The sequence below is a fragment of the Haliotis asinina genome, chromosome 5, assembly GCF_037392515.1.
Source record: "Haliotis asinina isolate JCU_RB_2024 chromosome 5, JCU_Hal_asi_v2, whole genome shotgun sequence".
Taxonomy (NCBI): Eukaryota; Metazoa; Mollusca; class Gastropoda; order Lepetellida; family Haliotidae; genus Haliotis; species Haliotis asinina.
Genome location: NC_090284.1, coordinates 38,719,253 through 38,863,431, shown reverse-complemented (window position 1 = coordinate 38,863,431; position 144,179 = coordinate 38,719,253). Strand labels below are relative to the sequence as shown.

The 144,179-nt window shown below is 40.0% G+C and overlaps 2 protein-coding genes across 2 annotated transcripts; both read left to right on the top strand.

Annotated features, from left to right (window-relative positions):
* The first annotated feature begins 16,202 nt into the window (after positions 1 to 16,202).
* LOC137284285 (U-scoloptoxin(05)-Er3a-like) lies at positions 16,203 to 31,309 on the top strand. The gene is made up of 3 exons (XM_067816039.1): positions 16,203 to 16,426; positions 25,329 to 25,472; positions 30,763 to 31,309. Exons 1-3 carry the CDS (start codon positions 16,354 to 16,356, stop codon positions 30,888 to 30,890), a joined length of 345 nt encoding a protein of 114 aa, XP_067672140.1. The 5' UTR covers positions 16,203 to 16,353; the 3' UTR covers positions 30,891 to 31,309.
* Positions 31,310 to 79,725: 48,416 nt separating this feature from the next.
* On the top strand, positions 79,726 to 128,002 carry LOC137284176 (U-scoloptoxin(05)-Sm1a-like). The gene is made up of 3 exons (XM_067815895.1): positions 79,726 to 80,187; positions 115,221 to 115,358; positions 127,213 to 128,002. The coding sequence occupies exons 1-3, from the start codon at positions 80,109 to 80,111 to the stop codon at positions 127,422 to 127,424; spliced, it is 429 nt and encodes a 142-aa protein (XP_067671996.1). The 5' UTR covers positions 79,726 to 80,108; the 3' UTR covers positions 127,425 to 128,002.
* Positions 128,003 to 144,179: the final 16,177 nt, after the last annotated feature.

Sequence of the window (144,179 nt, the reverse complement as noted above, 5' to 3'; positions counted from 1 at the left end):
GGCAGTCTGTAAATAGTCGAGTATGAAACAAACAATCCTGTGATTAACACCATGAGCATTATTTTTGCAGTTGGGATACTAAGATATGTGCCAACAGCCTCAGTGAGTCTGACCACCCGATCCCGTTATTCGCCTCCTAAGTCAATCACAGGTTGCTATCCCCAGCCCTGATCTTCACAGGTACATGAGTGAATGGAGGCAGGCTTTCTTTCTAGGTAAAGAGTATGAAGTTTAACTTAACTGGCATGACATGCAGACCTGCAGAACTGCGGTTATGTAATATAATGTGACGCGGATGAAATCAGTCACATAGGCGAAATCTGAATAGAATACAAAATGGTAATGAATAGACAAGAGATGGCAATTAAACGTTATGTGAGCAGACACACTGATCTGAGAGGGAATAATAGAAACCAAGATTACATGCTATTTTCGAATGAAAAATCAATTACCCAGAAGAAATATGTTTTGAACCAGTAGGCTACTGAAAAGTATGGTCATGACGTCATAGTGCAATTACTGTGAATGTTTTGGAGCAAACTTGATCACTGGTGCATCGTGGTGCAAGAACACGTTTCTATCACGCTTGCTGTCATTAGACCTGCATTGTATTTGACCTTCGTGAATTCATGTAAGCTATCGAAAAATAATAGCAACATCAACTAATATTGTTTGTCTTTTGTAAGGTCAATGTTTTTTGTATGTATTGCCAGTTGTCCAAGTAGCTTCCTCGTACGTATGCTAGAGTGCAAGCAAATCAATAGCGCTCTGATTACATCTAAAATTAAGCTAACACATTTTATACAACTGAAATACTGATAAAACCGGCGTTCAGCAAAACATATGAGTATGTAACATGACATTGTTTCATTATTTCAAGATGCTTGTATTTGTCTTTAAGTGAAACGTAACCATTAGACTCCAGAATTCAGTCTCTCTGGTCTCAACTGGTCTCCAATTGTCTAACACCACGTTTCATCTTATGGATGTCGTGGCTAGCGTGTTCGAGGCTATAATATCAAAGTCAAGAGAAAATCTCCTCCTTAAGAAGATGTCCGACATCAAGTTGTAAATGTAAGTACATGTCTATTGTTGTGGGGGGGGGGGGGGGGGGGGGGGTTGTCCTGTAGAAGTAAACGTAACTGTTCCAGGGAAATTCAGCTGTTAGCTAGCTCACGGGCTCATCGATTGGATTTTAGAAAACAATTGCACAACACATAGACTCTCCCACAGTCCCGAATGATTAGGCGGGTAAGCGTAAATTAAATCCAGGTTAAGCCGGGATCACACCTTGCCTTCATTTATCGCCCCTGTATCAGTGACGAACATCCGTGTATGTGTTCACACTTACCCCAATTTCCACATTGATCCATTCGAAACCCATGTTAGCGTATATAAACACGTTTGTAAAAAAATAATAATTATCAGAATTCATGTTCAAACAAGCGTCTATGGTAGTACATGAAGCATAGGTAAAAAGGACTCAGCATGGAGATTGTCATTGTGTCTCCAATTTCCACATTCATCCATTCGAATGGTAGGTCTATGGTAGGTACTAAAATGTTGTGAAAAGGACAGAACACGGAGACAATGTCCTCTGTCTACCCTCTCCAATGTCCTCTCTCCAATGTCCTCTATCTACCCTCTCCAATGTCCTCTATCTACTCTCTCCAGTGTCATATATCTACCTTCTCCAATGTCCTCAATCTTTTCAATAATACTGTGTTTCCTTCATATTTCGTATATATGTGATTAGTATTTTATGTGATTAGTATTTACAGAGAAGTCTGCGTTAACGATCATCAGCACTGATTTATACGAGGAAGGATTCAAAAATAGTTTCAGTTCAATCCAAATGTAAACGTTGGAAGTTTGTATAGTCCGTTTGGGTTAAGTAAGACGATAATTAAATATCTCGAAATAGGTATAAGGGAACAAAACAAAAGTGAGACTCATGGCTCTGAAACCTCTGTACCCAACATGATCTGAAATCTGACGTTTTTTGATCGATTGCGGAAAACATTGTGTTCGAAACCAATATGTTAGAAACCAACATGCGCTATGTTCACGCTTCACAATGACGGGTGAGAAGCTACTGGTGGAGCAACACCGGCACACATTCAGGTGCAACTCAGCACAGCCAGGTGAGATGACCTAAACTGGTCATGCACTGTTCAGTCAGTCGTTTGTCATTCACGGCGTGAAGCGTGAAAATAGCACAGTATCACATGATGATTTCTTAAACAACTTTTTCCACGATCAATCAAAAAACGTTAGAATTCAGATCCTGTTGGGCACAGAGGTTTCGGGACCATGTGCCTTATTTATCTTTTACGTGCACGTGTCCCAATTTTTAGTGACCCCAAAATGACCGCGAGCTTTGGACGGGGAGCTGAGTAGGACCTTCGCTATTATGCAGCTGGTTTCATGTTTCTGCCCTGGTAATAAGTAGTCAGGGCCTAGATGTTCGAAGCTCCCTTTGTGCTAAGACAGTCGTAAAGTAATGTTAATGCATGGCACTTTCGACTATCTTAGCACTAAGAGAGCTCAGAAAATCTAGGCCCTGGTGTAGACCTTCTCCACCATGATGAGGCTGGAGCTAATGTTTGTGGTGCAGGCGGTTCATGATTTGGGCGCGAGCGCGCGCGCGCGTGTGTGTGTGTGATGGTGGTGGGGTGGGTGGCGGGGATCGGAGGAGGAATGCAGTGAATTTCAAGTGTTGTACTTTTCTCCCAATGGGACTCTAAATTGTATAAATTACTTCGAGGAAAAAACTGTATGGAATATTCTCTGTACGACATATAGTTCCGCCATACCCTGCTGTGTGTACAATTCAGTGATGTTATTAGCTGGATGACCAATCAGGAACATAAACTATTCCACATACATGAGAAGCTGTATGCTGGATTGTAATATGGTCCAGCTACACTGGATAGTTCTGATCAGGACAGTCGTCTCCCATCTTCAGTGGCCTACCCGGATTGTGCCAAACCCATTTCCTTTGTTGGAGCAAGTCAAACAATATGTTTTGTTTTGAAACATTGAAATTCATGCATTTTGATTAAGGCATGGGTGCCAACGGCGTCGATGGATGAAATTCACAGTGATTTAGATGAGCCTATCTCAATCTCTCGACGCAATACAAAATATTGGTCTCAGACGTTCGTCATCAGTATGCCCCATGGCAGACTGAATATTGTGGAATGTGATCAGGTAGTCTGTACATTCCCAGTTTTCAAGGTCATACCCTCATGAAATAGTTTAAACCTTTGTGCGTTTCTCCCATGTTAATGCTTTTTAGCCAGCAGTCATCAACTTGAAATACGCCATGGGTTTTCGCCAACGCATGGAATCGTCATAACCTAATTTAAAATGTCACCAGCAAATCTATTTGCCATCTGCCATAACCTTTGATCAATGACTAAGCCTTAGCCCATCATGTCTGAGTCTCATTCACGCAGATGTAACGGAAATACTACACAAACAGGATATTGGTAGTTCTCATCAGCCCTTGTCATATGACCACAGTCATAAGACATTCCTTTAATAGGCATTGGATCACAGCTTTCTAAAACCTGGGAAACATGATCAGTCGCAGCGAGAGAGACACCGATCGTGACGAATTTGTCGCTGGGGATTCACGAACCCGTGAACATGTTTGTCTTCGTTCGTGTACCTTTCCCTCATCTCGAACTCCCGTTGACACGAACTGCACAACCCTCTCAGTTAGATAACAGGTTTATCTGCAGTGTAAATGGATTCAGTATGAAAAACTCTGGAGAATTTCTGAATCGGGCATGGATTCAATGCGTGGAAGATAATATCCTGGCTAGCATAGTCAGTGAAGTGTCTTACTGATAAGGACCATGTCACCGTGTCTACCACTCTAGCACTCCAGTACTCCTGTACTCCAGTACTCCTGTACTCCAGTACTCCAGTACTCCAGTACTCCGTACAAGAACGTGCGGAACAGTGGAATAAGACTCAGTGCAATAACACAAGGCACTCCTGTAAATTACAATATAACGCACCACCAGGCAGTATGCTTAGTAGAGTGAAATACCAAGCAATTCAATGTTTTAATGTGAACCTAATTCGACCACCGTGTAAAATCACTTATTAAAATGCAAATCATCGCACCACAATGACAATTTCCATGTTGTGTCCTTTTTACCTAAGCTTCATGTACTACCATAGACGCTTGTTTGAACATGAATTCTGATAATTATTTTATTAACAAATGTGTTTATATACGCTAACATGGGTTTCGAATGGATCAATGTGGAAATTGGGGTAAGTGTGAACACATACACGGATGTTCGTCACTGATACAGGGTCTATTAAAGAAGGCAAAGTGTGATCCCGACTTAACCTGGATTTAATTTACCCGCCTGATCATTCAGGACTGCAGGTACTGAGTCTGTGTCTTCTACATTTGTTTGCTAAAATACAATTGCTGGGAGCTAGCTGAATTTCCCTGGAACAGTCTTTATACAGGTCATGCCACTACGGCGATGGGCATGTGCTATGCATGTGCTACTTACTTGTACAACTTGATATTGGCCGAAATGGCTTTACTTTGATATTATAGCTCCGAACACGCCAACTATAACTGCTGCAAGTTTTTGTTTCACATCCACGAGATGAAACATGGTGTTAGACAACTGGAGACCAGTTGAGACCAGAGAGACTGATGCTGGAGTCTAATGGTTACGTTTCACTTAAAGACACAAACAAACATGTTGAAATAATGAAACAATGACATGTTATATACTGACGTGTATTTGCTGAACGCCGGTTGGTTGAGTATTTAGTTGTATGCAATGTGTTAACTAAATTTGAGATGTAAGTCAACAGAAAAACAATGAGAGTGGGCGGCCTGATTTACTTGGATTCTAGACTGTTTTCGTGTATGTTTGGATTATATTTAGGTTTTCAAATTAAAGGAAATTTTCATAGCGCCAATATCCAGCTCAGTTCAGATAGGCTGATCAAGTGTGCTTTGTTTTTCCCTCCATCTCAGAATGTCAATCTCAACGGTACTCCGTATTTTTCAATAATAATGATTAATGGTCATAATACTTTGTCCAAGTTTACTGCACGTTGCTGTTCCCACAAAAAGGTGTTGCTCGTTTTCATGTAGCCACTCTCTGGGCATTTACCAACGGTTTCGTTGGTTCTTTATAGTGCTCAGGGTTATGTATAGTACAACACTGAAAGAGTCTGGACACAAAGTTGACTTTAGGGTTTTTACATCCGGTCAGAGATTTGTCGATTTAGGCACCTCGATCAAGCTCTCTGGGTCACTCACAGTGCGCCTTAGATAGCTCGTCCCACGTGCGTCTTTCTCTTGGGGAGTTGATTTTTCATTCGTAAATACGCAGGTAATCTAGTTATCTATCCCTACCCCGATCGGCGTGTCTGCTCACCTTACAATCGGATATTTAGCTCATTTACTGTGAGCCTACAAATGTACTGCAACTCACTGTAGTGGAAAATTCAGCAATTCAGCAGAGGGCAACGCACCACAATGCAATACATCGCGGTAAATTGTGAAACAAATGGATAGAATACAGAACACGTCACTCGAATATAGCGCGCATTTCAACGTAAAACATTCTGATGCAATACGACGAACTTCAAAGCGATGCCTCTCGTGAAGATCCGGGTTAGAATTGATCTTCACCAACCCATGCTTGTCGAAAGAGGCGACTGATGGAATCGGGTGGTCATACTTGCTGACTTGGTTGCCGCATGTCGTAACACCATGAGCATACTATTCAAATGGGATACGATGACGTGTAAAGCGAGCCTGAGCACTAGACTTCACAAGTGGTAAAATCAATGATAAGGTTTTGAAACAGCTAACCTTTCAGCTAAAATCTGTTTTATGCATGATATGACGCATTCAGAGTATTTGTGCAGCATGTTTCTGTTACATTTTTCAGAATATTAAATCGAAACCTAATGACGCAAATTCGTCAAGGTTATAATTTTGTGAAATATTCCCGAAAACGCCGTACCGTTACGTATTTACAGACTCGAATCAACATCAACTGCAATTAATTAGTTTCCCGTTTGATAAATCAACGTATCGAAACGATATTCTTACAGATCAGATAAAATATGCTCACATAATTGTAAGGTAGGTACAATAATCACTTTAAGTGTTTAAAAACATAAAAAGCGTCGTCCCTGTTCATCAGCGAATGAATGGAGCGTCGTTTTGCGCAAAAGGAAGAAACAGTCACAGAACTTACTCTAATGAATGGGTCACTTAAACACAGTGAAGACACCAAGCGTTCACCAAATGCTGTATGCCCGCCAAATTTTATACGTTTTATGTTTTACAGTTGCACCGCCGCTCACATAATTTTCTGAAATGCGTTAATGTTTGTCTACGTCTACAGCCGAATCCAGTCCAATTCATACCAGATAAAAGCTCAAGTCTGGACTTCTGGTTCAGATCAGTAGGACAGATTACAAAGGCCAACTTTCAACGTTTAACTAATGCACCGCCAGCAAATCTCATGTACGCCTCCATACATGCATGTAGGTACAGCTTTGTAACACACATAAACTTTCGTACTGAAAACATCCTCTTACGTATTTCCGTGTGTACGTAATCATTACCAAAATAATTGTCTAACAAACCGAAAACAAGCGTCTGAAAAACACGTTTAATTTGGAATTGTATTATTATAACTGTGCGAGATAAGATTACAATCAAATATGACGCTGTTGAGCTGCTTTTAAATCTGTCAACATTTAGGATTCACACTAGGTTTTGTGTGTAGATGGCTATTTGATTGAAAGTACAAAAGGCTGTTTCATTAGAAGCTCTACAGCCTCTAGCGACACTTAAATAGACATCCCGTTGACTCTGGTGCTCAGTCACACCATCGGTCCATATCTACCGTTACAAATATAGTCTAGATAAGCAGAAAACGGATATTAAATGAACGAAGTATCTTAAAGGGGAAAGAGAAGATGATTAAAGTGTTCATCTCATTGTTCCAGCTATATCAAGATGGCTGACACCAGAAATTTGTTTTCCACAATGTACATTTTAGGGAATCGAACCAGTAACACTGTTCCTGTCAAGAAATTTTATTTGGTGTCAATAGGGTTTGGTGATTTGTGTCGTCGAAAGGGTTACCAGCATGTTATCCATTAATCATGCGCTTTAATCCACAATAAGCCAGACAAACTGCCTCCAGTGTTGATATATACTGCTGATAAAAAGTTTAGGCTCATTAGTGCACATGTAGCCTCTTACTTCAGTCAACTGTTCTAAACTAGATTTTGCAAAACCCAGTACTCTTTAAAGGTGCTGTTTCCCCGATGAACTGATGTATTATGAAACAGATTCCTAACGTTGAAGAGAATATTGTCATGAATTCATGAAATGATGAAACTGGGCGAAAGTTGGCGAATTGTGAACAGAACCTTACACCAAAACGCAGTTTTTCACATGCACGATATTTCCACATGCTTTTCAATACCTTGATGCATGGACCATCTGCAGTTCATATACATAAGGTTCCTCAAGTTAATGGAGAAATTCATCCTCACATATACATAAAAGAGGGCGTGAGTATATATGAGCCTATACCTTTTCATGGGTAGTACAAAATACATCATTATTCATGCAAAGTAACACAGCACAGCACAACGATTACCGTACACACCATTACACAGGATCGCTACGCAACCACACATACCAAATGACGAAACAGGCATCTCAGTAGATTCGTGGCATGCAGGACTTAGGACTTGTATCTGAAGTCTCCAAAAAAAAGCGTAACAGTCGACAGAAATCATTGCTTTTATACGTAAGTACAAACACTGCCCAATACAGTAGTTTTCAATGATTGTGCTTATTCGAATCCTCTTTCCTATAAACCCTATTTTGGACCCCTTTCCTGCAAAACCCTAAGTTAAAGAAAGACAATTTCACATCATACGAGGGATACTCTAGCGTACAGTACACCATAGGCTTTCTGTTTGTTTGGTGAGTGAGTGAGTGAGTGAGTTTAGTTTTACGTCGCACTTAGCAATATTCCAGCCATATGGCGACGGTCTGTAAATAATCGAGTCTGGATCAGACAATCCAGTGATCAACAACATGAGCATCGATCTGCGCAATGGGGAACCGATGACATGTGTCAACCAAGTCAGCTAGTCTGACCACCCGATCCCGTTAGTCGCCTCTTACGACAAGCATAGTCACCTTTTATGGCAAGCATGGGTTGCTGAAGGCCTATTCTACACCGGGACCTTCACGGGTCCTGTTTCTTTGGGGTGTGTGAGTGAGTAAGTTTAGTTTTACGTCGAAGCTATATGGCGGCGGTTTGTAAATAATCGCGCCTAGACCAGACAATGCTGTGATCAATAGCATGAGCATGGATCTACGCAACTGGGATACAATGCCATGTGCCAACCAAGTCAACGAGTCTGACCGTTAATCACCTATTTCGACAAGCATGGCTTGGAGTAGCGTTTACATTCAGTATGTAAATGCATGCGCCACACAAGTGAACACTTCGCTGACAAAGACTCTTTGATAAGTTATCATTACAAATCATTTCATTACAGTTAAATGTTATCAAATTAGCATCAACTGATCTTCAACTCTTATAAATTCTTGAAATGTAATTACTAGAAATATACTGACGGCGGAGTCATTACGATCAATTATGATATAATTTGCCTATCCTCCAGATGAACCTCTGTATAATTCCTAAATTGGAAACTGTCTCGGCGTCGTCATGCAGAGCCCACGTCTTCAAAGTCTCCCGCAACATCGTCGTGACATGAAACTATCACACTTTCCATGGCGCCCGAAGGCCAGCTAAGCTTGGTGTAATTTCATCAACCTACCTTTATTTGGAGTATATTTCACCATTGTTGTGGACACAATGTTGCAACGAGTTTATCTGCTTCATCGTTTAGTCGTTAATGTAATTTCAATATTTCAAAACATTTTGTTAACATCGTTAGACTTAATGAAGTCTTGAAATGACCACACATTTCCTCAAGATGTCACGATGTTGCAATACATATCTATCGATTATACAGGTCATGATGTAGGTGAACGGAGAAGTAAGTTAATTAAGCGTGTTAATTGGCCCACGTAATTATTGATTGGTGTTTGGTTACGTAGCAAGGTTGTATAAGCTTGACATTTGGGGTTTAGTAATACCCATGCCTGGCAGATTACTGGTGAATATTTAGCATAATATCCATCTCCCCTTCCAAACAAAAGTCGATTTCTTTCAATAAATCAAGCACTAAACATTATCCATTAGATAATGAGGAATCCATTAGAGGAAAATGTTTATGTAACCCTAAGTTGAAGTACACGCGACAATATGTCACCCGACACGTGCAAGTGACCAAGTGTGCGTGTTCTGTTTAGTCTGCTGTTGAGGAGTACTAGGTATTCCACTTGCTTATGAACTAACTCAGCAGGCTGTGTCTCGGCCGTTCCCTGTTCGAACTGATAAACGATTTAATGAAGACATCGCCTGCGTGAAACGTGAGGCGACTCAGACCGGTTTGCTTTATTGGAAAATTATCATGTTGTAATCACCTGTGCATCTGTGGTCAAAGCGCGTGGTCAAGCGATGGCAGCGGACAACGCACAGTATCAAAGTACCACAATGCTATTTGGGAAATTAAGGCTTTATACTGCACGAGGCTCCTTTGCAGGAAATTACACGAAATGCGAGATCGTGGTTGTGTTTATCCCTTGATGACCTTTGTCGCAAAACAAGTACAAAATTTATCAGAATAAACCTCGCAATCATATTCACTTTATTTCCTCAGCATTAAATGTTCAACATGAAAAATGGAAGAAAAGTGTTTTTGTGTTTAAAGACACCAACTTGATATAGTTTCTGTGATAGTGAAATGGTACTTGCCGTGTGTTACGAGGTTGAAAGGTTCAACTCAGGTGACACTTTTAGCTAATTGTCCAAGCCTGTGGTCATCATAGTTTTGCACTTTCACAGCGAAAGTGCCTTTCATCAAGATGGTATTGCAGAGGGCCTAGAATAAATTGGGGTATTATCTTGAGATGACCTTGAACCCTCGCTCGCTCCCTCCCTCCTTCCTTCACTCTCTCCCTCACTCATAAGTATTCCGTCATCATTAACGTGATCTTCAAGACCTTAACCTTCAGTTGTTGGTTTGGGGAGCATCAAGACCTTAACCTTCAGTTGTTGGTTTGGGGAGCATCACCCAACTCCATAGTAATAAAACGGTAACGTCTAATTAGTTTGTGAACTAAGTCAAAACCCCAGTCAGACATCAGACTGGCAGCTTCAAAAATGTTACCAGCTCAATATAGATTTAATCAGATCAGACACCATAATATGATGATTTTTCCTCAGATGTGTCGATAATTCAACAACACCATCGGGCTTGCCTTCTGTAGACTATCCATCAGAAATCTAACACGTCTCGGGCGAACGGGCATTATTTCATTCACCGGTCTAATGCAGATATCCGAAGCATGTGCGATCAAAACGCGACTAAACCCCAAACTTAGCAAATGGCTTCTTAACAAAACCCGTAGTAAAAGGAGTGGAGGCGCGTTTCTGGTATTGTATCTGGGTTGAAAGGTCCCAAGATCTACGGTCTAAGTAAACTTAGTCTCAGTGTTATTCGTTACACTCCACCACTGTGTCTAACAAACCCTAGTAGAAGGTCGCGTCAGGTAACCTTTGAGCGACCTATGACGCAAGACATAGATAGTTAAATAGATTTAACCAGTCAGACAACGGCTACTACATAAGGATCGGAGGGACTTACAAAACAAAATATTCAGGTTACTGACAAAGATCTCTCCACAAACAAAAATCCGCATATAACACAGTCATTTGACAGTTATTTCTCAGTATATAGGCTTTGCGGTTAGCTAATATTTCCACAAGATGACATCCTTTAATATTACCCAAAACACTATTTTCAGCAACTGTTTACTCATCGTTATCAAGGTTGCAACGTGCGCCGTATGCATCATCCGGAAGCAAGCGTATGCTAAATAGCATTCGGAATCGTTCGCGTGCGAAACTTATCGAGATACAAGGTTCAAAAGGTATGGGCGAATGTCGACTTTCGCGATTTGGTAAGCTATGTTCTGATGATTGGTCAATCTGAAAGGTTACCTGACGCGACCTCCCATAAGGTTTTGTTAGGCTCAATAGTGGATAGTCAATAAGTTTACTTAGACTGTCACGTTTTACTACAAATATGGACTTGGGATACTGATAAGGTTTGGAATTGTAGGGTATGGATTGACGTTGTGAGGTAATGAACTCGAACGCTTGGACCACCGATGTACTGAGGAGTGAGGTAATTGTAGTAACGCTACACACCAAGAATTCCTGGTGACCTTTCACTTTTAACACTCAGTATGCTGTTAGTTTGATGTCTTTAGTGACCTGATGGGCATACTAACTGTGGTATAAGGTCAATGGGTCAATGTATATAAGGCCTTTCCCTAGCGAAATCCCTCTGCAAAGATCTAGTGGTGACAATAGTGGACATGGGGCAAGAGGCACTAAAGAGCTTGGACTTAGCGGTTCAAGTCAGAAGGAAGGTTGCTTAAGCCAGACACAGAGAGTTAAGTAAGACCTGTATTCGACTTGACAGCTTTCTGATGAACGTTAATCAAGACCGTGAACAACAGACTGCCCGTCTCTGCTTCCAAACAAATATCGATATTTTGGAACCAACACACAAAAAGATCACAAACTGTTGAAAATACGTATCCAAGTGTACCTTAGTTATACTGATTGAATAATAAATGAATCTGAAATTAAGAACAGACCATTTAGATATTGCTAAATAAGAGGAATACATTAAAAAAGAAGAATACATTATAAAACACTTCACTTGCGTTTGTCGAGTGATGAATGGTTAAATAAGGACATGGAGGCTTGAATTAAGCCCTTCCTTTCATTGATCTGTCTGTTGACAAAGACCAACTTGAACTGCGTTATGTGCAGCTTTTCTGGAGCAGTGATGATTTACAGATAGCTCTTCATGTTCAGTGTCATCAGTTCATCAGTTGCACCTTCAAGAAACCCTACAAGAACAGAGGTGAGCGTTTGACCTAGATTGCCTGTGGGTTGTCTTTCATGTCCGCGTTGATGTTTACTCATGGGAACAAGTAATAGAACACATGAAAGTACAAGTGTTCCTTTATTCTTTTTCGGGTTTCTTCGCACGGCTATGTATTGCAGTGTGGGTGAAATATTGAAATAAATGAAGGAATACTTGTACTTTCATGTGTTCCCTTATATGTTTCCATGAGTATACAAATGGTGTTGGCACCGGGGCATGGTGTACACACAACCTCGGGTGGGTGTTTGATGTCCTGTTTTATTTTATACCAAATTTAACTGATATTTTAATAGGGTTACAGTTGACTTGCCTTTTCATGTGTTTGTGATGAGTGAAACCGGCGGCTCACAAAACGTGCATTGAGTTGTAAGCACACATTATCATCATTTAATTGTTATTAACATACATATGACAATGGAGAATTGGAATGAACATTGCTTTTTAGTCGACATTTCTTTATATCTTTTGTTTTAGTTTTTGAGGCTTGGCGGGTCATTCTTTGTTAAACAGATACATAACTGTCCGTCGCATTCCATCGACTACATGTACATTAGAAGACTAAGCCAGCTCGGGCGTTTAAACCACTTTACACTGAGATTAAGACTTAATGTTCTTCCAGAGAGTTTTATTTGAATGATCCGTTGACAATGAAACAGTAAAGAACTGATATCTCCTGTGCACATATCTGGAATTCGACAATGGTTCAGTCAGTCTAACTCGACAGTCATTGTCAACACAAACAAGTGAGTTTTTGAAAGTTTCCGAGGGTCATGTACCAAATACGAGTATTTTATGATAAAATGACCCAAATCAGTTGGTTATTGGGGGCAGTTGATCATAGAAACAGTTCACCACTTTCTCGGTTTATTGTATTTTGTTCAGTAAACAACAGTTCTTATATCTTATCAGCCTGTAGATACTGGTATTCGGTAAAACCACGTACCGTTACTAAACTAAATTTAAATCTAAATTTAACAAGGTAAAAATGTCCACCGGAGAAAGTCCCATTTACTTTTTCTAGCAGGAAATGTACAGACAAAACCGCTTTAATTTTTAGTTCATACTTTTTCATTGTTACACATACAACAAATGTAAAGGTCTTATGGTACTAAACTATTGATATACAAATATAGTATGTGACTAACATTATAAGTTACATAATGCATCCCATGAAGACATGGGATAGTCTGTGCCTACTGATGTTTGTGAAGTCGTATCATCATTGTCACACCGTGTACAAACGCAGAGACAGACTTCCTTCAAGTGGTGGTGTCACTACACAGTTTGTGCAGACGTTATGCTTTTTAGATATCGTTTAAAAGTTCAAACGTCGATTAAAACATAATCTATCGTTATATGTGATTTCGTCACGTTATTAAATCTTTGATGTCAAATTTTGATTTGTCATTATATGTGATATCAATATTTGATATCAATCTTGACACATAAATATCTAAGTCAGTTTTACTACAAAAAGATAGGTACAACCAATGTGCAAAGATATAAAATAAGAACGTTAACGTTGTCAGGAATAGTCTTCATATTTGCCAAGACTTCTAATTAGCTGAAAATATTATCTGTGTCGTGAAAGGAACAATTTAGACTAGTTTAACAAATGTCAGGAAATAGATTTTTTACCAATGATTTTGTATTGGGCAGTTTTTGTTTTGTTTTGTTTTGTTTTGTTTTGTTTTGTTTTGTTTTTGTTTTTGTTTTTTTTGTTTTTTGTTTTTTTTGGGGGGGTTGTTTTGTTTTGGTTTTTTTTGTATTTTGTTTGGGGGGAGAGATTTTTTGTTGTTGTACGACCGGTTCCCAATGCCATGTAGCACTGTCATGTCTTCAGACAAACCAGCCCCGAGTAGCATAGTACATTCAGCTATGAAATAATAAGATGTATCTCCAAGAAGCACAAGACATTTAGGCACGACATAATGAAACTTATCTCTGAGTAACATAGTGCATTTAGCCACAACACATAAATTTAGCCATAAGATAATTAAACCTATCTCCGAGTAGCATAGTATAGTTAGCCACGACATAATTAAACTCATCTCTTTGGAGTGAAAACACTAGGATGAAACAACAAGGGTTTGTGGATTTCAATACAAAGCCCAAGTTTCAAATAATAAACAGAACTGATGGAGTGATTTCTTCTACCCTTACCCATGTTTTATATAATGCATCAGTTGCTAGAGGGGATTCCTCGAACATGATTGAAGTTTAATGTAATGAATACAACTTACGGAGTGGTTACCTCGACCCTGACTCACGTTTTATATAATGTACATACTTCTGACGGAGTGCTTTTAGCTCGGCCCTAGCTCACGTTTTATATAATGTACACAGCTGGCGAAATGGTTACCTCGATGCTAGCTCACGTTTTACATACTGTATACAATTGACGGAATGGTTGCCTCGACCTTGGATCACGTTTTATATAATGTATATACATCTGACGGAGTGCTTTTAACTCGGCCCTAGCTCACGTTTTATATAATGTATACAGCTGACGAAATGGTTACCTCGATGCTAGCTCACGTTTTACATACTGTATACAGTTGACGGAATGGTTGCCTCGACCTTGGATCACGTTTTATATAATGTATATACATCTGACGGAGTGCTTTTAACTCGGCCCTAGCTCACGTTTTATATAATGTATACAGCTGACGGATTGGCAACCTCGACCCTAGCTCATGTTTTGTATAATGTATACAGTTGACGGGTTGGCAACCTCGACTTTAGCTCACGTTTTGTATAATGCATACAACTGACGGAGAGGTTAATTCGTCCCTGGCTCATGTTTTATGTAATGCATACAATTGATAGTGGAGCAGCGACGATGTTTTCACACTGCTCAATTGATACGGCGATGATGCACGGCATCTAACCTAGGAGCGGTTATGGTACTTGAACCGTATCATCTCCATCTGGCCACTGGCCATAGGACGGGGCAGGAAGCGCAGTAGTGAACCACTACAGTCTTGTCTCATGACTCGGACGTCACAAATCTGTCACAAGAGTCATCATGTACCTGATGAACTTTTAAGCGTAATTTACCGGAAATGATGACGAATATCGTGGATCCTGTTTTGATAAACAGTAGTCGTCGGAAAACATCATGTTTATCAGTAGCGTTCGCAAGAACTATCCATGAAAGCAACAGAGAGCAATAACTGTCCGAGAAACCGGATTATATTGCCAACTACACAATATTTGAGGATAACAAATGTTTAAAAAATCGGTTTTGGAACGTCAACACAATATTTCGTCAGTGGAAATTTGAGAAACATAAAAACTGTATTTCTGGTAAAATGTCGGATGTGTTATCTCGTTTAACTTAAAAACTGGACAACACAGTCCATGTCAAACGCTGTTTGTCCAACGCGGTAAACATATCCTAAACCTTGAAGCTTAACAAGTACTGAAACCATATCAAATGTCGTTTATACCGACATGTGGTTGTGTGTTTCCACTAAAACAGGAAGAGCAACAGAAAAACTGGACGATTCCGACTTGTTTACGCAGCATGTTTAAAACTGTTTCTTATCATACAGAACGATTGAATGATGAAATTTAATAATCTGTTTAAACATATTTTATTCAATTTTGTCCGAAATTTGTTCATATGATCAGTGTGAAATAGACTCTGTGATTGAATTACGTTGACTGTCCTTTTCTTAAAGGTTCAGACAAAAATGGATACTAGTTCACGACTTAAACTGTTAGTTCATAGTTTCAGATATCAAAATGACGGTAACCAGAGACCATATAATAGATGGTCTCTTAGTTAAGCGACAACGATTTGGCATTTCACTATGCAATTATTGTAAAACATAATCTCATGTCACGAAACATTGTGCTTGAACCGGAACTAGTAGAGGCCACTCACAAGAAGATCATCTGCCCAGGTCTTGGGAGGACGGCTGACCAATTACCGTTTACCAACACACATGGCGTGACGAGAAACGCCATTGTTGTGCCATTACCACTTGTCAACAATTCCTTCAATTCCACGCTCAAGCCATACAGCGCCAGGACTGACGACACAGGGTCATGTGACCATCTGCCGTGTGCACCCACGACTCCATTGATTGGTCATAGACAAGCACGCAAGTCTTATAAAGTCCCCTCTCCAAGTTTAACGTGTTTTCGTTAGTAACAGTCTTGACTGTACATATACCCCTTCCGTGCTGGAACCATTCTGAATATACTACAATGAAGTCTCAAATAACCATCTATGTGCGCGTGATGGTTCTGACAATATGTTTCAGTTTCTTTGTCGCAAAGGGTAAGTAACTTGTAGTTTATGTTTTATTATTTACACAATCGTATGAGGCTGATTTCTGACATTAAATGATTTTTGTCGTCTGTTGTGTAAATGCATGTTTGGTTCGGCATATAATTTCGATTCGATTCTATGATAAGGTCACATTTGTATACAATAACATTTTTGATGAAATGAATCATCTTGATGTGGATGAGCGCTATGTGTAATGTTTTGTATGTTTTCTTACGTATCGTATGAAAAAGCAAAATTGTATGATGCAGGTACACATGCTTCTGTTCAGCGAGTTATAGGCATATTCGTTTTTCGCGAATAGTCAGACTGGTTAGCCCTTTGAACTGACGCACTATTTTTCTTTCTACAACATATGTCCTCATAAACAAACTTTTCTACAAACTCGATTGTCTGTAAGGTCGGTATGTTCACTTTGTATAAACAAGTCGAATTATATTCGCATGAATTCCATTGGATATTACCGTTCATAGAAGATATTTGCTGATTTGAACTTGATAACAATGTCTTTGACAGATTGATATGACCAAGAGAACATGATGCAAGAAGACTATAATTGTTAGTGATCACTTGTCTGGTCATTTTTATTCAATAATAGTGTTACATATTGGTGAAAGCAGTTTCGGAATATATGTCACCCAAGGTTCACTTGCATTCTGGCACGTTTCACTGAGCTTATGTTAGAGGTAAAGGTGAAATATAATCACACCATCTAACTAGCGTTGATTGTTGTTCTGATGCCGCTACAACCAGCCACAAACAATGCGAATGTTGTAGTTATACTATCCAAATGTGTGAACCATGCATACTATGATACATATTTCGCTTATCACGCAGAAGACCCGGGTTTGATTCCCCACATGGTAGTAGTATGTGGGAAGCCCATTTCTGGTGTCCCGTGACGTCATATTGCTGGAATATTTTCAAAAGTGGCGTACGACTAACTCACTCACTCATACATATTGGAAATATCCATAATAAGGAGTTATTTATTGATAATCCAGAAACGTGCCTTCAACTGTGGATTTGGCACACTGAGTTGCACCAGTAATTTAAGTGAGTTTCCGGATGAAAACACCTCTAGTATGATATGTTCTGTACTGATCGAGGACGGTCAGGTAGCCGAGTGGTCAAAGCGGTCGCCCGTCCCGGGTTCGATTCCCTATTTTGAGTACAATACACAAAGCCCACTTATGCTGATCGATAAAGGAAGCATTTGAATAAATTAATTATATTGAAAACGAATAGGACAGGGCAGTTAATATGGGCGAATACCATATGATTCTCACCTGACGCATTCCGGTAAATTCAGCCGTGGTGAATTATCCGGTGTGCTTGATGCGCGCTCTTTTGTGAAAATGTGACTCTGTGGTGTCACGTAATCACAATCTCATGCGCCTCATCACCAACGTGTTTGCGGAAATGTTCAACATGATCGTGCAAATGGTATGCTCCAGGCAGGCCAGTCTACTGTGGCTGTAGCAGGTGTGATGAGATGCAGTAGATGGACAATTCACAAGCTGAGAACACCTGTGCATGATCGAATACAACATACGATCGCCCCAGGTCAGGACGGCCACGTGTGACGTCATATTTGGAGCATAATCAAATTCGGTAACGTCATTTTGAGCCGTTTCCAACACAAGCAAGCTGTAATGAACGACTACGTCGGGCGCAATAGCACCCGCAGATGGACAAATATGTGTTCACGGGAGTTTTGCAGTCAATGAGACATCGATGCCTTAATACGAATGCAAGAGATGCGCGGTACTGAACAAGTTCCAATACTGATAGCTAGGCCATGGAAAATAGACAAGGTGACTATACCGTAATATTTTGGTTTTGTGGGGTGAGGATGGGGGATGAGGGATAATCCTTACTCCTGTCTGAGTGTATGCTGCATACGTACGCTTCAGGCATAAACATGTGTCTGAGCGAAAAAAATTCTCGATTTAGCATATTTTCAATCCGAACAGAATTTTCAGTTCATATGCATAAGGGAAGAGGCGGAAAGGCATGCGCCTTGCCTGTATGTTTAAGTCCAGAATTTACGTGAATGGTATCAGTCAGGTAATCAGGTATTTTGCATATTGTTTTCTCTATAAACTTCAGATGACAATTAGTTTCATTTTTAATATTCACCCTAAACGTTTGAAGACAGATGTGTAACTACTATGAGCTCAGGTCTTATAAAAATATGCCCATGGATCAAGGAATGAAGTGTTTCCTAGCGTTTTCAATGCAGGATAAAGGTGTACGATGTTGAACAATGAAAAGCTTTGCACTTGACCCATTTCCCATAATGCTAATACTCAAACAGATCCTTGAGTTTTGTGTCAAAATCTCATGGTATTAATTCCACTTGTCTGAGCCACTTTCTGTGACTACACAGAAAGTCTCTTTTTGATTTTTTTAAGGATTATGATTAATCTTTGAACAGAGATTTGCTGGGCCCAAGGACATCTTTCTTTGTACAGTTTTATGGGGTTTTAAAATAAGTACAAATGAGGAACTGCTGGCGGATTTTATACTTAAGCCCAGAAGTTGATTCGTCATCACTAGGAAGGCCTACAAACTTTTCAATGTATATTTTCTTTCCTCAGTTAGCAACGACGTAAAGTTGTGATAGTTTGGTCCATGTTTGAATTCATAACGAAGGGGCTTATCGTCAACAGCAGAGACGTCAACTGTGACCGAGAGATTTGATTGGCTGGATGGGTGGTTTCTGGTTGCTCCGTCTTTAACGCAGCAGTATTCCTCTGTAATATTCCCGCTGTGTGGCGGCGCTCTGTAAATAATCGAGTCTGGACCAGACAATTGGGAGATCAACAGCATCATCATCGAATTATGCACTTGTGGCAACCAAGTCTGTGAGCCAAGTTACCCGATCCCATCTGTCGCCTCTTTACGACGATCATGGGTTGCTAAAGACCAATTCCAACCCATGTCCCTACAAGCTGGGAAGCACCGTGATTTATAGAATAAGCTGCATTGAGCACGCTCTGCCACAGGGTCTTTGACCTGACCACTGTAGCTCAACTGGAGTTCGCACTGGAACACGATATTGTTTTTAAATAATGTGGAACATTCTGAGAAACTGGAAATTATCCGATAATCTTTCATAGATTTAAAACGCTAATGCCCCACTTTTTTTTATAAATTTCAAACTCAAAACGGGTCGTTTATGATTTGGTGGTGACTGTTTCAGGTTTTATTCTCTGCGCTGCTTGGATCTTCTCGGGCTGCCAACTGAGTCAATAAACATAAAAAAAACCTGCCAATGTATTTCATTTCATGACTATAACACAACCGATGAGTCCAGCGATTTGGGCATGCTTCGGTTTATAATGTCAACTGTATTTAGGGCAATAACATGGATGATATATGTGTTGAATATCCTAACCTTTCTGCAAAGGCTAAAGTGCTTTTCAGAAATGCTGACAGACACAATCCGAGGCATTTCTGCTGTTGCCAAACCCCTGCTTGACGACTTGTGGCGATGGCTAGGTGTGTCTATAATTCTACTACGAATATAATTCTACTACGTATTGTTCTCAGATGTCAAAAAGTAGATAGATGAAATATCTACTTGATTCGTTTGAATAAAACACTTTCCAGATTACTTAAACCTCTTTGCTTAAATTAGACTAGATTGTACAAATTCGACTATATAAGGAGTATGTGCCTATGATAATAAATGACTGTCAAAAGCGAGCGTATCCTGTATCGTCAGTGTACTCTGTGTGCAAACATGGTTAGTCGTGTTTTCATTTTTGTTATCGATCAAAAATATTTTATGTGGGTAGAGTTCAACTCGTCTCGCAATTAGGCGGTGAATTATCTATATGCATCGATAGTGACACCGCTTACATACTATCATATGAATAAGTATGCAGTCCACTGGCTTTTGAGACCTCTTACACACATATGCTCGACATCTAGAGAAGTCGAGGAACCTGAAGTTTCAGTTTGGATAGGATGTATAGCGGTAACAAGCGTTTCAGACAACATCTTACTATCACCACACCAGCATTTATCTTTATCACCACCCCTAATGGGATGCACGTACACAACGAAGTAACGCTATACAAGTGCACAGGTGACAATCATTCTGCATCACACGGTTGATAGTGTTCGTTTTCAGTCGTTTTTTTTAAAATGAAAATCGTACACATGCAAATTTCACGTCATACACAAATCATCCTTCAAGAGCGATTGATGTACAGGTGGTTCCGATTGACTGATATCTCCCAATTTTTCAATCGTGAATAAAACATAATATTCCCCTCATTTCTAGTATATAATCTTTAGCCGAGGCTAACCCTCAATACAACACTTTTCATTATAGGTGGCAGTTAAACTGGATACTTGTGTCCCACTGGTTATTTATAACATGGCTTTTTTCTACACACTTGTGCATGCTCAAAGCGCTAACACATTATTATTCCGAATGAACCAAGCTGGCTGTGAGGCGTTAGAAAGTTATTAGTCACATGACTTTCTGTTGGATTAACAGAGGCAATTTTGAACAAACCCACTTGCCTAAGGTGTAACCACATGTGGCACATGCGCTTCGTTATGGGGCGGGAACGAAGTCCTAGAAACTCTCATAAGTCAAACTGCCAAACACGGCCACCCATCCAGTGACTGTCCGCAATCAACGTTGCTTGTTTTGTGACCTGATCTCTATGCACAGGACAACACGCTAGTAGTCTGTTTAACCTTCGCTCTATGGCCTACACGTTGTGATCGGTTTAAAATGCAGATGAGGAATTAAGTGTCCCAAGTGCCATTGAAGAGATACGTATCACAGGAAGTAATTGCTACCACTAGTTAGTAGGAATGTCACAGTCTGCGTAGTCTAGTAAGGGGATGATGTTTCACACGTACATCGTCAGCAGTCATCTTACGACCGCCTGTAATGAAAAGGTCAGGTCAGAAGGCAGACATTGTAATGTGAGCATTTATCCAGTCCGTTCTGTGGAAAATTGTGAAGTGATTTATTGATGTCATTGAAATGGCCTGTGCTGTCTTTAACGAAGCCTATTTAATGATGTAATGGTAATGCAATATATACTTTGATGACGTGGTGGCTATGAATGCTAATCATCACCAGGATAAACTGACAGACCTGATAAGGCGGTCTGTAAATATCTAGCATATTAGGTAAACCATCAATAGTGGCTCCACAGTGAGATGAACAGTCTATGGTCATGTATACTGAACAAAACTTGAAACTCTACAATTTCTATTCCTATTTCCGCTGTTTTGAACTGCGCAGGGTGCGTGAAACATGCTCTTTTGTGAGAATGTGTCCCTTATGAATTGCATGTCCCTACCTACGAGGGGATGTCAATAAGTTTTGAGCCTTGAGCATTTTTCATACCCATGTGTCACAGCCTATGGTACGACATTGAACCTTGGGGTGTAGCTGATGTGATATATACGTTTTGGTATCCTACTCTCAGAAGTTATTGAACAGCTCACATTGACAGAAAGAGACCCCCTCACGGCAGTGAAAATGAATAAAATTGAGTATAGAGCAGAAATTAAGTTTTTAGTTCTTGAAGGAAACTCGGCGAAGAACACTGGAGAAAGTCTTTCAGCAGTTTATGGGAAGTCTTCCCCTTCATCTGCTACCATCAAACGATGGGTCAATGAAATGATGGTAGAGAGAGTCTTGAAGATGACCCCCGTCCAGGTCGCCCAACAACAAGCACTAGTCAGGAAAACATTGACAGCGTGCATAGATTTGTGCTGGAAAATCGTCGAATCACACTCCACGAGTTAGAGGAGACCACAGGCATTTCACACGGATCCATCGAGACAATTCTTCATGAACATCTCGTCATGTCTAAGGTGTGCGCAAGATGGGTGCCAAGAATGCTTACAGATGAAATGAAGCAAACAAGGGTCACCATAAGCAACTCCATGCTAACCAGATACAACAAGAATCCAGAAGATTTTCACTTTAGGCTAGTAACCTGTGATGAAACCTGGATCCACCACTATGATCCGGAGAGCAAACAAGAATCCATGGAATGGAAACATGTCACTTCTCCCAGGACCAAAAAGTTCAAAGCCTCCAGATCAGTGCAAAAGGTAATGGCGACAGTCTTTTGGGATAGCAAAGTCGTCATCCACATAGATTACTTACCAAAAGGGAGAACAATAAATTGGGAATATTACGCTAACTTGTTGAGGCAAGTGCGACAGTCAATCAAGGAGAAGCGCCGGGGCAAGATCAGACGTGGTATTCTACTACATCAAGACAATGCTCCAGTACACACCTCTCGCGTTGCAGCCGCTGCTGTCCAGGAATGCGGGTACGAAATCTTGCCGCATCCCTCCTACTCTCCAGACCTGGCACCAAGTGATTACCGTCTGTTCCCAAATCTGAAGAAACGCTTGCGTGGTCGTAGATTTCAGGATGATATTGAGCTTATTGCTGCTACTGAGGCTTGGTTTGAGAACCAAAATGGCGCCTTCTACAGAGATGGCATCAGCGCCTGGCAGAAAAGATGGAACAAGTGTCTTGACTCACAAGGGGACTATGTTGAAAATGAATGTGGTTCATACCAATATTTTGTGTTTTTCTATGCAGGCTCAAAACTTATTGACATCGCCTCGTACAAGCACGTGTGCTGGTGACTTTGCTGGTGATTAGAAGAACAGGTTAACGATCCTTTAGAGATGAACAAATCCCATGTCGTGCCTTATAAATGTTGAACGTGAATACGGTATGCTACAGGCTGGACAGTCCACTGTGGCTTTTGCACGTGTGTGTTAAATGGACACGACAAGTGATAGATCAGGCAGGCAAACACGGCGACGTCAGTTGAGCAATCTTCGACCAACCGGTGACGCACTTTTAAGGGGGTGCGTAACTGCCCAAGTTATACGAAACCGCCCACCTTCCTGGCCATCATCCCTGGTTGGACAGAATCTGTTGCAGGTGAACCGTAATGAACGTCTACACCCTGCACAATTTGACTTGTCCAATACGGGTATTGACGTCGTTGAGAAGCATGGCCTAACGTCAGCCCCATCAAACACGTATGGGGTGCTCTTGGAAGACCTCTTCGTATCTTGAGACGTCAACTCCAGAATGTTCAAGAGCTGGGCGCCATGTTGGTATAGCAATGGCGTAGGTTGCCTAATGCCGTCTTCCCAGGCTTTAAACAGTCAGTTTTCCGTTGTCTGGCTCTTTTGAGTGGGAGAAGGGGCATAGGCGGCTCTGAACAACCACTTGACGAATGTTCTGCACAATAACAGGGAGGCACTGTACAATACCATGCCTTGAACGCATACCACGATGCGAATGAACTGTATCGTACCACGTTACGAGTGTACAGTACCATAACTGCACTGTACTATACCACGATAGCTATGCATTGTTCATTGACATCCTAAAACGTGCTGTATCATACCGCGCAAGAAAGGCCATGATTCAGAGATGGGCCGGAAACTGCAGCAATAATGCGCTTAGCCTTACCTCGATAGGAATGCCAGCCTTAACATAACAGTGAGTGAGTGAGTGAGTTTAGTTTTACGCCGCAGTCAGCAATATTCCAACTATATGGCGGCGGTCTGTAAATAATCGAGTCTGGACCAGACAATCCAGTGATCAACAACATGGTCATCGATCTTCGCAATTGGGAACCGATGACATGTGTCAACCAAGTCAGCGAGCCTGACCACACGATCCCGTTAGTCGCCTCTTACGACAAGCGTAGTCGCATTTTATGGCAAACATGGGTTGCTGAAGGCCTATTCTACACCGGGACCTTCACTGGTCCTTAACACTACAGGAATGCCATCACAGTACGGTGTGTTGTACCTGTTCAAGAAAGCGAGGATCGTTGGTTGTATTGCCCAAGTCTCCTCAATAATAATCCTTGCCAAGCCGATGTATACAGGTGTTCTTGAACTTTACCCAAGAAGTCAACCTTCAGATTAGGGCTTCCCTTCTTGACAATGATTAGTATCGTAAAAGAATGGGCCCTCTGGAATTGAATATGAAACAATGCACTAAGAAGGGACTTGCTATTGAAAGGTTGATTACCTCAGCAGAGCTTCACTGTAATCGGAACGGCGATCAGTAAATGCAATATAGAATGCAAACTGATCCGCTAACAGGGCGAATAATGACATGGGACTGACGAGTATGTAAAGTACTACTTGTAGATCATCTTCATTATCATCATTATCAACAACATCGTCTTAAGGTCTGTTGTAGTATGGCTTGTGAAAGGGTTGAGAATGCGGGTGAAATGAACACATGCAGTTTCAGTCACCATACAAATAATGCCGATTTATTTTCTGGGTGAGTGAGTGAATATGGTTTAACACCGCTTTTAGCAACATTCCAGTAATATCACGGCAACACCAGAAATGGGCTTCTTGCATTGGACCCATGAGAGGATTCGAACTCGGGTCTTCGGCGTGACGAGCGAAGGCTTTTACCACTAGTTGACACATACCCCGCCGCCCTCTTTTCTGGAATTGTGATATTGGTAGTAGTAGTAGTAGTAGTAGTAGTAGTAGTAGTAGCAGTAGTAGTAGTTGTAGTAGTAGTACTTGTTGTTGTTGTAGCGAGTTGGCTGCTTGCTTAACGCCGCGCTCAGCAATATTCTCTCAATATGACGGGAATATGTGATTGATCGAGTCTGGACCAAACAATCCAGTAATCAAAATAATGAGTATCGATCTAGAAAAATAGGATACGATGACATGTGTCAACCAAGTCAGCGATCCTGACCACACCATTCCGTATGTCGTGTCCTACGACAAGCATACGTTACTGACCCGGACCTTCACTGTCAGTAGTCGCAGTGGCTGTGATAGTTTTCAAAAATCAACGAAACAACTTATTCCATCTTTCTCTCCCCAGTGTCCGCCATATACTGTGTACAGTGCAGCAGTGAGACCAACCCATACTGCCAGGTGCCCGACATGATTGACCCCATGCCTTGCCCAGCTGGTGACGACTACTGTGTGACCACTGTTGTCTTCATGGGGAACTTGATAAGTGGAGGTGAGCAGCCGTTTTTATACATTATGGAGTACGCAAATATGTGTGTAAATGTATGAGTGGATATAACGTCACGTTATGCAAAACTACAGTTAATATAACAGCATGAACGAATCTGGGACAAACCCAAAAACTACGTGAACGGTGACAAGCAGGTACCAGCGTGTCTGGGATTCGAATCCACGGCCACTGACGTCTGGCAAGGGACACAGCGCAAGTTGGGGAACTTGATAAGTGGAGGTGAGCAGCCGATTTTTTATGCATTATGGACTTAATATGTGTGTAAATGTCTGAGTGGATACAACGTCACGTTATACAAAACCACAGTTAATATAATAGCGTGAACGAATTTGGGACAAACCCACAAACACGTGAACGGTGACAAGCAGATACAAACGTGTCTGGGATTCGAATCCACGGTCACGGACGTCTGGCATGGAACGCAACACAAAGCATATGCCCTTTTTCAGGCGATTTGGCTACGACCCCGCGTGGAGTAAAAATGGAGATCGGCATTTCACAACAAAACATATCGTAAACAACGACGGAACTAATATCCGAAATCCGGACTAAATGGAATGCAGTGGAAAACGAATAGTGGAGACACAGTAATGATCCATTAAGTGGATTTAAAGGGAAACAAAACTAGTAGTTGTCCGGCCGCACATTCACCGGATATCATTTTGCGTCAGCGACTCGCTGCGTTCCGGATCAATGGGGTAGGGCCTCGTTGACAACTAGGGTAATCTCTTTATGCCTACCAAAACATTTCACCCTGCAAACCTGCACATGTGTGTAAATATGTATGTTCAGTTATTTACTTCAGAATAGAGCAATTAGGGATATTTTTGCAAGTATGATGTTCTGTTATTGAACGTTTAGCAATAACAACCATATCTTTGCGCCTATTAGAAACAACAGACTTTATGCAAATGATATTTTAGGCACTACAGAAGTTCGCGGACTACAGATCTAATATATTCCACTAGAAGATGGCAGATAATTAAAGCAGCCCTGTTTTAAGTCTTTCCCATGTACAGATACCTGACGAAGGAGTATGTGTTCCAGCCACACGTTGAGCCAAGTGATCTAACGCTTATCAGGCACTTCTCTGAACCCTTCGGTAACAACAGTTACAACAGCAGCGGACCCGAAATTACAAATGTAATATATGTATTATCTGGGATTACACTTTTCTAGTAACGCACAGATTCTAGTACTTTTGTTTGTGTCATGCCCGATCGCCACTGAGGACCTTGGCTTCAAAATGTCCCGCACTAAAAAGAGCCGGAAGATCAATGGCTATAAATAACATATGTCCCATCTGACATTGAAGACACCGAAGTGAAACGACTATGCAGAAATAAAGGAATGTGGGACGCTTCCAGTTACAATGAATATTTAGTCTTCCATGATATATTCCAACCAAAAGGCTATTGCAGTAATCTAGTCCTAGTGGAAGAGGCGACAGAACATGTAAGATGTCCTCAAATAATTGAACATTTTCTTTCTTGTACGTCAACAAAGTTAAATTTTGTAAAACTTCATGACTTTTATGTCATCATTGATCCTAAAAACGTTAAAGCATGATGGTCATTATATGCTGTGTTCCCATGTCGGCAATCTAAGAGGACTCGAGGCTGTTAAGATGTCACAATGACACGTTGGCCATCTAACCCCAAAGCCTTGCCCAGATAACAAAGCGTCTGTGCGTGGCTACTGTATACTACAGTAGATGCCATCTTCGTGGGAGGGTCTATTTCGGGCAGTCCTGCTTTCAAGTCCCTGTCAGTTGCTGTCTTCAAATACCATATGGTTATTGTAGAGTAACGGTTTGCTCTTGAGTATATTAAGACGCATTCGAAACCATCCTGTGTATCCACGAGCATGTATGGCTGAACTAAATTATCAAACTTCAAACTTTGTTCATCAAACTTTGTTAGCTATTGTCGTCACCCACACAGTACAAGTGAATTGTGTTAAAGTTCGACACATGTAGAACGCGTAAATTCTAGCATTACCTGTGAAATAAACTGCTTATCAATGCAAAAGGTGGTCTTACTAGAAGATTGAACCGTACACACAGATGGATATGGATTGTAGCAAATCGTAAGACATTAAAAACTGTACATTAAATCATGTGTGAATCCGGTAAACAAATTTAAACTTCCAGTGTGGAATCCTACTGATAAGTCATATATTGTTTTCACTGGGTAGTAAACTAAATCGTTTTCAACAATATATTGACATGATCAAGTCTGAACTCATAGCAGTATTTATAACGTCTACCAAATAACATTATAGTTATTATACTCTTCAAACAAAGTAGGGGAACTGTACTTTCAAAGTACGATTGTCGAAAGTGGGAGATATATGGGACTGAATCAATGTTGATACAATAATAAGGGTTTTTTTCCAGAATGCATTCCCACCTGGATTTCATTTAAAGCAAAGCTGTTTGTTCTGTTATCCCCGTTGTTAATTGACTGGAGTATGACATGAAATATTCAGGTTTACATTTTTCAGTCAGCAGTGTGTGATTTGACCCTGAAAACCCTGACCTTGCACATATGCAAGAAACTTATCGGAAAAATGGTCAACAGTTATTTATCGACCTGCCTGAAAAACGTCAAGATTCATAATGACTCCCCATGCACGTGTAGGAGGCTCTCACGTTGTGCACATGCTTCCCATGCATTGTGTTGGCGTGTGGTGATAACGTGAAATGATACTGCATACACAAGATGGATGTCACTGTAACATTCCTCAGTGGGTTTTCTTTCTACCAGACTTCAAAGTTCAGTTTCCTCTACATTTTTAAGAGTAAATTTTAAGATAATGTAAGATCCCCACTGAGTGGTAAGGGTTTGTATCAATTCAGGCTTGAAATATTCCTCGCACCAAATTCGCTCATAGTCTCATGTGTTACACGTTGGGTTCGGAAGAAATTATATCAGAAAATCATGAAATCATCTCTTTTGTTCGGGCAAGGCATTTTCGAAATACACGCCTGTTTAGAAGGCTAGCCTAACAAGCTCGTTCCTTATCATCTATAGAAACGTTTCAAATACGCCTATAAAACTGAAGTACTCGTGTTATAATAGCAACAACACCGTGCGTTATCTCTAAGCAAGAGGTACCTCGGTGGGTGTTCATTTATAAGATCTGGTATGTACTTAATATCTTCAAATAGCTCAAATAGTTGTCTTTATGGTGCACGTCTTAGACCTGTACCCATGGTGGTGCCTATTAGGTACGCCATGGTCTGGAAAAGACTATTCGAAGCAGCGTTAATCTCTCTACTAATTCAGTGTTACATATTCCGTATTTGTTTGGGAATCCTGAATTATCTAATTCTGTTTTACACCACTTTTGAAAATAGATTGGAAAAGGGTCGTTGTCGAGTCAACACGTTACGACTTCGTTTCAGCGAAATATATACAACTAATGCACCGAGCTAACTCTGTTGTCTCTCCCACATTAAGTTTCATAAACGCCGTTGTCTACTGTCCAAAATAGTTAAAATTGATGTCTATCAAATATCAACTCCTCCACAGGTCTCAATACCACGTATGTAGGGGTTGTTTGTATCCATTGGACTAATGGACCCTATCAGTCTTTCGCAACATTTGATAGTTGTGTTATTTGAGTTAGACAGTGCCGTTATTACTTGGGATCATGAAAAGTGAGGTAATGTCTTTGCCCCGGCGTCAACGTCAACCAAATGTGACTCCACGCGACATCATCTGTAATGCTATCGCAGCGTGATGTCATTAAATGCAATTCCGATTCCGAAAATTGACAATTCTCTATTATGTATGTCTTTAGTTCCCGATATGGAGTGTCGGGAAAATATGGGACGCAAAGTATTTTAGTTAATTTTGGCACATTGGTATTAATACACGTGCCTCAGTAAAGACTTCAGCTACACCATTCATCATTTCATTTCATGTTGCCATACACTTTTATATCGTTCTTGATAGAAAAGCAAAGAATGGATAGTAAGGCTTTTAGTTTTTAAATTTCATGATATTTTTTATATTTTTTATTTACTTGATTTTTTATTCATTTATTCCTTTTCTGCTATTTACATAGTATTCTAAACTGGACTCAAACTATATCCATCCAGCTCTAGTGTTTTGTGACTCCGTCTCACAACTTTTGATGCTTGAGTGTTCTCTTTCCAGGCAGATGTCAGAGCGTTATTATCAGGGGAACATCATTCAACTGTTTAGTTAAGAGGACTTTAAGCAATTATAATTAAAAGCATTAATGGCAAAATTAATGTTCGATGTAGTTCCTTATCTCATGTGTCATATGCCCCTGCAGTATACCCGGCAACACTTGCCTTTCCTTTGCATGTGTTAATGATTAATGGATACGATCACCGCTTTATGAATACCTGGTATCATCACCACTGAATTTAAAACACGTTCTTGTAATAATGAAAATTGTTTTGTCGCATTTATCTCAAAGACTCCGCAGATATATAGACGTTGTAATGTCAATCCTTCAACAAATTATCAGGGCATGATGATTAAATTATTTTATTTCTAGAATTTCCAAATACGTAAACAACTCACTGTCAACACTGTAACAGCTACATTACGTCAACTATTTAACAGCTAGATTGGGACGCGTCTGCAAGACAGACAACTTATCCCATCCACCCATCATTGTATTCGGCCCTTAAAAGCATTGTAGACCCGTGAAGACCCGGTGTATCTTCAGCACCCCATGCTTGTCGTAAGATACGATTAAAGGTATCAGGTGGTCAGACTCGCTGACTTTGACGGCACATGTTATCGTATCCCTATTGCGTAAACTGATGCTCATGCTGTTGGTCACTGGATTGTCAGGTCTAGACTCTATTATTTACAGACCATTGGATATTGTTGACTGAGGCGTTAACCAAAATCAAACAAAAAGCATTGCAGAAAATATTTAGCTGCTGTTGTACAAAGAAACCATAACGCTACGATTATGGTCGTCGTCTAAAGATATGAGAGTTCCAATCATCCTATCGCTAAGATCGCTTTGTATAACGGCACTTTGAGCAGTAAAAGCAGGTTTTTCTATTAGCTTTATTGTTTTATTACCTTCCCCGATGAAATTTTGGACGACGGGGTAGCCTAGTGGTTAATGCGTTCGATCGTCACGTCGAAGACCCGGGTTCGAATCCCCACATGGGTGCAATGTATGAAGCCCATGTCTGGTGTCTCCCGCCGTGATATCGCTGGATTAAAGCTGTTACAACAATGCTCACTCTATAATGAAAATTATTTATTTTCAGATCGCATTTTGAAAAGAGGTTGCAGTGCTAGCCATTCCTCCGGCTGTATACAGAACAATCAGTATCTCACCTGCCACATCCCTTGCCGACAGAACGGTTGCAACGCCAACGTCAGCCTTCTCAGGTAACAACTTCAACGACGATGGAAAAAAATGTCCTATCACTGTATCGCATGCCATATTGGATAATGGTTTGAATACGTCAACGATTCGAGCCGACTTGGCACAGCTAATCTGTGACTGGGCGTCGGTGCCATCTCGATTTCTGTCAGGACGAGAAGACAATGACATTTGTTTTCATTTTGTCATCAAACAGGATCTGATGGAGTGCTTAGGGCGTTAAACAACCAATACGTTAGATGTGTCAATTTGTCAAAGCGCGATTTACTACCCTTTTCATGGCATGTCGAGAGAAGTTTCTTGTTTCGATAGTTGTAAGATATTTGTAACTATGTAATCAGTTCCGTGACAACTTAAAGCTGTGTACGTTACAAGGGCTCTGATATGTATATAGATCGATGTGCAATGATCTGTGGCAGAAAACCGGGCATCACTCAACATGCGAAATGCATTTAAATATTATTTCATGTGAATAAAGTCCCATTGTAAGTGTACCCCTTGTTGTTGAATTATTAAACTGCAGCAAAATATCTCAATGAGCGTGCGCCTAAGTCAGAATCAGTACACAGAGGTCTTACAGAATGGCTTCATTCTAAAACGCGATTTTAAACCGAACTGCACCTCAAAATGCTGTTAACGCTAAGTGCTCGCCAACCCCCCGTGTAGATCTGGGGGCATATTTGGTCCACCAACCCGTTTGCCGTGGGTTGCGGCCCTGTGTCGGTGGAGGAGGGGGTCCTGGTGGTTGAGGGTAACAGGGGCTTAGAACCGTGTTCCTGTTGCTCAACACACCACTTTGGCCCTGACTTCACCTACACGGGTGGCAGAACTGGCCCGGTTCTATTAATCGGCTGGTCACGCCAAACCCTGTGCATGGTGACTATATTTGCACATTTACACTATATTTGGGTCTTGGACATTTTGATCACTTATTGATAACTTTAAACTGCCTAGAGTCCTATGCCAGAAGGCGGTGGCTCATGGGCCAATCTGTCAATATTGACCTCCAAATTCAATATGTGCCCAATTACTTAAAAGCTTGTCATGAGCAGAACCACCCTTGTACTTTATTTGGTCTGCAAATATTACTACTTGTGTCACTGTTGCTGGAGTATAGCATCCCTGTATCTCTGGTGTCGGCATCCTGGAGATCCGGGGCTATTTGACATCATCCTCGTTGACACTCCGTGGTGGGTGGGGAGCAGGGATGCTGAATTCTTTTCCTTTCATTATGGCAACCCCACAAGCTGGTTCATTTCGCTATGAAAGGATGACCTAGATCATCCAACTGAAACAAATCCGTCAAACGTGGATTCCTGGCCTAGATTCTTAGTGATTGAAGCTTCTGACTTTCTACCCATTAAACTAAACCCATTTGCTGTTTCCAAAGCTATCCATGGTATATGCGGTGAAGTTAAAAATGTCACTCGTCTCCGTAGTGGTTCACTTCTGGTAGAGTGTGCATGGAGACAGCAATCGTTTAATCCCTTATCTATTGAAACATTTGCTAATGTTGAGGTTGTTGTATCCGTGCACAAAACTCTCAATTCCTGTCGTGGTATCATACGAGACAGGGCTCGTTCTCTCTCTGACGTGTCAGAGGAGGACATAGCTGCAGAACTTGAAGACCAGACTGTTAAAACGTTTCACTATTAAAAAGGATGGCAAAACAACAAATACAAGTACTTATGTTCTAACCTTTGCTAGATCATCCCTACCACAGTCGATCAAAGCAGGTTATTATAACATCGGGGTGGATGTGTATGTCCCTAATCCGCTCCGGTGTTACAAACGTCAACGCTTAGGACATGGTTCTCACTCTTGTCGTAATTCTGTGATATGTCATCGTTGTGGTGACCACCATGAAAATACAGATTGTGAAAATAACAGTTACTACAAATGTGCTAACTGTGATGGCTCACATCCTGCCTCATCCAGGTCCTGTCCTATGTTTCAACGGGAATCCAACATTATGAAAATTAAATGTGAAAAAAAATATTTCTTACCTCGAAACCAAGAACCAGTCGTCATTTGCCTCAAATATCACTTATTCTGCTGTAGTCGCTCGCTCTGTTGCGTTGTCCTCCACTTTATGTCAGACTGACTTAACGTGGGTCACGTCAGCACAACCGGTGCCTTTAATCTCAAAACCTGCTTCCCCAGTTAGTCACTCTACGTCAGGGTCTCAGACTGAAATTCTTCCTGAGACATCACAAGAATCTACGTTAAAATCAGATATTTCACAACCAGTAAAGGATCAATCTAAAAAGAAGAAAGGAAAAAAATTGAATAGAACCCACCCTACTCTCACTTCAACTTCAGAGGTTCTTCTGCAAAATGCATTTGGGCCTCTCGATATGGAGGTCACTGAGTCATCCCAAGACAGGCAGAGGGGCATATCCTCCTCACATGCACGTGAACGTTCGCCAATTGAGCCACCATGACTCAAATGTCCACTTAAATGCAGTGGAATTGCAGAGGATCGCAGCATAACTTAAATGAGCTTCACTTATTGATACAAGATTTTAAGCCGTCAGCGCTATGTGTGCAAGAGACATACCTAAAAGATACAGATTTCCTTTAATTTGAGACGGTATAGTGATTACCATTCTTATTCTCCACCTGGGAATAGAGCGACAGGGCCGCTTCCATGTTAGTACGAGAGGATATCATTTACAGCCCTGTCATTCTTACTACTAATCTTCAGGCTGTAGCTGTTCGTTTAACGCTACACATTGCAATAACACTGTGCAGCTTGTACTTACCACCTTCTACTAATATCCAGCAGTCAGAGTGCCAAAATTTATATGATCAGCTTCCGAAGCCATGCCTCATTATGGGTGACTTCAATGGACACAACCCACTTTGGGGAAGTGACCACACTAATAATAAAGGTAAAACCCTTGAAGAATTTATTTCCGATAATAATTTATCTATTTTTAATGACGATTCAGCCACCTATTTACATCCATCTACGGGAACATATTCTTCCCAGGATCTATCACTTACCGATTCAACCTTACATGCTGAATTTGAATGGATGGTCCATGATGACCTCTGCGGGAGTGATCACTTCCCAACCATTCTCAAAACAATCAACCCTGATGATGATCCACTTGTATCAAGAAAGAACTTCGCAATTGCTGACTGGTCATTATTTGAGACGCTGTGTATTGAACACTTGAAGCATGACCTTTTCAGGAACAGTGAAGATCCTATACAGTCGTTTTCAGATATTTTAAATGACACTGCTGACAGAACAATTTCACAGTCACAACTCCACACATTCGCAAACCATCGTTGAATAACGAGTGTAAACAGGCCAGAAAGAGTTGAAAGAAAGCCGAAAAATATTTTCGCAAACATCCGACAGTCCATAATTTAGACAAAGTTAAAATTTTCAATGCCAAGGCTGGACGCGCCTTTAAACTGAATAAGCGTCAGTCTTGGAGCAACTATGTTTCCCAAATAAATTCTCGCATACCAATTTCAAAGGTGTGGAACATGATCCAAAGGATAAAAGGCAAAGGATCAAAATCTACTGTTCAGATTCTTAAGGATGGTGATAATGCTTACATAGCACATAAATTTGGCGAAACACTTGCCAAACATTCTTCATCATCTAATTATGTTCCTGAGTCTCAAAAGTATCAGAAATAACAGGAGAAGAAAAAATCAATTTCAACTCAGACAACGGTGAAGATTATAACGAATTATTTTCGTTACATGAGCTCCATCACGCCCTTCAGCAAGCTCATGATACAGCAACTGGGGCTGATAACATTCATTATCAGCTCCTGAAGCATTTGCCTGAATCATGTTTAGAAACCCTTCTTGAAATTTTTGATCAAATATGGACTTCAGGGAATTTCCCAGCTTCTTGATGTAATGCCACTGTAGTCCTTATTCCTAAGCCTGGTCGGGATCATAGTGATCCTTCTAACTACAGACCAATCTCTTTAACGAGTTGTGTCTGTAAAACCATGGAGCGAATGGTAAACAATAGATGAACATGGTACCTGGAAACCAATAATCTTATAACAAATATCCAATGTGGTTTCAGGAAAAATCGTATTACCATCGATCATCTGGTACGATTAGAATACTTTGTTAAACATGCTTTAGTAAATAAACAACATTCAGTATCGATTTTCTTTGATCTCGAGGAAGCATAGAATATCACCTGGAAGCATGGCTTTTTAAAGGATTTACATGACTTCGGTTTAAGGGGTCGTTTACCTGTTTTTATATCACAGTTTTTAAAAGTCCGGCAATTTCAAATCCGAGTGGGTTCAACTCTGTCTGACCAGGATCAAGGTTTTCCACAAGGCAGTATTTTGTCTGTTACACTCTTATCCAAGGTTTTAAACGATTCAATCGATGGATCACTTTTTGTGGATGATTTTAATATTTCTTGTCGTGGAAAAAAATATGCATACTATTGAACGGCAACGGCAATTGTGCTTAAAAACATATACAAATGGTGTCTTGAAAACGGCTTTAAATTTTCTATATCAAAAACCAGTTGTGTACATTTTTGTAGAAAATACAAACCGCATAACGACCCAGAATTGTTTTTAAATAGCACTCCCATCAAAGTCGTTAAGGAAGCAAAGTTCTTGGGTCTGATTTTCGACTCACATTTAACTTTTCTCCCCCATATCAAGTCCCTAAAAAATAAATGCCTAAAGGCGCTGGATTTATTAAAAGTCGTTTCTAATTCAAAGTGGGAAGGGAATCAAGCTACCATCCTCCGCTTACATAGATCACTCCGCTCAAAACTTGACAATGGTTCCATCGTCTAGGGTGAAGCCTGCAAAAGCAACCTGAAACTATTAGATTCTGTCCATCACCAAGGTCTAAGACTTTGTCTTGGGTCCTCCAGAACCTCACCTGTTGACAGTCTCTACGTTGAGGCTGATGAACCATCTGTTACACAACGCCGTATAAAATTGTCTTTACAATATATTACTAAATTATACTCTAATGAATCTAACCCTGTATATAACTGTGTGTTCAATCAACTTTATGAGGATTTGTACGACAAGAAGTCTTCTTTGTTCCACCTCTAGGGCACAGAATTAAACTCTTTCTTTCTTCGGCCGGAAAACATAGCTCCCTCCCGTCCTATTTCTTCTCCTCCTTGGCAGTTGGTTAGACCACAAGTCGACATTAACTTCATTTAAAAAATCAGAAACTAATGACTTACAATATAAATAAGAATATCATCAATTAAAAAATACATCTAGCAATTACAAACCCTTATTTACAGATGGTTCCAAGGGCGGTGGTGCAGTAGCTTGTGTCACTGTCACTGGATCCAGAACAATATCTTCTAGAATACCTGATGATAGCTCTATTTTCACAGCTGAAGCAAACGCCATACTAACAGCTTTTAAATATATTCAAAGTCACCCTAAACATAAACAGTATATCATCTATTCCGACTCGCCTTCTTGCCTTCGGACTATTAAAGTATTTCTTTTAAACATCCACTTTTAATTGAAATTATTGAATTGTATAATGATCTTGCTACTGGCCAATACCACATCGTCTTCTATTGGTTACCCAGCCACGTAGGCATTTCCGGTAACGTAATGGCCGATCTTGCTGCTAAGGTAGCACCCAACAAATCTGTGACACCACTTCTTATTCCATACACTGATTACAAAGCTAGCTTTAGAACTTACATCCGTGATCTGATGCAGAAGTGGGACACCCAAGTAGGTATAAATAAATTACATGAAATAAAACTCTATACTGGTTACACCTACTTGGGTTGTCAGTCCAGATTTGAAGAGGTTATTTTACGACGATGTCGTATTGGCCATACTAGTTATACTCATGCATACCTATTGAAAGGTGAGAATCCTCCGTTTTGTATCTCTTGTGATGAGAGAGTCACGGTCAAGCATATTTTGCTTGACTGTGTTCAATTCTCCATCATAAGGGATAAGTATTTTACTGTTAAAACAATTAAGGATCTTTTTACCAGCATTAGTTCTCATTTATTTATTGGTTTTCTAAAAGAAATTGATATTTTGGTTGAATTTTGAATAATATGTTCTGCAAATAGATGTATTTTAATGATTGGTAGTTTGGATTAGTAACTAGAATTGTTAGTGGTTGTACCCTCAAAGGGGGTTGAAGTATTCTAAAATTATTGTCCTCCTGAGAGTCCCAAAACGTTCCAAATACATTTAGACTTTCCACTGTTTTTAATCGTAGTGTATGTGTATTTTTAATTTCTGGCTAGATGTGACTAAATTGCTAACAGCTGAAGAGATGGTATAAATTCAGATAGGGTCCAAGTCCCCACGGTCCCTAGTGTGGTTGTTCAGTTGTTGGCAATCTATAGCCTGTTTTTACATTGTATTGTCTGAATAGTGATATTAATTTTAACTTTCCACGCTAGTTTTAATTCCATTTGTGATACTCTAGTTGTTGTACTGTCCTTAGTTGACAGGTTGTTATAGTAGACATATATTTCTTTTCAGTACTATATGTTCTCGTCACGATATGACTGAGATATTGCCGATATGACGTTAAATATTAACTCATTCACTCACTCACTCACAGGATTAAGGTAACTACATATTTATGACTTCATATTCCAACTTGAAATACATATTCAAAGAACAATATTATTCACTGATTTTTAACTCACCAATATGACGAGTATGATTGTGACCATAGCTAGATTCGTTTTGTACGTATAGATGTGTCTTCAAACCCTGGACGTGCAAAGTTGACAGAAATGGTTCCATAGGTAGGTATCCAGATTACCAAGTGTCCGAACTAAGGGGGTCTAACTGTATCTCTTGGTCGATTCCACCATCAAGTACAAGTGTAACAGTTTCATTAAATAAATCCACACAATTTTGGAGTTGTTCCAGGAACGTGGAACGTGCAAAATGAGGATATCGTTTATAACATTTCTAAGTCTCCATTAAACCTATGTATTTTACACGAAATTATATATCACACGAATCAAAAGATAACAAAGGAAGTCCCTTGTGTCATGCGACACTCCTTTCGTTCTAAGGGAGTCGCCTCTATTATTCTACCAATATAATGGAGCTTGCGCTTAGGTCAGAATCGGTACACGCAGCTCTTTAATCTCTTTATTCTTAAACGCGATTTTGAACCGAATTTCATCTCAAAATGCAGTTAATCTCAAATGAAAGTGAGTGAGTGAGTGCTATATATGTTTGCAAATTTATTGGACATTTTAATGGTTTTTTAAAGGTATGCTGTAAAACATTCCCAACAGCGCTTGGGTATTTAAATAAATCAGATTATATTTTTGACAAAACCAAATGCAGAATTATTCTTGCATCTGTTACAATATCTTGCATAACTATAGTTAACTATCGCTAATTTGAGATTTACAAGCAAGAAATTACATGATTCAATCAAATGTGGGGTATCGGTTTTTTCCTCGTTTTAAAATAAGTGTCTGATTGCGTTTCCGCGGTAACAAAATTACACGTTGCGAGAATAGTATTTTGATTAATTTGTACGTTTCGGAGACAGAAAGAGAGAGAAGCTGAGTATTAAGCTCCTAAATAAGCTTTAAACACTTACTTCAATTATACCTTCCAATTATATCTTCCAAGTTCCTGATTTCTGGGTTAGCGGTTACACAAACGGAAAAATACCTTACATAGGCTGTCCGGTTAAAGAAAATATGCATTTGGAAACTTGGATTCTAAATCAGTCTTCAACTGACAGCATGATTTCCCTAGATGGGAGATTCTCGGGGCGAGAAGCAGATGAGACCCGTATGTAGAAACAGATTACCCTCACTAAACTTTTGTCTGTATAAATTTAAGCCGCCATGAAACAAACACGATGTCTTTTGAAACCTTTCAGTGGGTGTGTAATAACTGATAAAGTATATGCTGTGCCAATAATGGCCCTGTTTGGCGCCGACTCTTAAATATTGATACATAGAGTTGTCAGAGATTGAGACGCAAATTGCTTCAGTAATGGACAACATTGACATTGTATGATTATATATATGATTATACCTATATCAATGTCATGTGGATTATTGCTAAAGTATTGCGTCTGAATCTAACATGCAATGGCTTGTCAGTTCCCGTCAGCACTTTGGGTCGATGAAGCATATCTGTACATCCGTGAGGACTTCATGTCTCCAAGATTGGTAACACTGGGTGACATGTCTATTTATTCATCATCCAGCATCCGGAGACGTCACCCACCTACTTTATCCACAGCCCAACTGATAGGTACACTTACGAATAAGTCCACTCAACATCAGTTCAAGAATTGCTCGCTGGATGGTACACACGCATACACGGTAACAGATGCATCAAAGTTAAGGGCGATGGGGTAGCCTCGTGGTTAAAGCGTTCGTCGTCTGGATTCGATTCCCCGCGTGGGTACAGTATGTGAAGCCTATTTCTGGTGTCCCCCGCCGTGATATTGAGGAAAAATTGCTAAAAGAGTGGCAAAATTATGCCATACACTTACTCTCAAGTGATTACTGCACGATGTGCTACAACCAAAGGCACTTCGATAGAAGGAGGTCTGGCATGGATTTCGCCTAGTTGTCTCTGTGGTGATGTCAAACAGGCGTGTTATGTATATATGTGGCTCCAGTAAAGGAGAAGTGGGCAGATTTGCTGAGATGAGATTTTTCCGCCTCTCTTCCTTTAATTCCTCGAACTGCAATAATTCGATATACTGTAGAGGACGAAATTACTTTTATGATCCCTGGTATAATTAGCAATGACACTGACCATATCACCTCATATCATTCAGAAACACTCATCTAAAAACTGCAAAGAGCACAAAACTTGGCAGTTCGCAAGTACAAAAAGTGTCCAATAGAGAATAGATCTACCCAGTTTTACGATCCTTCAACTGGTTGCCCATAAGATCCATAGAGTATAAAATCCTGAGTCTAGTCCACCACCGCTGTCATTAAACTGTTTCTGACAACCTCAATGAGTTGGTGACCAAACCTGTTCGACCAAGAGCCTTACGATCAGTAACATCTTTTGGTCATCCCAAGACGTAAACTAAAAGCCTTTGATTTTCGTTCTTTCAGTTATGGAACTCCAACACTATGGTCCCAGCCGCTATTTGAACTTAGATTAAGAACAGCCCTCGATTCCTTCAATCCTGTGCCTAAAAACACTCATCTTTAGAAAATACTACTGTGATTAACAAACATATCTTCGAAAGTTTCAGTCATTTTTGTGCATTTGTTTTATGTCTTGTAGCACTCTAATCACCTGTGTATGTAGCGCTTTAAGCATACACTTTTGTGTGGAATCCAGTGCGGAATAAATAGTCACATATTTGTGTAAAAACAATTTTTGTAATGACCTATGAAAGTACACAGCGATTTAAATAATAAGTCACAAAGACGCATATATCGATTTTCCGCACCTTTCTGATGCCCTACATTATTTCACACATGGAACAAACCTTCCGGGAGGACTTCCTAATCTTTATAAGATCCTGACTATACTTTGGATTGGTTTATGTAACTTCCTCTTGTATAGGGCTACGTACCAATAATACATCTGCCTAAGCCGCACAGGCACATCCACTAGTTTGATTCCCTTTGTACCATGAAGATAAAAGGGATATACGTAAAAAAAACTTCGATGGTCATCAGCGGTGAGCATACGTCGTGAAACTTGCGTGTAGTTTAATGGATAAATGTAAGATGGTTATTTTTGACATCAAAGGATCATATCTGACCACGATCGTCATGTAAGTCATTATGAAACTTGATTCCTTGCAACCACTTGAACTTATTGCAATGTAAAGATGCATCAAACACGAATTCATGAAACCAGGGACAATCATGTCAACGCCATTGCTTGAAATTATTAAAGCTAAGAAATATTCTCATCAGCTGCCCGTAGCAATATGCCACAGCGAGTGTGTCGTGATGGTGCGTGGTGCGCTGCGACATCATTCTGGGCCATTGTCCCGTTTATAGCTTGTAAAAATATCTCTTAATGTAATTATGGCATCGCGTATTCCGAGACTGGAAACGTCTGTCCCATATGCCCTTACGCAATCTGCGGTTGCACCTGTCTGAAGCGAGTTCATATATACTGACAGTTTACCAGATAGTTACGTTTATCAAATACGCTAGCATATAACTGCATTTAAAACTAGTAGGTATTTGTAATGAAAGGCGAAGTTACCGCTTAGGTAAACCCAACGAACAACTTTGTTGAACTGAAACTATATCTGTTGTCTTGTCACACCTAAAGGCCCCACATATCCAATGAATTTTGGTTTTACGCCGTTTTAACGACATTCCAGCAACATCATGACTGGGGACACCAAAAATGGGCTTCACACATTGAACGCATGTGAGGAATCGAACCCGGGCCTTCGGCGTGACGCTTTAACCACTAGGTTACCCCACCTTCCCTCAAATATCCATAGCTCACATCCATATCCGATGACAAAAGGGTGTGGGAGGGCATACCCGTGGATAGTGTGGTTAACACAAAGTCCATGTGAATTGAGGGACAGACACTTGTGAGGATCTTGTACCAGTTGTAAAATACATGTTTCAGGTAGCCCTCCCTTGAGCCATTTCACCACTGCCAACACCTCACCGTGTCAGAAGAAGTTTCCGAAGTCGTTGAAGCGAATAAAGAGAGGCGTTTCTTCCCAATTTTTAGTGAGCTATTTTCATGAGGCACCTGAGCTATCACTCATAACATTATCATGGAATATTATTGCTAAAAGTCTTGAATGACATATCATATTGTGCCCACATCTTGTTGAAATATTGCGCATATCTTGTCGCTGAAATTCTGTATATTCATTGTATATTTGGGGCATCATTTCAAATTGCAACAATATATTTAGAGAAATCAATCCAGATGGCAACCTGCCGTATGCAGTGTGTGTATCGTGTCAGATTACTGAATGTCATGTGTAGATTGCTTAATGTCATGTGCCCTCATTTTGACATACATAACACATACAGTGTTACATGATAGGAATATCATCCCAGGTCCTAATTTTGTATACTTCCGGCACAGCAACTCGGTCTTTGGCGATTTAATTAAAACCAACATATGCACCCCCATGGAAAGTCTGGATACATGCCTCCTACACGCATCGGAAATATAGACAAAAGCTTTTGATACTCGTTAAACCTTTAAAATACGAGACACACTCTCCAAAAAAAATAGAAACGCAAAACCCAAATATCAGTGATAATTTGGTGTTATTCAAGGACGTTTAGATCAGCGGAAAACAAAGATACATAAATGAAATTTTGTGGAGCAATGCATTTCTATCTTGTCCATATTTCATGAGAGTAACGGTCATCACAGTCATTACTGCTGTCCACTAGGTGGTGTTGAAGTCAGTACCTCGTATGACCACCTCCAGATGCTACCACTGCCCGACATCTCCTGGGTACAGATGGAATCAGTCGTTGGATGTTTTGTTGTGGAATCCTTCTCCATTCCATCTGCAACACGTGGAACAACTGCTGAAGATTCTGTGATGGATTACGACGTCGACGTACTCGTCTATCGATCTGAACCCAAAGGTGTTCAACTGAGTTTAGATCCTGGCATCTGGAGGGCCAGGGCAGGGTATGGACGTTGTTATTGGCCAGGTAGTCCAGGATAGCAAGTGCTGTGTGGGGCCTGGCGTTGTCACGCTGGAAGAGCTGCCGTTGACGGTCAACAAGGTGAAGGACGTGCGGACGGCGAATCGGGTCGAGGTATCGATTGGCCGTAAGATTGCCTTGGACAAGCACAACTTCCGATCTAGGTTCACCACCGTGTTAAGCCACCTCACTTGTCGACGTCGATGTAGTCGTGTAAAGGAGACGGGCAACTTTTGGAAGTTTGGCACGTATTCCTACTTTTTGAAGTCGGTTTGTCTTCCTGACTGTCTGATCGGACACTCTTCGGGCTCCAACTGTTCGTGTGCTGTGTCCCTGGCGGCACGGTGGCGGTCACGTAGGTGGGTTACCCGAATGTATCGATCTTGGGCAGGTGTGGTGACTCTAGGTCTTCCTGATCTTGGACGGTCATTTGTCGAATTTGTTTGACGAAATCGATCCCACAATCGAGTTACTGTGCTGGGATGAACGTTGAAGATCCTTGCCACCCCACTCTTTGATTCGCCAGCTTGCAATCGTCCAATTGCCTGATTTCGATAGGCAGCGCTGAGACGTCCCATTTTCGTGTACAGTACTTGTAGAGATCATGTATGAAATTTTGAGGTTCAATTGGGTCTTTTATAGTCACATGCTGTATTCATGTTTTGCACGTGAGAAACAATCATTGTGTCTGATATTCGTGCTGCATGACATCCACGCACATCATGACAATCCTGATTGATAAAACCGTTCAAAATCATTTTGGTTGCGTTTGGTCAAGCATGATCTTCTGAAACATTCCAGAAACAATGTGTAACCTAATAAATGTTTGAGTCTACATATGTGTACAAGATTGTAACTAAAGTATCATTTTTGAGTTTCATTTTGAAGGGTGTATTAATTGACGAGGGCTTAAGTATCCGGTTTTCGATCGTCTCGTCGTACTTCTGTGATGAACTTTTCATGTTATATACTAGGGAGGCTGGATAGTAAACCGGGGCTCAGTTTATCGATTTTGTGATCTGTAGTGGGAGCCATGGGACATCATGTGTCGTTGCGACAATTCGATTGCAATATTCAAATTCTGGGATGATGGGTAGGATCTATATTTGTAACGGTATATGATTTCAAGATAAAGTAGGTAACTGCCGAAATATTTCCTATGATAACTGTTCACTCTCACTTCAGTGGAGTGTGCTAGCTACGATTTTATGCTGTTAATTACAAGAAAATAAAGTGACGTCAAAAGGGTAATAATGGGGATGATCAAGGAACGGATATATACATATCATATTAAACATTTGAAACATAACATGTAGGAAATGTCACATTGTTTAACTGCACAAAGATGACGTCGTGGAAATAGGTAATTGTCATTTGTGATAAAATACACATTAGGAGCATCATGTCAGAGATAGTAACTTTCACGGGACATATACAAGGTGTAGAGGGGACAGACTGTGTCTTCCAAATTACGTATATATTAATGCTAACGATGTTGATCACTGGATTGTTAGGCCTCGGTTATATACAGCCCGCCACATTATAGATGGAATTTTGCGGCGTTAAGCATGAAATAAACAAAACTCAGATAGTAACGTTTCAATGTTATCAAATCATTTTACTGCGATACATTACCCCGGAGTGAAATGATCTTTGGACACACAAGGTGGTCAATGGTTGCAGTGAAAGATGTGGTAGAAATACGTATTCGGGAGATCGTTTCATATCACTGCACTAGAGTTGTTAGGGACGTCAACTGTTGGCACAGTTCATAAATGGACACATCATTACAGGATTGTCTCACCCATCCGTGGGCAGCCGCTCTAGAGGTAATTACTGATTTATTTGAGCGAAGGTTGTGATTCAGCAACCACACAGAGAGATTAGAAACAATAACTAATTAACCATATGGGAAATCACGTCCTTGATCACTGATGTCATCACGAGAAGGAAAATCACGAAGTTGTCACTCAAGACGCACATCGTGACGTGGACATTGACTTTTGCTATCTGACCCTTGTCAATTAAGCGTGTGTTCCGGACACTCTGTCTGCGGGATGGATCAATCAAATAAGTTTCAGTTTCGAAAATAGAACTTAACAAAAACCATTTTAATCACCCTCTCATGACAGGCACCAATCTGCATCAATAAGCTAAAACAAAACACGTGAACCATGAGCACTTCCTGTTAACGCCTGTAAAGATTGTTCCACTCGGTTATGTGAGCTGTGTCGTGTGCGGAGGTTTAGGTCAAGGTCAAGGTCGGAAAATAAACAGAAGTCGGGTAATTGGCGTTATTCATGTTTTATTCACGATTGAAGACTAGAATTGTTTGGTCGATAGTATTACTGCATGACATCCGGTTGCTGAATGTATCACTCTATGATTGTCGGAAGGTGTCTAATTCGTGACATTCACTGAATGAAAGAATTATGGAATGGTATTAGCACACTCGAAAATTGCCTTGGGCAAGAAAGAAACGTGAAGATAGAAAACATATTTGATGTTTCTAATGTGAAATTACATTATCTTCCAAGTACAATTGTAACACGCTCATGGATATAAATCGTGGCACTCTTTGTTGTGCGTACGCATGTGATGTTTCCTTTGCAAATGATCCAATGCATAACATGTTTGATTCAGATTCGAAATCCAGTAAGGTCTTTTGATCCAACGCACGAATCCCATAGCCTGAACTGATCACTGTTCGTCATCACCATACCTGCGCTGGATTTGAACGTGTGTTATAGTACTGTAAAATTTTTATACTTTTCATACCTGCCATCCCCTACTCATTTGGCCAAGGAAATCACACCTTTATTACTTATATCACGCTTGCTCGACAAAGCTGATCCATCTCTCCCCAAACTGGTTTATATGACAATAGAAAATCACACACGGTCTGAATACATGGTTTTCGGAGACCTTTTCAGAGGAAGGATTTTGCAAATGCACGAGACAATACAAAGATACAACCTGCCGCCCCTTTGGTCATATACGTTGTGGTATCTGTTTTAACTGTATAAACACCAAAACAACAAATCCGCTCACCCACTTGCACAAAGCAATCAAGGCGCTACAATTATCTTAAGCCTATGTTGGAGAATATGAGTTACAATCACTGTAGCGCTAAGATCGCTTTGTGCAAGTGGACCCAGGAGGCTCAAGGACCCGAGCAGGAGCGACGTCATCTTAAGTTTTTGTCTGTCTCTCTCGGGATTGGAAGCCCTGATTCTTATACACACAGTTTACAATGTATCTTCTAATAAATACAGGCTATTTGATGAGGCAAGGCAAGTATAGAAACCCACCGAGTAAACCCCTCAGGCAAGAACAATAGGTTATCTAAATACGGAAATACAAATTTCCCATTTGCATTCGAATAAAGTTTTTGCATTTGGGTAGAAGCTTTTCTGGTGTATTGTCACCAGAAAAAGTTGTTTAACGAACGATCATAGTTTCAAAACGTTATATTTGCTTGTAGTTCAATGGATATGTGCATTAAAAGACGGCTTGATCAAGTACGGCTTGTTTAAGTTAACGCTCATCACGTACCGTACGTGTGTTTGTTTCACTGTTCCACCTACTGCGCTTAACCCCTTGTAATGCAAACCAATAATAATAATTTGAATCTGATCGTTTGTGAAAAAACTTTTATCCTTAGTTGAACAAAATTCTGAAAACCTAAATTTTTCCTTTGTCAAGGTAAAATTATGAGGATACGTAATCACTTAATTCGATTTACTCTTTTGGGTCAAGTGAAATTTATCGGTGCGTTTTCACTGTAACCAGACTGTGGAAATAGCACAATTCTGTAAGTACAAACGATCAACGTCAGAGAACAGACAGTTATTTACCGAGGCAGATCCCGTGAATCTACGTTGTGGTGATTACACGAATAGATCAATAACGACACCAGGTGTTCGTGGAGGGGTAAACATATCCTACGGCTTCTGTTCCTTTTACCACATAGACAGCGCGTGTCAGTTGTTATTGAATGGTCCACCTTTTGGCTCAGGTAGGTATGGGCTCAGCGGAGAACGGAGGTTCTAACCGTGATGCGAAATACTGACGAAGTGAATCAACTTTCTAATCAAGTACAGTCATACTCTGTCACACAAGTCCGTTATACACATTTCGTCAGAAGTAAAGAGCAAGAATTCGGAACCAAACAACTCGTATATTATAAGCGTCAATACCTTTACAAACATATTGCACAGTCATTTCGATTGTTCAGTGAGAAGTTTAAAACATTTTGGTCATATAGAGACCAGAATCCGGACAATAGACGTGACGAACGCTTCAGCCTCAGGGCTCTCCTATTTCAAAGAGGCGCAAACATTTGTAAGATGCTGACAAAACCAGAATCTACAGAACGACTTCCGTATACTGTCACGACTAAGGGCCGCAACTCTGACAACTTGGTATCTCTTTGAGATACACGATAGACTGTGTCGGGTATTATGAGTAATGAATGCCAGTATGATGTGGTCTGTCGTGGGGTCGCTTTTGTGGATTCTGAACAGACTATGTTTCAACAAAGCGTTGCAGCTAGGCCAGTGAGACGACGGGCCACCTATTCTCCTGTTGGTTTAGATACTTTAAGAAATACACACGTAACGTTTGTGTAACTTTCTACTAATTCGCATGGATCTGAAGTGAAAAACATATGTCTACGATAGAAAATTATCCTCCGAAACAGTTTATACGAATGCATCAGGGAACGTCTGTATCTGTAGCACATGTCATCACAATGCTTTCTTCATGACGCCGAATCAAGACGTATGCATATTCAGGGAATTTGTAAACAAAAAAATATCCAAATGTAGTTAGACTAAATTAGAGAGAGAGAGAGAGAGAGAGAGAGAGAGAGAGAGAGAGAGAGAGAGTGTGTGTGTGTGTGTGTGTGTGTGTGTGTGTGTGTGTGTGTGTGTGTGTGTGTGTGTGTGTGTGTGTGTGTGTGTGTGTGTGTGTGTGTGTGTGTGTGTGTGTGTGTGTGTGTGTTTGTTTGTTTTCGGGGCATTCGGCCCACTCACCAGTGAGGAGGAGGGATAAGGGGGGTGGAGGATTCGATCCCTACCTTCATCCACCTATGTGCTGGGAACACACAGTTCACTGGAAATTTCATCAGTGTGTCTCTGTGATTATCATGCCGCATCGAACAGTCTTTAAACACTTTAGCGTAATGTCACAGCGCAGTTTGGGGAATATGGAAACTGTACACGAAGGCAAAACAAACAAACCCATTTCAGTACTTTTCATCTCTCTTCTCAAAGCAGTCTTTCATAAGTCTCTAAGGCATACAATCGCCAGCGACCGAAGGGATGGTGTAAATCCAGCTAGGGTCCATACAGGTAGCAAAGGTACTGTAAGTCCCCATGGCCCCTAGTATCATGACCTACCTCCAATCGCTGGTGATCTCTAGTCCGTGTTTTTTTCATATTCATTTGCATTGCCTTTAAAGGTTTGTAGAATTTAACGGTTACACGCTAGGTTTAATTCACCTTCGGATGTATTCTAGTTATGTAACTGCATTATTTTTCATTTTAACTGTTTGTTATGAGTTTAAATTCTGAAGTCATGATATGGCTGAAATATAGCCAGTGTGGCTACAAAGTTTAAACCACCCATTCTCTGACTAAAATGAACATGCCGCTATGAATCACTATGAACTAATTATGATACACGGTGTTCTGGTAAAGTTTACAGTAATGTGCTTGCAAAATAATTCAGAAACTTTCGAAATTGGACTTCTGCCTATTGTGAATGAAATCAACAGCATTGCGAGACAGAGTGAAGGGATGGAAGATATAAGTATACGTCTTGGCAAATAATCATTCTGAAAACGTGACCATTCAGACTGGGATTTCCAGTGTGCTGTTGGGATTTAAGGAATGATTTTAGGGATACTTCACACACTCCAGTTTACCTTGCCTGTCTTTCGCTGACCACTGAAATTGCTGATGAAATCCGGTGTCAAATTCAAGTCAGTATATCCTATTCAAGTGCACATAAAATCATATATAGTCATATATATATTTGTGGTTCAGTATTTCTGGCTGATAGGACGGGCTAGGATAAGCATTGAATTTGACACGTGTTTTTTCTTGTAGGTTTATATTAATCACTGGCACCACAATTCAGTGGATATGGGCCCTTGCATTCGATGAACATTTCACTGAAAGAATAGTTCACATCTCTGGGAGTTTTCTCCACATATTTTATTTTTTAACTCAAAAATGAAAAGTGATTGTTAGTACAATCTCTTAGTTAGTCTCTTCGAACGAAAAAGTGAATGTGTAAAGTTTTACGTCGCTATTAACTATTAAGTTAAGCTATCACACCTTCACAACGAGCAAGAGTTACTTCGTACATGAGTTGTTCACGATCTGTATGACACAGACCTAAACAATACAAGCTCAATCTTAGGTTACTGTGAACCGAATTTGATGCGAAAGACATCATGAGCATCCAAACGGGACACGATGACGTGTTAACCACACCTGCGAGCCTGACCAGCCGATCCCGTTAGTAGCCTGTTACGACAAGCATGGGTTGCCGAATACCGATTCTAACACGGATTTTCACAGGTTTCTGCCTTAGGAGTGCCGGAAAGATATATGACCGTTGGTTTGAGTGATTTTAGTTTAGTCTAGCATTACACCAGCAACATCGCGGCGATGGACTGCAGGAACTGGTTTCACACATTGTACTCAGTGAGTTTGAAGCCAGATTTTCCCTGAGTATGTTTCCATGTTTGTCAGCGTATCCAAAGCAGCAGCCAGGTTAGCTAGGCCGGTCATGGTTTACTGATTCTAAGCCGATCTTCGCTGGTGGACTTAACTGAGTTTTTTTCCAGATGTCCGGCGACCTGTATCTAATGGACTGAAATTTGATAAATGTGTCAAAACCTGGCGTATAGTCTGGACATATTGTAGTACTGACAATTAGATATGAAGGTGTTTTCAATATAGGAATAGTATAACACCTTGGTAATATCTACCTTGCTGTGTGCATGAGTATGGTTTAAGCCGCTTTTGGCAATATTCCAACAATATCACGGCGGTGGACACCAGAAATGGGCTTCCCATGTGCAGAATCGAACCCGGGTCTTCGACGTGACGAGCAAACGCTTTAACCACAAGACCACCCCTCCGCCCGACCTCCCGATGAGGTCGTTAGAGCCTATGTTTCAGTCACATGGTCTAGCCTTATACAAAGTTCAATTACCCGCTGTAGCTTAATTTCCTTCAGGTGACTAATGGGGAGAGTAATGATAACAGCCATGCCAGTAATTAAAAGTGAAGTAAATATACACCCACTAGCCCCCGTCTTAATCCCAGTGATGGTTCCATGCATGTTACACTCACACGACAAAACTGAAGCCTGCAGTGACACGTGCTCCTACAAGGGATTCTAATTACACTTTGCCACAGGAGCCCTGACAGGAATGTCGTGCCAATGGACTATATGGCACAATCGGTTAACCTAGGCATGTTTCACGACACCATTACCACTCGTTTCAATGTTTATGGGTCGGTGTGATGTTTTGCACTACACGAGTCCAAAGAATGGAGATAAAGGCTGCCAGTTATTACATTTGATTGCCGGGCTGCTTCCTTACAAACTGAATAATGGTATCAGATGAGCAGTTATTGGCCAAACCGTGCCAGGAAATTCCCAGTGGCAAGCAGTATCGTGCCCTTTTATTAATGTGTTGGCTGTAAATAGGTTTACTGTGTGGTACATTATCGCCCTCAGTCATAAGCCTATGTTGTCTGTTGATGATAGCCAGACGCGGTGTAATACATTTGCATAGCTTGTGTCTCGGAATGAAGAAATATCACACTAAGAGTGAAATATTTCCGACGGTAAGTCTATCAAGAGCAGCATGTCTGTGACAAGACACAGTGTGTAACACAAGAACAAAATACATGCTACTTTTTACAGATTAAGAATAAATATGCAGCTTAGAAGGTTCGGACTGGTAAGGCTCATCATCAGCTCAGGGTCCTTCCCCATTCTACCCACAGTCCAGCTTTCTCCCAGGAAAGGCTTCCTCGTTGAACCCACTAAGAACTTCCGGAGAATATGTGTACTCCAACACTGCATTACACGGAGCATGAGAATGGCTGTGCTCCCGGTGAAGAAGACGGGCATTCTCCTGACCTGCGAACACTGTGAACACTTCCCCATATGTGTCTTGATAATTTACATCGCATTGAGACGTATTTTAATATGACTGTGTGTTTCATGGTGTCATGGCTATAAGCTTCACATCATATGCCTAGGCAACATGCTTCTTGACGTGTCATCGCAATTTGATGCTTGAAAACAGGTATACCATCGCATTATTTGTCATGATTTGATGCCTCACCACAACCGTTTTGACTACAGGCTTCACCACACGTGTCATGACCATATGCTTCACCACGCTCTTAATGCCCATATGCATCACCACGTCCGGAATGACGTATGCTTCACCACGCGCTTAATGACCATATGCTTCACCATGCTCTTAATGCCCATATGCATCACCACGTACGTAATGACATATGCTTCACCACGCGCTTAATGACCATATGCTTCACCATGCTCTTAATGCCCATATGCATCACCACGCCCGTAATGACCATATGCTTCACCACGCGCTTAATGACCATATGCATCACCACGCCCGTAATGACATATGCTTCACCACGCGCTTATTGACCATATGCTTCACCATGCTCTTAATGCCCATATGCATCACCACGCCCGTAATGACCATATGCTTCACCACGCTCTTATTGACCATATGCATCACCACGCCCGTAATGACCATATGCTTCCACACGCTCTTAATGACCATACGCTTCACCACGCTGGTAATAATGCCTATAGGCTTCACTATCAGTGCCTTGAGTTTATGCCTCACGATGTCATGACATCATACCGCATAAAATGAGCAATGATGCCTAGCTGGCATCAAAACAGATGAGGAATTTCACAACATGTGTCATCATGGTTATACGTTTCACAATATGTGTCACCGTAGTCACATGCTTTACACCATTTGTCGCCATGTTGTTTTACTCTAATTGTGTACTGGTATTGTAGTGAGTGAATTTAGTTTTACGCCACACTCAGCAATATACAAGCTATGTGGCAACGGTCTGTAAATAACTGAGTCTGGACCAGGCATTCAGTGACCAACATCGTGAGTATCGATCTGCGCAAATGGGATACGAAGAGGTGCGCCAGCCAAGTCAACGAGAGTGACTACCAGATCCCTCTTACGACAAGCATGGGTTACTGAAGATCAATTCTAACCCGGGTTTTGAAGGGTTACTGGAATTGTGAGTACTTTGATGTTAATTGTATTTGTATTTGTGAATTTGGTGAATTTATAGACGTTTGAGTCGTACATTTCGTTATAATAATAGATTTGTGGGTTAACATATTATTACGCATTGAAAACAGACTCATAAAATACATGACTATTCATGACTATCCATGACTATTCACAAAATATGACATGATTAAGTTTCATGACTTTTATCCTATTTAGTTGGTTTAATTACAATGTGTCTTTCATTGATGATATCGTTACATGTAGTATAGAACTATATATTACAAACGAATAACCCAAGCCTGGTCGCCATGAACAACTTTAAGAAACAAATCGGTTACTTTTTTAGCTGTTTTTGTCTATTCTCGTCCGGTTCATGGATGTTCAATCAAATGTTGTGATAAGTATGAGCGAGTAAGTAATGTCATTATTCAGGTAGCCAGAGAGAAGCATTCAGTTTCAAATGATACGTATTCTCTGATACTTCAATATGAAATGATTTGCTGAATCGTCTCACCGCGTGGGAAGCTAACAACATGCAAGAGAAATAACTTGCTTTCTGGTCGTTTCATTTACAAAATCGTATCATACTGGTCACCAATTAAAACAGAGGGTTAGGGGCATGGTCAACAGGCTATATTTCATGGTCCCCGGATTAAATCCCTTTCAGATGGCATGTATCTGCTATTTGTATAGACATTGAGAACAGCAATGATTAAGATTCCATATATATGTTCCTGTTCTGTATGTTCAAGCTAGTGCATTGCATCTGAAGGTACCATTGACAAGTCATTCATCAGCACTTACTGGAACGGATGCTGAATATCGCCAAAAGTCGGCCAATGCACCTTCTTGGAAACATCCTATCAACGTGCCCTTATGCTTCAATGCCTGCTGTCGTTGACTCGAGCAAATTGGGCAGTCTACACCAGCCATTCAGACCCGAGGGCCATTAATTGACGAAGGAGATCCTCTGCCACTTGCCCATAACCTTAACAACGACATTCAGATTGGTACAAATCTGATTTGTTCTCTGATTCGTCTGCGGAGCTTATTGGGCAACATTGGTGTTAGAGAGCCCCGCATGACTGCTTGAACGATGGTAGTCACAGACCCAACGATAGAAGTGTGGCCCATATATATTACGCGCTAATGGGCAGTATATACCTCTGGTCCACAGGCAACGGAAATCTTCATATCAGTGATAGCTGCGGGATTTATATTACCATCCCGGTCGATAATATTGCGCGTGGGGAAATCAGTGTGTTTACATGCATGGCTCGTGTGGGCAAGGGTTTATCCCTTCTTTATTTCCAGTGATCCTGATGGAGATAATACTTACCCAGTGGGGCTGATGTTTTATGATCATGTGTATCTTGAGATCAGATTCGTCAAAACACAAACTCATAACACGGTATCATATCACTGAAGCGACAACACTTACGTTACTGGAATAGCAGTATGCACGACCATGAGATGTGGCTCATGATTATAGTACAGACTTTCTGTGATGGTTTTCTTAATCACACATCTCGCGTGTCTAATCATAATCTGTATATGCTTCTTAGAGACATGCTGTATTTTACAGGCATCATGTATACAGTTTACAACATTATAATATTCATATATACAGTCATCTCTGTTATGCACTTTCCTGACATAGCTAGTACGTTACAGTACGTATGTCATGACTTCATGCTTCATTACACGTGTCACGATTTCATGTTTCATCGCATGTGTGTCGTGACCTTAATCTGCATTACAGGTGCCAAGATTGCGTGTTTCATTGCACGAGTATCGTGTTTTTAAAGCTCCATTACACGTGTGGAGGCTACATGATTCATTGCACGTGTATCGTAACTTTAAACTGCATTACACGTGTGAAGGCTACATGATTCATTGCACGTGTATCGTAACTTTAAACTTCATTACACGTGTGAAGGCTACATGATTCATTGCACGTGTATCGTAACTTTAAACTGCATTACACGTGTGAAGGCTACATGATTCATTTTCTTAAGCCTCTTTATACGTGAAGGTTACAGGTTTCATTGCATATGTGTCGTGACTTTAAGCTTGACTACACGTCTCAAAGTTATGTGTTTCATTGGTTTGTTTCGTGATTTTATGCTTCATTATACTTGTCAAGATTGCTTGTTTCATTTCATGTGCGCCGTGACTTTTAGCTCCATTGCACGTGTCAAGGTTACGTTTCATTATTGTCTTTCACGACGTTATTATTCATTGTATCAAGGTTACATTTTGTTTTTCACGTTCCTCATTACATTCGTAAAGATTACATACTTCAGTTCATTTGCCATGATATGGTTCATGACCGTATGCGTCATGTCAGTATCATGACCATATGCTAAATACACTATGTCATATATACAAGGTGTCTATGCTTAGTAATATATGACTGAGTAATATACGTATATAAATAACACGTGTGTGTGTGTGTGTGTGTGTGTGTGTGTGTGTGTGTGTGTGTGTCTGTGTGTTGCTAAGTGGCATTAAGGATGAATTATGCACAATGGACGGTGAAGCTTATGACATCTTATTCCACTTGGTACCTATTCACAGCAGAGACATTTTTATCAAGTTTACTTGCTTGATATAAGATCAGATGTGTCATATGTGTGAGTAACATAGTCCTTGTGGATTACAGAGTTACAAGCATGAATTCATCGTTGATTTGTTCGCCACGAAGACATTAATCACATTCGTGGTTCTTCATCTACGCTTTGAAAAGTTTCATAATTAACCCAGATTAAACATTTGCCAACGCATTCTACATGATAGTTGCGCATGTGCACAATGAACTTTTTGCGCGCTTTTTGTCACCAGAACTTCACACCCCTGATATTGAAAATTGATGAAAGGCTGATTATTCTCAAGCCTCTGAATGCTGTGGAAAACACTTTAATTTCAACCTAAAATGTGGATACGTCAAGCCACGGCTTAGGATGTACAGATGGTGCGGTGAACGGTATGCTGATGTGTGCGTAGTTCAAATTGGAAAATTTGATGACGCCAACGGTATCGAATGAGGGGAAGGGTCGAGGCGGCATCAATTTCGTGGTCGAACACATCTTGCTGACAATAACAATCTAACAGGTCTGCGATACAGAGATTAGACATTGGGCTTTATGTGCAACCCTTCATTCAAGGACACTTTCGTAACTTCACATGTCAGCAAGATAATGCCCGTCCACAGTTTGCTCGTGTTGTGACAGATTTCCCGTGACAGTAGAACATTCCCGTATTCTCCCGGCCAGCTGTTTCTCCAGACCCGATCCACATCGAGCACGCTTGGATAAAAAGGATAGACTTTTACGTTTACTTTTACGTTTTTACTTTTATTTTTACTTAATATTCCCGCAAGCTTTTTTCAATCGCTTAGTGTCGTCTGTGCATCATCAATGTCAAGCCTGCGCCAATGCCAGTGATGGGCACACACGATACTGATTCATGACACCACATCTCTTCAAGGAGGTGTCACGATGTCTTGTTTCAAATCATACAGAGTTCCATATTATCCTATGAACAGTTCATCAGTCATTTAGGCAAACACCACAAATCAGGTTACTATTTTTGCATTAAAAATGGCATTACCTAAAATATAATGCACAGTTACGGTATTCCATTAGTGTATATTTATTTCACAGTGGCTGTTGAGTAATGTTAATGGACTGTTGGATTGACTGGGCTTACTTACAGTACACGTGTCAAAGTCAGTTCGTAGAACTACAATCCATCAATCTACTGCACTCAGATACATCCTCACATAGTTCACGACCACGCAAACAAAAATCATGCTAATCATGAGCCACTAACGTGTTTTCTTGTATACGGTCCCAGTGAGAAATATTCATTCCCAGGAACAAGCGATCCATCTTCTTTAACACGTCACCATGAAATGAATTATTGATTCGCATCGTGCCTTGGTGCGTACAAGACCATTTGTTAAAATTGTTTGGCCAGAAACTATCATACTACAAAATAAACCTGTTTGTTTTCAGATAAAATAGGAATCTATTTACAAATTATTTAACCGAATATTTGCTGGATATTTAAAGGACATAAATACGAAAACGTCTTCCTTGTAGCGATACCTGTCTCCGTTTAGTTGCAGGGATGTATCCAGAGCAGAACGCAAAGCGGACGTTTTATTTATTTCAGAATTCATGTGTGACAAGCAATTTCCGGCCAACTAAATGGATATTTCACACGAAAATGAAGATAAAAGAATTATGTGAACTGTTTCCTTACAAATCGATTTCATACCAAAACGCGCGCGCGCGCGCGCGCGTGTGTGTGTGTGTGTGTGTGTGTGTGTGTGTGTGTAGGAACCTACGGACGGACGTACGGATGGAGGGATGGGTGGATATAGTTCAAAATCCACATGCCTTCTCATTCTTGACAATCGGTAAAACATTGAACACAATGTGCTCCGGCATTGCCAGTTGGCATTTACAAATTCTTGCCGAAAGTTCTAGCTAATGTAACAATAACATAACTCAGTGTGTCGGTCGCCTATCGAATGTATGTTCACAGTATTGACAAAATCTGTTAGGCTGTCGTATCTGATTACATGACAATTGCCATCAGCACATTTACCCGTACACAACACTCAGCATTGCTCCACCATCAACGCTTTCTATGGAATCCGAGGAGGGTCATTATCACGTTGTCGTCCACTCCAAAACAAGCAAAATTAACCAAAGCGCGACAATGCGACAGTGCGACAATGCGATAACGCGACATTTCGCCCATTTGTCGCATTGTCGCGATACCACATTTTCTCTGTTCCTCTAAAGTGCGACACGCGACATAGCGACAATTTTCAAGGTCAAAATATGTCGCGTTGTCGCACTATCTAAGATTTGTAAAGAAAAAGCTAAACATTTACCAAAACGCGACACGAAACAATGAGACATATGCAAATGTCGCATCGTCGCGTTGTTGCCCTCTTCGATCACCAGTGCTCATGCGTAGAAAGTCAATTAAAGTACGCATGCGCAGGAATAGTTATACCCTATTTCACACTTCCGTGGTCTTTTTGCTACCTCCAATGGTTTTTAATAATGAAGCAGTGCTCGAAATGGCAGTTGGGCTGCTTTTCTTGAACTTAATGCAAATTCTTTCATTGTTGGTTTGAAAATTATTTTTTTATATGAATGCATTTAGCCAGTCAAGTCTGTTTCAGCAGCAAGACAATTATTTGCACAAATATTTACTGCAATCACTGCACACGGTGGCCTAACGGGGGCGGGGCAATTTGCTGTGTAGAGGTATTTCACACCAGATAACTATGATAATAGTTAGTTACCCAGCACAATACACATTAATAAATTTGGACATTGCGACGATATCAAGCTGACAGGTTGTAAAAATCTGAAATATTGTTAAAATTCAGGCCACATCGGCAGAGACATCAGGTGACATCCTCGAATGGGTCTGTGTGTTCGATAGTTTTACTCCTGACACAGTTTCATATGACACTCTTGTCCGACGCTGATGAATTTGTTCGAGGTCTGCCTCTGTTCAGCCAGCAGTGAATGGGTACCAGGTAGAATGAGATATTACTTAACCATCCGACACCTCAAAGACAGTTTATATTCTTCCAAGTGAAAGATGTACAGCAGTGTGGAAGAATTTGACGCGTGAATTATCTCCAGTAGGCCTTACGCATTTCCATTTGTCAGATATACAAGTCACAGGGCAACCTTTGAAACATGATTCAGTATCTACATCTGTTCGATGTAAGATGTTGGAGATACACATAGACTGGTGAATTATAAAGTGACTGTCCACTTCTGTAAGGTGTAAAATGTACAAGGTTTGTGTGAATGTGAATGATTTCCATGAAACAGTATGCTATGTTAATGAGAGACGCTGTTTGCGATTCCCCAAGTACCATACAAAACATGTTCACATAATAAAGCCGAGATCTACACTCTTCCAAAAAAGACATCCATAGGTGTTTTCAGCAGTTCTTGTCAACATATTTTGGGAACAGTCGTAATGTATAGACAATTCCTGTGTTAGAATCCGTTAATTATGGCGTGGTTCTTGAGTGTTGGTAAACGTTTGTCTTTCAACATGAAAACGGTACATGTACATTAAAAGTGCAGAAAACGTCTTCCTCGCAGTGCATGTGCACACACATGACTTGAGAGATCGACTATAAATGGCCAAACCAAATTCATCAGTTCAGTGCGAAAATTACGACGTAAACGAAGATAAAATATGTCATTGTTGCTTTTCGAATTATCGCCATTAATCGTTGTAAGCAGAGGAGCGCCAACCTGCCCTTGCAAGACACTTCAGTGTCTACCATAGCACCATATCTTGATGATGACATGCAAATACCTCGGAGTCTTCAATTCGACCTAAAATCGTCCAAAAAGAGAAAGGCCAAGACCACTCCTGCTCAGAACCGATTCATCCGTGTGTGCTACCTGCTTCGCCAATAAGCAACAACAACAGACACTGCAGGGCAGGTGCCTGATGAAGTTCCAACCAAATTATCAGACATCGTGTGAGAGACGCCGTAATGCCAGCAAATCGACAAAACGTTGGCCCTTCACTGACACGACTATATCGACAACGACGTGTCCCTTGGTCCAGCAGGGCCATACTATCGAACACACTGACCCATTCGAGGATGTCACCTGATGTTTCTGTAGATACGGTCTGAATGTTAACAATACATCAACTTTTTACTACCTGTCAGTTGGATATCGTCGAAAGGTCCGAAGTTAATAATGTGTATTGTGCTGGGATTCGAACGTATGATTATAGTCATCTGGAGTGAGTAAGAGACATAACTCTGCACAACACATTATCCCGCCTTCAATGACAGGGGCACAGTGTGCCGTGATTACAATGAATAGTTGGGCTAAAAATTTGTTTTGCTGCTAAAACACACTTGACTAGCTAAATATATTTGCATTACATAAAACAATAAAGCAACAAAGAAAGATTTGCATTAAGTTCAAGAAGAACAGCCCCATTGCCATTTCGAGCACTACTTCATTTTGAAAACCATTGGAGGTAACAAAAGACCAGTCAAGTCTGAAATCGAGTATAACATTTTCAGCGCATGCGTAGATTAATTGACTTTTTCGGCACGCACCGATTACAGACAAGGGCGACAACACGACAATACGACACATATTTTGTCGCATTGTTGCGTGTCGCGTTTTAGTCAATATGTTATAATAGAATAAGTGTATGTGGATGGCAACTTCTTTAATACTAAAACACAACGTAACACACTTGAAAACGATACAAGAACCTGTATCGAAACATCGTGTTCTAGTATTTAAGAAGTTGCCATCCATATACACTTATACTATTTGACTTCCAACTTCTAAATATGCAACACAAACAACTCAATATGTTATAATACATAATATATTCAACAATGCAACAACTTGACATTTCATCAAAATGTCGCGTACGTGTACGTGTTTAGTGAATTTTACACATCTTAGATAGGGCGACAATGCCACAACGAGACATATTTTGACCTAGGAAATTGTCGCAATGTCGCAATGTCGCGTGTCACAGTTCGAGGGAAACGAAAAATATTATTCAAAACACGACACCTGACACGCGACACGCGACACGCGACACGCGACATCGCTACAATGCGACATATAGACGAAATGTCGCATTGTCGGGCTTTGGTTAATTTTTCCTCATATTTGAGAGGGTGACAAGGAGACAATGCGACAATGGCCCTTCTCGGATTCCATGGTTTTCTGCCATCGGCGATTGAACTGTGAAGCTAGTGTAACGCCACTTGCGCAAATCCTGTCTCTTGTGCCGTCTACCCACGGTTTTTAAAAGAAGATATTAAAATTCTTCTTTCTGATAAGTTTGTCTTGAATCCTCAGTGTTTGTTTGTTTGTTTTTGGTTGTTGTTGTTGTTGTTGTTTTACGCCGCACTCAACTAAATGGGGGCTGTGTCTAATACAACAGTCTGGACGTGACAGTCAAGTGATCAACTGCATTAGTATCTATCCTTCCAATTTGATAGGATGACATGTGTCAGCGAGTCTGACCGTCCGAAACCGTTAGTCGCATACGTTTTTGAAGATCATCTCTAAGCTGGAATTTCTCAGGTTCTGAATAATGTGAGCAGAATTTAATATGCTGTGGAGTGCATTTAATGTAATGAGAGTATCTTTCTGTGTGTCTACTTTTAGGGCTTTTACTCTCAGGTGCCCATAGGAGAGAAGGTGCTCAGAAGACTCAGCTTCGATTCCCCATATGGATACATGTGTGAAGTCTATTTCAGGTGTCCCCTACCATGGTATTGCTGGAATATTGCTAAAAGTGGCTTTCAGCTAAACTTACTTACTACAGGAGAGAATCTTTGTTCAACTTGAAATACTGACGTCTCCGCTACCCTATTCAAACCAACCCAACTCAACCCCAAACAACAAAATATAAACGAAATCAATAGCGGTTGAAAGTTATTTGGGGCGCACACTTCAGTGTTAACATGGGTTACCTGGTGTCCGTGTTGGTGTAACATTTAATCTTATCTTATGTCATACATAAATGCCGTTTTCTGATTGTCTAAGCGCTCCTCTAATATCTTCATTGTTCCGAACAAGGTACATACCAATGTGCCCTGCTGCCAATAGCAACCCATTCGGTACTTCGTGGTAGTGCTCCCTTATCTCGAATAGTATTGAATCAGGCATGATGCACGGAAATATCATCGGCGGAAGGGAGATAACTTTAAATCTGTTTTTCTTGTGTCGTCCGCAAAATCTAAAGATGGCTACGAAAAGATTTACCTCGCAGCTACATTACTTAGACAAAACCTGCGGGAAAAACAGCAAGATGCAAGATTCGAATCGTTTGATTAACACGTCTGCCTGAAGTGTATGATCCGTGATACCCATGCTTCAAACAGTTCAACATTAACATTGATGTGATCGGTAAAATAAATACATTGTTCACTGCAGCTCTTCCCTCGTGGTCCATGGGCTGTAGCCGTCGGGCTGAGGGAACATAAACAAGCATCGACAAACATCGAGAGTACATGACCCATGTGCTTTGGGCTTAGGGAACAAAAGCAAACATCAGGGTGCATCAGCCCATGCCCCTATTTGTGACTAGTGAACAACTTAAAGTGATATTATGTGTCGCTCAGATTTATTACAATTTTAGAGCTGTGAAACCTTTGTTCAAATACTGGTGTCTCCCCAACCCTATCCAGCCCAACCCAACTCAACCCCATATAAAATAACAAACAAAATCGACAGTGGTCGAATGTTACTCTTTCGGTGCGCACACTTTCGCTTCAGTGTGAACGTGGATGACCTGTTGTCCGTGATGGGTAACATTTAATTGTGATGTTTTATGTCGTTCCGATTCAGTGCAACGGTGTCGTAAATGTATACGACAGCAACATTTAAACCATTTTTTATCTTTAGTCAAATGGAAACATGTACAAGTCATTCAGATCCGTGGGGAAAACGTCCCAAGTCCTAATCGATCATAAATAACCGGTGTTCGTTCTGATGATGAATACAGTTGTCTTTTTTTGGGGGGGGGAGTTTTTATCCAAACTGATGAGGTGATCATTTCACCACATTCTTCCTAACGTAATTGCTATGGCTTTGTAGAAGAAATGAGGTCAAATCTACTTTAGTATCAGCCTTGCTCAATGATACAATGTCTAATGGATGTAAGTAGAGATTAGGCAGGGACAGGGATATCAAAGGTGTAATGGCCCAAAATGTATCCATTTTCTATGTGCACGTTTTCTTGAAGATTAACGAAGGTTAACTCTTGGTGTCACTGTGAGCATTAAGATACTAAGACTGTTACGCTTGCTTGTTATATTGCAATTACCTTGATGTCAGCGCGGGTACGAATCTACGTTGAACATTCTTCATTCACACATGTTGCAAACACATTTTTAAAGGATTCGATGTTTCCATAGATTCCCTGTTTGCACTGTCCTTCTGACTTCCGATGCGTGTACGAGGAAGACAAAGAGATACTGTACTTTATGCTTTAGTTCACATGTTGACCGAAATACAATCGCCAATTCCATTCTTGGATCCGTTGAGGTTTATTCCGAAGTACCGCAATGTCAAAATTGGTTGTGCAAGAAGTAGTTATGGACGTGTTAAAAAAGCACCAGTTATACAATGAGTGTGCCATTGTAGTAACGATGCTTAATCCCTTAGTCACGTGGTGGCGCTCTGGTCGTGAAATCAAATGAAAGCATCTGAGCTGTATGGACTCGTGCATTCGTTTGGTCATGGAACCTTTACTAAAGGTCAATGAATTTAATCAGGTAATAGCAACAAAGTTTGTAATAATAATAAAAACACATGCTATTAAAGCCGATTCCCAAATGACAGTCACAATATGTCTTTCTAGCAGATCAACACAACGTGTTCATCATCCTTAACTGAGATCACACTGCCATATCGCTATGCGAATATTCTTTCAGCATCAAGAGATAAGTGATAGTTTCATGTTAAAGATTATTAGCCTCGTTTTGAATAAAATGTTGGTTCACGTACAAAACACTAACATTTTTATTAACATACTCATTCCCTGCTTTGGATTATATACAGATATCATACAAAACGAACATCAGTTGTGGTAGTTTAATATTTGAATAGTACTGTCAAGTGTTTTGACAGGTGTCAACTTTTGGTTAAACCAATTGAATATACCACCCCGAAATAATGGTTCCACCAATCACATACCAGGATCCATCTTTCTGCTGTAAGCATCAGAGATCGGCACGGATGAGAAACATTCATTTTCCCTGATTGTAGGCGAAAGCATTGTTTTTGTTTGAAAGCCAAGAACATGTTCTTACATCAACCTTTTCATGATACTGGAAACCGATTCTACAAGTTGCCGGTTTGCTTCTACACTGCCATGTGAACATGTTTTACAGAAAGTCTTTTCAAATAGTATATGAAGTCTGAACAGTTGTCTTATAAATTAGCATCAACAATTCTGCCCATGTGTCAAACCAGAGCTCTGTAATCATATTTACAGTCAACTTTGTGAAAAATAGCCATGTTGCACCCTATCCGTGCACGTGGCCATGGTTTCTCATATAAGCAGGGAGTAGGATGGGTATTCCATGAACTACTTATGCCTAAATAGGGGCCATATCCTTACACTTGAATAATAAAAAGCGGTAGACGTCTCTTAATGAAGTAGGTGATAGAAATGTGGAGGGTTTGTTTGTGACAATCAAGAAATGTACTTGATTGAATTCAAGCAGGATTCTATGTTTTCTGTTCCTAAGGGATCTGATTTGTCCAATGGCTGGATGGGGAGCATCTCAGGGTGTCGATATTTGTTTGGCAATCTTGTAATAATACAATTTCATGTCCTTCAACACACATGAAAAGTCACATGACACTGATATGAAGCAAGGCTGAAGACCACTACAACAGTACTTATAATGGACCAGTTAACGTTGTTATTATGTTCAAAGTGGAAAATTCATTTCATTCAGTCTGAAAAGAAAACTGTTTTCCCACTTTTTGTGGTGTTGTTATGTGATCCAGGAGAAACGCATTATCCACGGCCATAATCCAACACTGTACACGTCAGCCTCCACAATATGGTATGGGTCTTTGTTTTCATTTTAAGGGCGACATCACGCGAGAGGTATCTCTAACACTGATCACACTATGGCCATTACGGGCCAGGAAAACACGTCCATTTGCAGAACTATTGATTGATTAAATACTATATGAGAATAGATTTTTGTGCGTTTCAGCATTGTCATGTGTCAGCATTTGACAGTCCAGAAATGGTTAAGGGTATCTCTACTCGTTTGCTGTGAAGGTGGCTGGAGGTCTAAATCAAATCTTTACTCGAGGTTCTAAATTGATCCAAGGAGGAGACGTTGGCATCAATCAGCAGGCATGCACAAAGCTCACGTTAGAATCATAATGAAAGCTGATATTTCGACATGGCGATAATTCTCCACAGATCGCAGACATAGGTTTGGTGTCAGGAAGGAACTATGATGTTTGAATGTTGATGGGAGTTGGGAAATTAATATATCACTGGCCTCATAATCTACATATAGGGACAGTTATGTAGCACAGTGGTAATGTAGGTATGCAGATCCCGCATGCCTTTTCTAAAAACGTCTGACCGAAATACTAAATTACTATGTTACTGAATTACTTTGATAAATGTTTTGCAAAATAATGAAACAATATGAATACTTAGCGCAGCTTATCGCAGCAGACAATGACGTCAGTTTGAGAAAACAATGGTTATTGTGACGGAAAATGACCGTAGCAAGCCTTGCTGGAAAACAGAAAGGTTGATATTTCATTTATATACAGTCCCCGCGGAATTGCGTTACATTTCCCTTTGTCAAACCGCAGCATGACAATTTGAAAACCAGTCCCAATAAATCGCTAGCCTGAAACCACACAGAGACATAATGGATGTTTGGAATTTTAAATAGTTTGTTTCACATTCAATATTTCAGTTACTAATAGTGTGTAATTTATCAAAGTCAGGTATTTCCATATTCAATCTTTATGGTATTGGTTGTAGATATATGAATGAATTCCAAAATTTGAAACATGGGTCAATGACGTAATTATTTAATGGTGATGAACAAAAACATGCTCATGATTTGTGTTGTTTATCAGACATCTCTGATGGTTACAGAAATGGCTTAATCGCTTTGATTTCTATCAATTTCCAAACACGCCATGACGCCATAACTATTTCATATGTAGTAAAGCATCAGTGTCAGGGGTGTCTGATATCACTATCGTGTTCTCACCGAATACCAGTACATCAACAGCGTTCACGTAAGATTCCATGTGTTCCTCAAATCATTTTTTTAGAATTTTCCTCAATTCATGAAATGCACTATGTGTAGTAACTGCAACTGAGAAACAATCTGAAAAAGTAGCCGTCACAACCTACGCCATCCGTAGCAGGACCGAAACAGATGTGGAAGTCTTTCTTGTATAAAGCGAAAGTACGTAATGGTGGTAGCCGAGGTGGTTGTGGTGGTGTGGGGATTGCATGGCTTAAGAACTTAGGGAAATAACATCTCTGAAATGGCGTTATGTTCATCAGAAGTAAATTATAACAAGCAAATTTACTTCACATCAAGCAATCACAATTATATTCTTGAAAACAAAACGAAATGATGATCAATAAAATGTTAAAACTATGTTACAAACGATACGTATATCTGGTTTAATTTCTTCCACATGATATACAATAAGATATCTCTAACATGCTGTCACGAACTCTAGTGTTGCCTTTCGAATGGGAACGTGTTGCATGTTGGGGTACAGTATTTCAGGAAGGGAAAATGTTTTACTTTCTCAAGCACAGAACCTTTTAAGGCTGTTATGTTAACACGGTGAGGGCATCCCAACAGATTGTATCCTTTCTTTGATCGCACTGTCCACACAGATTTGATACTTTCTTATCATTTTTTGTTCGATTTATAGCGCACTGTGACCAACTGATTTTAGGCAAAGCTGCGTCCTTTAGGATCGGTAACTGCAGCAGCAACAACCACTAGAATCAGTTTCCCGACTTTTAACCCCAAGTGTTCTGCAATGTTATGCCAATGTGTCATGTATTAGAGAAGATACACTGTACTTAATTATTAACGACTGATGTGTCTAGCGTTGTAACAGTAACATATGGTTGTGTCTGTTATCGTCTCTGCTGCTTTTCTTTCTTGTTCTCTCTTGTTTTTCTTTCTTGTCCTCTCTTGTTTTTCTTTCTTGTCCCCTGCTTCTGTTGATAGCAGTGCAATCTGTGTTATGTATTCAAAATCTGCACAGCTGACAACAAATGATCTTGCTGTTCATATTCCATTTAGACCGAATACCAAAGAAAACGGAATATGTTAGGTATTTCAAGGTAGGTGTTTTATTCAGTGTGATATCAGTGTCGTATTTTTATACCACAAAGGTGTAGACTTTCAATGTATTCTTTAACACAGATGTTGTCTTCAACACATCTGCTTGAACACAGTTCTTTTATAAACTATCACAATGCAGTTTGAAAAGAATTTGGTGTCAGAACTCTGGCTACATATATAATTTCATAGCAAACATCGCCTTGTGCCTGTTTCTTTATTGTAGTACGCGTACAGAATACATTACTAGTTATATCATATTGGTGAAGTGTATTGAAGTATCGATGCCCTCGAAAAATGCTTACTGCTTGGTGTGATAAACGCCATTCAGACAACCAAAGCAGAACAGGGAGGAAACTTCACATTAAATATGCAAAGCTGTAATAAAGCCTTTCCCGTAGGGATTAGTGCGTGTTTGATTTTAGACGGTATCTCCTGATTGTGTGGAGTCGGAATGGGGAATGCGATCGTCACACATTTGCCTGTCTGATTATTCTGGCACGTTCAGAGTTTCTACTATGCTTTTATATGCTTGCCATGCAGCATTCAGTCAGTTTGATTCTTCATGACCATATACAAAAAGAGGAACTGGTGAATAATAATGAAAATGTAATGGCAATAAATCTCTGTAAACTTAATTTCGCGTGTGTAGATCGATATGTGGTGTGTCCACGGTTGTGAACGATATATGTAGCACATTTGCGCCTGTTTGATCTCGGTATTGCCTTCGACTTAGTCTCTACCTTAAACTACCTTGTATCGACGGATGCTGTTGTTTGGAAACCTCTGCCAGAAAACGTCTCACAGATGTTCCAGTTGTGCTATATAAGGGAACTTTGCGGGTCTGTTTAAACGTTTTCTTCCATTGTGATTGGACTGTGAGCGTTGTGTGACGCCACTGGTGCAAAGCCTGTCCCTAATGTCCTTCACCTCCGGAATTCGAAAGAAACCTTCTTCCTGATAATGTCCTGAATCCTCAGCGTTTTATCTTGTTCTCGTTGTTGTTGTTTTACCCCACACTCAACTATATTGCATTGTGTGTAATACAAGAGTCCTGACAATCAAGTGATCGGCAGTATGAGCACGTATCTGATACGATGACATGTGTAAACCGAGTCAGTGTGTCTGACCCCCCGACTCCGTTATTTACATAGGTTGATGAGGATCCGTTCTAACCCGTACCTTCACAGGCACTTAATAATGTGAGCAGAATTAAATATTCTGCGGAGTGCAATTACAGTAATCAGACTATATTGCTATCTGTCTGTTCTTCAGGACTGTTACCCCCAGGTGACACTGAAACGCACCTGTACCACTGTACATGACCTACAGAAGAGACGGTGCTTGATCTATATGTGAGAAGGTACTTGGTGATAAAGCGTTTGCGTCTCACAGCGAATATTACTAAATGCGGCGTTAAGGTAAACTCACTTACTACTGTAGAGAAATTACAATTTTAGAGCTGTGAAACCTTCGTTCAAATACTGGCGTCTCCCCAACCCTATCCAGCCCAAACCAACTCAACCCCAAATAAAATAACAAACAAAATCGACAGTGGTCGAATGTTACTCTTTTGGTGCGTACACTTTCGCTTCAGTGTGAACGTAGATGACCTGTTGTCCGTGATGGGGTAACATTTAATTGTGATGTTTTATGTCGTTCCGATTCAGTGCAACGGTGCCGTAAATGTATACGACAGCAGCATTTAAACCATTTTTATCTTTAGTCGAGTGGAAATATGTACAAGTCATTTAGATCCGTGGGGAAAACGTCCCAAGTCCTCATCGATCACCTGTCAAAGGTATCTACATGATAGATAGCTGTAGTTCATGATAGTATCATCACTATTAACTCCAAGGCATGCAACCACTGTGAAGTGATAGCAGGCCTATTTATTACAGCCTCATCTCGTCACCATAAAAGTTGGACATAATGAATACTGTTCATAACTTCAGTTTTTAATGTTCCCATTGGGATCAGATTTAATATTGCTACCAGAACCGTCGAGTTAAAAACATAAGCACTCAACTACTGCATGACGTTGATTGACGAGGGAAGGGTGTGTAGGCATTTGACCTCCAAGATGGGATGCAATGATTAAGGTTCCCCATCACTCTGTGGACTTGTGTCATAAATAACTTGCGTTCGTTCTGATGATGAATAATATGATTGCAGTTCTCTTTCTTTGGGGAGGGAGGGGGGGGTTGTTGTCCAAACTGATTAAGATACTAAGGTTGTATCTTTGACTGTCATATTGCAATTATCTTGAAGTCAGCACGGGTACAAATCTACGTTAAACAATCTTCATTCAAACATAATGCAAACACATTTTTAAAGGATTCCATGTTTCATTACAATTCCTGTTCGCACTGCCATTCTGATCTTTTCCTACTTCCTTCAATTTGAGAGACAAAGAAATCTACCGTATGTTATATCTAGGTTCACCAGCTGACCGAAATACTGTCGCCAATTCTATACTTTCTGTATGAACAGATAAGAGATGATTTCATGCTACACGTTGTTATCCTCGTTTTGAATAAAATGTTGGTTCACGTACAAAAACACCAACATTTTTGTTAGCATACTCATTCCCTGCTTTGGATTATATTCAGAAATATCATACAAAGCGAACGTCAGTTACGGTAGTTTAATATTTGAATAGTACTGTCAAGGGTTAATCCAATTGAATATATCATCCTGGAATAATGGTTTCACCAATCACTTATCAGGATCTTTCCACCTGCTCTAAGCATCAGAGATCGGCACGATTGAGAAACATTTATTTTCCCTGACTGTAGGCGAAAGCATTGTTTATGTTTGAGCGATTCCACTCATCATCAGTACAAGTTTCAGGTTTGCTTCTACAAAGATCATTGTCATGTGAACATATTTAACACCACGTCTTCAGTATATGAAGTCTGAACAGTTGTCTTATAAATTAGCATCAATAATTGCCCACCTGTCAAACCACAGCTCTGTAATCATATTTACAGTCAACTTTGTGAAACACATAGCCATGTTTCTCATATAAGCAGGGAGTTGGATGTGTGTTCCAGGAACTACTTATGCCTAATTAGGGACCATATCCTTTCATTTGAATAATAAAAAGCGGTACATGTCTCATAAGAAGTAGGTGATAGAGATATGGTGGACTCGTATAATCCCTCGGATATTGGATCGCTATATGGCTGAACGTACGCCGATGCGACGTAAAACCCACTTTACCTCAACTCAACCCTTTGGATATTGTTTTGTTTATAGCCATCGATATTTATACAATACTGGCATTATATGCGTGAAGGTTTGTTTGTGGCAATCCAGAAATGTACTTCGTAACATCTATGGACTTCAGATTTATGCCAAGGAAATAAATGCACACCATGCATTATTTTCTTAACTTCAGTTAATTAATTTGTTTTATTTGTCTACAACACTACTGATAGAAGCTGAGCTTGATTCACATAATTACATTTAAGTTTATTGAATTCAAGCTGGATTCCATGGGGTTTTTTCCTAATTGATCTTATTTCTCCAATCGCTGGATTGGAGGCATCTCAGGTTGCCAATATTTGTCTGACTTGCTTGGTAATGTGCACCCCACATGAAAATATATATCCTTTAACACAGACTGTCTCTTAACACAGATGAAAAGTCACATGACAGTGATATGAAGCAAGGCTAAAGACCACTACAACATTTCTTATAATGGATCAGTTTGTTATTATGTTCAAAGTGGAAAATTCATTTCACTGAGAACAAAACTATTTTCTCACTTTTTGTGTTGTTATGTGATCCAGGAGAAATGCATTATCCACGGCTATGTGCCGACACTGTACACATCAGCCTCCCATCAGTATGGTATGGGTCTTTGTTTTCATTTTAAGAGCGACATCACGCGAGAGGTATCTCTAACACTGATCACACTATGGCCATTACGGGCCAGGAAAACACGTCCATTTGCAGAACTATTGATTGATTAAATACTATATGAGAATAGATTTTTGTGCGTTTCAGCATTGTCATGTGTCAGCATTTGACAGTCCAGAAATGGTTAAGGGTATCTCTACTCGTTTGCTGTATGTAGACAGTGGCAAAAAAAAATGATGTCAAGTGAAAACAACTTTATAACGCAGTGTGGCCAATCGATTTTAGGCAAAACTGCGTCCCTTACCAAACGGTAACCGCAGGACCAACAATCACTATTAATTTGGAGTCAGTTTCTCGACTATAAAGTGTCGCCCTTCTGCACTAAACAGCAAGTGATTTGCAATAATACGCCAGTGTGTCAGTTTTAAAGACGATAATTACTTTTCAATGACCGACGTGTCTAACGTTGTGACAGTAACAACTGATTGTATGCATTTTCTTCCATGCTGCTTTTCTTTCGTACCCTCCGCTTCTACTGATTGCAGTGCACTCTGTTATGCATTCAAAATCTGCACATCTGATAACAAATGATCTTGTTCTTTATATTACATATAACCTGAAAACCAAACAAAACAGAATAAGTTAATTATTTGTTCTGTTTCATACGCTTTAACGCAGGGTCAAAGTTACAGATGATTGTTTATCTTCAGATGCACATATGAACAAACCAAGATTTTTTTATTGTAAGCCGACCGATGCAATCTGAGATCACAGTGTACAGTAGCTACCCGAAACATATAAAAGCAACGTTGCCCTTACACAATAAACTGTCTCTCCAGAGTTGAGTGAATGTTCAATACAACTTTAAGCCAGCTGACTCTGGTAGTCAGGCGTTTCACTATCTCCAACAAATGCCCTGCGAACGGAATTTTTACTTTTCAAATCAGAAAATTTTATGGATGTGTTAACACTGTCCTCGAGCTTCAAGAAATTTGGAAATCCGAAATATTGTTATTTTGTTTGTTGTTTAACACTGAGTATTATGGAATGCCATTTATCGTGACTTGCATCAACCAAGATTCTGAGGGTCATCTGTTCCAACAAGCACAGGTTGCTGTAGACCAGTTTGGAAAGATAGTCATGGTATTAATTTTGCCCAAACATTAGTCTGCTGTGTGATGATGTGACGCACAAACTGTTTAGAGCGCGATTTTCATCTTTTATCCTAGGCCTTCGCGTTACAATACCAATCGAGTTATCTGAAACGACCACGATTTACAATGTAACATACCATGGCACTGTCTATACATTAAAAAATAAACGATTGAGCTTTACTATTTACATTTTCCTGAAAAACATTGTTCAAAATTCTGTATGTGCAGTTATTAACCATTACAATCAAGATTAGGAAGAGGATCTTGACACAGATTAGAAGTGGACCCGGAAGACACTCATATATCTAATCAGACTGAAAACTGCAACAAGAAGATTTCTGTCACACACAAGCACCTTTGATCATCTCCCAGCTGCCTCCTCTGACCACTTGAATTATGCGGCTGAGATTATGGAGTTCTGAATCCAGTCTTTGATAACTTTGATTCTTAAACCCTTGATTCCAGTTCCAGCTGAAGATGCATGGGTATTCGTCAAGGCTTATCTTTTAACTACCATAGCAATAATTGGCGAAGCCATTCTTCGACCTCAACTTTTCTCCTGGTCCAGCGAACGGCGTATTTCGGGAACTGGCTTTCCGGGATCTGTTCATATAAATGTTTGGTTTACTTCCAAATAAATCAGTGGGTAGTCGAGATTGGTTTCCTTCTGTCGTTGACGTTTTGTCTTTATTGAATGTCTGAGATTCGTTTTGTTTCAAGTGAGACATTATCAGATAAGAAGAGCAATATTCTGATGTGTTCATGTGTCATAAATTACTTGTTAGGAATACAAAGAATGCATTATCTTCGTCACAAGGTCAAATGATGTTCTATTCCTCATATACAGTAACTTTCAAAACAGGAGAAACTGATAACCTTCATATGCCCACCATTGTAATTATTTATCACCTCGACATTGATTTCAAAATCACTTTGGGTTGTTTAAATAATGTGAACGAGTAAGTACTGGAGACTGATGCTGTCTGCATGATTCTTGCAATACTATGTCGTGGACACCAGGATTTGGCTTTACAGACTCTACATATGTGGGAAGGCCCCACCTTTGGCATTCACCTGTACACCACCCGACTACCCCGTATTCACACATGCTGAAGGGGTGCATTCAGGCTTTCCTCTTACGTTAACAGTTTGGCTCACATGGGCGATATGACTTGGTCAAATAGTTTGTTTAGAAGTATTCGATACATCGGATGGTGGTTTGGGGGGTGGAGGGGGTGGGGTGGTGTTACGCACGCTAGTCCGATTTATGTTTTTTGGTCATTCACCTGAAATGTCATATACGTCGTACGCAGAATCGCCGTACTGTTACAAACTATTTACGAAATTGTAAGTTTGAAACACACCAAATCTAATAGGTTTCTAATATTTCACATTTGTACATGAGCGTGAGTTAGAGGAAGACTTATCAAACTGATTTCTGATCTACTTATCCCTGCTGTGTTGACAGTGTTGATATCAATTATTCGAAGTCCAGGATTATAAAGCAGCCTTGAGAAGATAAAGCAGCTGGCTCGGTAAACACTAGATCATGTTGAGTCTAAAACGTCACCGAGACAAGATGACTTTCTAATGTAAGATATGCATGTAAGTGTGATGCATGAGAAACATACCTGTCTCCTAAGTGATATGGTTCATCTACTTCTAAGGCAAGATATATACCCCAGATAACATGGCTAATGTAAGATATATACCCCAGATAACATGGCTAATGTAAGATATATACCCCAGATAACATGGCTAATGTAAGATATATACCCCAGATAACATGGCTAATGTAAGATATATACCCCAGATAACATGGCTAATGTAAGATATATACCCCAGATAACATGGCTAATGTAAGATATATACCCCAGATAACATGGCTAATGCAAGATATATACCCCAGATAACATGGCTAATGTAAGATCTGTATCCAATCCTAGGTGACATGGCTTATGTAAGATGTGTTTCCACGCCGTGGTAAGATGGTTAATATAGTGAGTGAGTGAGTTAATATTTAACGTCACATCGGCAATAGTACTGCCATATCGTGACGAGAACATTTAACGATGAAAAGGACTACATGTATATTGTAAAACCTGTCAACGAAGGACAGTAAAACAACTAGAATGTCACAATTAGAATTAAAACTAGCGTGGTAAGTTAAAACTAATATCACTGTTCGGACAATGCAATTATGTATATAAAAACAGGCTATAGATTGCCAACAACTGAAGCTAGATCACCATACTAGGGACCATGGGGACTTACAGTACCTTTGCTTCCTGCATGGATCCTAACTGGATTTTCTCCATCACTTCAGATATTAGCAATTTAGTCACATCTAGCCACACATTCAAAATACACATATACTAGTTAAAAGCAGTGGAAAGTCTAAATGTGCTTTGGAATGTTTTGGGACTTACGTACCCTCTCAGGAGGACAATAATTTTACAATACTTCAACCCCCTTTGAGGGCACAGCTACTAACAATTTAAGTTACTAATCTAAACTACCGATCATTAAAATACATCTATTTACAGAACATATTACTCATAATTCAACCAAGAAATCAATTTCTTTTAAAATTCCAATAACTAAATGAGCACTGACTGTGTTAAAAAGATCCTTAACGGTTTTTACAGTAAAATACTTATCCCTTATGATGGAGAATTCTCATCACAAGGGATACAAAACAGATATGCAAGAGTGTATCTAGTATGACCAATACGACATGGTCGCAAAATGACCTCTTCAAATCTGTACTGACAACCAAAGTACGTATGACCAATGTAGGGGTTTATTTCATGTAGTTTATTTATACCTATTTGGGTGTCCCATTTCTGCATCAGACCGTTAGTGTAAGTTCTAATGCTAGCTTTGTAGTCATAATAAGGAATAAGAAGTGGTATCACAAGTTTGTTGAGTGCTGCCTTGGCAGCAAGATAAGCTATTGTATTCCCAGAAATGCCAACGTGGTCGGGTAACCAAAAAAGACGATGTCGTATTGGTCAGTAGCAAGATCATTATACAATTCAATAATTTGTATTAAAAGTGGATGTTTACATGATAAATTTTTAACCGCCTGAAGACAAGAAAGAGAGTCTGAATAAATTATATATATGTTTAGGGTGTCTTTGAATGAATTTAAGAGCCGTCAATATGGCTTTGCCTTCAGCTGTAATAAATAGAACTGCTATCCGTTAATCTAGAAGATATTGTTTTTGATCCAATGACAGTGGCACAAGCCACTGCGCCACCGTCCGTGGACACGTCAGCAAATAGGGATTTGTAATTATTATATTTGTTTTTTAATTGATGATATTCTTGTTTATATTGTAAGTCATTAGTTTCTGATTTTTTAAATGTAGTTAAAGTTGGGTCAACTTGTGGCCTAACCAATTGCCGAGGAGGGGAAGAAAGAAGACGGGAAGGAGCTATATTTTCCAGCTCAGTGCCAGCAGCAGCAATAAATGGCTTCATTCTGAGTCCAAGAAGCGGAACAAGAGAAGACTTGTTATACAAATCCTCATAGAGAGGATTGAAGACACAGTTATATGCAGGGTTAGCTTCGTTGGAGTATAGTTTTGTGATATATTGTAAAGATAATTTTATACGGCGTTGTGTAAGAGATGGTTCATCGGCCTCGACGTAAAGACTGTCAACAGGAGAGGTTTTAAAGGACCCAAGACAAAGTCTGCGACCTTGGTGGTGGACAGAATCTAATACCTTTAGGCTCCACCATAGACGATGGATCCATAATCAAGTTTAGAACGGACCAGTGATCGATATAGATGGAGGAGGGTAGCTTGATCACCTCCCCGTTTAGAATTTGAAACCACTTTCAATAAGTCAAGTGCCTTCAGGCTTTTAGTTTTAAGGGATTTAATATGAGGCAGAAACGTTAAGTGTGAGTCAAAATTAATCCGAGGAATTTGGCCTCCTTGATCACTTTGATGGGAGTGCCATCTAGAGATGGTTCAGGGTCTTTATGTGGTTTGTATTTGCGACAAAAGTGTATACAGAAAATTTAAAGCCGTTTTCAAGACACCATTTATTGATCTTGTCTAAACATAACTGCAGTTGCCGTTCAATAGTATTCATATTTTTCCCACGACAAGAAATATTAAATCATCCACAAATAACGATTCATCAATTGAATCGTTTAAAACTTTTGATAAACTATTTATCTTGATACTAAAAACTGTGACAGACAAAATACTGCCTTGTGGAACACCCTGATCCTGATTGTAATGTTCAGCCAGGGTAGAACCCACACGGACCTGAAATTATCTATCATTTAGAAAGCTGGATTTAAATTGAGGCAAACGACCTCGCAGTCCGAAGCCATGTAAATCTCTTAAAATGCCATATTTCCACGTAGTGTCGTATGCATTTTCAAAATAAAAAAAGATAGACACAGCGTGTTGTTTATCGATTAGAGCGTTCTTAACAAATGATTCCAAACGCACTAAGTGATCGACAGTACTTCTGTTTTTACGGAAACCACCATTGGATATCTGTTGTAAGGTTATTTCTTTCCAAATACCAAACAAGTCGATCCATGGTTTTGCAAACACGGCTAGTTAGAGAAATAGGTCGATAATTTGACGGATCCGTATAATCACGTCCAGGTTAGTTTCCCTGATGTCCAAATATCATCAAAAATATTCAACAGAGTTTGTAGACAGGGTTCTGGTAAGTGCTTCAGAAGGATAATGTATGTTATCAGCCACTGCAGCAGGGTCGTGAGCTTGTTCAAGAGCACTATTGAGTTTATGAATAGGAAATAGTTCATAACAGTCTTCCCCATTATCTGAAGTGAAATTAATAGGTTTCTGTTATTGTTTTTTTTTTTTTGGTTTTTTTTTGGCCTTTGTTTTTGTTTTTTGTTTTGTTTTGGTTTGGTTTGTTTTGGTTTTGGTTTTGTACTGTTGGAATTTAGGTACAAAATTAGACGAGGAAGAATGTTTAGCAAGAGTTTCACCCAGTTTATTCGCAATATCTGATTTATCAGTGAGCAATTGAACTCCATGTTTCAGATGATGGACACTAGATTTAGTACCTTTACCTTTGATTTTCTGTGCCATGTTCCATACTTTAGATATTGCATTCGAGAATTTCTTTTGGATGCATTTTTTTTCCAAGATTGGCGTTTATTCAGTTTAAATGTTTGCCGCACTTTAGCATTTACAATCTTAAAATTGTTTAAATTATGCACCATTGGGTGGCGCCGGAAATAATGTTCTGCTTTTTTCCTTGCCTTCCTAGCTTGTTTGCATTCATGGTTGAACCATGGTGTTCGGATATGTGGAATTGCAGGGAATACACTCATCAGCAATGTTTTTTAGTTCATCAGCACTTGATAGCATCAGGAACATCAATGTTCAGGTTGTGTAACGTTCAAAGTGTAACGTTCAGGATTAAGTTTGTCAGTACATTGTATGGCATATAAAAGCCAGTTAGCCTTTTTAAAATTCCATCTGGATAATGGAGGGGTATCAGATGGGGTCACACGTTTAAGTATAGTAGGAAAATGGTCACTTCCACAAAGGTCATCCTGGACTGACCATTCAAATTCATTTAGTAACCTGGACGCAGTTATTGACAAGTCAAGGTCTGAATATGTTCCTGTTCCAGGATGTAAATATGTATCTGTACCATGATTGTATATACATGAATTATTTTTTTAAATAAAATCTTCAATAATTTTACCTTTAGTGTTCGTGGGTTGTGGCCATTCAGATCGCCGGTGAGTACACACGGTTTGGGAAGTTCATCATAGAGAGATTGAAGATCAGTCAGAATAAGAGCTGATGATGGCGGAATGTATAATGAACACAGAGTAAGTGTAACGTTCAACGTAATTCGCACTGCAACTGCCTGAAGGTTTGTTTTGAGTGTCACATGGCTGTGGATGACGCCATTTCTGACAAGAATGGATGACCCTCCAGTGGTCCTATTATCAGGAATGAGCATAATAATGATATGCGCTGAACTGACGAACGTTTATAGAATCTGTGTGCTTCACATGCGTTTTTTGTAAGCAGATTGCTGACGGTTGAAAGTCTTGGTCCAGCAGATGTAGCTCATGCAAATTATTTCTAAGGCCTCTGCAGTTCCACTGTATAATGTTCGAAGAAACTATTTCTTTGGGGCGGGGGGTTATTGGGGATCTACCCCTTGACTTTCGAGAGGGTGACATACTATGTGGCCTGTGCTGGATGTTTTCAGACACATCCATAGCTTCAAGAGATCCAAACCTACTGTATATCTGGATCTTGTTGATGTTGATGAACCAAAGACTTCTCTGTCCTTGTTTGCAAAATGTTCAACAAAGTCAGGAGTTATCTTTGAAACAACGCTAATTCTGGTGAGCTTTTTTATCAGGATGAACCTGTTTAGGGTTGAATTTCAGCAAGCCATGCTGGTCAAAAGAGGCGACTAACGGGATCGGGTGGTCAGGATCGCTGACCGTGTTGACACATAGCATCGTATCCCAACTGCGTAGATCGATGCTCATGATGTGAACCACTGGGTCGGCAGGTCCAGACTGTTGTTTGGTTACACGCCTACTGCATGCTGTTGGTGTAGTTGGAATGACCTCTGTCACGCTGTTGGTGTAACTGGAACGCGGGGCTAAACAATGAACAGATTTGATCACGAATAAGGATATTTGGAAGTTCAGACCATAACCATGCCCAATTCTTTATTCTTGGGAGATGCTTCCTGTTGTGACTTAGTGAATTGTAAGTTGCAGATTATCTATAATCACATCATGTACTTGATTAGCATGTCTTTACCGTTGGCAGGTGAAGGTCATCCTGAGCTTGGGTCATCTTCGAGATGCTCTCGTTCTCTCTTGACCTCTTCTGAGTACGTCTTGAAGATGGACCAGGAAGGAGGACGGTCCAATAACGTTGACACCATTGTCTCATGGATGGTTGCTGGAGTGAGCCCCTTTCCGTTAATAATACGTGATGGCAGCTCTGTTGCCAAATTGGAAGGTGAATATCCGAGTTTGCTAGGCTCGCTGTCTTGATTAATGCATATCATCGTATCCTAATTGTACAGACAGATAACCATGATGGTAAGCGCTGTGTTATCTGGTCTAGTCTCGATAACTAATGGACCGCCACCATATAGCAGGCATGAATATTGTGATATTAACAACAAAGAAATAAACAATATTAGGATACCATTTTGACCTTGTTCATCATTGGAGAAAATATAGTTACTTTGATGCTGGAAGGAATCTGCTGCTTGAGTGTGTATTTAGTTCAAATACAGCATTATACCACTGTATTTATACATGGAACCAGTTGAGGATTTACTGTGCAGCTGTTGCAAATTGTATTCAGAACGTTCCAGCTGCTCTTGAGCATGTAGCGTACAAAGCAATTATGTGTCTTCGGCGTAGACATTACTAACACCCAGCCTGCACACAGTGACCTACGTATGTTGAAATGGATGTAAATAAAACTTCAAATCATCAGGGATCTGTCAGCCGAACCTATAACACGCCATTTCTCGGCATTACACATATCGATTGATGGTTCCAGTTGAGGCGGTGAGAGCACATCATTAGAGTATGTCGAAAATATCTCGTTTCATAGACATCTGTTTCAAGAAAGCAATGGCTTTTTAACCGTAATGAGTACATATTTTTGTGAGCATTCCTTAGCTAAAATAGCTCCGTTTATGATAAGCTTTGGGTATGTTTCCTTTAGTGTTGTTTGGGGTGCAAATAATTTACTCTTAGCACTCATAGATGGTACTATATGCAATATAGTATGGCTGTGAGAAAAAGTTCAGAAACTAAAATCTCTTTACCCGTTTGTGTCCTCTGAGGAACCATGAAACGGGACATTAGGATGGTTGTTTGAACATTAGGATGATTGGGTATGGAGTGATAATTACCGTCACAGCCAACAATGTCCTACAACATTGTCATGTAGTAAATAATTCTTTCTCTGCTCTACAATCAAGTGGCACGATATGGTTGAAATACTGCCCATGTGTCTTTTAATTTTGACTCACTCAAAAATCAAGTGATTGAAGGCACCGGTGTATATCATCTGGACACTGTGGTTCGGAATCGGCCAGGCCACTGATGTCATTGTGTCTGACCACTGGAAACGCGTCCGATAGATACGGGATACTGGACACCCGTACAACTATGGACGATTCAGTATGTCCATTCAGTGAACACAAAAGTGTCTTTCTTTGCACAGATCGGAATTGCTGGATCGTTGTCCTTGTAATACCATGAAACTAGTGTCCATTAACTGAAATTTAGTAATCACCAACAGGATGACCGTTTACACATGCAACAATGTATTATATGAATACCACTCCGCTCTCATGATTGGATACAGCCTCAAATTACACACTTGAAATGTTGGATGAGCATCCAATAAAGTAAAATAATAATTTCATCGATAACTGTCACTTCATATTTGAAAGCAATTATAGTAGCCCGCCATAGCGAGACTGCTGCAGGCTGCACAATGGAAATCTACACTGTCTCGGGGTTAGTTTTTATGGTATACCACGCTAGCATCTCAATATAGAAAACGCAGTCTTCAAAGAAGGATCAGCATTATATTGTCCCTGGTATTAGAGTCAATAAGAATCAATGACATCGTCTATTCCGGTAACAAGACCGTTTCCGCCTTAAGTGACAACACGGTTTCGTGTTGAGAGAAATTTCCGATGTTCAAGGATGCGATATAAAACTACACCCGAGCATGAAGTAGCCAATGTATTCCTGCATCCAAATAACAGATTTCACAAACTTGGCTGGATTTTTTTTCTGCCTCTTCCAATATCTGTCAACAAATAAACCCAGATCGATCAAAGTAATTTAGAACAAGGCAATTTCCAATACATAGGAATGGCGCCTTGCAATGTTTACCGCGGTTCTTATCATACAGATGAGATGGTGACAGGAACAGGACACTTGCGGACATTGCACAATTTATGTATCTTATTAAATACGGCATTAGAATCTTACTCTCAACTTCGTTAGAGCGGAAGAGAGAGACATGCGATATCACTAGGATGTGCTTTCCCCTGTCCAATGAAGCTCTCGCGAGATACCGCCGTGATAGTTCTGTCCCCACGATCCTAATCACGTTGCTCTGATTGGCCACTCTCTTGTCAAGTCGATTTTCACGACCTGCTCACTCCCTTCTCACTATCACGTGTAGTGTGAACGCTGACCGGACGATGGTATGACGGCTCCGACGTCCACGGCAGCGACTGAGCCGATGCAAACACAGTGGCAGTGATTTAGAGTGTCGCGATCACAATGTATCACTGGGTGTGCTCAAAGACATTTGTTGATGCTTTCTACATTGGCCTTATTCTCATCGCGTCGTCGGGATCAGGTAAGGCGCTAGTGTTAATTATTCTTCTAGTTATAGACATGGTAACTTGTACATATTCTGTTTGATGTTCATATATAAGCACCTATTGGACGCAATTTTCATTTCGTTTATTATTTATTAAACACATACCTGTCTCTTGCCATATGCATTTACGTACATTTGCTGATTGTTACTCTGTATATCTAGTAGCCATCAGTCATATACACTGGAAATACCGACGTTCATCAAAGATGTTTGACAAACTATCTTAATTACCCAAGTTGTTTTACTTCACGTTGATGTTATCTACACTGAAGTAGTAAAACAATGTTCTATTGCAACTATGAAACGGGACATCTTTTCGTAGAACACATTGCACACAAAGTCCAGTACGAGCTTACTATTCATAACTAATTTCAGTCACACATGCAGTTGCCTCATACAACAATAGCTATGTCCACATATATGGGCATACTTTCCTGTCTCCATCTCATATACAAAATTTGGATGAGAATCTAAACTGGTTAGTGTTATTAAATTATCCCAAAGGAGCTGAGAACGTAAATAGTATTCACACTAAAATATTGTCACGAGCATGTACTGTAGATAGGTCTTTGTCACTCAAACAGACATAGTAATAGTAGTAGTAATAGTAGTAGTAGTAGTAACGGTGGTAGCAGTAGTAGTAGCAGTAGTGGCAGTAGTAGTAGCAGCAGCAGCAGCAGCAGCAGTAGTAGTAGTAGTAGTGGCGGTGGTAGTAGAAGTAGTAGTAGTAGTAGCAATAATAGCAGTAGTAGTGGAAATAGTAGTAGCAGCAGTAGTAGTAGTAGTAGCGGTGGTAGTAGTAGTAGTAGTAGTAGTAGTAGTAGTGGCGGTGGTAGTAGTAGTGGCGGTGGTAGTAGTAGTAGTAGTAGTAGTAGTAGTGGTGGTAGTAGTAGTGGCGGTAGTAGTAGTGGCGGTAGTAGTAGTAGTAGTAGTAGTAGTAGTGGTGGTGGTGGTGGTGGTGGTGGTAGTGGTAGTGGTAGTGGTAGTAGTAGTAGCAGTAGTAGTGGAAGTAGTAGTGGCAGCAGCAGCAGTAGTAGTAGTAGTGGTGGTAGTAGTAGTAGCAGTAGTAGTGGAAGTAGTAGTGGCAGCAGCAGCAGTAGTAGTAGTAGCGGTGGTAGTAGTAGTAGTGGCAGTAGTAGTAGCAGTAGTAGTAGTAGTAGTGGCGGTAGTAGTAGTAGTAGTGGCGGTAGTAGTAGTAGTAGTAGTAGTGGCGGTAGTAGTAGTAGTAGCAGTAGTAGTGGAAGTAGTAGTGGCAGCAGCAGCAGTAGTAGTAGTAGTGGTGGTAGTAGTAGTAGCAGTAGTAGTGGAAGTAGTAGTGGCAGCAGCAGCAGTAGTAGTAGTAGTGGTGATAGTAGTAGTAGTGGCAGTAGTAGTAGCAGTCGTAGTAGTAGTAGTGGCGGTAGTAGTAGTAGTAGTGGCGGTAGTAGTAGTAGTAGTAGTAGTAGTAGTGGTGGTAGTAGTAGTAGTGGCAGTAGTAGTAGCAGTCGTAGTAGTAGTAGTGGCGGTAGTAGTAGTAGTAGTGGCGGTAGTAGTAGTAGTAGTAGTAGTAGTGGCGGTAGTAGTAGTAGTAGCAGTAGTAGTGGAAGTAGTAGTGGCAGCAGCAGCAGTAGTAGTAGTAGTGGTGGTAGTAGTAGTAGTAGCAGTAGTAGTGGCAGTAATAGCAGTAGTAGTGGAAATAGTAGTAGCAGCAGTAGTAGCAGTAGTAGTGGAAGTAGTAGTGGCAGCAGCAGCAGTAGCAGTAGTAGTGGAAGTAGTAGTGGAAGTAGTAGTGGCAGCAGCAGCAGTAGTAGTAGTAGTGGCAGCAGCAGCAGTAGTAGTAGTAGTGGTAGTAGTAGTGGTAGCAGTAGTAGTGGCAGTAGTAGTGGCGGCAGTAGTAGTAGTAGTAGTGGCGGCAGTAGTAGTAGTGGCGGTGGTAGTAGTAGTAGTAGTAGTAGTGGCGGTAGTAGTAGTAGTAGTAGTAGTAGTAGTAGTAGTAGTGGCGGTAGTAGTAGTAGTAGTAGTAGTAGTGGCGGTAGTAGTAGTAGTAGTAGTAGTGGCGGTAGTAGTAGTATTAGTAGTAGTAGTAGTGGCGGTGGTAGTAGTAGTAGTAGTAGTAGTAGTAGTAGTAGTAGTAGTAGTTGTAGTAGTGGCGGTGGTAGTAGTAGTAGTAGTAGTAGTAGTGGTAGTAGTAGTAGTAGTAGTGGTGGTAGTAGTAGTGGTGGTAGTAGTAGTAGTGGCGGTAGTAGTAGTAGTAGTAGTGGTAGTAGTAGTGGTAGTAGTAGTAGTAGTAGTAGTAGTAGTAGTAGTAGTAGTAGTAGTAGTAGTAGTAGTAGTAGTAGTAGTAGTAGTAGTAGTAGTAGTAGTAGTAGTGGTGGTGGTGGTGGTGGTGGTGGTGGTGGTGGTAGTGGTAGTGGTAGTAGTAGTAGTAGTAGTAGTAGTTGTTCCCCTGAGTACTCTGGGCAAAAGTGTAGGTCCTTGAAACCTATGGTTAATGGATTAATGCTGGATTGTCACTTGAAGATGAAGTCAGAGAAGCGAACTGAAATGTTCTCTTCAAAGACAGATTGGGACTCCATAAAAGGTTCTTTGAAAAAAGTCAACAGCTTTTCTCAGTTGATTCACTTAAGAACCCCCTTAGCAGTTCTCTTGGCAGTCGTTTACATTTTCAAACTTAATATCATTTATAGCTCAGTATCCCTTGTGAAGTATAACTTTTTATCAGTTTCATGCATGAACGTCATCTCTGGTGGAATGGGGTGATGACAATTTGATTGAATGACTATACACACTTCAAGCAGCCCTGTGCTTAAAACAAACATGCTAAAATGAATTTCTTGATCTCTCGCTACAAATCATGTCTTAGAGGCTATAACGTTTTGAACATTATATGAAGGACTTAATTATCACATATTTTCAATTTATTTAAAAGTCAAAAATCGAAATGTCATATGCATGTTTCTTTACAATTTCCAACAATATGTCCTTTTTTCACTCTTTAATACAATCATGAATGAACAAGCAGATAAACACAATCCACTCATCATCAGTGCACAAGACATAAATCTTTATCAGAGAAGAAGCCTGGAACATAGCAGAGCCACGGTGTGAGCCGTTGTCATAGCACCTGATGACAAAACCCATAATTGTCGGTTTACCAAAGAATTACATTTCCAAAAGATAATATTCCCTTTGTCAAAAATATAACCCTTCCTTCGCTAATGAACATTTTACCTTTCGGCTAGATATCGGTGTCTCGGAGGATCAAGTCAGCATTCCAGTTATTAAGCCCACATCTTTATGCTTTATTTAAGTGAACCTGTAAGTGGATGCTTGGTTTAATTCCAAAGACCGTTACTGCTTTGATGTTAGGCCTATAGTTTGATTGAAAAGATCCAGCTCAGCATATTGTTATTTTGAATACAGACATGCAGTTTGGCGATTTGCAAAGAGGATTACGGAAAAAAACATTGATGCAATGTTTTCTCTAGCTACGTCCATTCCAAATTTTTGATGGATGTCTATACTGACAGATCAGTAAAACAGACTTCCAGATCTCCAGAACAAGATATATGCCGTCAGGCGGAGCTGTAATTTCCTAGACAGTATATTACTTTTTTCAACAGTTATGTGTCCTTTGAGACAGGGTTACGTCTCCTCACTATTTCTCACTATAAATATTTCTGAAGACAGTCCTATAAATCTCCGGAGGGTGCTATATCGCTGTAAAGAACATTTCTTCACTGTTGGCAATACCATGTAAATTATGTAAGCAATGTGTTATATATCATAGCTGTAAAAAGATCTATTTGTCTGTGGACAGGGCTAGGCATATGTAAACAGTCATATCTCTGTAGACTGAGCTATATACATAGGTAAACGGTTATATCTCTGTAGACAGAGCCATACACTTGTAAACAGTTATATCTCTGTAGACAGCGCAATACACTGGTAAACAGAGGCATGTCTCTGTAGACAGAGCCATAAACTTGTGAACAGAGTTATATCTCTGCAGACAGCGCAATACACTGGTAAACAGAGGTATATCTCTGTAGACAGAGCCATAAACTTGTAAACAGAGTTATATCTCTGTAGACAGAGCTATATGCAGGTAAAGTGAGGTATATCTCTGTAGACAGAGTAATACACTTGTTAACAGCGTTGTATCTCTGCAGACAGCGCAATACACTGGTAAACAGAGGTATATCTCTGTAGACAGAGCCATAAACGTGTAAACTGTAGACAGAGCTATATGCAGGTAAACTGAGGTATATCTCTGTAGACAGAGCCATACACTTGTAAACAGAGTTGTCTCTCCGTAGACAGAGCCATACACTTGTAAACAGAGTATGTCTGTAGACGGAGCTTCATACATGTGCGCAGTCATACCTTCTTAGACAGAGCTACATACATGTAAACAGTCATATCCCTATAGACAGAGCTTTACACGTAAAAATAGAGTCATGTGTCTGTAGACAGGACTGCACATAAGCAAACAGTCATATCTCTGTACATAGAGCTAGATATAAGTGAACAGTCATATCTCCGCAGACAGACATACCCGTGAATACGGTATTATACCAGTGTGGACAGTACTGATCTTCACGGGTCAGATAATATTAATTTGACGACTACAGATCTATTTCATATATATAGTCAAACATCATTGCCCTGTGTTTCGATGTGAAATTACGTTTATTTTGAAGTAAGATCAGTATCGCTTTAGCCGATACCCTTTGCATATACAATATGCCTTGTTTTTCATCATACAGTCAGGAAAGGTTAAACAGTCTGTTAGCCACAAGATGCAATTTTCATCTAGGAAATTACAAAGAACCAAAGTAAGTTTGGATCGTTAATGCTTGTCTGCTGTTTTAAATTAGTCTCATTTCTGTTGTACCTTGCTAGAAGGTCTGACCTTATCAGATGTAATGTGAAAGTCCGTCTCATGACACCCACCGTGTCATGCACTCAATCTGGTTGCAGCACATGTGGTCCTTGAGTCTAAGCCATCCAAATTCCTCACTTAGGTCTTTAAAAAACATCCATCACAATATGGCTGAAATATTGCCGATGTGACGTTAAATATTAACTCACTCACTCACTTGGGTTTAAATCTATAATTATATTGGCTCATGATCACTATGTGTTCGTTGGGCGGTGGTTCTGTCTAATGGTTACAGCGTCCGCTCGTCACGTCGAAGACCCAGGTCCGGTTCTCCACATAGGTGCAATGTTTGAAGCCCTTTTCTGATGTCCCAAATGTGTATTGCAATACCCAAAATGAGAACTGTGGTAACTCATCAGTATTTGAGAAATTTTATGACGCACGATGAAACAGCTATTTTACTTGTCATCTGAAACCTGAGGATGTGTGTCTGTCGAGATAATGGCATTAAGACACTAAAAACCTACATTAATGTCATGGTGGCTAGCTATAGATTTTCAGTTTGAAATGGAATTTTTCGAAAGAACGTGCAAACACATTCAATTTAAAGTTAAACACTTTTATGTTTTCATATAAATCATTTCTCCTTTATGTTTATGAAAAGGAACAGTCTTAGAACATGGAACCCTAACCATTATCCCTTCCTGATTTCGATGCTAATGTCACTTTGGTGTACTGTCGCCATTTTTAAGAAATAAGAACATCCGACTTCCCGAAACCAATTCTTAGTAGTCTCATGAGTGAATCATACAGAATTTCTGTTTGTTCCATCCTATATGAATGTGAACTCATTTACTCGTGCAGCTGAAGGCGTTACCATTCTCGGAGATACTCATTGCAGTACATGTTCTGTCGTTCACGCCAAGGACATATGGATTGTGTTGCATGAAACTTATATTACAGTTATTTGCGTATAGCGAGCATGGGTTCTTCCTGAACAAACTCGAAATCAATCTAATCTTTTCAGTGGGTTCTTATACCCCTAGTCTCCCAGTATGATCAAAAATGACGACATGGACTTCGATCCACCAATACTGTATTGTGTTCTGTAGATTAACACCTATTGTCATATATTGAGAGCAAATACTTTGCTCAAGGTTCACAAAAGCAACTCATGGCAAACATGATCTGACAAGTGTTAGTCAGGCATTCATTATTACTGTGGACTTATTTCTAAACATGATATCAGTGTTAATTCCATGTAAGCTTGGAACCTTTGTGGAGTGATGCTTTCATGATACGTTTGTAGGTGAAATTCTGAAATATCATAGTGAAAATGAAAAGATTAATCCTTGTGTATAATATTGGAAATTGTGAACGACCAACTTCTGTGAAAGGCATATATTTAGAAGTTGGAGCGGTAAGGAAGGGTAAATATATATGGATAGACAACTTAATTATGACGGTGAGAGCCTCGTTTTAGGATGGGTTGTAACACCGTTATCACCCAACACTGATACCTGGAACCAACAGTGATACGTGAAACCAGCACTGATACGTGGAACCAACACTGATACGTGGAACCAACACTGATACCTGGAACCAACACTGACACGTGGAACCAGCACTGATACGTGGAACCAACACTGATACGTCGCTCCCACTGTAATAAAGAAGCTACTCGATGTGTTGTTTACTTTCCTCACAGAATAAACTTGGTATTATTTATGTTCACTGGGGCCTGAATCGAAAAACCGATAAGCCATCTTTTGTGAGAATATACTACACACAGATTCGCACAGATTACACATCGATTTCACGATTCACAACTCAATGAATCATAAAACATACACTGTCAATCCTCGTATTTAAATCTCACAAGCAAAACAAAACAACTTTTACAACGGTCCAATCAAAACAATTATTTAAATTAAAGCAGGCATACCATAGGGGACTGATACACGTTCCAGTGCAAGGGATGCATGCTGTGGTGTGGTGTGTATCGCTGTAAGTCATGCGATCAGTAACACGCGATCAGTTCAACTAATGTGAATACAGCAACTGCAGTGAACAAAACGAAACTTAAATCAATGTTAGATTGTAGTAACAAATGGTTTAGTTACACACATTGTCTTTGGTATACAGACACGTTATAGTCTGTTAATGAAGTATACAAACGATTGTGGTATATGGAGAATCTGCATCTATTCTATGAAACTAAAGCCCAAAAATCATTTCGATAATGATTACTCCCCTAAAAGCCGAGCGAATGGTATGATTCTGTGCATGTCAGAATCATGTTTTCATTAATCACTTTTTAACAGTAATGATATAAGGTGTTCCCGAAAAACTGACAAACGCACGCAGAGGCACGGCAAGTGTCCACATCTATTGGAACATACGTCATTAAGGCTAGATAAAGTGCATATATAACGATATGACAAAACGATTAGGCGGTTAAACTAGTTTCAGTTATGCTGGTAAAGTTACATTTCTTGATTAAATCCTAGTAAGTTTACTTTGCAAACCCGCAATGTCTGGGACGATCTTATGTTTACATACTGCTACCGAATGGAACTCTAGGATTCGAATTAGGTGTGTCATTGTAAAGACACAGAAAATGCGATGTCATTTTGAGATACTCCATCAGAACGAGAAGTACGTGTGCCTCAAACTGGAAATCTCAGATACATTACGTTACATCGTATCTAGGTACGATTAAATAATCACACAAACATCCTCACTCACTCATTGGTTCACTCACTCACCTGAAATTTGGAGCGGCGCGCGTTTTGCACAGATCAAAAAGCACTTTCCAATTAACGTGTCGTTTATCATGAATCAAGGTGAGTGTACTAGGAAGAATGTGGATAATAATCTCTCAGAAGCAGATTAAAGCCCATGTTTCACAAAGAAGAAATGCTTTGTGTAAAATATGTGAGTCATAGCCATTAGGGAATACAATGGATGGCCTAAATTAATGCAACTATACAAAGGCAGATAATGGCGTGAGGTCTGAGTATGTTTGAGATGCGTGTCTTTTATCACATTACCTGCTTAATAGAAATCGACCGGTGTGTTAGTTCTAAAATCCTTTCAATTGCCGTTTTTAAAATAGGCATTCCAGTACCAATCGATTGCATTGCTGTAAGGGATTACAGGTTTCGCCAAACATTGTGAATAGAATAAAATAGATATGTGGATATCGGAAAACAAGGTATATCATGAAAATAGGTTTGTAATCGATGGTTATGAAAACACATACACAAATGCTGTAAATCTAAGCAAGACAAATAAGAAATACTTTGGAAAATATATCAACTGGTCAATCAGAGGTTTCAAATCACAGAAACAAACCCACCCTGAAATTGCTTATTTGAAACCGCATCAACTAGAAGACATTCTCAATCATTTTCGGTACTCATTTTGAAATAATGAAATGCATATCTGAGGTTGACAACTGAGCAATATATATTTGGCAGATGACACGATTTATAATAACAATTATGTGTGGTCAAGGTGACGTCTTCTTGAGAGATACATTTCATGTTCTTTAGGGATGTCCTCATGTATGCGTACGATGTAGCTGTGCAACACATTCCTTTATGTACAAAGAAAACCTTGACCTGAAACATGTTCAGTATATGAAGCGATTTACTTTGTTTCAATTCTATCGTTGTTCCTAAATATAAAAATGTTATTAAAGACAGCCTATGTGGTTTTTGTTGACGTAACAAAATGATTTACAACAGAATGTATTAAATATTCAGGAAACAGGCGTTTGTACTAGGAATGTCTTGTCCAGTATGCTTGGCGCAGACTACAAGGACTTGCAATAGAACACTTCAATCAATGACTCTCTTGTGTTATTCTAGTTGGGCATGATCATTACATTTTCCAAGAAAAAACAAAGTGAATTGAAAGAATGTTGACGTTTTTGCGCTTTCCTGATGAGTTTCTTAGTGATGTGATGCAGATCCTTGGGAAAAAAATGATGTTGCCCTCATTTCAGAATAGAAAGAATATATCCTGAAATGTTTTGTCTCAAAACATACCCAGTAGCCCATACCACGAGATTTCGGATCGCCTTTGTGCTGTATGTTATGTATTCAACAGATGATAGCGCTTTTCGGTGTGTTGACGCATGTTGCTGCTGTTTGTGACGATATCCCCGAAAAAGGAAGACTTTCCTCCTTTAACGTTTTCGTTATACCCATTAGCAAAGTAAATAACAGCGATATTACGACCAGCAGGTGTTGCATGTTTGTGTTTATCGCGATACCCCGTACGAGGCTCTTTTAGGGCGGTAATTCAATAAATTTGTCATTTCATTTTTGCTTGCTCTTTCACAAACACCTGGTATCATCAATGATATCCAGTGGTCTGCTAATTCAGTGTTTGACTGTGTTTTACCTCTTCCGCCAAAAGGAGACTGTTCCGCCGGACATTCGAAATATTGTGTTTTAGATTTGGGCTGTCCTTGTTGTTGTTGGCTGTTTGCTTGTTTTATTCTTACTTTGCATCAATATAGGTTTCAGATTCAGATTTCTTCTTCTCTCGTTTGTTTAACTGTATCGGACATGGTTAAGATATGAAAAAGAATCCTTAATGGTATTTATGCTGCATCAGGGCCCCGTTTCACGACGCGATCGTAGCGCTACCACTGTCGTAAGTCTATGCTGAAGTATGGGAGTTACAATCGCCTTAACGCTACTATCGCTCTCTGAAATGGGCCTCCATCTACACTTACATGCGCTAAATCAAGCCTTTCCCATCTCCAACCTCCCGGACCCGTGGGAGTAGATGGGAAGTCGGTAAAATTTAAGACCTGTGAATGTAGTCAACAAGGAGATCTTACTCGATAGTAGTGATATCGACGCGAATTAGTTTTGAAATGGAAAAGCAACAAAGGAAATACAGTTTCATCACTACTGCATTTGATGAAACAGAAGTTTAATTGTTTCAAACCCGTTAGTTCAGTAAGTGTTTACACAAAGCAAAAATAATAACACATAAACGCAAATAGACGTCAAGGGCACTATTGTTGCGATACCTCATCTAAACATTCAATCTCACCGAAATCAGAACCGAAAATAATTCGCGGAATATGAAGACAGACGTTTTTATGTTGTACGTTCTTTATATCATAGAACAAAGACCTTGGTTGTTCTTTCATGTCACAGGATGGTAACGTTCATGGTGCATGAGTCCCGAGGAGGGATGTAGACATAGATGATTTAGTGCCAGAGACACCTCATCAAGTCGCATTTGTTTTCGAAGGATCAAACATCTCAAGGGTCATAATCATAATTCTTTGCAAACGTATATACATTGATAAGTACCTTGAACTTATGTAGCTATTGGTCTCTGTCGGATGAAATGTCTTTGTTTGTAGTATACATAAACGGTTTTGAAAACCTATGATCGTATTTGGCGACAAAGGATTTTTGTACCAGAATACCATATTTATCACCAATCATTGTCCACGAGGAGATATACTCAATACATGATTTTATATAGCCAGTCTCAAGGACGCATTTTAGTACCTACATAGGCGACGAGTGAGCTGATCTAGTGATTGTGGCTAAAATGTGTATGACGTATTTGAAAAACCTTTGTTTTAAAACCTACAGTTTGCTGTCTCAGTGACTGTTTTCTGATTAATGACGTTTCCATAACGTCCATATTTTTTACCACATCCAAGCGTATGATCTCTTTTCCCCATGGCCTTTAGGTACATGATTTCATGTTGTCAAGAGCGTATAGAGTAACCGAAATGATGACCTCCAGAACGTATAATTGCAGTTTTCGCCTACAGATCTTCATGGACTTGATGTCACTAAATTGCGTTTTATTGATCGTCAAATTACTTTTTTTCCAGTGCATTATATCCTGAAACTGAACATCAATATTGTCATGTTTTCATTACGTTCTTCAGTGATGTAATCTTGAGTTTGAATCCAACGGTAGCCTAGGTCAGGTTTCTTAGTCAGTCCAAACTATGCGCGTGTATATCACCTGTAGACGTCTAGACCTGTAATGTTTAAATAATCATAACGCGGACGTATTATCAGAATCAGACTCATATAGTTTGCTTCCCATAAGCGATAAAACTTTGTTATTTCTTTATTTCTTGGTTTTGCACAAAAAATGAAGGTGTAAGTATAATTTTCCACGAATGAAATTAATACATTTTGCACCACTATTCTTGAAAATTTACGTTTATACACACACTCCCTCTCCCTCCCCCTCCATATGTATATATATATCTGTCTATGTCTCTGTGTGTGTCTCTGTGTGTGTGTGTGTGTGTCTCTGTGTGTGTGTGTGTGTGTGTGTGTGTGTGTGTGTGTGTGTGTGTGTGTGTGTGTGTGTGTGTGTGTGTGTGTGTGTGTGTGTGTGTGTGTGTGTGTGTGTGTGTGTGTGTGTGTGTGTGTGTGTGTGCACCATGCTAGACGATTGGTATTCACCTTCCCTTGGAAATAATTAGCCCTTTTCTCGGCATCAGACTGCATTAAGTACAAACGGTTTACATTTTAGAGTTCAATGTAGCATCGTTTTCCTTTGTAAGCCAACTAGTATGGCCGTTCTGTATTGTACATGGAAGTAAATATAGGCTTAGCATTATCCATCTGAGAAAGCGTGGTTGAACGGTACCATCTTCAATACTTCCGATGGTCACGATTAATCTATGATCGAGGACAGAAGCCAAGTGTTGCTGCTATCGCATTGAACATTCTCCAGGAGACAGCAGTCAATAGCGTTATTGTGTAGAAAACAGCACAGCTTATGACTATCTCGAAACCTGAAACACACAAGGAGGTTGTAAATCCCAATGCCGCATTCTTTATTCCATTCGAGCAGAATAATTGGCAACCGTTTCAGCCAAAATGACCCTTGGCCTATTGTTCCTGGAGATGTATTTTGTGTTAAGAACGGAACAATGTATAAATAGGGACCGGACACTGTCTGCAGGATGGCATATTTTTTAAAGAAACAGGAAGATAATCAGTTTGCTAAACGGCAGGAACTTCTTTACCTCCGATCGTGGTTGTCCGGGGACTCTAACTCCCCAGAAGACCCTGTGAGATCAAACACTCCATCTCAACAAACAGTTACTGCCTCTGGCCAACATTTTGACAGGTTCAATGAGAAGAAGAAGAAGGAGAGCAAGAAAGCTGATCATGATGGTGACGTAATCACCGTAATATAAGTATTGAACATTACTCGACAAGTAGTAGAAGTGCTTTATTATGGTATTATTTTTAATGACAGATCATTCCTTCGGTGACTGGTTTCAACACTGCATGGAAGAACACACGTATTCATGAAAGCTCTGTAGAAACACCTCCCTCAGAATTGTCTCTTATCTACTGGATCGTTCTTCATAACATCAGTCACTGGTTTGGTTTCATTTCAGTCAAACATTTAATCCAGATTGACAAACAAACGCAATATATTTTATACACATATTAGTAATTATTTTCAAAATCATAACAACGGGTAATAGAATAATAACCTTTACGATCCAGGATTGAAACCCACGATCACGGGTTTAACACGACTAGGGAACGCTAATCTACACAGCGAAGTGCGCCTCCTTACACCATGGAGCCACTCAAGATACAAACGAGTCTCCCTTGTACCGCTGTGCCCCATCTGTACCCAAGATACAAACGAGTCTCCCTAGTACCACTGTGCCCCATTTGTACCCAAGATACAAACGAGTCTCCTTTGTACTGTTGTGCCCATCTGCGCCCAGCGTAGTCTATCTTACGAGTCTATCTTGGTCCTTCATCATAACTCTATCTTATTGTAAAGTTGTGTTAGCACGACTACATCATACAAACCATCAGGGTCTATCAATAATATAACGTAACGTATCTGTGTGGTCGGCGAATGAATAATTCCAGTGGAAGTATGAATAATTGATAGACCTGTAACATTAGACTGGGTTCTGCATGCTCGTCTAGAATTTTCCTTTGCTCGATTGCGTTTTCATGAAGGTCTATATTTCATTTTCGTGTTTAATAATTAATACGTTTGTCGTGCAGATGCGGAAAACCATAATACAGTTCACTTATAATACGTTAATACGTACTTAAATAGCAAAAGCAAAGTTTCCAGTTAGTGCTGCTGGCATTCAACCTACTTCCATTATATTATGCTGTGTTGTTTTGGGATTTTTTATGTAAGTGTCAAACTGAATTTTAAATTACGTAATACCTGTTTGTTGATATTGGAGTACTGGCTATGACATTGGAAGGATGGAGGCAAGGTCAGCTACTTAAGTCGTCATCCTTCATGATCAGGGCCTAGATTTTCGAATCTCTCTTAGCGCTAATATAGTCGTAAGGTAATGTTAATGAATGGCACTAGAGTATCTACAGACCTCCACCATATACATGACGTGAAATGGAGTTTAACTTCGTACTTATTTCACTCATATGACAATGAGCATGTGTGTGTATGTGTGGCTGCTTGTACTAGCCCAGACGTAAGCGGGTTTTATAGTGCTCGCTCACTGAAATATCATGCCGCAGTTAAGCATGAATATCGCACTCAGACACAGTATACTGACTCCGAGCCGACCAATCGCCAGGCGGGGACCAAGAAGTACTATAGTACAACAAGTACTATAGTACAACAAGTACTAAATTTTAACGTGTCTTGGAATGGCGGGAATAATGCTGAGTGCAGCGTTAAACAACAAACCGAACAACCACAATCAGTCTCAGTCTCAGTCTCAGTCTCAGTCTCAGTCTCTCTCTCTCTCTCTCTCTCTCTCTCTCTCTCTCTCTCTCTGTATGTCCGTTTGGAATCAGTTTTGTACAAAGATACTTTGTTGTATCTTTTGTTGTAGAATGATGCGTTCTTCTTCCATTTCGCAAACAAACACACCCTTTTTGTCTCGCTGCCAATACCGTCAGCTACAGAATGTGCTGTAATTGCAAAGAGCTTCAGCAAACGACAATACCTCAAGTGAATACTATCATCCCTTAAGCTCTAACGACACTGCTAATGCATGTCGAACATCCAGAAACATTAACAGTGTTTGCTGAACAATGCTAGATACACACTTGCAGCAGTAATCACTGGACATCCTTGTACAAGACACCTGCTGCTGATTAGATATAGCGATGATTAGGAGATGAAAAGTGGAAGACAGTTGCATGGGCAGATAATGGAAAAGCTGTTAATATTTAGACAATGACAGTGACAGTGATATCAGACACATCAGTAGACACTGCGATGAGTAAATGAACGCTAGTTCCCGTGAGCGTTGTTAGTTATATCACTACCGCGTGTAAATAACCATGTGTCGAGTGAACCTGGCTGCTAATAGCATGGATGCTGACTTCGTGCTTATAATCAGCAATCTGAGCAGTACATCCCCTCCCTTACCTCTAAATGTAAACCCTGAATCTCAAGTGGCGTGCATCATAGCACTGAATAAGGTGAACCTATGTATTACAGTGTGTCTTGCTTGAATTAACTCACTTATATGGATCATTCAAAGTTCAATGCTGACTCCTCCTCGTTTGTCTGTCAATGCTTTCCTGTGGCTGAAACATATCTCACTGCTTTTCTTACGCTTGGATGTTTCATGGGTTGGCTGCGGTGTGCATCATGTCACCCTGATCTATGTTGTATTCCTGCCCATTGCACTAGAAATTAAAGTGGAGCAAAGCGCAGACTTCACTCATTCCACCACTTTTCTTCAGATCATTCGTATCTCTTTATAAACAGACTGACGTCTGTTGTTGGTCTTGCAAATGTGAAATGGCTTGTAGACGTGATGTTCAACATTGAGACTTGGGCAACTTTCATATCATTCGCTGGCCGAACATCTTTACGGACACCAAGATTACTCTATCAACTCCATCAAATGCGATTTCCGAAACTTCTGAGACGATTTCTTTTGAACCCCGACAATCGATAGTGTCCAGAAGTTTGCATCAGGCTCCGACTGATCAGATCAATTTGCCCACTCAGTGATACGTGTAAACTTCAGTCAGCCTATTGCCAACTTGTTGGTTACCCGTTGCAACTGGCCACTTCGCGAAACACAGAGCTGTGAACCCACAACTGTATCTGACAGACCTGGTGCTCCTTTCACGAAGCCTTTGGTAAAGATCCCATTCCTTAATATTGCACTAATTTTACCTTAGTGGCTTACTATCACCTTAGAGATGTGTGAAAGGAGGCCCTGCATTCATTACTAACCTTGCACAGTGAAATGGCAGAGAGCTGACAGAGACAGAACATGCACATATCAATGAAGGCACTGACCATTAAATACAAACCTGGACATAAAGGACACCTTTTCTCTATATGTCTGAATGTCGTATTTGTTCAACTATTCAGTATAGGCGACCTCTCTATATGTCTGAATGTCGTATTTGTTCAACTATTCAGTATAGGCGATTGTTTGTAACACCCAGAACTGAACATGTGTTGCAGTGACATTCGATGATTCCACAGTGTTCTTCGATAAGAATTCATCGCGTATTACTTGGCTACTATGTCAGTTTCATTCACTTTAAAATCCCGTTCGTTGCGAAAGTCTGCACAAATATTGTCGCGATGTTAAGCAAGTACATTAACTCTCAATGTGATTTTCACATGTACAGAACCTCACACAAACGCTCAGTTAACTGGGAGAAAAGTAAATAATGTTCAGAAAGATGTGACAGGATGTAACTTATTACAGTGATTTCAAGTGTGTCCACCGGTATGAGCAAGCGGAATCGTTGTGATAAGGAGGGAACAATTAACATTTTCAACCTCTGTTCAATACTGTATATAATGGCAACCCCCTTGTACCGAGGGGCGTCAATGTTGTGAGATGAAAGTGCTATGATACCTGTCATTATCCCCTATGACATCATGTGACTGTATAAGGGTTTTGCTCTATCAAAGGTCAAATAATCCTGAAGAAACTCCAATATAAACTGGGCGTGGACGTTCCCGAACGTGTCCCACCAAGTAGCGCATTCCACTTTTTAATATGTGATACGTGTCCATGCGACGCTTGCCCCGTGGCGAAACATGCGGGGGAAAGGAGATGCGATGATGAAACCTGTTTGCTATCAAATGTGTGCTGCACTGGTGTCGCTACATGTTTGTGACTGGCCTCGTGACGACTCACGAAGTGGTGAGTGAGTGAGTTAATATTTAACATCACCTCGGCAATATCCCAGCCATATCATGACGCAAGTAATTTCCATAATAGTGAGTGAGTGAGTTTAGTTTTACACCGCACTCAGCAATATTACAGCTATATGGCGGCGGTCTGTAAATAATCGAGTCTGGACCAGACAATCCAGTGATCAACAACATGAGCATCGATCTGCGCAATTGGGAACCGATGACACGCGTCAACCAAGTCAGCGAGCCTGACCACCCGATCCCGTTAGTCGCCTCTTACGACAAGCTGAGTCGCCTTTTATGACAAGCATGGGTTGCTGAAGGCCTATTCTACCCCGGGACCTTCACGGGTCAATTTCCATAATAATGATGAAAACAGTCTGAAATGTAAAACCTGTCGACGATGGACTAGTATCACAGATATGAATAAAACATGGGCTATAGATCGCCAACGACTGAAGGTAGATCACCTTACTAGGGAATATGGGGACTTACAGCACTTTTGCAACCTGCGTGTACCGTAGTTGGATTTACACCATCTCTTCAGCTGTCAGCATATTTTGAGATATACATGGTGGTAGGGCGATCTGTATTTCTTTTCTAAGACACCGTATTCAATAACTTCTAAGCCTAATTTCGATTAATCTATGGCAGAAAACAAACGACGGTGACCTAAATTAAGAATCCTCGCACAGGGCTAACTGACGTGCTGTTCTTTTGACGCGTCAGCCCCCAACGTTAGGACAAAGGTTACTAGAAAAACAAAATTAATGATGGACAGTTTGATGATGGTTTATGTTCGGGTTAAATATCTTCTCTAGATCATTTTAATTACATCCGCGATTCTCTTAAACCATACAAGGCAATATGACTGCTTCATTTCTACTACCAACGAAAGTTTAGATCAGTACATTCAGAGGCAGCTGACAAGTCCATTCGTAACTACTCGCCTCTTTCCGTAACCTGCGAGAAGCCATCCGGCTTTCCGGAATGACCCGAGTAGTTACGAATGCTGACAAGTCAAGCGACATTCCACGATTGCATTATGGGAATGCAAACATTGCCAACATTACCGTGTCTCTGTAAGATTTTGAGTCGAACTGTGAGACATTTTATCTGTCGGAAAACATAAACGTAATGTTTCCACAATGATGTTGGCTGTATGGTGCAACTGCAAACCAAGAAACGGGATGAGACGAAGCAGTTTACTGTGGGAGCCTGTACGAGGCGATGGCAACTGACATCCATCGTGACATCGGTTACATTGTGACGTAATGCAAAAAAGTTCGATTACGAGGGGGCAGACTGGAATGGCGCGGCGACGTCAACACATTGTGACGTAATGCAAAACGTGCACATTATCGTCTGATAAAGTATTGTCGACACCTTTGATCTTTCGCCGAAGCATCTTAGAATTAAAAATAGTAAGTTCAAATTTACTTAATTGTCTGGGACACTTACCTACCCTCTCAGGTGTACGTCAAAGGGTTGAGAAATATGACGACACCCATCTATGTCACATGTGACGTGAAAGATGAGCACCAAGAAGCGTAGTTGGTAGAGAAACGAAAACTGTGTATGGAGTGTGGAAATCTGTCTTCCAAGCACTCTGGCATCGACCGTGTGACAATCAGGTCTGATAGCACTATCAGTTAGTTTAGTTTACACATATTTTATTTACAATGTGAAAAGGATTGGGACATGTTCTTTCAACTTACAAAATCCCTATCCGTTAACCCAAGGACACAGTTTGTCCATTCTCTATTTCACCTCAGTTCGTGTGCATTCAACTCAACCGTGAAACCTTTATGTAAGGTCCTCAGAGATAATGGCAGTGTTTGTCCTTAAACCTGAAAAACTGGATGCCCCAAGAACCAAGAACCATAAAAAGTTGTGGATCCTGATCAGAATGTGTTTGCCCTATATTTTAGCTACAATATTAGTAATTCCCATGAATCAAAAATATGACAACTAACAAACTGAGTTATAGAGTTTAATTAAACCCTTGAAACTAATTAGTCTTTGCATTGGGATAACTTGCTCGTGGACAAAAGGTTACATTTCAGTAATCTAAATTGTTTTCTCGAAAATAATAGTCGTTTTACTTACAGACAACTGCTGATGATCGAGATAAAAACTAGAAATTACTGATTGATATTTTTTGAAAAATAATACTCTTGGTTATTGGGGATGAGGACCTAAGGACAGACGTTAATTTCGAACAGTGGATGATGACCATAGCGTCCTTTCCACAATCACTCCGAATACTCACAAACACCTTTCAAGCCATTATCAGAAACAGATTGAAACCTCTCTATGCTGTTCCTGTTCAAACAGTTTCATTACTGCCTCCATTATGGATGAATTAGGTGGCATTGTGATCCTCCAAGATAAACATTCGATACGTCTCTGCATGAGACATGATAAAACTACAAATTAACACGTTCACGTAGACCAGGAGTCATGTCAGCATCAAGCGTTGCTTGCTGATTGGAGATGTAAGACACACAAGGTGATCCTTTACTCGTATTCTCCAGGATCTTCAAGCCTCCCGCAAAGAATTACTTCCACGTGTTCCGTCTCTAGGGTAATCTCCAACAGAGGCGTCAAGTCCACTAGGAAGTTCCTGGAGATCCTACAGAACAGATACAGCGTGAAGCATTGCCCTGCGGTTCCCAAAGGAAGCAGTGTAGGTTGTGGTTATTATGATCAGCTTAGAATATGTAACAAATGTACTTAGCTTGCACTTTTGGCTTGGTTCATAACTGAGTGTGTTTCGCCGATACCTCAGTGTATAGTTCTAGGTCTTTTCGAACAAGGAACATGTATTTGAATAAGGAGGGTAGTATAACATAGATCAGCATCGAAATAAGGTGTCCGTAGTGTATTTGATCTTAATTAGTTTTTCAGTTTGATGAATTCTTATCTCTGGTATCGGTTTACATTGTTCGTCTTGAAGGCGTATGCATACACATATTAATGAGGCAAACTGAGATGAATTTAGAAATTTAATATATAGTTGAGAATGGGATGAGGGAAGAAATGGAATTTTGATGTTGGTTTTATTAAATGCGTGATCTGGTTCTGTAAGGAGAGTAGATGTGTCGTCCATTGGCCCATCACGTTGTAGTGTTTGGATCAAGAAAATTATTTTGAGATTGGTGGCGTATTACCTATATGCGTTTCTTTTGTGCTGATGGAGCTTGTCTAGCTGTTTAATTGATACGCATTGGTTATGATGGAGTGCATATAACTTCATGTGTGAGGATAATTATCTCGCCATCTGCTGTTTACGATGTCTCGTAAAGTTTATCAGACGTTGACTTGTACTGACAAAGCGGGAACAGTAGAGTACCTCTCATTTTGAAAATATAGTTACAGGCCAGCAATATTGTTGGTATGACGTAGCAACTTACTCGCTCACTAACTAACTGACTTTCATTTTAAAAATGACTGAATTGCTGAGGATGCACGGACAGATCAGCGTAGGACATTCCTCCTAATGATAATTGGAACCCATCGTCTAAGGTTACTTTAGGTCCTCTGTATAAACGAAAATGAGAAACTGAAAACCTAATTTGCAAGCTTTCATTATTTTCAATATGCGTTGAAACAGCTTTATGCTATTTTGGAACAAGACATCAGTACATGCTTTGTGTTGCTGCAAGGTAATATTACCACGACACAGGGAAGATCTGTATTTTGTGCATGGAGTAACTGTAGTTGGGGTGCATTGTCGCTGGAGACTCTTAAACAGAGGGCTGTGACGTAATCGAAATGCCCAACAGGCTAGATACGTTTAGACAAGGGTTCTTGTGACCAGTCGTGTTTCACATTTCATGGAGTAGAGAATCAAATCTACAGCGACCGATATGTCACATCGATGTATGTAACCAGATTTGAATTTCATCCCTCAACAATACCGGGAAGTTATTTTTCCATAACTCTGCTACTCGAAAGAAGAATGATCTAATTTGATCTATAACATCAAATCAAAGAGTAGACAGCTGATACACGGCGCCAAGCAAGAATGGCGATGTGCATGACGACGGAATTGGTCCCATGGCATAGAACTGCAGGCCTGTTTCTTTCAGAAGATTTAAATGGTTCCTTAATGCCGCCCTGGCCACATTTGGAATAGTTCATTAGGATGAATCAACTAGACAGTTTCCGTACAGAGCAACCCCCGCCATTAAACAATTACCATCTAAACCTAAACTATGTGAAAATGGATTAGTAGAACGATACTTCTTGTTCATAGGTACCATAGGGAAGCAGAGCAAATAGAGAAAGTCTTTGATTCGGTACGTAAATCACATGAAATTGTCAGAGCCGGCGATCCTACAAGCCACTGTGAATAATCTCCTGGTATAGTCGGATATTAACGGCACATTTGTGTGTGCCTATGTAGTGTTGATATCATTCTGCTGGCAATAGGTCTCATATCATGCTCCATGACGCCTTCTGATCTGATTTGCCATAGGGTATCGTTTATAAATTCCATTCCACATTAACACTTTAACAAAACTTTAAGCAGGATTTATGGATGTCGGCTTTTCGTATTGTGAATAATACGACTTCACGTAATTCACAGTATAACAAGTTGACATCCATGAATCTTGCTTCTTGGGGGCATTCCTCCTCTAAAGACTAAAGACTTAACACTTTAGCAGCCTATTTCATTCCACATAATAAACCGAGTAACTGCATAACATATGCGCAATTTTGTACGAACATGAAGTTTGATCAGTATTCTTTCACCCGAAATGTGAAACTTAAAATCACCTCAAAATGACAGGTGATAGATTGTACTTTGTACTGTAATCGTGAACAACTGATAGATTCCATCTGAGCAAATGCGATATACATTTAATTTTCAATTTGATGAACATCGTATTTGCCCCTAACAAAGCTTTCAGAAGCCCACGCACGCACAGAGAGAGAGAGAGAGAGAGAGGGAGGGAGGGAGGGAGGGAGGAAGAGACACCATCACACCACACCACACGTCCAGCCTCCCACCTACCAGGAAATTATGGCGCATTACCCTAGTCTTGGCTAATGCAACGAGAATCCATGTTGACTAAGGTGTTTTACCTGGTCAATGGAATTGGCGCCAGCGATGAGGATGTCGGTCATCGGATAGCCATTATGGACGTGTCCGGTGACCAGTGTTTAATAAACAAGATTATGAATTCGTCATGATCACGCCTTCAAATTTAGTTCTCTTTACCTAGCACACGTTTGTATCAGTTATTATCCATGAAATGGGGTTTCTGCGGCAATTGATTTAATCCTTGCATAACGGAGCATGCACATTAAATATGAGGTATGATCAGTATGTAACCTGTCTGTTTTATAAGGGTACATTAAAAAGAGAGATTCCTTGTGTTTCAAGTTTTACATTGGTTCTTTCGAATATTTGTCGGCATTTTGTGACTCACCAGTTTTGACATATTTGCGCAACCGACGATATTACCATAACGAGAGAAAAAACATTATATACAACTTAAAGTAGACCATCATGAGTACACCTGTCAATTTACAGCATAATGGTAAAATCAGGTGTTAGCAGTGAGGCTTTAGGGTTCAGTAGAGGCTGAAGTGGTATATATGCAACGGTAGAAGTAGACGCAAGGGTAGAAGTAGCAGCATCCGTTGAAGCCGTAGACGTAGAGCCAAGTAGAAAAGGTCGTGAATAAAACATAAGTATGTAATAGTAAGTAGAGGTTTGTGGCGTGTGGCAGAAGTAGTGGTATTGAAAATATCAACGGAAATAATTCTCATCATTACGATACATTTTACCGTTTTCCCCGTGCTCCCCAGATGTTTTCCCTGTGCTTTCCTGCCGTAACTCCTAGCTCAATCCATGGTACGCAGAGGGCTTCATGCCAAGCAAACAAACATAATCTTGTCCTTTACCATAAAACGAAAGAAGTTATGTTATTTTCGGTACCGCAACATCTTGGCTTGTATTGAGACTAATGAAAGAGAAGCCAGCTTTGCTGCCAGGAACAGCAATGCTGCAGCGTCGGAGAGTCTTCACATTCTCCGGAATATTCTTGGTGGGTTCGACACGGCAGCGCTTCCTGCTAGAAGTCCCATTCGCTGGGGTACGCATGAACGATAGACTCTGAACTGGACATCAGAGACTCGGAGGGTGCGGTTTCGATTTCCGGATTGTACTCAACTCAAAAGCGTACAAGACACCAAGAAAGTGTAATCCCAAATATAACATATGTTACACAGTAGCAGTGGTGATGTGGTGGTCACACAAAGCCATTGTGAAGGTGTAAGAATGCATAACAATGTCAGAGGAATGGAAGCAAGTGAAAATACTGGAAGTTACGGGTTATTTTATTATTTAAACAATTCTAAAGTCTCCATTTACTTTTGGATATTTAAAGAGGGATATTAAAGAAAGCTATTCAGACATGTGCGTGTCTTTTGTCAACACATCTACCGTCTTGCAAGAACATGGTTTTGGGATCAAAGCAATCAAATGCTCTCGCTAGCTTGTTTGGCACTAAATGTTTTTTACATGAATTGAGGTTAATGCATCTGTAATCGGCAAACTACCAGTTACATAAGGTGTGTAGTTTTTTTTTAGTCTTCCACCTTTCTGTTCGAGCACTTTGGTCCCCAACGAGAACGAGAGAAAAACGACTACCAGTCATCATGTCTCCAGAGGATATGGTACATAAAGGTTTACATTACAGGAGGGAGCATAACATCATAAATCATTTCCTATTTGGTTCAGAACTCTAAACTACACTAATGCCCAGCGCTATGAATTTCAGTTATTGTTTGTATCAGGTAGACACGGAATGACGTATAGGCTGCACGTATTATCCAGTTTCGTACTTTATAAGACGATAAGTAAACTAGAAGGGCTTATTGGAAGTTAAAGAATTCCTTACCGTCAAACTCTGAAGAAGGAAATTTAGTCAGAACTATTATATGATACTAATCAAGAATATTCAACAGAAAACATGATTACTTTGAAAACATATCAATCACTATATTAATCCTACAGCTTTGATTGCTTTTTTCCAGAAATTGTATTACTGAAAATTCGAGGAAAGACCATATATCCTTATCATCTCACATAAAAAGAGCAAGACATATAGAAGAACAAGAACTAAAATAAAACAGGTTGAGGACAAGATAACAAGAAACTTTCAAAACATAGCTAAAGAGCTTCTTCGTTAACTGTCAAGTATGAGTAAGAAATGGGAAAAAATAAAATGGGAAATGAATGCCAAGGCGAAACCGAAAACGTTTTTGAATATTTCTGCAATCTGGAAAATAGAAAATTCTCAAGTCCTCCCTGACCCCGATCTCCAGGTGTTCTACCTGACCCCGATCTCCCATTCTAGCTAGCATCACATCACTGAGCCAGTACTGGCCAAAGCAAAGTCAGAAAATCTGGCACACTTAAGGAATCCCGGAACTGTGTCTGTACTATTTTGCACACTGGCGTTGAACTGGCCCAATATAGGCAAAGAGGTATGGCTCAGTACACAGCCGTAACGATTCCAAATCGACCCTTTGCAGATGGCTGGAACTGGCCTTGTTAGTTTAAGTTTAATGCTATTAAAAACAAGCCGATACCAAAAGAAACTCTGAAAAAGAAAAACAAACAAGAAAACACAAGTTAATGCACATGAGTGTAATATTATTACTAAAACAAGATGAACACATGAGGCGTGCGTTATTCTTTCATTGTCATTCTGGATGAACTTGTTCAACACAAGTTTCAAAATTCAGTTCAACTGATACAGACTTTTGAGAAAAAATTTCAAGGTTTCATTTAGACTTCAATCTTTTGACATTTTGTCCAGTAAGACATGGTTATCAAACAACACTATAAATTTTTGACGTGATCCATGTGTGCTCCCTGACCCCCGATGTCCCTTGTGTTCTCACTGACCTTGATGTCCATGTGTTCTCCCTGATTCCTGATGCCCCGTGTGTTCTCAATGACCCCGATGTCCCATGTGTTCTCCCTGACTCCGGATGCGCCTTGTGTTCTCACTGACCTTTATCCCCATGTGTTCTCCCTGAGCCCTATGTCCAATGTGTGCTCACTGACACCCTATGTCCCTTGTGTTTTCCCTGACACCCTATGTCCCCTATGTTCTCTCTGACACCCTGTGTCCCATGTGCTTTCCCTGACAGCCGAAGTCCCATGTGTGTTCATGTGACATCCTATGTCCCCATTGTTTTCCATGACGTCCTATGTGGCACGTGTTCTCCTTGACACCTATGTCCCTTGTGTTTTACTGACACCCTACGTCCCATGTGTTGTCCCTGACCACCGATGCCCCAGTGTTCCACGGTCTTTTTGAGTAATTCCTGTATGTTTTTGACCTCTCATGACCTGTCTCCGGACGGATTAATAATACCCCAAAGGTAATGTAAATCGCAAGGTAAAGCGCATTGATAGCTCGTCCCACATTTACCAAACGAGATATTCCTTAAATGTTCTTCGCGTCTGTCCAGTTCCAGATTCTGGTGCAAGTTCACCTGTCGTCCTCAGATTACAACATAAATATAGCAAACGCTCTTGCCATCACACATGAAAACAATACTGATATACCACCTCCGCGACATCTATACCCACACAGGAAACGGATGCGATCTTCCCACATCGCCGTACGCAAATACCACGCCATGAATACCTGCATTAATGTCCATCATGTCCACGCACACTGCATGTTGACACAGCACTTGAGCTGATTTGACGAACAGAATCAATTCCTGCGGCTCACGGAAGGTGTCACACGTAATACACAAAGAAGAAAATTTCATCTGTTCCTATGCAAGTCATGTTGACATGCAAATGAGAAAATACAACACTGTGCTTTACGGTAGCCAGCTTAGACGATGTAAAATGTAGCTAAGAGTGAGATTTGATATACATGTTCCGTTCATTGCAATGTTCAAAAGGTTTTTACACTGTCTTGACATTTCGACCATGATGAACAGCTGAAGGTATTAATTAGCATTACTTACGAATTTGTTTCAAAACATTGCTAAGATGCATGTAGTCAGTAATAGTGCTCCACACGTGTTTGAATCATGATTGACCTCATTTGACCTTTACACCATGACCATACTTCCGCAACTGATTTTTTTCAAGAGGTTCAAATTCGACTTTCAATATGGCCGACACGACAGACATTTTGGAAGAAACGTTGCTTTGTTTATGGTCATTACTGAGCAATGGAAATATTCAGCAAGCTCTAGGTTATGTTCCTGTGGAAATTTATTTGATTATTCCCTTAAATTTCCTCGTGTCACATTGAATGTCTCCTCTGAAACAGCTTGAAGCGACTTTGGCATACGTGATTCTCTTTGCGATAATAATGTTTTTATCAGTATAGTATAAGTCAGAATGTGTTTAATATTTAAGGGAAGATGGACTGTAGTTTGCTAAAATAATCATTTCCAGAAACAAATTGAAAAAATGTAATGCTAAAGAAATTCAACCAGTTACCTACTCCTCCTCCTCTTTGTATGCAGTCTTGATCATACATGGAGTGTGTTTGCAGTGGAAACGTACCCATGAATTTCACTTGAAACGAAATATTAACTCGAATATAGTGAAAGTAAGACTGCAAAACCTCATAATTTTACCTTCCCAACTGAACTTTTAAATCTTGAAATTTTATTCAGCTTAGGATTAAATTCATCCGTACGTTCGTCTATAGCAAGGACCTTATTTCTCTCAAACTCCAAGCAACCACCTACTCACCCTGCCCACTGCCAAATTTTGTAAAGTGGGTCCCTACCTAGCTTAATCATAGGCTTACATGGTCCTTGCCTATTCTTGTCATCAGTAAGCCAAGACCTCAGATGATACATATTGATAAAAAATAACACCCTTGAAACAGAAATGGTATCCGAACAGAACAATACTACATTCACATCTGTGTGTAGGCCTTTCACAATGAACAAACGGTACTTTAGGTACACAAGGAATAAGGAGGAACGGTCGGATTATCTGCCTCTGTATTCCAGTCCTTAAACCAGAGCGGAAATTGCAAGCGTGAACTGAATTTTATTAACGGTCTGTGGAGACAGATATTGTGACTGACTGCAGTAGTTGACACTGTGTCAAAGTTTCTTCCCACTGGTCTCGGAGAGCCATGATGCTCGATAGTGTGTGTTCAGGAACGGTTACATAGATTCATCACTGTTCTGTCCCAACTAATTTGGGATATTTAGATGGAGCTAAATGCTTCTAATATTTATGGAACAATACGTTTGACCATATGTCTTTAAAGTGGCATATAATAAGCATCGCCATCATCAAGAGCATAGAGAATGTCTACAGTACAAGATTTATCGAACCACCAGCGTTGTGGGTAGGTCAAACGATGTGGATAATCTTATGATGAATACATATAAGTCGAGGTAATGATGGATATAGTTTATAATGAACGTCAAATATCTCTAATGCTTGGTCGGAAGATAATGGGGAATTATAAAAATAATATGCATAATTGAATGTTTTCGGTATCACATCACTCCCATAAAACAGAGGGCATTCTGCACTCAGTGAGGTAGTTATGGGTCGATCTCTATGCAGATGTTAATGGAGCCTTCACCTTTTATATTAAGGGTATTATCTGTACACCTCTGCGGCGCCATGGAGATTTTCTTTCATTATATAATGCATGTTTTTAAACCAAAGCGACGACAAGCATATAAACAGCGATCAGTTGCCAGTGTTCTAAGTAATGCATTCGACAGCAGCCTTTGATGATGAGGATTAGAATAGGATTCCACTCTTGTCGTAGGAAACGTACGGATCATGTCAATGTATCCCAAATGCTGATGGATATATTGCAGTTATATGCAATCACATATGATACGCTAAATATAGAATCGACGCCCGCGATATATATAGTAATAATATAATGGTGCCGTGAGATCCAGTACCTTACTGATTATAGGCCATGGCACCAGGGACGTCATCACACCAGAGACCAGGGTTCGATTACACACGTTGTATAAATGTGTTGAACTTATTCCTGGTGTCCGTCATTGTCAATATTGCTAGCGCAAACAAGCTTACGTTGTGTCAGCCAGCACATGGCACTCATTCATCAGTGTCAGTAAGTATACTGTATCTATTCCCTGGAATTTGTCAAAGGATAGTTTCTTTCATGTTTTCATGATTAATTTTTCTCATAGCTTTGGGCCTGGCACTTTGCTTCAAACACGGAATACTCTAATCTGACACTCATAAAAAGGGTTTGTTGTATATCCGAAACATTGCCCTTTTTGCGTCAGAAAGTCGTGCACTTTGCCATTTTTTTATACCGCAAGTGTCAGATGAAACAGATAATATTTTACCCAAGGGTGATGCATGAGTCTTATTGCTACGGCTAGGATGTTGATATATTGTTGTGGACACGTAAGAAATGTGCCTTATTTCCAACGTACGATCTAGGGTTCTAGGTGTTTTGTACACTGACAGTTGAGGAATACGAAGCTGTTAGATCATATGCACATTGTAGATCGCGGGATCAAGAGGTCAGGCTTGTTGGTTGGCACATGTCACAGTATCTCCAGTGCGTACTGTTGATGTACTGTTCATACTGTTGATTTCTGGGTTGCCACAGATTCGATTATTTACAGATCGACGCCAATTAGCTCCAATATTGCTGAGTGCGGCGTAAACAGAACTCACTCACTCTGTTTTAACACCTATGTCTATCACCAAAGGGAAACGAAAAGGGGGGGGGGATTTTGTCCTGTAGAAAGATTTGCACATACATATTTTGTACCTTTTTTAGCTACCCTTATTTTAATATTTAGTGACCGATTTTAATGTTTACATGATTATATTAAGAATAATGTTGCTCACAAAAACACTGTATTTGTAACATATTTCTGAAACTTGCGACAGGATCCTGCTGGATTTATCGTGCAAAGAATTTAATAACACATCCACACTCAGGGTTTTCTTTAATCATCGGCATCAACTATTCAGTCATAGATCTATATAAGATTAGAAGTACTTTTAATAAGACATTTTCGGACGTACTTGAGAAACAGATCAAATGAATACGGTTGCAGAATTTATCTCATCCGTCTTTTTCTGAATTCTCAAAGTGAGATGTCTCAGTCCAAATCTTGTGTCGCGGATGAAAGGTGATATGTGTTGTGATAACTCGGTCACCGCACTGGGTCAAGCCTAAAGCCGTTTCGTTCAAAGATGGATACCTCGACATTTTTCAAACCAAGCCCCTAAAGCCTCTACACCTAAATACGTCTACATTAGTAAATGTACGCTTATCATGGTTGCCTTTCTAAAATAGACAAATCAGAAAACACATGTTTGGCTGCTGAACGATTAGATGGCTGCAGTGTTACATGGGAAACACAAATGTTTTAAGAATACGTGTTAAACTGTAGGTAGGCATCCGTTGTTCAGTTTTGGCGATCCATACTGACATCTATCCTCACGGGGGAATACTGTTACTGACTGTACATACTGTCTTTTATGATGACCGCATATGTAGCCTCAGCGTCCAAATTGGAGTTTTCATAACATTCAAAGAAACAGTGTCTTAAAACAAAGAAAGAACATTACAGCGCTTCTAAGAAACGTCTAAGTTTTTTATCGTACTTTGATTTGTTTTTTTCTTCCTTCTTTTTTTTAACACTCAAACAAATATGTATGCCTTGAAAAACCTTTCAACTATCCATTTCCAATCATCCCTACGGGTTCGCCGTTTTCGTCGTATTGTACGATCGTATCCTTTGCAGCAAATATTTATTGCAATCTCGAGTAGTTATTTTGAGATACAATTTAAACAACTCCGTAGAAATGACTTTGATACATCTCCTAATGGGTTTGTTATTTGCATGACAACCTTATCTTGCGCTAGTTACAATTGAAATATAGAGGGCGTTATCTGTGTGTGCCATCTAAGTGTTCATGAGCTCGGTGTCACTCAAAGACTGGAAGCGAGTCTCGATTGCGGAAGACTATCACTGTATGGCAGGAATAAAGATAAAGACTGACACATATGGCTGGTTTTAATTTCTCCATTCTGCATGGGTGGGAGTGCTCGACGATTCTGGGGGGCATCATTTTAAGAACAGTTTATTCATCATTGACGTCTTATTGTGAATCGCTGCCTACAGGTCCTTGTCATGCCGATCCTACACTGTCGTCTTTAAAGTGGCATTGCTGAACCGAGGGGGAAAAGAAAGTGTAGGAGTTTTTCGGCCTGAAAATTGGAAACTGTCGTTAAATTTGATATGTCCTATAACAATTTGTAAAAGAAAGCAGGAGCTGGTTAATTCTTTTAGCGTTGATAAGATGAAAAAAATTGCAACCACATGACCCGTTCCAAGTTCGAAAGGTGCTAAAAAGGCAAATTTAATTTGTTAAAATGTCTGGCATACCAATCAGCAGATATCTGTTATGTCAGCTAGTCCAGAATAATCTAGATATGGATTTTAGCTGACAGATATCAGTATTGATTTCTTCAACACTGTGTCCAATATGTCTTCAAGCATTTATTCATTGTGACCATACTGCCTTCAAACATGTGTCTAGATTGTCCATGCTGTCTTCAAGCAAGCAGGTGTCTAAACAGTTTACAGTCTTCAAGCATGTGTCTGGACTGTTCATGCTGTCTTCAAGCATGTGTCTAAACTAAAACTGTCGTCAAGCAAGGGATCAAAGTGGGAATATGTTGTCTTCAAGCGATTCTGGCCATTCATTGTTCGCGTTGATCTACTGTGGACTGAAAAGCAGAATGTGTACTATATATTGACCTCATATGCCCTGAAGCTATATCTGCAAACAACCGATGGCTCTCTGTACTTTGCATACTACAGAGAAGAGTTAAACACATTCGCACTTTTCTATATTAAAAAGACGCGGATTTGAGCTGTCATTACTGGATTCCGTGCAAGTGTGCTAAACTGGGCGGGGTTAATGTTCACTGTTAAATATATTCTTGATGGTTCGCCTTTTATTACATTAAGGCTTGTCGCCAGTGTCTTGTGTGTAGTCTAAAATGACACATTTGTAGCCATCCAGTATTTAAGGATCTAAGAAAGTGGTCAGAAATGGCCTCAGATCAACTCACGTTATATCTGTACTCCTTTAACGTCGAACGGCAGAACATGTGCTCTCGGTGAATATGGCTTCCTTGTCATTAAATTAAAAAGGTTAATTTAGAGGATGCTCTCGGACTTCTTGCAAGGATTCCATAGCCCGATATTGTTGAGATGTTCTTGGAATATTGATGAACTATGGAAGAACTAGTAGTTGAAGTATTTGCATTTTCACTCACATGGGTGTGCATACTGAAGTTGAAATCACTGACGCTGAAAATCCTATTGCTATATTGTGATACAATACTGATACTCCGATTTTCTTGAACGTCATAGATGGACATTTCGTCGACCAAGTACAAATTAAATATGATGTAGGGAACGTGACATTTCCTCAGATTTGTGGATGAGGATACTGCTTTTTAGCCACCAACAACGCGGTTCCTGGTTTAAATCATGACTAGACTTCTTTACTTGAATATGCATCGCATAAATTCACCGACACTCTACAACCACCAGTAATGCCAACAATGCTACACCATAATGAAGTACAGCTAGGTCAGATATTTCAACTAGAGTAAAACAAAATACACTGATAGATTTCACACTTGTTCCCAAATTACATTGAACCTCAGTGTATACTGACGTATAGTTAGTTTCTGTATTCATATTTTAGAAGCACGAATGAAGAGTATTAGCTGTTTACCAATGAAATTCAACATTTGTTGCATACTCTATTTCCAAATCGGTGAATCGGTTGCCAATTTGTCTGTAAGTGGTGTGATAATGTCACGACGCTAAAGCTAACCGACATCCTTCTGTGGTGTTCCCTTGGGCACAGACGGCGTCATTGTCCTGAACAGAAAACCCTGTCAGCTGTGGAGTAGTGAAACCTCGTTACGTCAGACTCCGCAATATATACTTCGTGGAAATGCCAAGGTATTCTGACCTTAACATGAAAAATTGTGAGTACGGTTTTGACCCCAAGAGATATATAACGTTCATGACTGTTGATAAATTGAGTCTGTTTGGGTCCTACAGCACCGCATTATTTTCATTTATTACAATCGACATTATGTTTAGGCTTCGGTTTTGGTTTTATTTTGTTTTATTTTGTTTTGTTTGTTTTGTTTGTTTGGTTTTTGTTTTTGTTTTCTTTTTTGTTGAAGTTCTGTATTATGGTGTTGAATTTGTTTCGATAGTTTGATTTGCGATTTTGGTCAGTTATTTTTTTTTTTCATTTTTATTCTTTTGGGTGTAGAATTGGGTTGCTTTGGTTGTTTTCATATGGTGTCCTTTTCAGTGTCTTAAAGTTGGTGTTAGAGTTGGTGGGGGTGGGGGTCGGGCATGAGGTTGATTGATTCTTTCTTCTCAGTCATTGCAAAGATTAAAGTATATATTTACGTTACATCGTATTATATACTTTTGAAAAATACAAGTTTTGAATATCTGTTTAAATGAAATTGTCCAAAGTTTGAATGTGTGTCGATATCGTCAAAGAAACCGAAATGTGCGGAGAATCGTGCTTCCAGAATCTCTTGAATCTTGCCACACATTACTGCAAAAAGAGACAGAGACATAAATGAATTATTGTTTTAATAAAAAAAAAGATTAACGTTTGTTGGCAGGAAGTTGTCTAAAGAAGTTTAAAAGCACCTATGACATCATGGTAAACACGGCTATAAGAATAAGTCATGCCATCTTGTCCTGATATTCAATGTACTTTGCATGCAAGAGAACATTTTAAAGACGTGGTCCATGTTTTTCCTGAATCTTGTCAATCACATTACTGTCAAAAAGGGAAAAAGGTCAATGATATACACACTTTTATTCGCTTTATGAAAAGGAACAAGGTCATATTTGTTGGCTTGGGCACATCTGGGGCTCTTTATTGGTCTATTCCAAAGCATTTTTAATTGTCGATTCCGTGCCGTCTACACGTTCTGGGTCGTGCAATAACGGACCTCAGAGCTACAAAGATAGAATGGAAACGATGACAATAATATGACCAAGCAGCAACAGAATGCTGATTAAGATATCTGCCACAAGGTGTCGCAAGGATCACACGGGGCTAAACTGTGTGATTAAATTCATAACGAAGCATTTCACAGCTTCATTTTCATGTAAAATCAACATATTGGCAGTTATAAGTAGGAAGCGGCTGGTCCTGGGCAGTAAATGGAAAACCCTCTGTTTCACGTGCAACTCTCAGGATAGCCGACTTCATCGGCGATCGACCTGCTCCTCCGCACACTTCAAGTAACGACCGTGTTTGTGACAATGATTCTATTAACAATGACCAAGCAACGAATGACTCCGACGAAAGTTGTGCTTTTGCTCATCTGCTACTTGGAAAGTGTTACCTAAATCATCTTCCTGCAATGACATGGGTTTCAATTTACCTGTAGACGCGTAGGTCTTATTTCATCCTCTCCAAAGTGTAAAGAGACGACCCGCGGATGGAAACATTTAATGACACGCAAATTTTGGACAACTATACAGAGCATTATTGGCAACTGATATTTCTGCTCACAACATTTAGTTAATGCGTTGTTTCATGTCACAGTCAGAAATCTTTAAGTAACGTCATGGCGACCTTTAAATAATGGAAACCTCATCAGAAATGTATTATGTATGTAATAGTATACTTGTCATCAGAGCTCTGTATTTCATAACATTGGGCCTGAGTTATTGGCTCTTTATGGATTAGCTAACTGAGTCATTGATATGTTTGAAACAGTACGCATGTAATGAGAGATATAACAGCAACAGGTGAGCAGAGACCTAAATGTCACACATTACACGGAACTGCAGATGTTTACGTAGTAGCATAGCCAATCCGCGATAAATGTATAATTATTATGATTATACTTATATACCTTCGACACGTTATTGGCGATTCGTATGAAACAGTACACATCTACAGTGTGCAGATAATTGGGTGCACGAGATACTAGTATAAAATCAATATGATTATGTGGGTGATCTACTTTTAGTCTTGTTTCTACTGTGTTCTTGTATTTTCTCCGAAAATCTTTGATGCAACACTTTTAATATCCAGCTGATTATGCAACATTTCTTAAAAACATCTAAGATTTCCATCATGATGATATTCGTCACCTGCTACGTCCCTTAGGTAAAAGACAGAAAGCTAAATGGTGACATAAATAACTTTCCCGAAATGTAAGAATATCTTCTGATCCATGTGGTATTGGTGAATGGGAAAGGTATAACCATATCTGCTGGCGGGGTAGGTGATCAGGCCGAATGGCATCTGATCCGTGAATGCCCCGGAGTAGAATAGGCCTTCAGCAACCCATGCTTGCCATAAAAGGTGACTATGCTTGTCGTAAGAGGCGACTAACGGGATCGAGTAGTCAGGCTCGCTGACTTGGTTGACACGTCATCGGTTCCCAATTGCGCAGATCGATGCTAATGTTGATCACTGGATTGTCTGGTCCAGACTTGATTATTTAAAGACCGCCGCCATATAGCTGGAATATTGCTGAGTACGGCGTGAAACTAAACTAATCTAATGGTTGGTGGTGCACTACGTCGTTAAGGATGCCAGGGACAGTTTCGAAATTTGCAATTTGCAGCATGTCAGTAATATTAGATATAACCTCTTTTGATAAGACATGAACGAATACTCTGTTTCTGATGAGCCGACCAATTAAACTTTGATTAATCAGTGAGGGTAGCAGTGTTGTGGGTGCAGATTGACTTGGAAGCACATATCTGGCAATAACGTGCTTGTCTTCTATGGGGAAAAGATCAGCACATGAAGGTGAATGGACTGTGTGCTGCAGAAAACACAAGCATCGTCATCGTCAAAGATTAAACGTTGGACAGCACTTTTACCCATAACATAACAAGTGACAATGATGTTTTTTCAACAGGTTTGACTTGTGACTGACATGGAACATATGTCCAGTTCGGTCAGTCATTGTCTGAAGCGGCATAAAAAAATAAATGTTTCCTGGGCACATTTTTTTTGATAGTTACAGGCGCGGTAGGACACATTCCTTTCTCTTAGAAATACAACTTGGGAAGTTTAGAACGTGTTAATGACTTGTACATTCAGTCACTCTCGATCTTACAGACTCCCATTCTGATTGTGGACAAGTAGGTGATCAGGACCCGGCCAAGTCATAATTATTTTTTAATGGTGCGCCGATGCTGCCCTAGAAAAATTTCACTTTATTTGGCCTTACCTGTTTACATCATTATGCACAGACCAAAAACGACCATGGCCCCATACAAAACAATGTCAGGCCTTTGTGTCCTGCAACATCCACTAGACGTTCAAAAAGAACGGCTGCTTACTTGATCCCTTCGGTCAAAACGTCGAGTATGAACTTCAGTTCGTTAGAAAACATTTTCACCCCATGTCGTTTGATTCAAGTGACATGAAGTAGGTTGTTGGAGGCGGTGTTGCGACATCTTAGCATGTACTTTTACACCAGTTACCAGAGACTGTTTGCAACTGACTTCTTATTGTCATCAGTGCGACTAATACTGGACTGGTGTTGGTGCCTGTGGTATCGGGCTGAATGTTGCCAATGACCAATGCGTTTGTTCACAACCGTACCTGATAGATAAATCAGTCTTACCACCACATACAGCTTCTGCCTGGGGTCATGTGCTCCATAATTGGTGTTTACGAGCTAAATTTCTATGAATTTAAAGTTGCCATTCAAATCACTTACTCTCGTTGCTAAATATTGATGTATGTTCCATTTCAAAGTAAAATATTCATTTTGTTGCACAGTATTTTGTTATTATGAAATCATATGTCTGCCCCCACTGTGTAGATATTTATGAGAGAATTGTATTTATTTCTAAAATCGTTATAAACTACATTAATAAAGAAACAAAAAGTAATTTGCATGTTCTTGTTTTTCAGTTTCGAGTATGAAGTGTGTGCAGTGTATGTCCCTCAAAAACACAGACTGTGAGACGGGTCGTGTGGAACCTAAAGAATGTGTTGGCAAAAATGCAGACGCCAAATTCTGTGTGAGATACTCAGGGAAAATCCATATGGGTATGTAAAAACAATCGTGTGTGTACCATTTTGCAAATTTGTGACACGATTGTAAAAAGTACCGAAGAAAATGTGACGCTAAAACTTCAAATTTTCCCACAGGTGACGGAACGGCTGACTTCAGATTTCTGAAAAAAAACCATTTCTGTCAAAAATGTCTTAACATTATGGCCATTGGGATAATACTTTTTAGCTCTATGTAAGATCAATATCAGAAACACCACATGGAAAGAACAACCACGTAGAACAACCTTCCTAGATTGACATCATCATGAATGTAACCCAATTGTACTAACACCGTCAGTAAAAGCAGTCTCTTCCGTGCATATAATACGGATATATGTGCACAGGGCTATACGTTTGTAATGTTTACTTTGGGCTTCCTTTAATAGAGGTTATAACATCTGAAGTATTATATCTGTGAAACGTATTCACCTTTTCAGCGTGCCTTTCACATACTTTTCACCGCAAATTTCCCTTTTACGCAGAAGAGTCAGTTTCGACAGGTGATTATGACGCTGACGTGTCACATTTCAAAAGAAGCAATACAGATCTTAAAACATTTTGCAGTTATTAAATGTGTCACTTGATAATAAGATTAATTCAGTCTTCCTATTTTATTCGTACTGGCAGTGAATTTGAAAGTTTGAGGTTCTTTTTGTAACTAATCCGCAACTCCATGACACTACTGAGAGATTCCACACATGTTGCAGTTTGCAGTTTCGTAGAACGTAAAGTTGGTTGGTTGATCTGTTTTTAGCGCCTCACTCAGCAATATGCCGACATTATGCGGCAGTCTGTAAATAAGCGAGACTGAACCAGAAAACGGAACGGACGATGTATGGAAGAGACCACGTTTTATATCTCTTGAACTGACAGATTTTGATATCTGTTTTACGTCGTATCAATAGAATCGATATTACGCAACAGTAAAACTGTACTCACCTATCTTCTCTATAACAAATAGACCCCACCCATGTTTGTGTATCATATATTCATATGCACAAATTAGAAACTTTTCATTGCAATGGAACAGTAGACTGAGAAATGTGTTACATTAAATTCGATCCTTACACATTCTGGTAATACGTTTACCATTGAATACATGAGTTGTTTGACAAGTCTGGACGTTTCATCGTCCTATGTATTGCTGCACTATTTATCACGAAACATGGAAACCTATTTCACATTTCACCTAAATGCTTGAAAGGGCAGTGTTTGTTTTGTTTCTGGGCAATTAGATGTCATTCTCTTCAGGATAACTAATGGCGGTTTGATAAAGCGGAAGCTGCCATTAAACATTTTGTCTAGAAATTGGTAAGGGCAAAATTTGTTTTGTTTCTGGGCACTTCATGTCATGCTCTTCGGATAACAAATGGCAGTTTGACGTACTAGTTCCCAGTAAACATTTTACCTTGAAGTTTGTTTAACTCAAATCACTCAGTCCATGGCCGAACATTCCAAACGACAGTGGTGCTTTTCTAATGACTGTTAGGATTTAATACTCGAATACTCTCTGTGATGCCCTGGTCATGTTCTATAAATGAATTCTAACGATTGGTAGTAGAACGTGGTGGCTTGAAAACTCTGAGCGTTTCCTAGATTCGAAGTTAAGCGTGAAAACACACACATGCATATTCCTGTACAATACAATACAATGCAATACAATACAATACAATACAATACAATACAATACTTTTGGTAATGTTTCGAAACTTTTCTACGATATTGACACATGTAAAAGAACAGACATTTCAAAAGCCATATTTAAAGTAACGGACGGAATATCCTTGTATATTTATGTACATCAAAGGACATGTGGCCCCTTTGATGTTCATTTACAAGAAACTGCCTCCACTGGGCCTCACAAAAATAAAAAATATATCACAAAATAAATGAGATGAGTATCATTGAATTTTTCGATTTGTTCCTGAGAGGAACGTTTTCACACTAATCTGGCAAGGTAAGCAAAATGTTTTGGCAATGTGTGTTATAAAACACGTGGACATAGCTGGTAGATAAAAAAGAACGAGAATAAAAAAGTGGTAAAGTCGCTCCATCTTTATGCGACAGAGTTCACTTTGGTGAACGAAAACGTAAATACATAAGTTTGCATGCAGACATATCTGTCCCATTTTTACTGAAGTTTTGGACGGACGGCACCTTTGGTTCAGTATCTAAAACGCTTCCAAATATTCACAGTGTAAATGGATAGACAATTGTACTGTTGACGTCCTTCCTTTTCACCAAATTAACTTTTCAATAATCTTTTTATTAAATTGTCATTATTCTATTATATAAAACATGCGAAAAGGATTGCGACACTTCAGTCAAAAATTATCTGCTAGTGTTTACGCCTTACACTCACACTTGAAATTGTTTCAAATGCTTGGGTTTTTTTTAAAATGAAATCATTTTTATAAAGAAGAACGATGCTTGGGGTGACCAGCATGTCAGACTGTCTTGTTTGTTCCATTCGGTAGTCAATTGTATAGGCGGTGTGAATAGGCATTATGAAGGAACTTGCAAAACGAATCTCTGTAGATACACCGAGAAAAGTATTCGAATAATTCACATGCTTTGGAAAGAAATTAATTAGTACAGTTTATGCCTTAGGCGAAATATTAACCTGTTTCCTTAAAAGGTAAACTAATGGAAGACTAAAGACACTTTGAAAGAAATAGACGTACATTAATGTCCTCTTTGAAGACAAAATGACCAGCGTAGTAATTTGATACTACACATAACGTCTGAGTGTTCAAAGTAGATTCTGCAAGCTGAGGAAGCATGGTCGTAATTTTGTTGTCCGTCACCAGATACCAGTTTTAATTTTGCAAATGTATGGTGTCACTTGTCGATTCCAAAGCTGAATCTCATTACTTAACCTGGAATCATTCGGTAAGAGAACAAAGTGTGAAATGTCAATAAGATATGCTGTGATAAAAAAACACACCAAATTAAGTTTAAAAATCAATACAAGTATCAGAATTAAGGCATGCACAGTACAAGTTATCGTGTCAGTACAATTTCAAAGGCAGTGTATTACAAAAACTGTGACTACATTGATAAAGACGATAGTAGCTTTATTGCCTTCTCAGCAACAGTAATCACACTTGGAAAAAATAGCCAAGCAGAAAGTACCTATGGTTTAAAGAATCATACAAAACGTTTGTCTTCTTAGTACATAATACGAGAGAGTGAATGAGTTTAGGTTTACGCCACACAAAGCAATATTCCAGTTATAAGGTGGCGGTCTGTAAATACTCGAAACGACGTTATCAACAGCATAAGCATCGATCTGCGCAATTGGGAACCAATAACACGTGCCATCCACGTCAGCGAGCCTGACCATCTGATCCCGTTAGTCAATTCTTACGCGAAGTATTGGTTAAATCCTAACCGTGATCTTCACGGGTCTAAATCTGATACCTAATGTACTGTGCGAAGAGAGTTATTAGCCAGATCTCGTTATATACCTTTCTCAGACAGATGATTCTTGAATTGTAGTCTTTTCCAAATCATTCAATAATACTCTGAGTCAGAACGCTGTTTAAACCAAGGTACAACCCTGCATCATAACAACGAATGCAATCCTACACGAAACAAGGAATGATAAAAAAGCATGTACTAAACAAGCAAGATAGCCTGTCTCACAGTCTCTGAACCTCATTATTTTCCCCACAGACTAGCCGTCCCTGCAGTGCTGAGTCTCTAAATAAAGCAAGTCTACATTTCTGTAGGTTCTGAATCTCTGGTCTCCCTGGGTCTAATTTTCAATTAATATGGGTTAGTTTGTTACTATCAAAATTATATATAACATTAGTCTACAAGCAAGAGTATAGTCCCTGTTTTGCAAATGAAGAAAGTGAACATTAATTACGAAAAATTAGTTACTTTAATTTAAAGGTCACATGCAACCAAAAAATCAAACATAATTAAAACACATTTATCACTTATTCATGACATATAATATACATTGCTGCTTTTAAAAAAAAAAATAAACAAAATTATAAGCGTACAATCGCGATTCAAAAGTGCAATATTTTGTACTTGGGCTTACTTCCCCCGAAACGAAGCCCTCGGGAGACCGAACCCAGTCATAGCGGGTGGATATGCACTCAAGTGTAACGACGGCTTCCGACTGGCTGTTTCATTTGCTGATATGCTGAGGGTTCATTGTGTGTACAGAAAGATGATCTGTTTGATGGGCATTTTAGAAGTATAGCCAGTCACAAGAAAGTAAGAACCTTTGCAGATAACAACTTCTTTTTGTGTACTTGATGCGTCGTTTCAGTATGGATTCATATACTGTTGTCAAACAAAATCATATACACGAAAAGAAGTCGTTATCCATGAAGAATGTATATAGAGATGTTGGGTTTGGAAAATACATGTTCTCTGAATTTGCGCTCGATCCAATAAAAAAACATGTCAGTAGAAATGGTAAACTACTGCATGGCTGGAATCTGTCATTCGTCAAGTACAAAGCAGGACTTGAAACTGACAAGAGTTTGCACCAGTTTCCGTCAGATCCAGTCATCCGAAAAAAATGAATGTACATGTAGTTTGTTTGCAACCCACAGACATAAAAACCTGTCATGTGTATCACACGTGCCTAATTACATAATGTGGCAGAGACGGGACTCGGGTGCACGAGTCATAAATCAACATATTTTCTTTATGTCGAATAGTCTGATAGGTGTTAAGTTCAAATTGCATGTGGTCAATGATTGAAGCTGTGTATTGCATGTTGTCTTTAGCAGACAGGCAGACAGACATATAGGTGTGAATAAACCAGACATTGAGCTTTCTCTGTGACAGAGACTGCTTACCACAATCAACAAGTTGTTTTACGTAACGAGTAGATTATTTACTTGTTTGTGTACACAACCAAGATTAGACTACTGCTCACGACCTCAGACACTGGGCATGCATACTGTTCCAAGCTCCGCGAAACTATTCACTGCGCATGCGTTATGGACGCAGCGCAGCACAGCTGTTGAAACCAGTTTTCCCCCCAGCGCTGGGGGGAATTTAGTGAAACGTTTGAACTCCGATTTCGCGGGCTTTTTTTTCATTGCGTTTTTTTCAACTTTATAGGTTGAATTGGCATTTTTTATGATTTGTTTCGGTAAGTGCACACCGAAAGGTACCAGAATCTGCAAAGTTGTGTTTTACGTTGCATGTGACCTTTAAGTAAATTCATTTAAAATGTCAACACTATCATGTGTGATCGAAGATGGATTGATTGCTAGCAGACTCAAGATGCAAATAATTACAACCGTTCTATTTTAAAACCAACTAATTCAAAGTACATACCTCTGTCAACGGGAAACTGATAATACAACATGGTTAAAAAACGCAGTGTACAAATACGGTCTTTCTGAATATCCAATTTTGTGTGTAAAAGGGCTCACAGATGACGTGAGGAGAAATTGGGGTTAACTTCCTATTTAACAATTTCGCTCATATGCTGATGTGCATGCATGTGTGCGTGTGGTTGCATGTACTAGCCCACACTTAAGCTGGTTTTATAGTTCTAGCACACTGACATAAGATGTCGCAGTTAAGCATGAATGCCGCACTCAGACACAGTATACTGACTCCGAGTCGACTGGTCCTTGCTATACTCATTAATGTTGAGGACTAGGAAGGGAACAACAAGTACTATAATTTAACGTCTTTTGGTTTGACGCGACGGGATCGAATCCGCAAGCTTCCGTGGACGCTCTAATCGCTACACCACGGACGCAGTAGCTAAATGTCTATGACTGCCAGTGGTTAAGCAGGTGGGAATGACAATTTGAAACTTTTGTAAACTGATTACTTTCAGCTATATTAGATCCTTGTAGGATAAACCATTTGTATTAGGACCATTGCATATGTGTATTTGCAAATGGAATGCATGACGCATTAAAGCGAAATCATGGTAATCATACCTGGCGTATCAACCAGTACAGTGTTTTGCTATTTCAGTTTGAAATGCTGTTACAACGATTTCCCTGTTAAGGTGCATATGATGATTTCGACACCAACATTGGATGGTGCCAACGATATGCTTCCCTCAAGAAGAATAAACCAACGTTGCATTTTATCAAAGCCTATGATAAGGCTTCTCCCTGATTGGCGTGGATTTCAACCAACGAATGAGGAACATTTGTTGCGGGAACACCAAAGCCCTGCAGGTGCACTGCATAAAATGTAAAGGCTCCGTATTAGAAATACGCACATGCGTACGAGTAGGAGCTCCTGCCGCGTATGAGCCCAGATTTCAAACCGCGACGGTGAAAACAGGATTTTACGAGTAAAGTTATTTCAGGTCCAAATTAGTTTAAGTATAATAATCCACAAAATATTGGAGCTGAGGCTCCGAAGGGGTCGCGACACGTTATTTTTAAGGAATGGAGAGTTATGAGGATATTAATCTACTGCAATTACATTCAAAGTATTGGGATATTTTTTTTTCGAAAAGTAAATGACAAAATGAATTTGTCTTTAATTTGAAACTGGTACACTTCACTCCATTCCTGAAAAGTAACAATGGAAGACAATGGAATGACGAATTAGTTTAAACTATAGATATGGTTACAATATAAGTCCAAAAGCGATAAAAAAAAGGTTCAATTGAATTGTACGACGAATATTAAACTGTCCATAGCTATACAATACAATATTAAAAATGTCATTTTCGTGTTCTCATAGCAACAGCATGGGTATTGGTTCGGAAATATTAATCATGAACAACTGCATATTACTTCCATGAAACCATTCCGAAATATGAAACTGTTTACTGACAGCAATTTGTCCTTGGTATAGCATGACTTTATTATTCGATAATGAGTAACCGGTGTATTACTTCGTTTTGGTTAATATATATTCACAAAGTTATTTTATTTGCATCATAATGTAAAAAGAACTTGCTCTCTAGAAGACAGTGTTACATTAAAAGGAATAAGTGAAGGATTCCAACATTGCTTAACTGTGTATTTCTTTGGCTTCCAGGAAACGCATATATTGTCAGTATCAATCGCCAATTAACTGACAAGACCGGTAGCAACAAACAGCGGCGTTGATATCCTAATCAGATTCTTTTGTCGTTCTGACGTTCCACAGACACTGCTAAGTGAGTAAGGATCTAATGATGACTTTCAAGTATCACACCGTATTTATACTACCCACAGAGTCGGATGATTCAAAGAATGTTTCAGCAGAACCCCGCAACAGCTTTGTCAAGTACACAGGTTAGGAACAAGACAGCAGATATGTTCACTCGAACTGTTGTCCCACTGACAAATGAAATGAAGTGGATTCATCCCAGCCGATGTTAAAAACATCATTTGGCGGTTCACAGAGGATGTACAATCACAGAAGATGTACCATGATTCCACGAGTACTAAGTCTGAGTTCTCCAACATGAAGGTCTCCTCATTCAGTTCTTGAAAAGAAGCTGGAAAACTCATCAAACCCATTTGTCTTCATGACGTCGTTGACAATGGAATGAACTGTATAATCGGCAGGAAGACTCTTATCAGTGCAACAAAGCTCAGGAAATAGCTGAGGAAGAGCAGGATCATACAACTTGCACAAAAGAGCAAGCCGTGAGACAAGCAGATGTCAAGTCTCAAAGGACCCTAATGGTTACCTTTCAAGAACAGGAAATGTTAACAGCCAAAACCTTAAAATGTCTCTCACAGAAGGTTGACACACATCTGTCAGTTGTGAAGCACAGTGATATCAGTTACATGTTCGTTGGAGCTGAAAATAATTCTGACGACAGAGGTTTTGTTGTGATCCCGTTTCGTCTGTTGACAGAAATCTTGCTGGTACTATCCCAGAGTCAAGATCGATGGCAATGTGGTTGGGAGAGTTGTAAATATCAATAGTTTTCTTTTCTGAGAATTGATTCTCGGCTAGGTACATGTTGTTGATAATTTACCTAATTCCATGTAACTATCGAGAAAAGGTTTAAGCGAGTGGTCATTGTGCCAGTCATGTGCAGCGAAGTACTGTTTTTTGAGAATGGGGCTTGTACGTCTCGCGAGGCGCTACTTCCGGTACTTAGCTGGTTCCCGGGGCCCACCTTACTTCCGGTACCTGATTTCCGGTGACAAGCGTATATGTAAGGACCAATCATATTTCCAACTTATGCGACCGATAAATATGACTTAACTAGGCCAGGTGCACGACCATGCTCGACTGTCGCAGTCGTAATATTTCGCACCCTTGAAGATACTATTTAGAACTGAACTAACGGTATCGGGTGTTCAGCCTCGCTGCCTTGAATGACAAATGCCATTGTATTCCAATCGTGTAGATCAATGTTCATGTACGCATGCTGTCGTCCAGACTCGATTATTTACTGACCACCGCCATATGACTGGAATATTACTTAAAGTGGCGCCCAAACGCAGCATGTAGGCTGTGCAGCATCACGTAAATCTGCGAAAAATGGCAAATCGTGCATCTCTGAGATTTTACAACGAGCTTGTCTAGAACTGGTATAAAAGGCAGCGAATCGGTGGCCATATATGTCCGCTGAGAGAAAACCCCGGAGATTATGAGACGGCTAACAGCACAAGAGAGAGGACCATATGCATGAGGCAGAAGGGCGCCAACAGCAACCACATTGCAAGGGCAATGAACTGTACACGTGGTACCATCATCTGGCTGTTCCAAGGTTACAGGCTTACTGACAGAACCCACGACAGGCCAAGATCAGGCAGTTCACGTGTGACGACCCCACAGGACGACGCCATCTACATACTCACGAGATCAACACGGCAACGGCTCCATGACATGTCATCAGTTGACGTACTGTGCTACGACGTCTACGTGCTGCAGGTATTAGAGCTCGACGTTCTCTGTGTAGAATGGCATTGACCCAGGAACATTGTCGTCGTAGGTTACAGTAGGCAAGGACTGTGCATCGTTGGCGGCGAGTGTTTTTACAGACGAAAGTTCCATATTCCATAATGATGGTTGGGTGGGAGTATACCGTCGCCTGGGAGAAAGACTAGCGCCGATCTGTGTCCAAGACATGCAGCTCCTTGGAGGAGACGGTTTGGTGGCTTGTGAAAGAATTTGTGGGAAATTGAACGAACAGAGATACAGAGATGACATTCTTCAACAATACCACTTCTTCACCAACAACAACAGGGAACACTATTGCAACACGACAACGCCAGGCTCCACACTGCGGCTGAACTTCTTGAACGCCCATAATATCAAAGTACGTGCATGGCCAGCACGCTCACCGGACTTAAATGCCAAAGAGTACTTGTGGGGATCACCTGAATCGCCAGGTGGGAAGACGACTACAACCCCCAGCGAACCGACAAGACCCGATTGCAGGAGGTGGTCGCACTCGGTGCTAAGGATGTGTATGCGTGACCAGAGACTTGAAATGACTGAGAAATTCCATATTTGACCCTTGTTGTATCTGTGAACAGTGGTATGTCTACCCTTCTGTCCACTGCATGGCACGTGCTATTCATCTATGAGGAGTTTCTCATGGACGTTGTAGGTATATTGTCCCAAATGCTGGCTTCATAAAATCCTCTATAACCTAAAAGCATTGTATGTTCACTTTCTTTCATACACTGTTTCAATGATATAATGATGTTTCATATTACTGATTTCACAAGATGTGACATGATTATCAGCCTTATGTCTTCAAGTGGCATGAGTAGTAACTGATAACGTATAATTTTAAAACCAGTATCAACGCTTGTCGATGAAAGGTCTATAAAAAGTCAAGTTTTCATGCTGCTTTGGTTGAATCACCAGATGTTTGATATCACATTGCACACACATTGATTTGATTACCATTTGTAGTCACGTAATAAGGTTAATTATGAGTACTTTCAATTTTACAAACTGTCCTCTAATTCTGCATAGTGGTTTTGTTAGCAAAGTTATTAAGTTCATAACGATATGCACCGATTATCTAATGACCTTCCGTGGTATTTACTTCTTGAAATGCCTGTGGTCTGCGTAGTTCCTTTACATTTGACATTTTAACTGCTGTCTCTGGTAGCGTATATATATAAAACTGTGATCAAAATCACATTTATGAAACGTGCATAAAATCGAGGTGTCTAGTGACAAGAAGAATTTTTCGCCAAATTACAATGTGTATGATTATTGATGATTTTGAATGTTAAATCGTGTACAAAGGTCTGTTTGCAACTGTCATCAACATCTTTGTATGTGTGTGTGTGTGTGTGTGTGTGTGTGTGTGTGTGTGTGTGTGTGTGTGTGTGTGTGTGTGTGTGTGTAATTTCATGGCGCGTTTAGGAATATTTCAGAAGTGTTGGGGAGTCTTGTAAATGACCCAGTCTGAACCAGACAGTCCACTGATTACTATAATGGCTATCGATGTAAGCAGTCTGGACAAGATGAGATACATCTGCCAAATCAGTGACCACCTTATCACAGGGACTTTGGTTCAGCAAATACGGCGAAAACTCACCTTTTAAATTCGTTTATTAATTCCAGCCACGTTGACAGCACCAGCGTTGAGCTGGATTCGATCGGCTGCGGCATTCCGCGGGGCGGAAAACTTATTTCAACATCTACATGTCATTTTCTGGACAGTAAGCAAGCATTTCCACCAAAGTCGCCGGCAATCCTACTCACTCGTCGGCCAGAAGTGACCTTGACATTCAAGTGAATTGAGCAGATCGGCACAAACAGACTCGGACCATCCGATTGGTTGGAAACAAAATATACAGTGGGAATGGCCAATGCCGCAGCCCATCGAATCCAGCCCAACGCTGGTGCTATTAACGTGGCTGAATTTAAAAGGTGAGGTTTCGCCGTATTTGGTGATCCATGGTTTCTTCGTTTCATCCCCTTCCTTCTATATAGTGCTAGAGTAGAGTCTATACACCTGTGTGTCTTTCGAATGCCGTTTGTAAGCGATACCAGTCCCTGTGCACCCTATCCCGTTAATCGCCATTTTGGACATTAATGGGTTGGTGAAAAACTATACAGAAACGTGGGATTTAAAGCAGAATGAAGAATGGGTCAATTGTCTCTACTTAGACATCCGTTAACTTCGAGAAATAGCTATCGAAAAAATGTCTAATCATGACTCGATTCTTCCGGACAGCGCCAATAAACCGTTGAAGAAGTGTGATGAGTGTTTGCTTCGTCACTGTCATGTGTCTTCCTTCACAAAGGAAACTAAAGAGGAACTGGCCGCTTTTGTCTTCCATGTGAAGCTAGGAAGGAACTGGCTCACGTTTATCTTACATTGGGAAATGAGATAGGAACAGGCCTTAGAACCGACTTCAGGTGAAACAAGGAAAGAGTTACCACCTGAACCACGCTTGACTTTCTTCCCATAGGAACTAAAGAGGAATAGCCATTGAGGCTGTGTTTGTCTTCCCAGGTGAAACAGGGAAGGGATGGGAAGCAGGATCCACACGGTTGCCTTCTTGTGGAAAACCAAAGACGAACATCCCCAGAACTGGCGGAAACATGTTATGAAAAGATCACAAGAGCCGCTTCCTACTTCTGCGGAATAATACGACCTTAGTTTAGGTCTCCATCTTTGGTTGAGATCCCCTATACTTAAAGTGTATACTCCTTGTTGCGATAAGGTGGTAGTACAAATTGATTCTTTCAAGGAAACACAGAACTGACTCTCTCTACTTTTCTTTCAGTGAACCACATGATTCATTCACCCTACTTTTGTTCCAGGGAAACACATGAATCAGTCATGCTACCTTTCTTCCAGGGAAACATAGGATTTATTCTCTGTACTTTAGTTCTAGGGAAACACGGGACTGCTTCACTTTACTTTTCCTTCATGGAAAGAAAATATTTATTCAGTCTTCTTTTGTTCCAGGACAAGTCGTCATACGTAGTTGCAGTGTGACGGACTATAAGGAGACTTGTCTGGATCAGGACGTTGAAGGGGAGCTTGTCAACGTTTGCTACGAAACCTGCAACACCGACGGCTGCAACTCCGCACACTCCATCCTATCATCCAGACTTTCTGTTGCGACCTCCGCAGTCACCGCCGCTATTTTTGGCATTTCTGTTACGATGTTGTTATGATAATGCCAGTAAACTGTTCATTTTTTACAAACTTGGTTTTGTAATTCTTGTTTTATTTGAACATATTCCTATTCCCATTTGATACAAGTTACAACAACATAGAGTGCCTGCTCATAAACATACCACCAATAACTCGCTGACACTAGAACAAGTCACAAGAAACACTGAGCTCCAATGATGAAAAGCATATATTGCCATTTAAGAAAATCGTTAACACAGACCGACGAATGAGCAAGCTAAACCGCTCACTAAGGACTACTTTAAGAGACTAAACTATTTTCCGTGATCCGAGGACATTTGTATTATGTATTAGTATGCTGTTACATTTCGACTATATTACTGGCATGATTGTTTATGGAATACTATTACAGATATGAGGTGTTCTCAAAAAAGTTATCGGATCCCGCGCCGACTTCGACATCTGTCACAAACACATGCAAAAGAAAATCAATTATTCACCTTAAAATCAAAAACATATGGTTGCCTCAGTCATCGCAGCCATGTTTTCTATCGTATGTATTACTTTTGTATTGTAATCATACCAGAATGTCTTTCAATAAACTATTCCTTTCTATAAACTGGGTTTGTGGTCAGTATCAGGTTTAATACACATAGTTAAAACAGAAGAAGAAACAGAGAAGTTAAAAAAGGTAAATATTTTCAATTAAACAATTAGTTCACTGACGAATTGTACTCCAGCAAGGAAGGCATTGGTAGTTGCAGTTAGCTAGATCCGTTCATACACTGTGGTGGTGAGGTGGGGGTGGGGTGGGGGTGGGGTGAGGGCTCATGCACCAATTAGTAGGATCTGGCACTTATCAAGAAACCGTGAAACAAGAGTGGGAAACCTTAGAACTTGTAAGCAACATGAAGTTAGAAACGGATTATGTTCAGAATCGGGATTGGAATCCCCACCAATCGTGAATCCCGAATCCGTTTCTAACGCCATGTATAGTAGCTGAAGTAGGCGTGACGTCACCACGCTAAAGTAAGAACGCTGCTTGACTCCCCAGGAGCAAGGAGATTGTCCAATGATAATACCTTGCAACTGGCCTTGTAGTCAAGACAAGACAGAAGCTATGTGTCTACTGGGTACTATGTCTACGTCCAGCTGAGTCCCGGAACTTGATATAATACGACTATCATTCCTATTACAGATGCAGGAAGTTGACTATATACGCCAGCTGCTTTCTGCTTCTCTTACTTTCACGGTGATTGTTTAAATCTGGTTTTCAACGTAACTTACATTTTTCCATTGTAACCGACTGGTTGCTTCATTTTATCTCAAATCAGAACACGATAGATTCACACTCCGTTTATTAGCATTTGCTTCCCCTGAAGATCCGGTATAGAACTGATTTTCAGTAGCCCATGCTTGTCGCATGAGGCGACTAAGGGTTATCAAGTGGTTATCGGTTGCTTACGGACTGCCGCCATATAATTGGAACACTGCTGAGTGCATCGTTAACTGAACTCACTCACTCACTCACGCACTCATTCATTCATTAGCGTTTGCATGGGTAGAGAAAGCGCAACGTTTCATTTTGCAGAGTTGTGTCCCTGGGAGGTTCTTTTTTATGAGGTGCTATATATTTTCAATATGTATCGAAAATTTCCTCAAAGATTGCGGGAAATACTTAAACTGACCTCACTAACAGTCCATTGGCATGCATGTGTAAAATCTATTTGATAGCTTTACCCACTGTTGGCATATCAGATTGATCATTTAAATATTAGTCACCTCACTGCCACACGACCAATGTTTTTTCCGACTTAAACATGCATTGATCTAATACCTCATGAATATCAACAGCAAAAAGATAACGTCTAATATAATTGAGTTATGAGGTTATCAACAGAATAGAGTTTCAAGTTTTCTTTATTGGGCTTAATCGTAAACACGATTGGGAGAGAAAATTAAGTGAGTCTGTGTTGTTACCGAATTACAAAATGAACATTCAGATTAACTTTACATCGTTGATGCGGCTTTACAACCACTGATCCATTTATTAACTGGGTGTCTGACAAACAAGAATTATGTACTCACTAGGTAAAACAATGTTCTTCCTAATAAACAAGGACAGAGACTGACTAAATGGTACCCTGTGCAATATCCTAGACCACTTGAATCTATGTCTTCTTGGATTTATACAGAATCTTCGCCACCATTCACAGACATAATAGATGTGTCTCGCTCTGAATCAAGTGAATAATTTGCAGAAACTAGCGATGGTTTCTGAGTGCTGGCCAAGGTCACCCGCTAACCATTCCACAGCTTAACGTATACAACCCACTCAGACACAGAGAAATGACTTGGAGTCGGTCATGCGTTCTTCCACGGCAGGCATGTAACACCAAGCATACGAAGCCAGATAAGGGATCGGGCTATTCTCATTTAACAAAGAGCGGTAATGTTTCTTTCTGTTTCCAGACATAAGGGAAACACAAAAACCAATCAATCAAGCATTTCTTGTTGGTTAAACAAGGACACACTGACCATCAACTGGAGCAAATGGGATTCCAACCCACGCATGAGGATAACTTATGATTGTGAGGTCGAATACTGTTCGTCCAGGCTTTGTCTCTAGGTTTGTCAGCACCAAAAACATGTCAGTAGTCACCAGTTTCACCATTTGACATCGGGGTGTAACTGAAATACAATTTCACTTCTTAAAGTGTTTAACCAAACGTTAAAACGACTGTTTACACAATAACACTTATAACAACCATTAGGTCTTTAGTTAACTCGCTCTGTCTGCGTAGGTCGATAGTTACCAAGTTCAAACAAATATTCAAGCGGGTAACACTAGAAATGGGCTTCACACATTGCATCCATGTAGGGAATCGAGCCAGGGTGGTATTCGTGACGAGCGAACGCTTTAAACAATGACCAACCCACCACCCTTCAGACAAATAAGATCCCGTGCATGAAATGTGTAGATATATGATATACAAGTAAAACTGTAGCCTGAAGACCCGTCGAATGACGAAAGATCTTGGACAGACATAAAAGGGTTTTGGCAAGGATTTTAGATATACACAAACACACCTTTGATGATACAGAAATACCCTGTATTGAAATTAAATGTCCAGAAGTTTCAAACCAAATGAAATGAGTTTCTTTCAAATCTCTGTAAACAATTGTTTTCGCTTTACAAACTTACAAGTATTGCTATTAAATATACATTCTAGTCATTTATCACGTAGCATGATATTTAACTGTATACAGAGAACGTTTTCACAATCAACTGAAGGTAAATTAATAAAGCTCAAAACCTTAAAACCAGTTTCAGTTTCGCCCCTCTTGGAAACTACAGCTATACTATATCCAGCTAAATCAGTGTTAACAATAGCTCACGCTTATAACGCATGATAATGATAATAATTCACTTATATAGCGCCTAGTATCCATCTGACCAGTTGCTCACTGGACGCTCTAATCAGAATCTGATTATCATTACCCCGGATAACCCAAGCTGCCCTCTTAGGCGCTAGAAGGTTATAGTCACAGGACTCTATCTCACCGGGTACCCATTTTCTGCTGCGTGAACAGAGGCAAATTCGAACAAACTTACTTGCCTAAGGTGAGACCACATGTTTCCCATGTGCTTCGTTGTGGGGCAGGACCGAAGTCCTAGAAACTCTTATAACGCATGACGGGGTGCAGATACAGAATTTATAGGCGGTGGTTCTCGGATGATTTTTAGATGATTGTGAATCGACGGGTTCTTCCTTTGCATTTGCCCATGTGTGGAAAATGTGACCTCTAAATGCACCTCCACGTTTCTCAACAGTTGTATCAGCAGTGGGTCCTTGTACAGACAAGCGGAATATTTCAGCTCCACTACTTATATAGATATCCTGGGTGCATCTCCTAGTGTGGACTGATGTCAGATCTGTAGGGCTTGCCCTCCGCTGTACCCTGCCAAAGTTGGACATACATACCTTCCCGACGCACTATGTACTAAACCCGAACCGACCATTCGTTGTTCCATCTAACGGCAGGCTTGGTGAGAACAAATACCATCGTTTAATGTTTTTGGTATGACGCCGTCAGGACTTCATTCCCCGACAGACACATGTCTACTAGATCATGAAAATGGGTCTGTGCTCAAGACGACCTATTGGCGACAACTTGCCACAGACACTTTTCAAGGTTCTGACGTAGTCAAACATCCGGGAATAGAACTCATTCCAGCCCGATCTCAACTATCAAGTAGCTATCATCCTTTGTCTGTACCAAATTCTCAGACACAATCACTTTGAAGGACAGAGTCTTTGCTGGACCAGTTCTTTCATATCGTCTCTGATGTGTTCAAGAACTGTCTTCTCATATTACTCAGCTGAAGACTCATTTCTCAAATTAGGTACACGAGTGAAGAAGCCCGAAACATTATTTCTTTACTATCCTTTACAGACGACTATTATTTATATATGGTTATTAAATTGGTATTTTCAAATCACTCGGTGTCTAAAATGAATCATTTGGAAATAATAATCTCGTCTAAAGGATGAAGTGACATTTAGAAACCGATGGCAGTATTTTCAAAGAGCAAACTGTCCTAATGATGCGTCTATTTGCCTCTCCATTTTTTCATCCCGCAGTGGTATCATCTTTCATGTGCCATAGTAACAGACGATCAAAAGCTTGGCGAAAATGCAACATCCATTGGGAAAATATTGTTGATTCAAGTTCTGCCCAATTTCTAATCAGATTTGCATAACATTCATTTCTTACATCGTATTTACAGACCAAGCAATTCATTTTATGGATTATGGATGTCAAACAAGGCCCTCTGTACGGAATACATTGGCAATGAACTTAAGTAACTATCCACATGCGTCGGAAGAAATTTGCCGTCTTTTATTTCAACACTTATCAAGCAAATGAAGTTCCAATAGTGGCTGTTCATGTGAGGTAGACTTGGCGCATTTTTGCACAAACCTTGGTATGGCACGGTACGTAGGTTAGTGTAATGTCCATGTTTTTCACGCCTTGGGCTAACTTACAATGAGTGACTTATTGCTGTATTTAAGTTATATGGTATATACGGAATGTCATGAAAAACGCCAATGATTAGCTGCTTGATCAGTGTTGTTCTGCCTAGCACTGAGACATTTTCTGTGATGAAGTATTGGTTCACGCCACTGATGATTTGCCTTACCATTATTGAACTGCCTACCATTGAGACTAGCCTAGCATTTTTGTGATCAGGTATTGATTCACGCCTTAGATCTGCTGCGCCAACAGTGTTGAACTGCCTAGCATTGAGACATTTTCTGTGATGAAGTATTGATTCATGCCAATGATGACCTGCCACACAAGTCTTGTACAGCCTGCCACTGAGAAATGTTCTGTGATCAGGCACTGATTCATGCCAATGATCTGCTGCCTCACACGTCTTGTACAACCTAGCACTGAGACATGTTCTAAGATCAGGTATTAATTCACGACAATGACCTGCTGCCTCACCAGAGTTGAACTGCCTAGCATTGATACATGTACTGTGATCAGGCATTGACTCACGTCAATGATCTGCTGCCTGGTAATCAGTGTTCTGAAGCATGATGTTGAAATGCGCCACCTTTCTGGTGTGTTATTGAGACCAGTATTGTTTTGTTTTGTGTGTCTGAGGCACACCAATGTCTCACGCGAATAGTTGAAACTCTATGGTTGATAACTTATCACCGATCATTGGCCTGTCTCAGTGCCTAGTAATGAGGCACACAGATGTAATGAGATACATCTGTTATTAGTGTTATCAGAGAGATCTGCCTTTATCCTTTTGCTTTGTGCTGTGATGCCCCAAAGTTCTGTTTCTTGATACTGAGATGCGCCGAGACCAACACTTAGTATTGTGACAGACAAAACTGCCTTTACACAGTACACATAATCATCCACACCTGTCCTGAACTCTTGTTGATCTCCATATGCACTAATATTCTGGTGGTACGTGTTGATAAACGCCAGCGTTCTCTGCCCGATATTCAGATACACCTATGTCCAGGAGATTCACTATACATAAAACACTGTGCTTCTCTTGGCATTGATCTTGACAAGCCAGTGTTTTGGTGCCAAATATTCTGTTCAGTAGTATACGAAGCCCTCACTGTGTCTCCTGGATGCGGCGATTGCTTCTTCTCCCTGTACCGTACTAGCGAGAAATGGCGTCAGCAAACCGTATCATACCATCAGTAATCAGCGTGGAGGATTACAGATTGATCACACACGTGCTGATCGTCTAGAAATAACGGGTTCTGCTGTGACCTCGTTCACAACGTTGTTGACAACAGTCAGCGGTCACTGCTATGAATACCATTTCAAAGGCAAGCTGATGACGTCTATGGAAGGGTTGGGGGAGTGGTAGTGGGGAGGGGGGTATGTCATCATGGGTTGTTACGCACTGGAATTCCCGTGTTAATCATTTTTAGCAATCAATTATAGAACAATAACTAAGGCCAGGTCTTAAAATCGGCAATTGTACATATGGGAAAAAACACAGGCACACATTATATGACCTTCATTCCACACTGCTATTGTGAACCTCAGATTAAAATACTCGTGTTCGTATGCTTTTTAGTGGTCTATTACCGTGTCATGTATCAAACGAACCTCCGGTATTTAGTGATTCCCGTACACATGCAACCTTCTGATTACGCTATGACCAATGAAAATGTTCTCTGTGTGTTTAACCAAGGGGCATAAATAGATTTTAAGCACATAACATTGACTCATGCGCCTTAACAGTGGAAATCTAGAAGTTTAGTCCATGGGTTTAATTTCATGTGGGTTTTATATGAATGCATGATAACAATGTGATTTGATCGAGTACAGGTTCCACTACGCATAAATGAATGAACTGCTCTCTGAGCCAGTTTCAGACGGAAGCTTCAGGGTAGATCGAGCGATGACAGGATGATATTGAGGAAGATGTTTATGTTTTCTGAATGCGATTACATCCAGTAATTTAAAAAGGATCACATTCATTTCTGTCTTTTTAACACGATGTCCTAAGTGCATAAATATATTCAATCGCATTTGGTCCGGACCAGGAGGTTATGTTCAACTTCCAGCACACGGAAAAGGAGCTGCTTAATCGGACCCTAAATTGTATTTTAATGCACTTTGTATCGCAGAGTGTGCATACATGTACATGCAATACATGTACAGTTCTTCAAATATAACGTTAAGATATGAGTCTATGGAAAAACGTTTGGATTTGTGTAATCTATGGCTGATGTTAAATACAATGTCATAACTTTGAAAACTTCCAACATTATTTACTGACAAAGAACGGATGAATCACATGTAAAACTAAAAGAGACATTTTAAACACTGCTTTAAAATTCGCCGATCACTCACATTTTACCCCGTCACAGTTTTTACATTCTAGTCATTGTCCCATGCACTGTTGACGGACACCAATATTTAGTAAGTCTCAAATAAATATCACTGAATAGAAAAATGAACCTGCTCATTTTATAGTCCTGGGGATAAATGTCGCAAAACCAGCATCAGATTTCTCTCTTACATGTCGGATTAATGCATTGGCATCAAGATCAAACAAATGGAAAGTGTGACACTGGTCCAACCTATTGATCATATTCATCATCACATAGAAGCAGGTGAAACATCATGAGCCAAACTTCCGGTAATCTATATTGAGCATATTTTTGCAAGATGATCAAAACGTTCAGCAAGACAATAATCGGTTTCAGTCTGCTGTAGCAGATAACAAAGGACGCTCCAACGAGAACAACGCTCTCGCTGTATCAGACCGACAGGTTCCATGAAGTTTTGGAAACTAGACGATCAAGTATATAGCATGCATCAACAAGCTATATGAGCTGATTTTCTCATTGCAGAAATCATTAGTACCATGCAAATTGTCAAATTGGTTTAGTTTACAAGGGCGTTCGCCGATACAGGTTAAGCACAACTTGAGACAACGTTGTGTATATACTTCGGTAGAGCAATGGGGAGCAAGGCAATGCTTGAACTCGACCTTGCTTACTTTATAACTCCTCGACGTGTTGTCCTCCACATCGATGTTGCTGGCAATCCCCTACTCCACAACGTATTGAATACTACTGTACCAACAGTGCCGCCGTCGTCGACAACAGAAGTCGACACTTTGGTAACCTATGGCGCGGATAAATGATGTGAGGTTATGCATACAACCTTACCAAACGTGATCAAACTCCTATTCCCGAGCATCGTAACATACATACACCGCTACCACGCGTCATACATTCCTTATACCGCTAACGTCTATCAAATATTGAATAAATGAACATCGGTACCTTGTGTCGTATGTTACATAAGCAATCATCTTGTGACAGATGTTGTTTGCTTTTTGTATTTTTTGTTTTGTTTTGTTTTTTGTTGTTGGTTTTTTTGGGGTTTTTTTTTGGGGGGGGGGGGTTGTTCTTTTTTTCTTTTTTTTTTCTTTTCTTTTTTTTGGGGGGGGTAGGGGGGTGTTCTTTTTTCAATTCAATTACCAAAGGATGTAACCTGCGCAAAACCACAGTTCTTTTTAGACAATGTGACTGAACACTATAATTGCTGAACGTATATGTGCAGGAACTTTGCTCCAAGTGCTCATTAGAAAGAGGCCATTTGTGTGCATTTTATGCACGTTCGATTCCATCACTCTGTCACTGATACTGGAGTTTGTAGCTGGCGTAAACCCAATACCGAACATATAAAGTCCATCACCTCGATGATGGCCATAGAAATTCGAATCCATGTCCAAAATGAAAAGTGATCGAACAAAATCGTTGAGTAGCTGAAACCTTAATGTATTTCGAATGCATTGTCTTGATACAGGCTGACAGTTCGATTATATCCCGTCAGTATCATGTTGTTTTAAATACACTTGGAATATCTATAAGGGACGGGTCAGCATCATGACCTCATGTCGTTTTCTGCATGCAACTAGACAGGGGCCTGATCTGGTCGGGTCTATTCACCTACATCTTGATTTGTCGGTGTTTATCGTGAAGACTGTGATTTAGGCTAATGTGCTTCAATATGGGGCCATATTCAGTCCCTTTTCTTTCACGTGATATGTTTGGAAGGAAGTTCTGAAAAAATGTCATGATCTCGTAATGGTTACGTGGCAATACAAAATATTTCCATTTCTTGATCAAATGTTGCATCCTGTTAGAAGTATAGCTCTGATACGTAATACCAATTACCGAGATCTACAATGTTCAATTATTCATTGAATAGACACGGTTACAATGAATATCAGTACATCACAGTTCTCATACCATGCTCACCAATGTCCAATGAAGACGAGGTCTCGTGAGTGGTCGGTATTGAAACGTTGATATTAGCAGACAAATACAGAGTCGTTCTTATACGTCTCAGTATCCACCCCTTATATACTCCTAGAGACTTCTTATAAAAGCTATGTCACATCCCCACCATTCTAGAAATTACTGGAATCTCACCGCCTTCCATACCAGAAGCAAACCAAACAAAGGGAAAAGCTTTTGTGATCCATGACAACCAAAGGTTAATTAACGTGGCATTATAATTAACAAAACCACTTCCTCATAACAGTCATACTTGATTTTGTTAGATTCCAGTTATGCGAATGTTTCCGAACATTCGTCAAGATACGGTAAATCGACAAACGAGTTAGAATAATTCCGAACATCACGAACGGGTATTCCATATTTTAATTATATCAATTTAGATTAGCTGGAACAACAGCGAGTAACATCGTCCTTGTGCGACATGTATGGTGGTAACTTCCGGGTATGGAACGTATTGTTATCTTTTCTGCAAAGGAACATTACGCCATCTTAGAGAATACACGTTTCATCACAGAAACTAAAAATCCTTAGTCCGTCACATGGATCTCATGATACCAACAATGATGTAGGCTACCAAAGGCACTTCTCTAAAATGGTGTTATTCAAACGTCTTAACGTATATCGGGTGTATATACCGTTTCTGCAGAAGGGAAGTGTATATCGTATGATAATCAAACGTAACTGATTTCTCTAATGTCGAGAGTAGCATGAAACACAATCAATCCTGTTATGCCAGGTTCATAACTATTGTGTTATATACTGAGTGGTTCGAAAGATTATTAAAGATTAAGAACCGACTGACTTTGCTGTTGTTCCTTCAATACATCTTTTCAAATCGAGTGTGTCTTGATACCTGGCCATCGAGAGCGTGGCAGTACGGAACAATCAGATACAATCACATGTGTTACAGAAGAAACTCTTCTGAAACCAACGCTCTTTATGTAAGTGGAAAAAGTAGTTGACAAGAAGAAAAAGGCTCAGAATGTGTTTTCTTTGTTGTACCAGCGTTTTGAATTTAGTTTTGTGTTGAGTCTTTCATTATGATTTTATATTGGATCGATGAATAGCAGACTAACTCGAGAACCAATAAACATGCAATATCTTTGTCGTCACTTTTCCACGTGCTTCTCGAACTCTCTTTCTTTGCACTCCTACCTCGTAATTAACAGTGAAATGTGTCAAAATATAGTTTGTTAAACAACTTTTTTATTTTTAGGACATAAATTCTGCCAATACCTCACAGAGGTGATATGATGTTTTGATTAAGATCTTTTATGTTTATTAGTTTTCAAACAAACGAACGATCCTCCGAAGAAATCAGCCGCATCTTTTTGTATTTCATAGCAAACTGTTGATTATCTGTGACCCTTTCCTAATATATACAGTAAACTACGTTCCCACAACACGCATATAAAGAATTGACGGATAAAACGAACAGTTTTTTGTCACGAACACTTGCTGTGTATTTCGTCGAAATGCGCAGAATGAATTGTGACTATAAATAAAGGGTTTATTTTATCCATAACAATAAGCACCAAATGCATATGCTGATCTTTTCGTTTTGCTGTTAAACAGTATCACAGTTGCTTTTCATTTGATGTGAGTAGATTCGTCGCCTCGAGTGGATATTGTAGTCTGTGCTGGAGACAGTTATTGGTGCAACATTACACGTTTACGAATAAATGCGAGGCTGGAACTCATGTCCTCGAGGGCATTCGATCTGTTACCTGCAAGATGAGTTATCTGACAGAGCAGTTACCTGACATGTTAACATGGCGATACAGATGAAGCATCTAGTGACTCAGCAGCAACCACTGGGCACTTAGTTTATGGTATTAATCAATATTATGCTTCAAGAGTTTGTATAGATTTTAAGTTGATGTTATGATTCACCCCGGACAAAGCTCATCTCACAATAACTGATATTTCACTCTCAACGAGTCGAAGACCATTATTTTAAGAGATTCCAGCTTTAAGAGATTCACTTAGAAATTCGACAACAACCTACAACCGTTAATACATTGGGCATGATTGAAAGTTCTATAGGCTGCAAAATGAGTGAGCCAGTGAGTTTAGTTTTTCGCCGCTCTCAGCTATATGACGTTGATATGTAAATCACTGAGATCAGAGAAACCAGGGATCTCATGCATGAGCATCGATCTACGCAATTGGGATACAATGCAAGTCAAAATATTGATTACAGTCTCGTTTCCAGTCCTAGGTGGAAACTAGGTGCGATAACCAGTCCAGAATTTTTACACTAATTCATTTAACTGGAAACATAAATATTAATCAGCATGATTTCATACGTCTAAACACTTGCATTTTACAACACTACGTTCCTCCTCATCCATGCAAAACATATCGTACAGCGTGCTTTGTCGTGCAGCAAGCTCTGAGAAATGGAAACTTGGAAATCGTGATCTCTAAACGAGGCTCTGTCGCTAGAAACGTTCCCGTCTGGAACGGAAATGGTTTCATATCAGTCTTATTATGCGTTACAGAACTACACTGAATGAGCGCAAAAAAAAACATAAAAAGTTTAACCAGTGAGCCAGATGCATTTTCAATCATTTTACGACCCCATCAACAGGGACAATCCGTGATTTCTTTGTTAAGATAAAGTTTAAAATTCGTTTTCAAATACCCATTTTTCTTATGAAATAGGAAAGTGTAATTCTCTGTAACCAGAGTTGTTTGTGGTGTGGACTTTCACTTTAACACGGTCGTGTGAAAAGTAGGTCATTGTCTGAATCGGTTAATGAGACTGATGTTTCGGTATGCACGTGTCAACCAAGTCAACAACCCTGAGCACCGATCCCCTTACTCGCATCTTACGGCAAGAATGAGATACTGAAGACCCCCCTTTTTCATTTATTTATTTGCACATTTTTTTCTGGGTACAGGTCACATGTTACATGTTGTAATCGACAAAAGGGTAGGTAACAATTGCATGGTCTTAATATTTCCAAAAGAGTATGCAAGGCTGAATTCAGGATTGAAGATTGCTATCCTGCTTGCACCAGGTGTAGCCTATGAGAAGAACCCAGGTGCATCAGCCAAATTCCAAACCTTCAGCTGTAGTGTAGTTTGTAAAACATCAGAGGTTTCGGAGTATATAAACTTGATCTAGTTACCATGGAACCATAGCAACAAGAAGGCAAAGCTGACCCCGTTTACATGAATTGTCATAGCCGAGAAGTGTCTATGAACATCATTGTTTCGGTGCCATAGCTATTCAAAGTGTTTGAGAAAGAAGAGCTGGCATATGTATGCTTAATATGTTAGATTTATTGCTGATGTATTTCTCAAAGACTGACTTGCACCTTATGCAGGTTAGATTCATAAGTAGGCTCCTTTGGTAAAATTAGGCTGCACCAGTGCAAGCAACGAAGCATTAAATCAAGCTCTGTTATGTATTCACAGGTATGGTAACGTCATAAACATACATGTAAATTGCTCTACAGTCTTTACTTAAGTTCAGTGTTAGATATGGACTATATCCAAGCAGGTTGTACATTACTAGGCAAATACAGTATGTAGTGATGACCAAAATTTTGTAAACTTATCACATGAACAAGTTGTAAATGCTATACAGTTTGAGACATAATAGTACTGGCAGCAGATTCTAAAGATATTCTTTTAATCTGGTATCATTCCATATGCGAGAGATTGTTTGCTTAGTAAGAAGCAAAATTATATTCAAAGGATCATTTCGATTTTCCTTTAATCCAAATAGTATGGTTTGTGGGGTAAGGTGCCACTCTGCAATTTTCTTCCAAAGTCTGTTTATCAAATTGCAGTCCCAAAAAAGGTGTAAAACAGTTTCATGGGACATTCTACAATAGCTACACAGGTATGAGTCACTGGCTTTTATTTTATGTTGATAATAGTTTGTGCCTAAGATATTGTTAATAATTTTCATTTGGAGCCATCGTAATTCTGTACTCTGTGTACATCTAAATGGAATGATATTGTAAGTTCTCCAATCTGATTCATCAATCTTAGATTTAAGTATGGTTTCCTATTTTAAATTTGAAGCTGATTTCTTGAATTTTGACCAATTTTAGCCCCGATCTTCACTGCAAAATGAAATACGTCATGCCTGGAGAAACACCAGAACCAGAGGAGGGCTGCAGGTGGTGTGCCTTTGGTCATTTTGTTAAATGACCATTGAAACTCGGATGAAAATGAAGTGTGCACCCGCCATGTTGGATATATATCTCGCCTACGAAATTTGGCGAGACTAGCAATATAATACATTCCAAACTACAACCTAACAATTGTAAAACAGTATTGGCTGTTGATTAAGAGTAGAAGACGTGTCCATGAAATTAGTCCAGAAACATTTAATCTGTTCAGGAAACTTATAATTAAAGTTACGCTTTTAAAAACAATATGTAGAATGATAACCTAATTATGACATAACTGACGACATATTATCTCACAGAAATCATGTTTGATTGTGGCATCCGGATTACCTATCGTGGTTTGTGGGTTTCCAAGCTGAGCCCCTTGGGCACGCCAGGGGGCGATGTTCGTATTTGAATCCTTGATTTCCCCAAATGTGATTCCTGGTTTGTCAGCGTCATATGTCATATGTCTTGCCATTCTCCATCTTCAATCTGACAAGCCCTGGTGTGGACCGAATACTCCTAAAACCTGAAACCAAGCTGATTCACTCTCATTAACATATCATGTTCAAGTTTGAGAGACGGAGTGAGTCGCTTTGAGCATTGCTCTAGGAGTGGGCTTGGAAATGACCTCATATTTGTGTATTGATAGTAGTATCAAACCATACGTTGCTACGGGGATTTTGTAATGTGAGTGTATGTTAGTTCAGTTAAATTTCTTTTGATACGCAGGGAAGAATTCAATATGGGGAAGTTTAAACCAAGTATGGTATTATAATAAATGTTCTTGTATGTGACTTGTATGCAAGAAAGAGAGAGGAGAATACCGGCGAAACATATGGGTCCATTCGACTTTCACCATTAGATAGAAAACAGAAACACCGTGGTGCGAATCGATACCTTCTGACACGATTTGTTGGTCTTGGATGCGATATTGTCACGACGACAATTGAAGGTAACACGATCTGCCACGAACTGGTCAGATACAATCACATACGATCTAATATGATGTTGGTTCCCAGTTTGGGACGATCTGGTACGCGCAGGTTCGTTCCGATACGTTCATCACGAATCGATGCACTTTCTTGCGATACGATACAATTGGGGTAGAGATGTTTTTCTCGATCAAGATCTGTGCAACGATTTGACCCTGACTTCTACAGAGTGAAGACTACAACCCACAACCACTGATGGTAGAAGCAGTTGAGAATGGTGACAACGTGACATTTGCATTATTATCGCCCGAGATATCGACGAGCAGCAGCCAGAGAAGCTACAAATCCAGCAACAAAGGGTCGGGAGAGCTGCACTCAGGCACTTCTTGGTGCGATCACTGTTTACAGTTTGGTCAGACACCCATTTGAGGCTGGAGGATCCAATAACTTTCCAAAACTACACGACGTTAACACCACAGCTCTCCGATGAAGTCTTGCAGCTTCACCAGCTTCAGGAATCCCCTCTCACCTGGACTGAAACTGGCAGTGACACTGAGGCACCTTGCCACTGGAGACAGCTATCGGTCCCTTGCGTATGCCTTCAGGTGTGGAGAGTCCACCATCTCATAGATGGTTCCAGAAGTGTGCCAGCGTGAGCAGACACCCAGACTACAGTTTATTCAGGTTACATTTCAACACCACTCTTTGATAAACCGGGGGTAAAAGTTGTTTAACAAACTATTAATGTTTTTTTATTACAAGGGGGCAAGCGCAGTAGTTGGGATAGCGAAACAAATGCGGTACAAAAGTGTAATGTGCATGTCCCCTTGTAATACAAACCAAAATGAGCTGAATCTATGATTGTTAAACAACTTTTATCCTAAGTTGAATAAAATGCTGAATATTAAATAATTTTTATTCATTTTGCAAGGTAAAATTATGAGGATTCGCAATCTTGATATTTTTGTTTGTTGAAATTGAAATTCATCGCAACGTTTTCACCGCAAACAGACTATGCAAATGGACTGATGAGGGAACCATGACTCTGTCCGAATTTGTCTATCTGGGAACGATGCGAAAATGGTTTCATTAGTCATGAGTGCAAACGCATCTTCGGCTCATGGTTGTCAGCATTAGGGAGTGGGGGAGGTCCAGGCACCTGAGTACTTCGTCCTCAGTAACGCCAATGACGACTTTAATAAGAACCTACCGATTGTACTAACTTCAACTCTGAAGGTGTATTAGCCCACAATTGTAATCGTGAATCGTGACACCTACTCATGATATAGTCTGAATTGTATAACAGACTCGGCTTTTAGATTTTTATTGATGTGGAAATGGTTATGTGTTTTCTCTTTATTGTGAATCCCATCATTATCACTATTGATATTTTAACTGATAAATCGTTATAGATTTGAACGAATGGATAGATTCCTGTTTCTTTAACTCACTCCCACACTCACGCACTCTCTCACTCACTCACCACATCCTTCAATCCTTCTCTCACTCACACGCTTCAACTCAGTTCGTGATCTTAGTTCTTGTTGTATTCTTGTTTGCGATCCTCTCGTCAGCTGCATACTGTTTCTGTTAGTACGTGTAATGCAACACACATACCTGAAGCCTCATTACTCAACCGATGGAAGTAAACACGAAAATAGAATAGCGATATAACAGGTCTTCTTACCTTTAAGAAAGAAAGACTATCTCAACAAAAACAAATACATTAATTGAGAACCGACGTAAATCTGAAGATAGAATTGATGACCGCATCTTGCGGCATACATAACCCATCTCTCTTACATTCTTGAGTACATTTAGCCCATACCTAACGTTTCGGAAAAAAAACGAGATCAAGGATACGTAGGTTTAATGTGCTGACGCAGCAGTATTAAACTAAACATAACCATCTGATAATGTATATCATCAGTCATATGACTCTTTCATCAATGCATTTAGATCTGTCCGTTTCTATTCCTAACAGTAAACATCACACCGAATGACTTTTCATAAATTACATCATTAATTATCGTAACTAGCCTATAAACGAGACTGAAACTAAATATGCCATGTCCTCAGACATATTTACTAGAGCGTCTTGTCCAGACAGGGCTGGTTTGGGCAACTACTACTTGACAAGTGTTAGATGAGCCATGTCCTGACAAATGACCCCAATTTGCATATATGGGGACGCCTTCCAGAACATTCCATTTGAAACAAGAGGGAAACAGGTTGTCGTCTAAATAGTAAAACGTTCAATTTCCTCGTGCGGATCGTGTCGTGGTGGTGTTTTGCTGAGCTAAATCGCTCTACGAGACACCTGTTAAACAGTAGCGGTATTGATTCTACGCCACGTTCAG

Excerpts from the sequence above, each read along its gene's own strand:
- LOC137284285 (XM_067816039.1), top strand. The coding sequence starts at position 16,354 with ATGAAGTCTCAAATAACCATCTATGTGCGCGTGATGGTTCTGACAATA. Across the intron at positions 16,427-25,328 it reads CAGTTTCTTTGTCGCAAAGG|TGTCCGCCATATACTGTGTA; the intron begins GTAAGTAACTTG and ends TTCTCTCCCCAG. Across the intron at positions 25,473-30,762 it reads GGGGAACTTGATAAGTGGAG|ATCGCATTTTGAAAAGAGGT; the intron begins GTGAGCAGCCGT and ends ATTTATTTTCAG.
- LOC137284176 (XM_067815895.1), top strand. The coding sequence starts at position 80,109 with ATGTATCACTGGGTGTGCTCAAAGACATTTGTTGATGCTTTCTACATT. Across the intron at positions 80,188-115,220 it reads CATCGCGTCGTCGGGATCAG|TTTCGAGTATGAAGTGTGTG; the intron begins GTAAGGCGCTAG and ends CTTGTTTTTCAG. Across the intron at positions 115,359-127,212 it reads CTCAGGGAAAATCCATATGG|GACAAGTCGTCATACGTAGT; the intron begins GTATGTAAAAAC and ends CTTTTGTTCCAG.